Source organism: Phascolarctos cinereus, unplaced genomic scaffold (assembly GCF_003287225.1).
Source record: "Phascolarctos cinereus isolate Bilbo 61053 unplaced genomic scaffold, phaCin_HiC Scaffold_5;HRSCAF=322, whole genome shotgun sequence".
NCBI classification, from domain to species: domain Eukaryota; kingdom Metazoa; phylum Chordata; class Mammalia; order Diprotodontia; family Phascolarctidae; genus Phascolarctos; species Phascolarctos cinereus.
In genome coordinates this window covers 479838862-479983040 of record NW_027555958.1, presented here as the reverse complement: position 1 = coordinate 479983040, position 144179 = coordinate 479838862, and the positions used below count along the sequence as shown (strand labels likewise).

The 144179-nt window shown below is 44.3% G+C and overlaps 1 protein-coding gene across 2 annotated transcripts; it reads right to left on the bottom strand.

The window, feature by feature from the left end:
- Window positions 1–50452: 50452 nt before the first annotated feature.
- GIPC2 (GIPC PDZ domain containing family member 2) lies at window positions 50453–140107 on the bottom strand. Of its 2 annotated transcripts, none has more exons than XM_078156732.1 (6): window positions 139608–140107; window positions 111901–112086; window positions 103173–103353; window positions 94829–94935; window positions 92998–93079; window positions 50453–50614 (listed from the first exon to the last, which is right to left on the bottom strand). In XM_078156732.1, exons 1-6 carry the CDS (start codon window positions 139854–139856, stop codon window positions 50454–50456), a joined length of 966 nt encoding a protein of 321 aa, XP_078012858.1. In that variant the 5' UTR covers window positions 139857–140107; the 3' UTR covers window position 50453. The 2 variants fall into 2 exon arrangements, with proteins under 2 accessions (XP_078012858.1, XP_020824176.1); XM_020968517.2 differs by lacking the exon at window positions 50453–50614 and adding an exon at window positions 74295–74632 and having other exon boundaries at window positions 139608–140094.
- Window positions 140108–144179: the final 4072 nt, after the last annotated feature.

Here is a 144179-nt window from a genome sequence, read left to right as displayed (position 1 = left end):
CCGAAGAAAGTGGAGATTTGTTCTGATCTGACCCTACCAAAACAGGAAACCACACCCTTCAATCAAAAAAAGAAAAGAAATAAGAAGAGGCTTTCTTATTCTTTCTTATTCCTGTCTCATCCCTTCATCAAGGATTCCCTCAATACACTACAATTCTCTTATCAATTATTCTCATAAAGAGTTTATAGAGTATTGGAAAATATGGATGGGGTCAGTAGTTATTGAAATTTAATTGGTCATTTTTCTTTCAATATTAATAATGGCCATGTTTGTTTCCAAGCAGTTTATATTCTCTCATCCATCAGTTCTCTTGAGACTTAACACTGCAGTACATTCAAAATTAGGCTGCTTCCAATGGGACCCTTCTCTGTGGATATTTGGACTAATCTAGCTGGACCTCCCATCTTGGTTTTCTCTACTGCATTTCTACTTTCTAATAGAAGATAAATAGAGATCAGGAAGACCTACATTCAAATTCAGTCTCAGATACTTACTAACCCTGTGACCCTGAGCAAGTCACTTAACCCTATTTGCCTCAGTTTCCTCATTAGTAAAATGAGCTGGAGAAGGAAATGGCAAACCACTTCAGTATCTCTGCTGAGAAAACCCCAAATGGGGTCACAAAGAGTTGGACACAATTGAAAAGACTGAACAACAACAACAAATTAGTGGAATGGAATGGAATGTTCAGGTGGAAGGAGATCATAGGCTCACTTCCCTGAGACCTGTATTCAGTTTCCTCTGCTGTAAAATGGAGATCACAATAGCACCTACCTCAGGGTTTTTCTGAGGATTAAGTGAGATGGTATTTGTAGAGTACTTCGCAAACCTTAAAGCACTCTATAATGCTAGTTGTTATTAATACTGCTACTGGTTATTACTGTTAAACACCTTGTATATGATAATGTAAACCAAATGTGCTGGCTCTTCAGTAACTGACAGGGAAAAATCGATCAGTAAGCCTGTATTAAGTATCCATTATGTTCCAGGCATTACTCCTGGTGCTAGGGAGACTGAAGGACCATTTATTACATTAGTTGTAGTGGGAAGTCCTTTCCATGAATGGCTTGGAGTAGATGATCTCTGAGGTCGCTTTCAGTGGTAGAATTCTGTGATTCTTACCCTGCACAATCATCCACAATCTCTTCTTGAACAATGGTTTCCTCTATGTGAACATCTGAGCCTTTACTAGGAGATCTTCAATGCACCAGGAATCTCTGTCTCCCAAAGCAGCCTACTTTGCTTTGGCACAACTCTGATTATTACAAAGAGTTTTCCCTTGTAGCCTATTGGCCTCCTTGCAACCTACATCTATCACTCCTAATTCTGCTCTCTCAGGCCAAAAAGAACAAGTTTAATTTGTCTTCCACACAATAGACCTTCAAACTCTTCAAGGCAATCATCATGTATCCCCTGAGTCTTCTATTCTCCAGGCTAAATATCTCATTTCTTTCAAATAATTCACATATGGAGGAATTTCCACAAAGATCTCAGTCTGAGCAAAAAGCAGACCAGTCAGCTCTCACATACGTATTCCAGTAAAACCTTAAAGTTCTCATCATACCAAATAATGATCAAGAAATCCAGCAGAAAAGCTATAGTTTTCATTTTAGAAGTAACTTCTTCTACCCCAGAACTGCACAGGAAGTCAGCCAGAAGCCTACAGGTAATAGGGAAGGAGACTTCTCCAAGAAAGCAAGCCCCAGGACAGTATAGCCTCCCACTGGGACCAGAAATGGCCAGGGATATGTGTAACCTGCATGGCTGCGTCCTAAGGAAGCAAGATCAGAGTGCTCCCCTTGGAAAAGCTCAAAAGTGGGGCCCTTGGAAGTTCCTAGAAGGTGCAGGGTTAGCGAGCTTCATGGAGCCACAGCACTCAGACAGGAAATCCAAGCCCTAGGCATTCTAATGTCCTCAGCACTCCATCCTGGGATGCTGGGAGATCCCGAAGGGGCAGCACTTTGAATCACAAAGATCCAAGTTGGGGGCAGGGCAAACAGAGGCAGGAATATCACTGCAAGAATTGAGGAGACCCAGGCCAACCCCAAGCAGGGAGGGCCAGCCATTCTATCCAGAAATGCAGCAGGGTGTAGAACTTGGCCCTTGCACAAAGCCTCAATTCAGGAAATAAAGTTTGAAAGATGAGTAAGTCAAAGATAACATTGACCAATAATAAATCTATTGCAAATTTAGAGCTTCTCGAAAAAGGAGGGAAATAACATTTTAAGTGCTGCTAGCAGAAAAATCGAAGAAATGAAGTGTTCATAAGAACTACATGAATATCTAAAAGAAATGAAGCAAGAAGTAAAAAATAAAATAAAAGCTCTTGGGCAAAGAATTAGAAGTAGACTAAATGAATTAGAAGAGTAAGTGGTAAACCTTACAAAGAAATGAAATCCCTGAAAAACTAGAATAAATCAAACAGAAATCAATGATTCTATGAGATAGCATGAAATATTAGAACAAAATCCAAAAACTTTTTAAATCAAACAAAATGTAATATATTTGATATCAAAAGCAATTGCCCTGGAAAATAGGTCTAAGTGTCTAAATTTGAGAGATTAAAGCAAGCATATACAGGAGCAAAGTGGGACTGAGTTGTGGAAGAGAAGGGAAGATCATTAAACTCTACCAGAGTGGAGTGGAGGACTCAGAATAAGGCAAGTCCCAAGAAAAGCTCAGCTCTTTCCAGAACACCTCCCCCCACTTCCTGTCTATTCACCAGCATTAGGACATATTCTACTGTTCTGATAACCAAGTGTTGTCAGTAAGCTGAATTTTGCTTTAACCACAAAGAAGACAAGAGTTAACTGAAGATAGATATAAATGTAAGGTTCAGCAAAGAGCCTAGATGTCAAGAATTTTTCTTTCTTGGGCCTTGGAGCTATTGTGACTTAACCCAGAACATTTTGTCTAAAATAATCTAATAAAACCAAAGATAAGGGAATCAAGTAGACCTTAGGGGCCATTACCCCAGCAGTTAAAATGAACTAATTATTGTAAAAGTGTTACCATACACATAAGCAAATAAAAAGCTTAACTTCATTAACAACTGGGGGAGTTAACCACGGAGCACCATGTTCTGCTTTGGTGGCATTGTTGGAATCCAGGAGGCAGAAGTCAGGAAGAAATACATTATACACCTGGACCACTAGGCGTGGAATTGGATGGAGTGCCATGGACAGAGTGGATTAGGACAGAGAATTTGTGCTAGAGTACTAGAAAGTATTGGAACAGTACATGGAAGCCATATTGCAGAGAACTTTCAATGCCGATCTAAAACTTCTGTATTTTATCCTGAAGGTAATAGGGAGCTACCAAAGATTTTTGAATAGGGGAGACATAGGCAGTTCTGCATTCCAAGGATCCCTGTAGACATGTTTGTGGTTGTTTTCATGACAAAATCCAGATGGCTTGGACAAAAAAAAAAAAAGATAATCTACCTTTGGTAAAAATTATTCATGTATTCAGCACTCTTTTAGAGCTTTGCAAATCATGCTAGGCTATATTTAGGGTTAAAAGACTAATGAGACATGACGGGCTCTGAGTCACTAACAGAAGGGTGACAGCCATAAGATTCATCCCCAAGTCACACCAGCTGGCAGTAAGTGCCATCCAGATGGCCCAGAACACTGCAAGAGCCCAGAAGAGAGCAGTCATTTCTCTCGCTAAGCTGTCAAGTTGGAAAACAACATGACAAACTGTATTTACAGGACTCTCAGAGACAGAAAACCTGATCTCAAAGAAATCGCTAAGAAGGAACTGAAGCATATGGGGCAGACAGATGAGGACAAAGGAACACAGAAGAGACAGCACTGGCTCTGGAGTCAGAGGTTCTGGGTTCAAATCCTGCTTCCAGTACTTATTAGCTTTATAACATTGAGGCAGCCAGGTGGTACAGTGGATAGAGAGCTGGACTTGCAGTCAGGAAGACCCGAGTTCAAATCTAGCCTCAGACTTGGATAAGTCACTTAATCTCTGTTTGCCACTGGAGAAGGAAATGGCAAACCACTCCAGTATCTTTGCCAAGAAAACCCCATGGTCAGAGGTCCAGGGGATCAGAGTCAGACATGAGTGAAATAAACAACAACCCTTATAACTTTGGGCAAGTCACCCTCCATGGGCCATAGTTTCACCATCTGTAAAACTGAAAGGTCAGACCAGATGGCCTCTGAAGTGCCTCTAGCTCTAGATCTGGGATTCCCATAAACTCTGATCTTCATGAGGAACAGGGCTCTGGGATGGGGCTGGGAGCATCATACATGTATGACCTCCAGTCTATAAAACTAGGGGTGCTCGATAGCCATTCCATACTACCAATCCATCCCATGTTCTAACATTGTCCAAGGCACATAAAAGTGCCCCCTCACCAACCACCTGGCTGACCTGAGCACCTACACTCTCAAGCACTAGAAGAACAAATATTCTAGTGATCCAATGGGGCTGTGAATTAATCAACGTGGGTCTTCCCTCCAATGGTGCAGATTATGGCTTATCCTCTATTGTCCTTGCCCATGGCCTGTCCTTGATTTTCCACATAGGATCCACCCAAGGTTGGAGGGGGGGTATGGGGAGGGGAAGTAGGCAGATAGTCCTGCCTCCTTTTCTCTTGAAATCCTGAAGAATTCATTCAACCACATCAGCAATCCGCACTCTCACTCCATAACTAGCGATCCTTCTTTTTAAAATGACACATTGCTTTGATAACAAATATTCTTTATACTACTGCTTCACAGAACCATTCTTGGAAGAAAGCCAGGCATCTGAGCCCCAGAATCAGAACATCAGATGGGGCCCATTACTGAAGAAACGGGGCCTAGCATCGGGATCCACCTACTTCTTGTCTCAGCTGTTTTCCTGCTTCCAGTCAGATCTCAGCAGGATGTCTAAGTATCTCAACTAGCCTCTTTTTCCTTCTTATCTGTCATGGAGAAGGGACTTACAAACCAGGTGTTTCTTATCATCCCTAAGGCATATTTTACAATCATAAGAACCTGGTCCTTTCCAGTCCAGTTGACACTCTTGAAACTGAGTTGATACCCAGGACTGTGAACCAATCATTCATATTATACATATTGGCAGCATCCATTTAATGAATGAATTTTACTTGACCACATTCTGATCATCTATATCCTGCCCAGGGGTGACTAAGTTCTCCTGATAGTTCCACTGATTAGCCTATTAGCTAGTGAGCTTGATAGGAAAAGGCTCAAATCACTTTTCTTTCATTTTTCTCATTATTAACATTCCTAAAGTAGAAAGGACCACACTGTTTGAAATACTCAGTTGTCATTCTGATAGAACACACAAGAAGAATCAGCTTGAGGCCTCATTGGGTCAGGGATTTCTTTTTCTTTGTTTCTCTTCTTCTTAATTAAAAGTTTAGCATTGCTAAGAGGATTATTTTCCACAGTGGCTAAGGTGATCCATGTGGAGCCTCTGACAATTTCCTTCAACAAATTCCTTACAGAGACAACAGAAGAGATGTGTGAGCCTGCAATTGAAGGTCTTCCTTGGCCTTCTGCCAACCTACCTTTCCAGCCCTGTTTCATATCAACCCCTCTTTTGCTTTGTCTAGACAACATACAAACTGGTCTGCTCACTCTTCCACAAACACACCACACTTCTGCTTTTCTATGACCTTGTTCAGACTCTCCTGGTACCAAATGCTCTCCCCATCACCCATCTCTGAAAGCCTGTCCATCCTCACATACCCATCTAGAATGTCACCTCCTCCATAAAGTCTTCTGTGGTTCCTTCACTCAGTAATGACCTTTCCCTTCTCAGAAGTCCCAAAGCATTTTACTGGTATCTGTCTCCTGACATTACCATAGAAAAAGAATGAGGACAGGGCCTGTGATTTCAATGAGATCAGGAACTACCCAATGAGGAAACTCCTAGCAATACAGGTTGGTGGCTTCTCTGCAATTTCTCATCCTAAAGAGGAATGGAAGCTGCCCAGGTTCACACAGCCTAGATGAGCCAAAAGCTGGACTTTGACACCCAGACATATATGGCAAGAACCTTTCCTTCATCTCCTTTTCTATTACAGTGATCTAAGGATTTGTCTTCCCTCCCCTACCAGATGAAACTGCCACCCTCCTTTCTTGTTCCACAGCAAGGTGTACTTGCTTTTTATGACAGCAATCACCAAAAACACAGCTCCAAAAAGATATCTATGGCCAAGGAAGAAGGTGGAGAAGTTATGGATTTAGCCAAGAACACCAGCAAACAAAAGCATGTCTCAAACATTGGAGGCCATCATTGAATGGCACTTGGGGTGATCTCTCATAAAACTGTTAACTGCCTCAGGCTAGTGTCCAACAGATGCTAAATACAAGGACCTTGTTTGCTCTGAATATTTTAAATTTCCCTGGTGCCCTGTGAGTTTGCTGTGGTGCCCCAGGGTGCAAGCATGATATGGCCAAGTTTCACAAGCAGCGAGGTGCCGAAAGTACTGCTCCATTCTAGGGGCTTCCTGTTACCTCAAGGACAACTACAAATGTCTTTGGCTTTGGAAGACAGAAACTTTTTAAAAAAGAAAAATTCTCTGACTACTTAGTTAAGGTTCTTGTCTTTCGACAAGGTGAAGATTGATTGGACAGAAAGGAAGTTCTAATCTCTCACTCTCCCTTCCCCTTCACCCCCCACCTTGTATAACCAACTATGAAACAGCATTGTTTCTCTCTAAAGATAATTCCCATACATTTCTTTGACTGAAGAGGCTATAGAGCCCTGGCTGCCTCCACGACTACACTCTCCTTTTTCATAGTTGGAGGGGCTAACCCCATTTAAAGCCATGCCTGATTCCCACAAGCAGGCAGCAATAGAGTCAGCTGTGGGGCTGCTGTCCCCAGTACAAAATAAAGCCCTGTGGGCAGATTCCTTCCCAGAGTGTCCTGCAACAAGGATAGCATCCTAGGCAATCACTGGGTCATGGTGTCCACTATTAACTCCCCACCAGAAGAACTCACCAAAGCGTAAAACTGAGCTCTCTTCTTCACCAAAGGGTTTCAAGCTAGTGAGGGCTCCTCCATTGGAAACTCTTCAAAGTTTCAAGTACTTTTGCCATCAATCTTTAAAGTAGCCCCAGAACTCAAGATTCTTTTTCCCAAGCTGGCTCCAGCCTACCTTTTCAGCCTCGTGCGTTATTAATCCCCGTTGAATGGTCTTCTGTCCAACCACACTGACCACACTGTGACATAGCATCGAGTGCCCTACCCAAAGTCTGGCTGTCCCCCATGCCTGGAAGGCACCCTTTCTCACTTCCACCTCTTAGGGTCCCTTGCTGCCTTCCAAGTTCAGCTTAATCATCATCTCCTACATTTGGCCTTTACACACACACACACACACACACACACACACACACACACACACAAATTTAGCTTTTTTCTTCTATGTAATATGGACAATCAGGAAATAACACTCCCCCAGATCATTTCTGGAGAGACGTGTGCTGACTCAGCCTTCAGATCACTCACCGACCCCACTGGACTCCACAGAGTTGGGAAGACATTCTTTATCAGTCCCTTGGCCCCTGTGAAGGTTCCTCTGGCCTAAATCTGGATCTGCCTGAGTCCAGACCTGGGTCTATTTAGTGGGCAAGGATGCCCCAGCCCCTGGGCTGAGGGGCTTTCCATGCTCATACACATGAGGCAGATAGGTGGCACAATAGATGGAATGCTGGGCCTGGAGTGAGAAAGTTGTTGTTCATCTGTTCAGTCCTGTCTGACTCTCCGTGACCCCATTTGGGGTTTTCTTGGCAAAGATATTGGAGTGCTTTGCCATTTCCTTCTCCAGCTTATTTTACAGATGAGGAAGCCGAGGGAAACAGGGTTAAGTGACTTGCCCAGGGTCACACAGCTAAGAAGTGTCTGAGGCTGGATTTGAACTTCATGACTCAAGTTCAAATCAGGCCCCAGACATTTCCCAGCTGTGTGACCCTGGGCAAGTCACTTCAACTCTCTCTGCCTCAGTTTCTTCAACTATAAAATGGGGGTTATAATAGCACTTACCTCCTAGGGTTGTTGTGAGGGTAAAAATGAAATAATATTTGTAAAGCGCAGCAACTGGCACATAGTAGGTGCTATAGAAATGCACGCTATGCATCCATGGCTGTGGAATGGGACCTGGATCTCCAGATGATTTTAAGTGTTGATACACTTTCCTGGTTTTCTTCTCTCTTCCTATTTCCTTTTTTTCTTTTTAAAAAAAGTTCTTGTTCTTTGGGGACAACTCTCTGGAAGGGGGAGGCATATAGGGGAAAGTCAGGTGACATAAAAACATCTCAGTGAAAATGGATTTTAAAAAATAAAGAAATGCTTGTTAGTGGATTATGGAAATGAAAAGGCATCTGTAAAGATCTGTTTGCTGTCATAGTTGTCATTCATCCTTCCTACCTGAAAAGGACCAAAACGACATCACCGCTGGCGTCATGGTACAGTGCGTCCAACCGTGGCTGATCAGATCAAGATGAGCTCAGAAGGCTCTACCACAGGTCAGGCACAAATAGTCCATATAAGCATTTGGAATTCAGATATCTTGAAATTTGTACATCTCATGTTTCTTTTGAGCTACTGCAGTTCTGCTTTGCTCATAAAGTACGGTGTCTTCTTTGATGCGGGTACACGATGCTGGGTGGTCCTGTGCCAGCGGCTCCTATGTCTCATAATAAATCCCAAAGTTCTTCACAGAGACCTTGAGAATGTCTTTGTACTGCTTCTGACCTGCATGTAAATTCCTGCTTTTTGTGAGGTTTCCATAAAGTAGTCTTTTAGGCAAATGTATGTCTGGCATTCAAACAACTTGGCCAACCCATCAGAGTTGTGCTTTCTGCAGTAGAGTTTGAATGTTTGGCATTTTAGTTCGAGACAGGACATCAATGTCTGGTATCTTATCCTGCCAGGTGATCTTCAGAATCTTCCTAAGACCATTCAAATAGAAGTGATTCAGTTTCCTGGCATGGCATTGGTAGACTGTCCAGGTTTCACAGGCATATAACAATGAGGTCAGCACAATGGCTCTGTAGACCTTCAGTCTGGTAGTCAATCTAACACCGCTTCTGTCCCACACTTTCCTTTGGAGCCTCCCAAACACTGAGCTAGCTCTGGCAACGAGTGCATCAAATCATCATTTATGTGTATATTCCTGGAAAGCATACTGCCAAGGTAAATGAATTTGTCCACAACATTCAAAATGTCTCCATTTTCCATAACTGATGATTCCATATATGGATGAGGCAGTTCTGGTGAGTGGAGAACTTCTGCTTTCTGGGTGTTGATTGTCAGGCCAAAATGAGCACAAGCAGCAGAGAATCGACCCATACTTTGTTGCATCTCAGCATGTAGAAAGAGCACAAATAAGAAAATGAATTGGAAAAGAAGGTTCTTTCTAGGCTGACTTGGCCCAAGGGGCCAAAGGAAAGGCCCAGGATCCCACAAAATGTCAACATCACTGAGCTCCATCACTTATCCCAGGTTCCATCTTGGTTCTCTTGAGGAGTCCTGGGCTTGGTCCTGGAGTTTGAGGTTGAAAGGAATCCATTTTTTGGTATGACAAATGTAGCTCTGTTTTCTGCCAAAGGAGAATGTTGCAGTGGGAGGAGAAGGGAGACACTGCTTTGAATCAAACAACAAAAACACTCTCCCTTCAGACCTTTTTTCTATTTTCTTTCCAGAGAACTGCAGCAAGGCCTTACCCTGTGTCTCAGTGATGCCAAAGGACCTTTTCTATTACAGCTTTGTACTACCATTGCCCTGCCTCACAGCCAGAGCAGGAACAGTAAAAGCAGGACAAATGGAGCTAGAGGACACAGTGTTTATCCATTTGCCTTGGGCATGGCCAAGCGAGGAAGCTGGCTGACTGGGGTAGGGAGGGGAAGGGAGAAAGAACAAGGGCAGGACCTGGGGAGGGGACAGTAAGCACTCCACACTGCAGCTCCTCCCAGCTGGATTTGCCCTTGTTGAGGTCCCCTGGCTGGCGGGCTGCTGGGATTACCACTGGCTCCCTGTCAGGAGGCTGGCTGAGATCTGGACTGGCAGAACCCACTCTCATATCTTGTTTCCTTTCAAGACAACAGAAAACACAAGGAATCCAGTCAAATCAATTTTGTGAGCACTTACCAAAACTGATGAGTTAATTAATTGTTGAAAAGAAAGAAAAAGAAATATTTCAAAGAAAAGATGGTGTGATGGGTAGAAGGCTAGCTCTGGAGTCAAGCCTAGGTACTTCCTGTGTAGGAGGGTTTGTGGTATTGTGGTTAGAGGATTCACCTCAACACCAAAAAGCCTGGGTTCAAGTACAGCCACATGCTGGCTGTCAATCACTTAAGGTCTCAATGCTGCATCTTGAAGACTCTAAGTTACTGATAGTTGCTTGCTACATTGGCAGAGAAAGCTTCCCAAACCAAGAAAACCCCAAGTCTAGACTCCACTCTCTCCTGCCCCTGCAAATAGTAGTATGTGAAGGACTGGCTAGGCACAGGGATACAGAGACAAAATGACAAATATCCCCTTCCCTCAAGAAGCTTACATTCTGCTGGGGAGACACGGAGAAGTATATTCAATGTAATTTCAGTAGGGAGCAAGCACTGATTAGAGATCCCATAAGAGGGAATGCTTAAGTTAAGCCTTGAAATAAGCTACCTATTCCAAAAGACATAGAAGCAGAGGAGAGTGTTCCAAGCAGGAAGCACAACCTGGGCAAAGACAGAGAGATGGGAGACAAAATAGTGATTAGGCAAACAGCAAAGAGGTCAATTCAATTGGAATGTAGAGTACATAAAAGGGAGTAATGTAAAAAAAAAAGTATGGAAAGATAAGATGGAGCCAGATTATGAAAAGGAGTAAGTTCAAAGCCAAGGAGTTAGTATTTTATACTAGAGTAGGGAGCCACCCAGGGTGCTGGAGCAGCAAAGGGATGCATCACACATGTGCTTTCGTGTTACCCAACTGGCAGCTGCGGATAATGGATTTGAAAGTCAAGAAAATTGAAGGAGAAGATCAATTAGGTCTCAATGAGGTGATGAGGGGTGAGTATGGGCTATATCTACACTGATAAGAATGTGAATTGGCCCTGGCCAAGCACAGACCCTGGGGCAGCCCGTTTTAAGTTAGGAATTCTTAACCTTTTTTGTGTCCTGGCACCCCTTGGCAGGCTGGTGATGCCCGTGGAGCCCTTCTTAGGATCATAGTTTTCAATAATTCAAGGAAACACTGAATTTCAGCTCGAGGTTGGTGAAAATAAAGATGTCACTTTTTACCTGCATAAGTTCACAGACCCCTTGAAATCTATCCAAGGCCCCTTGATGTGTCTATGTTAAAAAACACCTACTCTAAGTGGATGTGGAAACACAAATGAAGACTGTTTGGATACAGTCAGTCAGCTGAGTCACTGGCCCTTCATCTAGCTTCCAGGCCATCCCTCTCCAGCTTTCCCAGGAGAGTACCATGAGAGATTTCACCTAGATTTTAGCAAAGGACCTGATCGTCTCCTTGCCCTGATCTACCAGTCTAGGAGCCTGTCCAAAAAGGTGGGCAGGAGAGGGACAGGTTGGGGATTTCACTACACTTAGTCTGGTGTGACCTAACATCATTTTCTTGATGTTTTGTTCCTTCAATAATATGTTCTAGGAGGTTCCTAGGAATAGCAGTCAAACTGACTGGAGTACAGATTACAGACTCCGTTCCCTTCCCCCTTTAAAAATGATTATCAAGTCCTTTGCCCTTGGGGTAACCCTGCATTCCTTTCCCTTTGTCTGGATCATGGAAGATCATGGAAGAAGCATCATCAAGTTCTTTCAGTCCTTGAGGACTTGGGTTGGCAAAGGACTTTTAGGGCCTCTTCCTTCCTGCCCCCTGAATCTCTTTGTTCTATTCTTTCCACTATGAAAACCATTCTTCTGGGAATGCTCTTAGTATATAAGTGGGGTCAGAGTCATGATTTCATTGACATGGAGAATCTGGGGTGTGGGGTTGGGAAAGATCCCTGAACCAATGCAGGTTAGCAAGTATTCTGCAAATTATCCTCCTTAAGAGCTGTCTGGGCCACTGAGCGGTTACACAGTCTTTCCTCTCATGGGTAAGACTTGAACTTAAGTCTTCCTGACTCCCAGGCTAGTTCTCTATCCATTAGGCAACACTGCTACTCAGAGTACATAATGGCATAAGAAAATACGATGGCCAAATCAAAACGATTGCCGATGCAGATGGAAAGAGTGATTGAACACTTGGTTACTGCTCCAACTCTGCTCAGCAGTCAACAAACCTGCAGCCGCTACTTTCGCTATTGTTTAGTCACGTCAGTCTTATGTCTGACTCTTCATGACCCCTTTTGGGGGTTTTCTGGCAAAGATGCTGGAGTGGCTTGCCATTTCCTTCTCCCCCTCATTTTATGGATGAGGAAACTGAGGCAAACAAGGTTAAGTGACTTGCCCAGGGTCACACAGTTAGGAGTCTGAGGCTGGATTTGAACTTATGAAGATAAGACTGATTCCTGATTCCAAGCCCAGTGCGTTATCCACTGAGACACCTAGCAGCCCACATTATCTTCTGTTAAAATTTGGATAGCCAGATCTGTAAACCACCATGGAAACAGCTACAAGATAGTCAAAGAGTGTGTGATCAGATATATCTCTTTTTTTAAATCTTTTCCTCCCTTGCACTCAAGAGGTGGAATAATGGCATACTCAGGTGGGGAAACAGGATGAGGTCTCCCCAGGGGTAGTATGGAAACTCAGGAAGGCACTGCATCCTAACATAATTCACCAACAGAGAAAGTGGAAACAATGAATGTATCATTCCAGAGCCCAGTGCAACTATCCCCAGGTCTCCAATGCCAGAGGCTAGAGATGAGGCAGCGTCACAAAGCAACAAGGCTTTCAGAAAATCCAGGCCACTCTTCATTTAAATTCTACGCTCCCTAGAAGGCAAAATCAGCTCACAAAGTTAAGAGGTGAAATCTGCAGGGAGCCTGAACAAATGCACCCATGGAAAGGAGGAAGAGGAAGGAGGAGGAGCAGGGGGCAGGGAGGAGCCAGGGGGCAGAATAATCTAAGCTCCATTCACAAAGCCTCAGGACATTCTAATATGGCTCCAACCTTTCAAGAAAGGACATGAAGAATGTGTGTCCAGTGGCTGACCTGCACTGGTAGAGGGAACTTCCTGTCAGCCCCCAGCCTTGTTCTAGGTAGGATCAGCAATGGCCAGGTGTCCTGCAGGAAGGAAAGGGCAGCATCTGGAGAGGCACTGGGAAGGAGAGAAGACACTTGGGGAGAACAATAAAAAAACTCAGACTAGCAGCCTACTCTTTGACACTCACCAAGAGATTTAATTTAGGGCAGATGTCAGTCAAGATTGGATGCAACAAAAATATCTTCACCTCTTCACTGGACTCCTTGACGTTAGGGATCATTTGACTGCATGACTGTGGTAGTTAAGAGGAGGAGGAGGAAGACCTTCACTGATCTATGGTCTGTAAAAGGCACCTATGCTGTGAGCTCATCTCTTTTATGGTCACTGCTCAACCAGCCGATAAAATCTCCCACCTAATTACCTTGTTGTCCTCACGATAAACAACCGCTTGCTCACTTCCTTTGGGGAGAATATTTATCACCTTGGCTGCTCAACAATAGCTTTACTTACTTCATGACCTCTCTAATTCCATTTCATTTGTGACTGGGCTACAAGATCCTATTCTGAAGACCTCTGCTTACAGAATCTCATTTTCCCTGTCATATCAATGCTTATGTTGCTGTTAGGTCTAACAGACAGGAAGGAAGGGGGAGGGAGGGAGGAAGGGAGGGAGGGAGGGAGGAAGGAGGGAGGGAGGGAGGGAGGAAGGAGGGGGAGGGAGGGAGGAGGGAGGGAGGAGGGAGGAAGGAGGGAGGGGAGGGAGGGAGGGAGGGAGGGAAGGAGGGAAGGAGGAGGAAGGAAGGAAGGAAGGAAGGAAGGAAGGAAGGAAGGAAGGAAGGAAGGGAGGGAGGGAAGGAGGGAAGGAGGGAAGGAAGGAAGAGGAAGGAAGGAAGGAAGGAAGGAAGGAGGAAGGAGGGAGGGAGGGAGGTGGGAGAGAGGAAGGGAAGAAGGAAAGAGGAAGGCAGGGTGCAAGGAAGGAAAGAAAAAGCCCTTATTAAACACTTACTGTGTGCCAGGCACAGCACCATCCCAAGAACTGGAGACACACATACAAAAAGCAGGACAGTCCCAACCCTCTTTGAGCATAGTTGCTTTCTAAAAGAGGCAGACGAAGGCCACAGGGAAGTCCTGGGGATGGTACGCAGTTACAGAGTAATTGATTAATAATCCATTTCATGATGATCTTCACACATTCTCAGTTTTAGCTAAGCAGGAGTGTGCCCTGACTTCACTGGGCATTCCCCTCTCTCTCTGCATTCATACAGGCCAACCCCTTTATCCAGAACACATGTTCTCCCTCTTTCCATCTGTTGATAATCTTTTTATCCTTCAAAGCCCAGCAGAGGTGCCACCTCCTCCAGGAAGGTTTCCCTGATGCTCCCTGCCAAAAGGGATCTCTCCCTCTTCAGATTTTCCTAGAGCACACTATCATGTATCATGTGACCCTAACATATTCTCTCTTGTGTGGTACTCATTTCTAATCCTCCTTCCCTGTTAGGTTATAGTGATCATAGTCAATAGTAAATAAACATTAATTAAGGACCTACTATGTGCCAGGCACTGTACTAAGCACTGGGGATACAAAGAAAGGCAAAAGTAGTCCCTGCACTGATGGGCCTCATATTCTAATGGGGGAGACAACGCTCGAAAAGAAGCTGAGGAGGGGAAGGAGGAAGGGCATCACAGTGGTGGAGTCCAGAGGAGAGTAACCTTTGGTAAGGGAGAAGGTGGCTGGCCTGGGCACTCCCCCTGAATGCAGTCTCTGTGTTCTCTCTCAAGGGGTGGAGGGCGCTGAGAAAATGGAGTTTTAGAGTAGAAGTGGACCTGCAGGATAACTTTCTGGAGATATAATGAAGTCCCGAAGGGAGTGGTGGTGCCATTTGTCATCTTTGTCCCCATACCTTAAATGTAGGATCTGTAGGATCATCACAGGATCACATGTTCAGAGCTGGAAGGGGCTTTAGAGACCATGCAATCCAGCCCTGTTGATTAACCAGGCAGTGAAAGCCTTCAACTCACCCAGGGTCATAGCTAGTGTTGAGGCAGAAATTGAATCCAGGCCTTCCCAACTCCCAGTCCAGAGCCCTCTCCAATGGAATGGGATGGAGTTAGGTAAATTGTCACCAGCTGGTTGGATGCCCAGCCAAGTGCTCATTGAATGCCACCATTCTCTTTCCAGAACCATCAATAATCGAGTGCTCGAGACTCGGTCAGTCAACTAGCATTTATTAAGTATCTGGTTGCCTGGCACTAGAATAAGTTCAGGGTATATAAAGAAAGACTAAAAGCCCAGTGCCAGCCCTCAAAGTGCTTACAATCTAATGGGGGGGGCAAATTGTGAGCAGCTATGTACAAAATGGAGACATGATAAATAGGGGGTCATCTCAGTGAGAAGGCATCAAGATTAAGCAGGACTGGGAAAGGTTCTCTGAAGAAGGTGAGGCTTCAGCCAAGACTCAAAGGCCAGGGATTCTGGGAGGCAGAGATGAGAAGGGAGAGAATTCCAGATACAGGGGAGTCCAGTGAAAATGTCCAGAGTTGTAAGATGGAGCATTGTGTGGAAAAAACAGCCAGGAGGCCAGGGTCACTGAATTGCAGCCTCCATGGAGGACAGTGAGGTGGAAGAAGACTGCAAAGGTAGGAGGGGGGTCAGGTTATGAAAGGCTTTGAATGCCAAACAAGATTTTATATTTGACCATAGAGACAACTGGGAGCCATTGGAGATTATCAAACATGGAGATGATAAGGTCACACCTGCATTTTAGGAGATCAATTTGACTGAGAGAAGAATGGACTGAAGTGGGAAAAGACTTGAGGCAGTGAGATGAATGAGCAGGTTATTGAGGCAATGAGAGCCTGCACCAGGATGATGCCCGTACAAGAGGAGAGAGGGGGAGGATGATACAAGAATGTTACAAAGGTAGAAACATTGCATATGGGAGGTGAGACGGGGAAGTTGGAGACACCTTGATGGTGGAGGATGTGATGGGAGAATGGTGGTGACATCATATTTGTAAAGTACTTAGCACAGTGCCTAGCACATAGTAGGTGTTCGATAAATACTTATTTCCTTTCTTTCTTTCCATTCTCAACAATAATAGAAAGGTTAGGAAGAGGGGAAGGTTTGGAATGAGTTCATTTCTAGACTTGATGAGTTTAAGATATTTATGGGACACCCAGTTCGAGCTGTCCAATAGGCAGCTGGACATTCAAGTAGATAAGAGAGTCATCTAGATAGAGATGATAATGATAGTTTTTCACACGTGTCAAAGACCATACATATGAGAGCAGGGGCTGGGAAGGAGAGAAAGGATAGAACCAGGCACAGCACTTGTTGAGAACAGAAGGAGAATATCTTAGAGGCCTGTAGCCAATAGCTGCTGGAATTCTGATTGAGTGATAAATATGGATTGAGTGAATCTCCAAGGTGGAGAGATGACTGAGTAATGGTGGTAGAGGGAAAGCCTAGAAATGGCCATGGGGAGCGAGGAGTATTCTACCTCCCCCACCTCAGTTTACTCTAATTCCAAGTGCCCCAGTTTTTCCTTTCTGCCACTTTGTTTAGACATAACCAACACACCCCAAACAATATGCAAACAAAGCTCTCCCCACAAAGTGCATTGCCCCCAAATGTTAAGCAAAATCACCTAACACAGTGGTTATATCAGATGCTGAAGGTTGCTTTCCATTTGTGTGGGTTACTGGTTGCAGTAAACTAAAATTAACCAAGAATATTTTAATTACATTTTAGCCCTTTGGGCTGGAGAACTTGACTTCATCTTAATGTGACAGATAAGTAGCATGCCAGGCAGTTTATTCTGTGCCAACTGGGGAGTTTCTATAAAAGGTTCAGTAACTGAAGTTTGATGTGCTCTGCGCAGACATTAATGATCCTGTTGGGCCCTTTTCCTAACCATAGGAGATGGTCCCAGCATGAACACTCTATTGCAGGTCCTAGTTAAAGAACACCTACAGGCATCCTACCCAGCACACCCGTCCCACTTCTACCCAGCTTCTGAAGATGCTAAGAACCAATTAATTGATGCTAGTGGGAGTTGTGAGCTTGGAGTGAGGGCCTGTGGGCTGAAAGATGAAGCACAGCTTCGGAATACAGACAAGCAGATTTGATTTAGGCTGATTTAGCATGCTGTCATATAGGATTCTCAAATTGAAACAAACTGCTGAGTGATTTTTGTTACTGAGGACCTACTTTATTTGACATCTGGAAGTGTTTGTTCAATGGAGTACTGAATGTGTACATAGCACTGTGTTAGACTCTGTGAGGAAAGTAAAATCAATTCAAATCATGGGACATTTAGTAAGCACCCATGTAACCTGGAGACCAGGACCCTCCAAAGGCCCTGGACTCACATGGACAGAGTTTGATCAATTAACCAACCAATTAATAAGTGCTGATAAAGGACCTACTATGAGCCAGGTAATGTGAATATAAATACAATAATAATAATTTATATTTAACACAACAGTTTGCAAAACATTTGGGGACACTATGGCATTTCATCCTCACAACAATCCTGGTGGGATGCTGTTATTACCCCCATTTTGCAGATGAGGAACATGAGGCCAGAAGACATTAAGCAATTTGTCCAGGGTCACACACCTCATTATCAGTGGCAAAATTTGAACCCAGGTCTTCTTGACTTCAGGTCCAATATAAAACAGCCCCTACCCTCACAGAACTTAAATTCTACCAGGAAAGACAAATTTATACCAAAAAAATATTTATAGAAGTTCTTTTTGTGGTGGCCAAGAATTGGAAATCAAGGGGATGCCCATCGATTGGGAAATGGCTGAACAAGTTGTGGCATATGGTTGTGATAGAATATTATTGTGCTGTAAGAAATGGCAGGCAGAATGACTTCAGAAAAAATGGAAGGACTTGAATGAACTGATTCTAAGTGAAGTGAGCAAAACTAGGAGAGCATTGTACATAGTAACAGCAATATTACAGGATGAAGAATTGTGAATGATTTAGCTATTCTCAGCAATACAATAATCCAAGACAATTCCAAAAGACTCATGATGAAACATGCTATCTGCCTCCAGAGAAAGAACCGATATTGTCTGAATGCAGGCCAAAGCATATTATTTTTCACTTTATTCCTTTTGTTGTTCAAGTTTTCTTCTACAAAATTACTAATATGGCAACATTTTACATGATCACACATGTATAACCTATATCTGATTGCTTACCCTCTGAAGGAGGGGGAGAAGAGGGAGAGAAGAAGGGATAGAATTTGGAACTCAAAACTTTAAAAATAAAACAAATGTTAAAAATCATTTTAACATGTAATGGGGGAAAATATTATTTAATAGCAAACAGATGTTTTAAAGAAGACAGCTACTCTGATCAAGACAGTGACCCAAGGCAATTCTAAAGGATCCCTGATGAAAAATGCTCTCTGCCTCCAGAGAGAGAACTGACAGACTCCAAGTGCAGATCAAATCATACTTTTTTACTTTATTTTTCTTGAGTTTCTGTGTGTACTTTATTTTGCAACATGGCTAGTATGGAAATATGTTTTACATACTTCACAAGTATAATTGACATATTTCTTGCCTTCTAAAGGAGGAAGGAAGAGTGGGAAGGAGCAAGAGAATTTGGAACTCAAAAATTGTTTAAATGAATGTCAAAAATGTTTGTAAATTCAATTGGGAACTATTTAATTAAAAAATATATTGTAATAAAAGAATTGCCTAAATTTGAACCTATATTTGGAGAGACACACCATAGAATTCATCCATCAATATATACATCTAGGATAAACAGTATCAATGGGTAAGTTGAGTGCAGAGTTGAAAAAAAGATAAAATAAGACTGGATTGTCTCCAAAAAACTCTAAGGCTCCTTTACTGAAAGCCAAAGTCCATCTTTCTAATACTAGTATTCTACTGGAGTTGCTATATAGAAGTAAGGCATGGAATAAAGCTGCCTCCAAAGAACTAAAAATGAGAATCACCAAGAAGCTGATGGACATGATCTGGTGGGTGTGAGCAGAGTGCAACCTAGAACCAACGAGGAGCCCCAACAAACAGGAGCACAACATATCATCAAGGTTCCTTCCCAATGTCAGAAGAAAGAGCTAAAGGTCTCTAGCATGTTGGGCAGTCCCCTATAGTGAACTTAGTGGCGGATATGGAAAAGTGACTCAGAATGGGCAGGCATGGAAAGGTTCCTAAATGTATCTTTAGAAAGAAGTCCTAAAACAGTGAGATAACAGACCCATTGAGTATAGCTCTTGACTAAATTTCCCTAAATATGGATAGTAGAGTTTCCAACTCCTACATAGGTCCTCAAGGTAATCAATGAATATTATTGAGACAATCTTTCACACACTCACACACCCACACACACACACACACACACTTCTAGAGGATGCAGAGGCTTCAAAGGACTCACAGGAGCTCATGCATAGGGAAATACAAAAGGCATTCATATAGCCCATGGGATTCCCTCCATAAGGAAAAACACTTTGAGTCACTTCTGAATAAACAACTCTTTTCCTATTAGACCTGCCCTGTCTGGGTAGCTCATAGTGGAGAAGGGTACCAAAGTCCATGGCTCCTAGCCTCTCACAACTTGGCTCTACTCATCCAACTACAAGAATAACACATGGGGGCTTCTCTTCCTCCTCCAAGAAGTGCATCCCTTGAGAAAGCATCCAGAGCCCAAACTCTCAACTGGGAGCTCTCAAACTTGACATCACCTACCAGGTAACCCTCAGGGCTTGAACAGATCAGTTTAGGGATCTCTGTGTGTCATGCCTTTCATCCAGAACACCAGCAAGGTCCAAGCTATTCCATTCTTGGCAGAGAAAGGCCATCTCCAGACATTCTCATCTTGGACTTGTGCTCAGAAAAGTAAAGAGAAGACAGAAGTCCTTGAGGCAGAAACTCAAGGTCCATGAATGCTCCCTCTCAGGCCACCCGTGCAACTCACCACAGGCTTCTCTGGCCAGTCCCCATTAAGTGTTCCCCCTACAAGAGGGAAGGAGAAATTGACTCTGCTGTAGTTTAGGAAAAGGTGCCCCCTAGCTCACTTGATGTATAGCCCATAAAGGAAGGGCAGCTTCTCTTGAGAAATTCTGGCCCCAGTGACATTGGAGGCAGCCCAACCCACTGGACACCAATGAGGGGAGTGTACTGGGCCTTTTCAGCAAGGGGGCAGTGCATATGTCTACCCTCCATGGGGAAATGCCCCTCAGACACCTCCAAACAAAAGGCAATAATTTAATCATCAATTGACTGGGACCAGAGGAGCAAGACATAGAGCTAGAAAGCACCTTAGAGGTCAGTAAATCTAACCTACTCACTTTACAGAGGAGGAAATTGAGGCATAGAGAGGTTAAGGGACTTGCCAATGGTCACACAGTTACTAGGTGGGACATGAGCCTAAATCTTCCTAACCCCAAGTCCAGCTCACTGTCTGTTATCTCTCTTCAAGGTAATTAGAAACTCTCCTACTCACTTTCTTCCATCTGATCTGTCCAAGGTGCTGCTGAGCCCAAAGGTATAGAGCTGGTAAGACTATGGCTCCTGCCCTCAAGGTGTGAGTCCAGCACTCAGGAAGTTTATAATACAGTTGGAGTCAGAAGGCAGAAATATGTGAAAAGGCCAAGAATGAACAACAGATTCTTTTCTTACTTCATTTGTTTTAGCTCAGAATGGTTTAAAGTATAACTTTCTACTTGCCAGCTATCATAGAGTCGATGGATTTCCACTTCCTATTTCTGGGGTCCAGACTGTCATCAGAGTAGGCTCTCTGGCAGCAATGCAGATTCAAAATCCATGGCACCTTGGTAGGTGGTCTTTGAGAGCTGCCTTAGCTGAAAAAATCAAACTCCTGAGGCCAACTTGGTGCTGGGCCTCTCCAAACTTGGACTCATTTTCAAGCAAGAGTCACTGGCAGAGCCCAATGCCAAGCCTATAAATGAAATCTTTCTGTCTTGGCTGGATCTGCCAGAGTTTGCCCTCACCTGACATGAGCTTTGAGAGTCATCTCCAAGCCAGGATAAGCCATTAGAGAAGTAATTTAGTAGAGGAAATATTTTTATAAGCCATCAAAATGTCTGCCTACTTAGTTAATAGATAGACAAGTGAATATACAAAAATAACAGGGTACTGCCTCCATTTGGGTAGGAGGAGATGTGCATCATTGACTCAGAGACTTTGATCACTAAACACAGTGGCAGAGCTATTAGGAGAGGGAAATCTCTTAGCCTGGCTGGAGTGAAACAGGCATTGGTGTTAGCTCTCCCCCAAGCCAAGTTCACCCTGGTCTTGGGGTAGGTCTGGAGAGGTGGTGGGTCCGCAAAAACACACATTATGAGGATCCCTGCCCATACTGACTTAGAAAAACTCATATTAACATTGTCTATGTTCTACTGTATTTTTATTTATTTGGTTAAATATTTCCCAATTACATTCTGGAACCTCTAGTCTAGAGCATCTACCAATCAAAATCTCTCTTTTAGCAACCAAAAGTCCCCATACAAAATGTCTGTTCTTGGTAAACATTGATGAATGCATTCATGGAGCTAAAATAAATTTAGGTTCCCTGGCCATTTCTACAAACAGTGATGTGCAAATTCTGGCTCATATTATTATCATTAATCAATGACTTGCCCAGGGTCACACTGATAGTCAGCACTGAGGTGGGATTAGAACTCAAGTCTTCCTGACTCCTGGCTCAATACTCCTTCCTCTGCCATCCACAGTGACCACTGTCCTCAAGTAGCTAAAGACTTCTTAGGAACTAGGACCTCAGAGACCATCTAGGCCAATCCTAAGCATCAGGACCAGTGGGTGAGTCTGAGAAGCTGCCAATAAGTGAATTTAGGCACAACATCAGAAAACAAAACTTCCTTCCTCACCATTAGAGCTACCCAACTGTAAAATGAGCTGCCTCAGCAGGACCTGAGGCCCCAGTCACTGAAAGCCACCAAGGTTGGAGAACCATTGTTGGGTGTGAGGCTGAAGAGACTCTCCTGCAGATGCAAGGTGTCTGGGATGGCTTCTGGGAGCAAGTTCTGTGGTTCTGACTCTCTGATGCAGCTTGCAAGCAGAGAATCACTCCCTGAATTAATTTGGGGATTTTTTTTAGAGCAACAGACCTGCTCCATTTCATTGTGAGAGACTGATTATATCCAGATGGCCAAAGTTTACAGGAAACATCCAGCCAAAGGTAGAAGAGGCATGAAGGGAGCTGGGGAACATTTTAAATAGAATCTCAGATAGGAAAAAGAGATAAACATCTCATCATACTCTTCAGTTTGGGCACAAACACTTAGAGAGAAACAGATCCTGTTTCTCATCATTTCTTGTCTTGTTTTTGGCTAAAGCCAAGGAAGGCCCACTCTGGGGATAGCTTGGATGTGGTGAAGGGTACTTCCAAAACCAGCGGGGCACAGACCGTACCGCTAATGGAAATTATTCTGATGGTCTGACTCAGGATTAGCTCAGGTTTCAACTCTACAGAACCATCTGGCTAGAGGACCCTCATGGTCATTTTCAAGAAAAGATTGAGAATGTGGGCTTTGCCTAGAAAAACAAAGATGGTTAGACACAGATTCACTGTCTCAAATGAGCCACTCACACAATTCTGAACGAGGCTCAAAGGCACCCTCCCCTGTGATCCCAGAGTCACCCATCCCTGGCTCCCTTTTCCATGCAATTAATTCCCAAACTATCTTTCAGGGGCCATTTCCTGCCTATCCAGGAAGGGGTCCCCGGAGCTGTGACATCAATTTCTTATTCCTTTATACTACACTAAGATTTTCACCAAGCAAAAGAAAATGCCAAAGGGAGAGGAAAGGAAGAAATGGATACAAATAAATGTACAGTATCAGATAGCTCAAAATCAGGGAACAAATTATTTTTATAATGTTTTCCATTACATTAAGGGTCAGGCTCTCAAGGTAAGCAAGGGCACTTGCCTGGGATTATGGCAAATTTTGTGATTTTAGTCAAGGAGGGAAGAGGGAAAGTAAAAAAGGAAGCATAGATGTAGTATTTTGGTTGTTCTCTTAGGAGGAGATTTGCTGGGTAGCTGAGGGAGGGGAGATAGATTTGGGAATGAAGATGATATGAAAACAAAAGATATAAGGGAAACCATGAACACACACAGGATAGCAGATCAGCAAACAAAGAGAGGACAGAATAAGAAGAAACTACCCAGGGACCTGGCTATGTGGGAATTGGTCCATCCTGCTACACAGGGGTATTCCAACCTAGTTTACAGGTTTTCTTGTGATAATTTTTCATCTCAGTATTTACTTCTCCCCCACTGTGAGAATACAAGAATCTTTAAAATTGTAAATCACGAGATATCTCTCACGGTCTCTGTGTGTGTGTCTGTCTCTCTCCCCCTCTCTCTCCAGCTGAGGAGACTGAAGCCAGAGGGGAGCCAGGTCCTAAAGGAAGTACCCAGTAATCCTGCTCTAAGACTGGCAAATTGTTTAGATGCTGATCAGACCTGGGAAAGGGAGGTTATGGATGAACTGATCCTAATTTGATAATTCTGAGTGACCGACACCAACTGTTGGGGCACACTGCTTTCCTTTTGTCAACCGATTCTAATTACAAATAAGCTCTATTAGTCAAGTCTTTGGAGGTTACATTGTCTTCCAAACTCTCCCTAGAGTAACATTCTTGATTAGTTGAAAAATTAATCCTTTCTTTTCACTGTAACCCTGACAACCTACACTTCCTTCTCAGCAAGTAGAAAGCTAATTAACATGCTGTTAATTTCTAGGGTTCTTTCAGATTCTTCTTCTTTGGGGGGGGAGGGGCCCTTACTATCTCTTCTGAGAAAGGAAAGACATTCAAAGACAAAGAATGTTATAGATGTAACATACATTTAACTGAACGCCAGACCATGACACTCTCAGGGGGAGTCATGGAGTTTGAAAGTTTTGAATATCATCTTCACCTTGGAAATCACTTTGGATAGTTTTATGCCAAGAATGAGGGTTATCCCCAGGTTATCCCTACTGTTAAGTGGGGCATCTCACAAAGGTTTCTCCTTCAACATTTTTTTTAAATTAATTTATTTTTAGTTTTCAACATTCACTTCCACAAGATTTTGAGTTCCAAATTTTCTCCCCATCTCATCCTTCCCCTTACCCCAAGATGGCATGCATCTCCAACATTTTTAAATGGGAGGAGTCAGGTATAAATGGAACATTTCAAGATTCGTGAATGGGAAGAAAACAAAGAGACACGTACTCCTAGATGAAAGGAGAGAAGCCATTGTAGTTTAGTGATGATGGAGGAAAGGGAAGGTATGATATGGATCTCTGACTTTTCTAAAACCTCTTGCCACTCACCTCATTCTCTTTTTCACCCAGTTCTCTGAATGGTGGCTTATTGACATGAAACCATAGAAGGGTGGAGCCTTCAATGTTCTAGGATTGCTAGGATTTGTCATAAACTGACGATGGCCATCCCAAAAGTTTTTTTTCTATTGGACTTATTGTCTTAGAATGTGGGTTACTTGAGAGTGGGGCGCCCTTTTTCTATCTGTATCCCCTGCACTTGGTTGTAGTGCTTTGCACACATGAGGCATTTAACACATGTATTAGTCATTCCTTTATATTCAGCTACAGATAAATAGCAATGCTTGTTGATTGATTGTTTGGCCGAATAATCAATGTCAAATGCAAGATCATGCCTATTCCTAAAATGAAACGGGAAAAAAACTAATAATGAAATCTTAAATATTTAACTTTTAAAATCCTGACAGGCCATTCCCAACATATAAATGGTCAAAGGATGTGAGCCAATGGGGTTAGAGTTAGAGTTGGAGGCATTTTGGAAGGGTGCTCAGTTGGCTTAAAAAGGTTACAGCACATTCCCAGCAATGGATTACGTGCAAGCCCATAGCACTAACTACCCAGTGGATACAAATGACGTTATAGCTCTTTATATGGAGCACAGCACCATCTTTGCAGTCCTTTGGGAGGAGATCTGGGGTAGAGCAATGCTCTGCAGAGCATCACAGGAAGACAAGGTCCACTTACCAAGGTCTTATGGTCGCCAGGCAGTCTGAGGCAAGTCCATTAGTTGTAAAGTTGGTGTAAAGTTGTTATTCGGCTGGGTCTATATTGATTCAAACATATAGGATGAACTCCATCACATGTAGACTGCCCCCCAAATTACTATCTCTGAAAATAAATCACATAACAATATACAATGAAAAGTATTAAATACAAAAACTAAAATCCTGGAGGGAACTGCTCTGAAGAATTTTCTTCTGTCAAAGCACATAGTTCCCTGCTTTGTGACTCCAGGTCTTGGAAAATTGCCTGGTAAACTAAGAAGTTAAGTGACTTTCAGAGGGTCCCCCAGTCAGTCCATGTCAGCAGTGAGACTTGAACCCAGGTCTTCCTGACCTTGAGCTCAGCTCCCTAGTTCCTACACCAGCCTACCCTATGGAAAGAGGTGCCTTCGGTGAGCTTTTGCTTTCCATTCCTATCCATTCACGTAGAGATAATGTTCAATTGCTGTTTTCTTCACGTTCACCCCTTCCACGCTTTCCCGATGAGATCACAATTGAGCAGAGATTCTGTTTCCATTCTGTACCGGTCAGATCTTGGCTGAGTGGCCAAGGGAAGAAGGGGACATATAACAAAGGAAACAGGTTTCCTTACTTGGTTTGGGGCCACCCTGTATAGGCAGAGTGAGACAGTAAAATGCCACTTATTAAGCACTGGGTGGGGAGGACGGTTGTGTTTGCACCTGTTATTGCTGCTGTTGACCTTGTTCAAGCGGTTCAGTCATTTTGTGTCCACCTCCTTGCGACCCCCCGTGGGGTTTTCATGGCAAAGACCCTGGAGTGTTTGCCGTTTCCTTCTCCAGCTCATTTTATGGAGGAGGAACTAGGGCTACCAAGAAGGACCAAAACACCATCCCTGGTGCAAGCAACTATGCACATACAGAACATTTTCAGAGGAGATGAAAGCTCGTCTCAGAGGGAGGAGGCAGACCAGGATGGTCACCTACTGAAGGCAGAATCTGAGCTGAATCTTGAAGGAAGTGAGGCAAGTCAAGAGAAAGGTGAATAAGGAGAGCATGGGAGGCATGGGAGATAGCCAGCATAAATGCATGAAATCTGGAGGTGGAAAGGCATGGTCTTGTGACTGCTCATAGGCCAGGGGCTCTGGGTCATAGGAAGGGTGGGGGGGAGTCAAATGGGAAGTCGGTTGAAAAGATGGGAAGGGGCCAGGGTGTGAAACCCTTTCAATACCAAACAAGGATGGTTAACTTTGATCTTAGAGATAATAGTGAGCTATTGAAGTGCACTGAGTAAGGAGGTACCATGGTCAGACCTGCTCTTTAGTGTGACCCAAGTTTCCAGTCAAGCCTAGAGAATTCGCATTAGACTCTCCTAATTGGTGGAAAGAATGCTAATGCAATTCTGCAGGCCTTAATGAAGGGAGAAGTTGGTTCAAGAGCTTTTGTGCCAGCCAGATGACACCTGGGAGACAATGCTGGACCTAGAGTCAGGAATACCTAAGTTCAAACCCTGCCTCACATACTTCCCAGCTGTGTGACCCTGGGCAAGTCACCTAAAGCTTCACTTTCCTAATCTGTAGGATGGGAATATTGGTAGCACCTATTTCATAGGGTTATTATCAAATGAGGTACCATATAAAATGCTTTGAAAACCTTAAAGTCATATGGAAATGCTAGATATTACTATTTTTATATTATTATTTCATAGTTTCATGGATATTAGTGGAGTGTATGGGTTGTCCACAAATTATCCCTCACTCTTGCTAGGTGTTTGGGCCATCTTTTTTTCAATCATCTATTTCACAGATGACATTCTTTAGACCATTTCTTTTGCCCAATTCTTCATTTGTGATATGTTGTAGCCTGCTTGTATGTATCTTGTGCATCTCCATTTCCTTCTGGGTGATCCTCAACTCCAGCTCTTTAAAGACTGTAGTATCCCATGACTCACAGCCAAGCAACTCCCGGCTAATGGCATTGTGTCAGCCACCGACAATATTCTACTCACTGATCCTATTCTCAGCTATCAAGACAAAAAGAACTGATGTTCAGAAGGATGACCCAGAGGCCCTGGCCAAGCCTGAAACACAGACTGGCTGTAATATGTTTTAACATCAAGTAAATGTTACAATGTACAGCTATCCTGGCAGCCCATGTCATTATTCTCATCAGTATTTGTATCTCCACACATGGGTGACCATGTTGTAGTAGTATGGTGCCCATAAAGTAGAAAGACCACCCAGGAGAATCAGAGGGCATAGATCCAGCTCCATCACTCTGGAAGGCATCAGCAAATCATTCAGCCTTTCTGTACCTCAGTTTTTCATCTGTAAGAAGTGAAGATATTGAACTGCATGACATCTTAGACCCCCTCTTTCTGTTTATCTATAATCCTATGCTAAACCAAAAGAACAAAAAAGGTACTTCTAGCATGGTGAGTAGGTCCTCCCTCGATGTAGGATTTTGGGGAAGTGGGTGCAAAAATCATGCCGAATGAGATGGATTACAATCCACATTTTAGAGGGAGTGTTCATGCTGACAATAATCTGTTTTGAAGTAGGACAGCCAATCCCTCAAGCATTCCAAATATTGGTGTTTCCTATAAAAGGCAGCATTTTGAAAGGAGAGCCCATCAGAATCAGCTGTAAAAAGCCAACCTCCAGGATCAGGATCACATTCTGCCCCCGTATAAAAGAGTTCCTCAGCTGTTCTTGCCCTACTATTGGCTGCAATAAGAAAGCAGGAGAGTGGGCTGCTGGGAGCAAAGGTGATGCTTTTCCCACTCCCACAGAAGAGTTATGGGCCTGAGGAGAACTTTGGAGGGAAGTCACAAGAGAAGCAGGTTGGTTTCACTGCTTATTCTCCAGAGGGAACCTGACAGATTTTGGTGGATGAGGGAGATGTCTATTGGCTTTAGCCTCACCTCCTTGGCCCCACTTTCTCCCAGACAGGAACAGAGGTTGGAATCTGGAAAGCATGGAGTGAGGAAAAGAAAATGACTCAGCATAGGCATGGCCAAGACTAGACAAAAAAAGGTATTTTATCTACCTAAGCAATAGTCTATAGAACACTAAATATAATGTCATTAAAAGCAAGGCAGCAATTTGGCCTTGTTTTTGTAGGAAACTCATCAGAAATGAGGCTCATGAGATGATTAATAATGAATAATTACAACTAGCAGAAGAATCTAAATTACATGGGAACTGAAAATACTGCCCATCCACCTCATGCTGGCTGCATTAGAATCACCTGGAGCTGTCTTCATTGAGACTACAGAAGATAAGCTGACAACCCAACATTTTCATTCAATTCCTTAAAAAAAAAAAAAAAGCATCTCCTCTTATTTACCCCCCAAGAGTCTGCTCAACATTCCACTTCTGTAGCCTGAGTGTGGACAATTCCCCAACCCCCAACCCCCCCCACACACATACACTTGAAATAGCAATGGAAGGATAGCAGCCTGTTCCAAAATCAGAGGGTCTATGCGAATTGCCCTGACTATAACCATGAAAAGAATGACAAAGGTCACTGGTATTTCTATGGCCCTTTAAAGCTGACCAAGAACTTTATGTCATCCTATGGCGCTGTGGGGTCAGAATGTGAGAGACATTCCTATCCCTATTTTACTGACCAGAAAACCAAGGAGAACAAAGATGAACCGACTTGACCAGGGTCACAAGGCTGGCAAAAGTTTGAGGCAGGACCTGAACTAGGGTCTTCCTGAATAAGCTCCAGAAAAGCATCACAACAGAAGTCAAGAAATGCTCATGCCAATTCCTAAAGTCATTTGAGGTTTGTTGTTGTTGGAAGTTTTTTAACAGGATCAGTGTGAAATGACAATGGGCTAATTAGGATTATCTTTTCTAGCCCTGCTTTTTAATCACACAAACTGTCTCATTATGATGTTGGAAACCCCCAATATAAGGCAGCAGGAAGGATGAGGAGCACAAAGAAATGTCCAGCAAAACATGTTCTCCTGGGTCATTTACAGCCTCCCCTGGGGAGTGAGCAGAGTTCATCAGAGGGAGCATCTTCCTTTCAAGTGCACCCCAAGCAAGCTCCCCTTGAGAAGATGGCCTGAGAGAATTCCTGACAATTTGTCTGAGGAAAAACATGCTGACAATGAATAGATGCCTCGAGGTACCTGCCCCTCACAAGAAAGCTTTAAGCTATTAAAGGCATTAAGCCTAGCTGGAACTTTATGTAGAATAGGAAATACCTTAATTTCTTCAATCAGTCAAGCATCAAGCAAATAGAATAGCTGCAATCAACAAATGCAATATAATGTATAAATTTTTTAATGTACCATTTCATCTGCAATAGGATGAAAAACTTGTTTTGTTTGAGTTGGGGTAGAATGGCCATCGGTAGGCAGTGATGGTGCCAATGTTCCATATTCTCAGATGCCATTACTTTGTTTTTGTTTTTTTTTTTTGGCTAGGCAATAGGTTAAGTGACTTGCCCAGGGTCACACAGCTAGTGTCAAGTGTCTGAGGCCGAATTTGAACTCAGGTCCTCCTGACTCCTGGGCCAAAGCTCTATCCTTTGCACCTCCCAGCTGCCCCATACCATCACTTTTTTGTTGTCATGTTCACTTTCTTGGAATTTCACAGTTGAGGTAAACTTTTAGGTTTCCATGAATTAAATCTTTTTATAAAGATAGCTTAATAACTATTTACTTATTTAATCCACTGAAAAGGAATCATCAGTTATGAGCAAGAGATATAATTTTGACATTACAAATTAAGGTCCAGATGGGAAAATGGCATTAATAGTATTATTCCTATTCCATCTAACTTGGATTTTTCTGACTTAATGGATCAATATCTTTGTGTAAGACTTTGAAAGTTTATTCATTTTAGTCAAACAGTATTCTTGTAAATAAAAGAAGATGCCAGCATTTTCCTGCGCTATGTGTATATTTTTATATTTCATAAAGCTTTTAATCTTCAAACAGCATTTGACTGTGGACTACTATCATCAGATTTTATATTTGTGTTTATTCTATTTCAGGTATTTGTATCAGATTAATGCTTTGACAAATAATTTTGAAATGTAGAGAACATGTACATGTAATCATACTGAATCGTTTTATATTTAAAGATCTTAATTTAATAAGTATATAATCATTGGTAGATTTGATGGGGTGCTTGGGTGCTTGTACTTGGACCCCAATTCCAAGACCATGTTTCTCTCTAGCCTCAGAAACACTATCCCTGGCAGTTTCTCCCAAGCCCTAGGACACTCTGCCTAGCAGTTACTCATGAGTGGGCCTCAGCAACACACTTATCTCTCTCTCTGGTTCAGTTATTAGTTTGAACTGGCTTTGCATTGGTTCATGAAGATATTGTACCCACTGGACTATCTATACCAACTCCCTACCTCATTATCTGCATCTTGGATTCCTCATGTGTATCTTGGACTTAAGACTTGCACATACTCACTACATCTATCTTGTCAATCAAGACATTGATTGGTGGCAGACTGGGCAACCCTCAGTCAGCCACGACTGCTAGTTAATGTAGTGACATAGCAGACCTAAAAACCACATTTCCCTATGCCCCACCCTTTGGGCTTTTCCTGGTGAACTCCGGGTAAAATGCCTGTGCATTAAATACAAAAAGAGCATGTTCTTTTAAAAATTGACCACTCCTTAACCACTTCCTAATCCTGCCACCATCACCTAGTTAACTTATTTGGCACATGTTTTACTGTAGTTTATTCTACATAAACTTTAACTGTATCCCTGTAAAGTCACAGGTTCCTTAAGAACCCTTGCCCACTGAAAAGCATAAAAATAAGCCTTTGCCAACTTGACTTGAAGACTACTTGAGTCCGTGAATTCAGTCCAGACAACCCTGTTCCTGTCTTTGGGGTGGGGGGGTCCCTGAACCTCTCAAACCACATCAGATTAACTAGCAAGAGAATGAACACTTCTTTATCTCCCACAATTTTCTCAAGCAGAGCCTTTAACTAGCATTTTCTTATTGTAGCTTTTAGTCACAGTAGGAAAATCATACAATTTACTAATTTTTTTTCTCTTTTGATGACTGACAGTATCATCTATTTTGAAGGGATTTTGCTAATTTAATCTTAACCCTAAACCCACAAGGCCTCTGACTCTAACCCTAAATCTACATTTATTGATACTTATACTCACAGCATCTTAATCATGAATATCTGATTTTTGTAGAAACAAATTTCCCTAGTGAAGAAAATTGTAAAGATGCTTTAGTATTTTGTGTATATTTTTACCGCATTTGTAATCTGTGTATTTGTAAATAGAAACGTAGTTTTTAAAGGGGGGGAGGGGCAGCTAGGGGGCACACTGGATAGAGCATCAGCCCTGGAGTCAGGAGGACCTGAGTTCAAATGGGGCCTCAGACACTTGACACTTACTAGTTATGTGACCCTGGACAAGTCACTTAACCCCAATTGCCTCAAAAAATACACACACACACACACACACACACACACACACACACACACACACACACACACAGGGTATTAAAACCTCTATTTTGCAGAGGCATAAACAGGTTCAGAGAACTGCTTATGGACACACAGCAAGTAAGTGTTGGAAGGAGATTTGAAGCCAGTCCTCTCTGGTCTCTAGGTGCAATGCACTTTCCATTAAAGCTCATTGCCTGTAAGAAAGAGGGACATACCAGAAACCTTGGGGTTATTGCCCTTGTCGTCCTGCCCTCTCACACATCTACACCGTTTGTCCCCTTCCCTTCTCCATGTGACTTCCTTCAGAATCTCACTTCCCTCCCTGGGCCTTTCACTTCTCCAGTCGCTTATTGAACCCCATGAACCCAGAAGCACATAGGAGGATCCCCTCTGCATTCCACTCAAGCCAGCTCCATTTCCTGCCCCAGACTCATCTCTTTCACAAAGTCTTTCTTGACTCTGATTGTATCTATTCCTACACACACAAACACACAAACACACACATACACACACAGAGTGTCTTCCCCTCTGTCTGGGCTAACTCCTCTAAAGAGGCAGATTTGACCAAATCTCGGTCTTTCAGGAGATCTATACTCTATTCTACAGTAAATTGTGGGTGCCATCTTCATGTGTGGGTGCTTCTGCCTCTCATCAAGAGATGTAGGCTCATTTTTGAAAAGTGCACATTGTGGGTATTAAAGCAATGACCGATTCTGATGATTTTCTCACTGACTTTGCAGCTTCATCTAGAAACTGACTGGCAACCGCCTGGGCAGGTTCAGGCGTGTTTCCGCCATCATCTGCAGAGCTATAGTTGAGTGACCACAGCTTCCATTATGTAGTTGAGTGGTGTCCCTTTGAGGCGTGACTGGCTTGTAGAAACTTGTCCATTCTTAAGCAAGGTTAGAACAACTTTGTTTTAAAATTCCTGAAGAGCATCCCTTTTACATGCAGCTGCCACTGTGGAAAGGAAAATCTTTCCGATCATTTCCTTGATGGAGCCCAGTGAGGGAAAGGGATGCTTAAAAATAGGTTCCTCAAGCAGTGTGGTAACTTTGAACCTGTTGCAAAAAACGGACCAAAGAATTCAGGATGGAATTGACTCCAGCAGATTTGAGACAATCACTAGCAGCCAGAGAACATTCCGAAACCCTGCACCTAACAGCTCCACGTGGGGGTGATGGTACTGTTGTATGCACAGTTGGAGGCACCTTACCTGCCTTCCTTGGAATTCAGAACCCTGCAACTACCAGCTCCAAGAGGCGGGCCAACCTGAGCAGGAAACACTCCTTTAATTCCTCTAATCTGGCGGTGACATCAGAAGCAGAGGCTCAGTGTAGCCCCTGAGCCAAATGACTGCAGCGCCAGGAGATGGCCACCAACAGGGCAGCCCAGACAGAAACCAAGGAATCCCTGCCCCTGAGATTGCTGCATCTTCCCCAATGCAAGAGGAGTGGGAGGCTAATTCAAACACAGATCCTACCTATACCTAGAGAAAGAAAAATCAGGCATTTTAGGTACAATTTTAAAATAGCAAAGAACCATTAAGAACAATAAAAATTTGTCTAATGCCCAGAGGTAAAACCATAAACTCTTCCTGGGACTAGCAATCAGGAGATTCAGCTCTCACCCCAGCTTATGCATTTGCTGTGTGACCTCTCTCTCCAAGCTTCTGCCATAAATTGATAGTGTCCAAGGCACTTTTCCTCTCAGAAAATTCACTGTCTGCTTCCTTGTTTCTTCTGAATTAATCCACCTCCACCTCCCTAACATTTTATTTTTATTGTAAGCAAAAGGCACTGGTCTAACAACAAAAATGGTTTAATTTTTTTTAATCTTTTATTTTAAGTTTTAGTTTTTCTTCAATTTTATCACTAGTTTGGCAAAGCACCATTTTCTCTGAGGTCTCACAGAATGTCAAAGCATCTCAGCTAAGATGTGGGTGAAGCAGGTTTTCATTGACTGTATTTGCTGAGAAAGATCTGCCCTGAGCTGTTGCCACCAGCTGTAACACTGAGTCATGCCAGTGGGTTTAAGGCAAAGGTCTGGTGTGATAAGATACGATTGCACAAAGTCATAATCAGCAGCTACCCCAAAAGTCCCTGCCTTTTCTAGAACAAACACATTAATCCTAATTTGCTCCCCCAGTTTGCTATTGTTGGGTTTTTCCTATCTAGACTTGGGAATAGTCCCCACCTCCCCGATCCAGTCACAGGCACAACAGCCTCCACGGAGGCCTCCACCAGCCTGAGATTTCCCAAATAGAGAAGCCAAAGACAGGCCACAAGCTCAAGCCTTGAGAGGGGTGTCATGGGTCATCTCATCCAACCAATAGTGGAAAAGGAATTTCTTCTGCAAGGTTTCTAACACGTAGTCATCTGGTCACTATTCAGTCTTATTGGTCACTGGCATCTGAGCATGAATGAATTTATCAGGCCTTTTCCTAAGACCATTTTTCTCCTGCAGGCATTTAGGAGAAAAGGTCTATAGTAAATGGGTCCCTGAGAGAGGAAATACAGGGAAAGAATAGAGTTGAAGTCAAGAAAAATCTCTGGTATGAGGAGACTTTCCTCTATAGCACAAACCCCTCTGGCAACCTGGTGAGGCCTATGGGCCCCTTCTCGTGTGTGTGTGTGTGTGTGTGTGTGTGTGTGTGTGTGTGTGTGTGTCTGTGTGTGTGTGTCTGTGTGTGTGTGTGTCTGTGTGTGTGTGTGTAGTCATCAAAACCAGTTATTGGGCCCCAGGTTAGAAATTCCTCCTCTAAAGACATCCTGTCTTCCTCCTCCCCAACAACCCCCCCCCAGTCCCAATTCTGGAAACATGGCCCCCTCCTAGCTAGGATCTCTTGTACATGAAAACTTCTGATCTAGAAGCTTCTAGCTTCTAACTAATTGGCACTTGCCTATCTGTGATGTCAGAGTTGGGAATCCAAATAGATGCATCTGAGTGGAGCCCCACCAATCCTGTAACACACCTGGCCCTGTTCATCTTCTCTGAACTTTGATGTAGGCACCCAGGAGTGCCCACCCATCTAACTGATAAGAGGTTGGCTTAATGATGACCCTGGTTCGAGGTGCAGCTTTGAACAAGGCTGTCATGGCCTCCCTCCTCCTACCACGTCTTGAAAGCCATCATGCCCAAGTCTATCTGGCAACATTACAAATTCTAGGCCTTCTGGTCTTTCACCAACCCTCTTTAGAGGGATCCATCCCAGCTCCACAGGAGGGAGGAGGTTAGCAGATGCCCCAGATTGGGAAGTACGCACTGGCCTGCCCTCCTTCCCTTATTGCCCTCCTCCCATTTGTGCTCCCTTGAATATCACCACTTAAGCAATTTGGTCTTCCCTTACATATATCAAATAAAAATGATCTCTCAGTCTCAGCACCAACTGGTTCATCCAGTTATTCTTGGAAACCCTTAAGTCCAAGCAGTGGCCACCAATAGAACCAACAAAAGATGTGCTCCTCTATCTGGCTGAGGGACATTATTCTGTCTCCTTAGCTCATTTCCTAAATAACTCCTAAGCAGAGTAAACCTGGATCCATGGATCCTAAGATTTCTGCATGTCCTTAGCCCTTAAGAAGCCTATATCCACTGTCATTGAAGAAAAGCTATCTCACGAATGCTCTAAATCACTATTGATCAGAGAAATGCAAATCAAAACAACTCTGAGGTACCACATCACACCTATCAGATTGGTCAACGTGACAAAACAGGAAAATGATAAATGTTGGAGAAGATGTGGGAAAATTGGAACACTAATGCATTGGTGGTGGAGTTGTGAAATGATTCAACCATTTTGGAGAGCAATTTGGAACTATGCCCAAAGGGCTATAAAAATGTGCATACCCTTTGACTCAGCAATAGCACTTCTAGTAAAAAGAGATCATAAAAATGGGAAAAGGATCCACATGTACAAAAATATTTATAGCAGCTCTTTTTGTGGTGGCAAAGAATTGGAAATTGAGGAGATGCTCATCAATTGGTGAATGGCTGAACAAGCTGTGGTACATGAATGTAATGGAATACTGTTATGCTATAAGAGATGATGAACAGGCTGACTTCAGAAAAACCTGGAAAGACTTGTATGGTCTGATGCTGAGTGAAGTGAGCAGAACCAGGAGAACGTTGTACACAGTAACAGCCACGTTGTGCGATGACTAATACTGGTACACTTAGCCGTTCTCAGCAATGCAAAGATATAAGACAGCTCCAAAAATCTCATGATGGGAGCAGCTAGGTGGTGCAGTGGATAGAGCACTGGCCCTGGAGTCAGGAGGACCTGAGTTCAAATCCAGCCTCAGACACTTAACACTCACTAGCTGTGTGACCCTGGGCAAGTCACTTAACCCCATTGCCTAGCAAAATACAAAATACAAAATTTAAAAAAAATCTCATGATGGAAAATGCTATCCACAGCCAAAGAAAGAACTATGGGGTTTGAATGCAGATCCAAGCATACTATTTGCTATTTTTTCCTTCTGTTTTGTTTCCTCTTTTTTATGGTTCCTCCTATTGGTTCTAATTCTTCCTTACAACATGACTAATGTGAAAATTTTAAAAAAAGAGAAGCTCTCTCACAAACCATGGAAGTCCAGAGAACCCAGGCCAAGCTGATGAGCAGTCATATTAAGTTTATTTGAAGTAAAGATGATGAATTGGAGTTCAGAGGGTGAGAAGTCGAATCATCAACAGCAATGGTAGCCATAGCAATGGCAATCCCAGCTACTGACCAGAGAGCAGAGCAAATAGGACAACTGGAGGTCATTCATCTTTGCATCGATGTTTTAGCCACAGGCACTTAAGGGAAGACAGTGGTGTCCAAAACCAAATAGAGAAAGTGATTGGGAGGGAGAATGGGAGATCGTAAAGTACACAGAATGATGGGGGAGAGAAGAGGGAGAGAGAATGGCACCAAAATCCTAAACCTAAACCTAAAAAGACAATATTTAAGGCATTCCTGGACTTCTTGGGCCTCCCTAACTGTTTGGCTAAAGGTTTTTGCTTTTTTCAACTTTTGTTTCAGGCTAAGCCTCAAAGTATTTGACTCCCCAGAATGCTTCCTATTGCTGAGAAGTCGATGATGCACACATCTTTTTCATCTACACTCCAAAATGGGAATTTGAATCATGAGAATCCATAAACCCAGCATTGTCACTAAGGTTCTAAAACCAGTGAAGAATCCATAGCAGAGAGGACAGTGCATCCCAAAGTTGGCACTTAAGCAAGCCCTAAATGCACACACTTCCTGCTGGCTTGGGGAGCTTAGCTGTACTACTGGACTGCTATGAAGTGTTGGGGGCAGGGGGTGGTGGGACAAGGTCATTGAGAAGTGCCTTTAAGGCAGTAAAAATGAGCAATAATAAAACATTTACTTAATTTTAAAGCTCATATTTCTCAGCATCCACTAAGATATCTGAGTAGTATCCCTGGATCTGCCACTGACTAGCTCCCAAAAATCTCTGGGCCTCAGTTTCTCAATTGGTCAAGTGAATGAGTTGGGCTATGCTTCCTTCATATCCTTTGCAAGCCCAATTCCATGAATCTATTGAAAACGGTCATTAAAATGTCAACACTGTAAGTCTCTCAAGCTGGACAGATGGTCTCCTTAATCCTCCCACAAGAGACTTGCTGGTAGAAGTCCAGCCAATGCAAAGCCCCACAATGTACACACTGCTGGGCTGGGGAGGAGGAAGACTTAAACATGTGGCCCAAGGGACTGTAGATGGGGTGGTTTCATGGGCCTCTTCTGAGTCAGCCAAGAAAGATTTCTCAATCCCAGCTTCTCTTGCTTCAGTCATAACTGGCTGCAATGGCCCAGATTTCATTCTGTGAAGAATGTAGTTTTCATTCTTTCACCGTTTTCTAACTTGCCACCTCATCATTCCAGTTAAAGAGACCCAACCTAAAGTAACTTTGGATTGAAGAAATGGGATGTGAAAGGATAGAAAAGATGGGAGGAGGTGGAAAAAAAGGCGATGGAGGATTTAGCAGGCCCATAATTTTGCACATTAAACATTTTTTGAGGGCAAAATCAACACCAAAAATCCATAGAAGTTGACTAATGCTCTAACAAAGAGAGGCTGTGGATGATGCTTTCCTAACGCACAATATGAAGCTGTTATAGACATAAGATATGGGAATGAGGGGGATTTCATCTATGCAGACATCTGACAGAGGTCTCATGCTGCTGAAAGAGACAGAAACAGAAAGTCAGCTGTTACATTTATGAAATTTCATCAATTAGAAAGTAATAGGATGAGAGAGAGAGAGAGAGAGAGAGAGAGAGAGAGAGAGAGAGAGAGAGAGAGAGAGAGAAGAGAGAGAGAGAGAGAGAGAGAGAGAGAGAGAGAGAGAGAGAGAGGAAAGAGAGAGAGAAAGAGAGAGAGAGAGAGAGAGAGAGAGAAGAGAGAGAGAAAGAGAGAGAGAAAGAGAGAGAGAAAGAGAGAAGAGAGAGAGAAAGAAGAGAGAGAAGAGAAAGAGAGAGAGAAAGAGAGAGAGAAAGAGAGAGAGAAAGAGAGAGAGAGAGAGAGAGAGAGAGAGAGAGAGAGAGAGAGAGAGAGAGAGAGAGAGAGAGAGAGAGAGAGAACAAGAACACTGGAAAAGACCTTTAACCCAACAGCCTCATTTTAAAAATGAGAAAACTGAGCTCCCAGAGGCAATGGGGGCAGAGGTCACAGCTCACATGCACTGGCACACTCAGCCCACATTTTATGCAGAGCTATGCCAGTGGGGCCAAGGGATCTGCCCAAGGTGAAACAAGCAGTCTGCATCAGTGAAAGCCAAAAGGGGAACTCCTGATCTCAATCAACAAAAAGGAACTAGCTCAGTCACCTATAGTCCCTAATAGCCAAGGCACGGACTGCTGGCCTTCAGGTCCTGGGTCTAACCAGGCATGTTTCTTTAAGGTCCTTGGCACTGAACAGCAGATACTGCCAGAAGGAGTGAGCCCACAAGCCCCACCAGTGGACAATTCAGCTGCCTCGCCTTGGTCCTGACTCTGAGCCTGATCTCTGCTCTGTGATTCAGCTTGCTTCTTTCTTTTGCTGACTTGGGACTCTGCCTATCTTTAACCTTCTATAAATCCTGCCTTGTCCCGCTATGATAACCCATCCCAAGGACCCAGTGCTTCACACTCACACCGAGCTCAAACAAACCTTTTGGTTGGACTCCCTTTTTGTGACAGATGCTTTGGGTCTATCAACAAGCATTTATTAGGTAGCTAGTATATGTCAGGCACTGTGCTAAGTAAGCACTAGCCTGTTCAAACAGCAAATCCTTCCAGCCAGTCCAAGAGCCTTCTGCTGACCTTGGCATTGACCCAATGCAGTTCACACTGTCTAGCTCTACATATACCTAAACTTTGGGGAAATGGATTTCAAAAAAACTCAGAGAAAAGGCAGACATTATCCCATAGGCTGAAACTCTGAAGAGGAAGATGGTACAACACTGATGATGTATGTGGATGTATATATATATATATAGCATGCGCAAATGACCATGCACAGAAATGCAAATGGACTCACGTATGTATGTCTATGCATTTTCTGTATAGGTACATGCATTCCTTGCACTTTGTGTGTATACATGCATGGTGTGTTTATACATGTATAATACATGTATATATGACCTTGAAATTTTCAAAGTTATGGAGATGCATATATATAGACATATAGATACTCTTATTTTATCTAAACAATAGCCCTGTGAAGTAGGTGCTATTATTCTCATTTTACAAATAAGGAAACTGAGGCAGGAAAAGATTAAGTGACATTCCCAAGGTCACACAGGTAATCAGTATCTAAGGCAAGATTCAAACTTAAGTCTTTCTGACTGTGGGTCCTGCCCTCGCCACACCTAGCCATGTACATACATGTAAACGTACAAGTATCTATGCATGCATGTGAAGCAGCAATGTCTTTGTAAGGGCCTTATCAGACTTTCACAGCAATCACATTCAACTGAGGACCCAAATCTGTTTAGCCTTGATCCAAGCTGATAAACACTGGTTGGTACAGTACTTGGCTTACACACCAAAAGGCTAGATTTCTAGGTGTTGTGAGCTGATTCCTAGTTTGCTTTTCATTTAGAAGGAAAGGAATTAAAGAAATAAAGTATAATCCAGCCACCCCACCATTCAGCTAAGTAAGTAAACATTTGTTATGCTCCCTCCCATGCTAGGGAAAGCACCATGCTAAGCACTAAGGATACACAGACCAAAACAAGATACTCCCTGTCCTCAAGAAGCTTTTATCTTCTCAGAAGGAGACAAAACCCTCATGAGTAAGAAAATAGAAAGTCTATACAAAGTAATACAAAGCAACTTCCAAAGGGAGAAAGTGTTCATAATAAGGCAGGAGGTGCTGAACTGGCTCTGAAGGAAGCCAAGGATTCTGTGGCACAGAGGTGAAAGGAGAATGCATTCATATAAGGGAGATCCCTCATACATGGAGGCTGGAAATGGATGGGAGATGTCTAACAGGCAAGGTTGGATTGGAGAGTGTAAAGGATACTGAGATGAAAAGTGGATGGAGCTCAAATTGGGGGAGGAGCTCTAAAAGAAGCCAGGCTAAAGGCATATTTTAGCCCAAAGGCAACGGCCCTTGAAGATTTTGAGTGGGGTAGGGGTAAGATGGTTCAGCCTGTGCTTTAGAGTGATCAGTTTGGCATCGGGGAAGAGGGTGGCTGCAGGGAGACCAGCCTGAACAAGCAGATGAAGCTCAACGATCCAGCAGCCAAAATACCAACCAAGATTTAAGGACCAGAGACAGCCCTCAGCCTACGGTAGAGTTAGGAGGAAGCAGCAAAGCAGTAAACTCAGCTGGCAGGGGAATTTGTACTCAGAGCCCTCTCCCTAATCAAGAAACAGGGAGCCTTTGGAGCCTTGATGCAAATGTTTCACAGAGTTCTAGTGTTACCCTCAAAGGCAGCTATGACCAACGGCCCCGGGGGGCGGGGGTCAGCATCTTTCAGGTAAGACTGCCAAAGTTTTCCCTTGAATGAAAATCACAGCCTTGCCAACAGAGAGGTCAACACCAGCCAAGAAAATAAAACAAAGAAACAATTGGCTTTTGCTTGTGGCCAAAGTTTTCTCTTTCCCATTGGGAGAATCCAGTTCCTGGGCAGCATTACGTCAAGCTGCTTTGTTCACCTCCTTAGTGCCCCAGGGTCTAAATAACCTACCTTGGGCATACCAATTCAGGTGTTCCTTAACACTGCCAGCCCTTGAATGAAGAAGCAGTGACTGGTACATTCCCCTTGTGCAAGGAGTACAGACTGGCCCTCTCTCTCACTCTCCCAGTTTGTGTCTCTGTATCCAAATAGACAATAACCAAATATTTGATTCTCTACTGAAAGAAAGATGTGTTTGATATACATGAAATCCAACTTCTGCAGCCAAGTTTTCTTCACACAAGGCTAAGTTTCTCGTTTAGAATCATCAACTCAACACCTTCCACTCAGCAGGACATTTTACTCAAAGCCATGCCCACTGATAAACACCTGCTGAACTCAGGGCATATGCTGCGTCCTTGCTGTTATTTCATAGAAATGCCGCGCTTTAAGTGGTATCTGATGGAAATGTCCTTGCTTGAAACTGCCCTGGGAAGTAGTGATTTCCCTAGTCCAGGAGGTCTTCAAACCCACTGGGGGCTGCATGGCCTGGGCCAAGGCTGAGGTGGGCCCCATGACTTTGAGGGCATGAGGAGGTGACCAGACAATGGCCAACTCTGCCACTCAGTGACACACAGTTTAAAAGACACTGGAAAACTCTGAAGAATGTGGTGAATATTGACAGCCTGTCTTGGGTGCCTCTTTGTAATAAAGGAACATGTGGTCTGAAGGGGAATAAGGAAATGTGCCCTCCACAAGGGCTGCCCATCCCTGCTCCCTGGTTAGATGGTTGCAGAGGACACTGAAGCAGAGTGGTCAGTAGAAGATGCCATTCTTCCAAAAGGTCATGCATGGAACCTTACCAAGCAGAGAAAATGGCGTGTGCCTTCAAGGCTCACAGGTCCTTTGGCACAGAGAAAAGTCAAGCAACCCACAACCAGTCTAATCCCTCCTCCTCCCCCACTGGCAAAGAGGACAAAAGGAAATAAGCATTTATTAAGTGCTTACTGTGGCCCAGAGGCTGTGCCAAACTTTTCCCAATTAACCTCATTTGGTCTTCATGACAAGCCTGAGGGTAGGTACACTATTATCTCTATTTTTAAAGTTGATGAAACTGAGGCAGAGAGAGATGAAGTGACTTGCCCAAAGTCACACAGCTAAGAATCTGAGGCCTTCCTGACACCAGGATCAGGGCGCAGCCTACTTCACTACTAACACCCCTCCCTTCTCCCGTTTCCTGTTTTGTCTCCTCTCCTCTCCTCCTTCCTCTCCCTCTGTCCACAAAGGGTGTCATACCCTTATCTACAGGTGCTCTGCCCAAAGGAATGTAAATTTTGATCAGCTAGGTTTCTTTCTTAAGGACCATGCCTTAAACTGAATTCCTTCTGGCTCTCATTGATTGGCCAACAATAGGTCCCAGCCCCTGCTTAGTGGTCACTGTTTGGGCCCAGATGGCTCAGAGTGAATGTAAACAGCAATTTTTTCCTCTTTGGTAGAAATCCTGAGGGTCTCCCCCTCCCAGATTGATTTTTTTTTTACTAGGATTAAAGAGGCCATTCTTTGTCTCATTTCTTAACTAGCCTTAATCGTTGATTGGCCATTGCCTCAGTCAAACTGAGACCTGGGAAAGACCTTAGCTTTAAAAGGCCAAGATCTCACTGGGCAGCTAGGTGGCGCAATGGATAGAGCAGCGGCCCTGGATTCAGGAGGACCTGAGTTCAAATGTGATCTCAGTCCAGACACTTGACACTTACTAGCTGTGTGACCCTGGGCAAGTCACTTAACCTCAACTGCCTCACCAAAAAAAATTAAATTAAATTAAATAAAAGGCCAAGGTCTCCCACTGCTTGGTGGGGGTTAAGGGGGGTCATTTCCAGTCTTCCTGATCTATATCTGGCTACTGGCCTCAGACGGCTCCAGAGAAGAAAGTGAGGCTGGTGACTTTACTTAAATCCAATTCACATGCAAGTCGTGGCATCACCTCCCTGATGCCATGGTCCTCTTCAAGAGTGAAGGAGAAGCAACAGCGGCAGCAGCCTTTGTATGAGAATACAATCCATCAGGTGTAAGGGAGCATGAAGACCCTAATAAGTCTTACTTATTCCAGAGTCAGGATCTAATTTCTTAGCCTGCCTGGATACAATTTCTTTCAGGCCCTAGCTCTGCACAATGTCACTTCTCTCTACATTCTGAGAATTAAATGATTATCCAGGATCCTTTACCGTGCAAAGATGGGCTTCATCTTTAAGACTGCAGTCTACCACTCTGGGACGAGAAAGGGAGGGAGCCTGGGGCTCCACTGGGCTAGGAGCATGCAGGGAGTGGGCATCTCTGTCAATATAGCTCAGCATCCTCTGGGCTGAGAGTTGCCTGGATTGTTGACTTGCTCCAGATCCCAGAATCAGTAGGTGCCAGAGGCAGGCTTTGAACCCAGGTCTTTTTCTTATCTACTACGCCAAGCGGGCTCTACCATAATGACAACTGGCATTCACACTGGCACTCACAGAGATGCAAAGGGCTTTACAAAGAGTGTTTCATGCAAGCCCCACAACAAACCTCTTAATAAAGGCTGACAAGCATTATATTTTTGCCCATTTTTGTCCCGAGATTTCAGTAGGTTGGGAAACTCTTGGTTTGGAAATTCCCTCTCCTGACTCGGATTCCCATTTTACAGATGAGGAAGCTGAAGATCAGCTAGTCTGTCCTGGAAACAGCATTGAATCTAAGTTTTTCTGACTAACTCCAGTGTGCTCACCACTGTAGCAGACTGCCTTAATATCTGAATTAACGCTGGTAGTCTAGCACCTTCACTCTGTTAATTATTTCCTGTTTAATCCTGTGTATAGGTTTTTTTTGTATATGTTTGTTTACATGGTGTCTCTCCCATTAGATTGTAAGCTCTTTGAGGACAGAAACTGTCTTTTGCCTCTTTTTGTACCCCTAGCACTTAGCACAGTGCCTGGAACATAGCTTTGTGCCTGGCTTAATAAATGTTGATTGATTAATAACAATGAACTGGGATTCTCTAAGATTGTAAATTTCAAAGCAGGTGCCCATCTAAGTGGTCATGGTGAATCTCAATATGATCATCGAATTCTAGAATATGAGGAAACTAAAGCCCAGAGAGGTGACCTGATTTAGCCACAGTCAAATGGGTGTAAAATTGATGATCTCCAGGTCTCCTGATGCTCAGTGATGGGATCTGCTCCACCACTGATAAAGTCACCAGTAAATAAACAACATGTCAAAAAAATCTTGAAAAAATACTGAAGGAATACTCTGTGTCTGAATCCTGATTCTCTCTTTCTAGCTTTGTGATCATAAGAAAATCACTTAATCTGTCTGACCCTGTTTCTTCACCTATAAATTGGGAATAATTATATGAGGTTGTTAGAATATCCTTCCTATACTCTAACTCAGTTATAATACGACTAAAGTATTACATATTATCTTAGGCACACTGAAAAGCTAGACTACGTCCAGAGGAAAAGATTAGAAACCATGCACAAGACATTTCAACTAAGGACAACCACTGTCTGTTCAAATTAACTGAGGACTTGTGAGACTTTCATGAAATCGTCCAGCTAGTCTGGAATTCAAGGGTTTGCGCCAACTCGATCAACATAGAAATAGACATTTCTAAAAAGCCAGTTTTGTTTTGCTTTGTTTTACTGACTCAACTGAGAATCATGGAGGAAAGCACACCAACAGGGTCTCCTGAGCTACAGAAGTAAATGACTACCTCTGGCTCTTCCGGAAGATGCTCTAGAACCCAGAGAAGATGTAGCTCCTATGGCTTGGGCATTCAGCCTGCCACTCCAGGTGAGGGGAGGGAGAGGAGCTCTGGGATTTCTTGATTGGGTGACTCTGGGCAAGTCACTTGACCTCAAATCAGTTTCTTCATTTGCAAGATGAGAGGAAGAGGTTGACTTGATACACCTTGGCCTTTCTAGTTCTAAGCCCCCGATTCTATGATTGCGGTCTAGCTCCATTTTACAAATGAAGAAACTGAATTCCAGAGCAGTGAACTGCCTCTTCCCAAGCAGTAAACAGATGACCTAGCCTCTGAGTGAACAGCAGAGACACATTTTTTCAAAAGAGTTTGCATTTCCACTGTGGCACAAAAAGAAAGAAAAAAGAAAAGAAAAATAAGATTTGACAGGGGGAAAAGGAAAACTTCTGTTGTGTGCTGTGAAGATTATTGGAATGACTTTATTGTCTCAAATGAAGGGTTGGTGAGGTGGTCTCCAAGGTGTAGCATTCTTTGGTCCAAAGACTCATCAGAAGAGAGTCACCTCCCAGTGCTCAAGCAGCCACCACTTGGGCACTGGGGGAAAGCAACCTACCCAAATGCCAGAGCTGCGTAAGGGAGGGTGGGGAGGTGATTAAGCTGGGTGGGAGAGCTGGGGCAGGAGAGGGGGGAGGAGGAAGAGGTCCCAGACTAATCATGATGCCTAGAGGTATAAGCAAAGCAATTCTCTCTCTTTTTTTTAAAGCAATTTACTTTTCATGAACTTTTCTTCTTCTTTTACATAAAGCAGGAGTTCTTAATCTAGGGTCTATGGTTCTAGGGGTAGATTTCTAGGGGTCAATGAACTTGGATGGGAAAAAGACCTATTTATTTTCTGGTACCCTCTAAGGGAGATTGAGCATCCCCTGCAATTATGAATACAGACGACAAATCCGAATCAGAGAATCTCAGAGTTGGAAGGGCTCCTCAGAAGACATCTCATCCAGCTGGTGCCTGGAAAATAATCTCTTCTATGACACAATTGTCAAGTGGTCATCCAGCTCTCACTTCGATATGGCCAGTGACGGGTGACCCCGTGCTCCTGAGGCAGCCCTTTCAGCTCAAATTGGAGGAAGATTTTCCTTAAATCGAGTCTAAATTTATCTCTTTGCACCCTCCTCCTTTGGCTCCTCCTAGTTCTCTCTTCCAAGGCCAAAAACAAGTCCCTTATACCCAGGTCAGTCTTTCTGTTCTTCCTCCCAATGTTTTCAAAGGCTCAGGAAGACTCAGAATTTGGGGTAAATGCAAAGCCCAATATGAGCCCACAAGACAGCAAAGCCAGCCAGCTTTGCAGAAGGGGCACACTTACCTTAGGAAGGATCGTCAGGGAGCATGATGGCAACAGGCCAGGTCCTCAGGGGTCCTGGGTAGAAGTGGGCACCCCGTGGAATAGTGTCCCTCTCCCCATCTGTGGAGAGCCCTGGATGGAATGTGAAAGCAAAATCTGGTACATTTTAATAGTGTTCTTATCTGGGTGAAGCAGGACCAAGCATTGGGGAAGGAAGTGAGGAGACTGAACTATAGGGACTGGTACTGGTGGGTGGTGGTTTGGGAGGAGAGAAGAAACACCTGGGGGATTGATTGGTGATTAATTGATAGCCCAACTCCCTGGAAAAGGGGCTTTGCTGGTCTTACTTTGACAGGGTAACTCAGAGGGGGTTTTGAGCTTCCCGGGAGCTCCTTCAAAAGGATAGTAGAGTCGTTATGCCTTCAAAAGACAACCATCTAAGGCTCTTCTCCAGACTAAAATCCCTCAGTTCCTTCCTATATACCTCAGTCTCTCATTCCTCCCACACCTCACCTTCTCCTGGACATGCCCCAGCTTGTCAATGTCGTACTTCAATTGTGGGGTCCATTAGGAAAGACCATACTCAGAAGAGTTCTGCCCAGAGCCTAGTGTTTGGGTTTCCTCATGTGTTTCAAGTCAATTCAGGATGACTTATTAAGCACCTGCTACAAGCCAGGCACTGGGCATTCTTGGCTAGCATGAGCTTTGGAGGCTAGCATGTAGATCAGCCCTTAAAAGCCCCAAGTGATTTTCACAGACACTATTGTCTAGCAACACCTTCCTCCAGCCCCTTTTCTCAGAGAGGACATTTTAAATTCAAGCATGAAGCTTCGCATTTGTTTCTATTAAACTGAATGTTGTTTGAATTGTCCCATCTTTTTTCACTAGCAGAGACTTTTGGGGCTCTTTCCTCCACTTCCCCAGTATAGTGGATGGCCATCCCAGCTTTGCCATCTGCAAATGACGCCATCTAGGTCACTGATCTGCTGTTGAACAGCCCAGGGCCAAGCACAGATGCAGCCCACAGACACTCCCCTGCAGACCTCAGATTGGCATGGGTCCAACCTGACTAGACTCTGGGATCAGTCATTTAACCAGCTCTGAATGCCCCCCCCAACTCAGCCACCAACTAGTCCATATCACTCTGTCTTTCCATAAGGATGCCCCATAACATAGATGGGACCCAAGTACTCCGTCCTGCTGAGAAAAGATGTCTAGTGAGCAGGAAGACTGCGGGTTGTTGGACTCTGAGGGTTTGTGTCCTCAAGGGTCAGGCTGGGGCATCGGGCTGGCTTTCTTCCTGGGAGAGACTGAAAAGTTCTGCAGCCTGCCTCTTAACCCTGAGAGCTAGGATCCTGGACAGGCAGGGTGTTTTCTCCACACTGGTCAGGCTGGCAGCTCCTGTGTTTTGCCTTTATTTGTATCCTCAGCAGTTACCACAGTGGCTGGCACGTAGTAGTTCCTAATAAATGCTAGTTGACTGACTGACTGAGCCCAGGAAAGACTGTGCTGAACTTGTGCTTTTGCTTCCAGAGGGGCAGAGGCTGGCCTGGTACGTCTGAACCCAAGATCAGATCCTGGGATTGGAGCAAAGGGTCATTTCTGGGATGCTGGCAGCAGCAGGGGCTGCATTTGGGCTGAGTGTGGCCTTATCTCCAGGGTGGAGATCATAAAGCCAGTGGGGTTCAACAAAGTGATTTTGTCACATGTAAAAATTGTCCCCTCTTTGTGATGCATGTCTATGATGTGACTGTGCGCAGAGAGAAGGAATGGAGAATGTAAATAATTTATACATAATTGTACCCAAAAAGACCAGAAGTTTCAACCTCTGTCCAAAATGTTGGTGGGTTTTTTCCCTATCTGGGGACTCTAAGCAGAGAGAACCTCAGTGGTTTTCTATTAGTAATTCTTCATGTCCTTAAAATATAGAATCAAACTTCATATGGGGGGTAGTTTTCCCTTTGTCCTAGACTAAAATGAGTCAGTCTTTTTATTGCTGTCTGGGACAGAGTGAAAGGATAGACCTGAGGGCAGTGGCTGGTGAGGAGAAACTACTTTGTGAAGGGGAATAGGAGGTGGGGCCAAGACTATCTGGTAATTCCCCCATTCCTCTAGTGGGAGGGAGCCCAAAGGGACCATAGCTCTCATTTTGGGGTTCTCTTATGTGCCAAACTCTGCCAGATGGTTCCCTCCACCAGACAACCACATAAGTCTACTTCATGGCTCCCAATCTAATAACACTATCAGCAAAAGAAATGAACATAGTCTGATCTGAAGTTAGCCAGGCAAGAAACATTTATTAAGCCCTACTACATGCCAGGGACAGCCAGGTGGCTCAGTGGATAGAGTGCCCAGCCAGGAGCCAGGAAGACCTGAGTTCAAATCCACTGTCAGACACTTACTGAACAAGTTACTTAACTCTGCTTCCCTTAGTTCCTCATCTGTAAAATGAAGTGGAGAAAGAAATGAAAAACCACGTCAGTATCTTTATCAAGAAAACCCCAAATGGGGTTCCCAAAGAGTTGGACATGCCTGAAATTACTAGACAGCAACTACAGGCCAGGTGCTGCACTAAGAGGGAGAGACAAAAGAAAGCCCCTGTCCTCAAGAAGAACCCTCACAAGTTGATTGGGCATTCAACTTACCTAATCCTTTCAGGTTTGCAAAGCCTTTTCACATCCCTTGTCTCATTTGAGCTCGCAAGAATCTTATGAAGCAAGTGCTGTTTCCTCCAATGTATAGGTGTGGAAACTGCCTCGGAGAGCATTAGTGACTTATCCAGGGTCACAGAGTTTGTAAATGTCTGCGGCAGAATCTGAACCCAGGTCTTCCCTATTCCCTGCACTATGTCATGATGGCTCTGGATATAGGCAGAGGAGAATTTCTGTGGCCTTAGAGTAGTACCTGAACTTGTTCTCTTATGTGAGCAATGAGAGGATTGGGCTCCCTTCTGCCTCATGTCTATGACCCTATGACAATTCCCCTGATGTCACCCCTACAGAGAAGCCAATTTTGCATTTTTAATAACAACTGGGGTGGAGACAGGCACATTCAGAAGCAGCACTTGAACCCAAGTCTTTCTGTGCCCAAGTAAGCTCTCTATCCACTGAGATATCTATGCTTTAGAGGATCGGTAAAAGGAAGAGGTCAGATGACCTAAGTCCACATCTATCATTCTCTGCTCCAATAGGTTAACTCAGGGCAGCTGTCTCTCAGGCCTGGATTCTGGGGGAGATCACAGAGGTGTATGAGTGAGGATGGGGAGGGAGCTGGGGAACAAGGAGGAGCAGAAGGAAGGGTCAAGGATTCCAAGTGTGCAGAGATGCTTGGAGGAGGGAGGGGCTGGGCCAGCTCAAGCAACTTCCTTTCTCCTGGGAGTTTTGGATGTCTTTGTTTGGTGGCTGCTTGTTTTTAGAACACTGCATCCCTGTACCTCTCCCTGGCTGGACCAGCAGGGACTTCTCCAGCACCCGGCCTCCCTCTAATGGGCACAAGATTGGACCTGGGCTGATTGGCCCCTCCTTGGGCAGCCTGCTGGCCTCCCACTCCCTGAGGGCTCATTACTCACCAGGGACACCCAATGGACTTGGCCCTTTGCAGCTCAAAGCTGCTGGACTCACACCATCCCCCAGCCTCCACCTCCTGGCAGCTGGCATTGCAGTCAGGTGCCGTCACACCCAGCAAAAAGGATCGCTCTCTGAAGGCGAGTGCCCCAAAGCTTCTCCTTCTGGGACAGCTCATTGGAAGAACATTTTAGTCAGGCCAACTGAGCTCCTCAGAAAAGTTGCTTGAAAAAGAAAACGGGCCCAATTAGGGATCAGTGGTTCTTTTTACTATTTCAACATAAGCTGAGTAACTGTCCCATGATAATGAGGGAGAAGTCCTGCCTCTTTGCCCTTTCCCATTCCTCATTAGGGCTTCCTTAGAGAGTTGGTTAACCTTTTGCCTTCAAAAATCTGGTTTTCATCATTTTAGAATTGGTTTGGGCCTAAGACAATATAGGAAAACTTAGAGGCTGCAGGTTTGTAGTCATCTTTGAAATTCTTCTTTGAAAAATAATAACAATAATAGTACTGTAGCTGTCTCTATGTACACAGAGCCATAGACTTAGGGCCAGAAGGGGCCACTGAGGCCATGGAGCCCCACCCACTCATCATCCACATGAGGGAATGCACTTAGGCACTACTCTAAGGCCACAGAAATTCTCCCATATGTGGATATCTAGCATCACCATGACACAATACATGGGTTCGAATCCTGCCACAGACTCACCAGCTGTGGGACCCTGGGTAAGTCACTGAAGATGCCTGAGGCAGTTTCCACTCCCATAAATGGAGCTAACAATAATGCTTGCTTCATCAGGTTCCTGTGGGCTTGAATGAGACAATTTATGTAAAGAGGCTTCGCAGACCTTGAAGTATCAGATAAGTAGGCTAGGGGTAAGATGGGGCCTGGGCCCGGGGCTTCGTCAGTACATGGAAATCCTGAAATGAGGAAGCGCCCCTCCAAACGTGAGCCATAATTGGGAAATGAGGACTGACAGTAACAGGTGGCAGAGGAGCCTGTCAGACTGGCTTACGTGCCCCCCAATCCGTCTGATTCTCTCAACAACCCTGGAGAATTAATACTCTACTTACCATTATCCCTACTGTACAAATGAGGAAACTGAGACTCTGAGAGACTTGACCCTGGTCACACAACTGGTGAGTGCTGGAGGTGGAATCCATTCCCAGGGCCCTCTTCTTCCCTGTCCACCAGTGCCTCCCTCAGCCTGGCCTCCCCTGGACAGACACCTGCGAAGAATGTCTGGGAAGACAAAGCCAAGAATCATAAGGAATGAGTGGGGGGGACAGAGGTGTGATTGCAGAGCCCTGGAAGCACACTGAAGTCTGAATGCATATCCCAAGGGGTCTGAGATCTGGTTAATCTGTCTATTCCCTCTACCAGGCCAGATGACACCTTATCCAGGCCTGCTCAGTCCTCCATGAGTGACTCTTGTCCACCTTCTTCCATAAATTTTGGGCTACTTTCCACAGCCTAAGCTCTTCCCTCCTTGGAAACCAGTGAAGCCAACGTATCCCTCTCCCCAGGACTTCCCTACCTCTTCTCGTGGCCCTCCATTTTTAGAGGTGCTGGGGCAGAATAGAGTATTGGCCTTGGAGTCTAGAAGACCACTCCCTAACTATGTGACCCTGGGCCGGTCACATAACGACTCTGAACCTCAGCTTTCTCAAATACAAAATGAGGGTAATAAGAACATCTGCATCACAGAGTCACTGCAAGGACCAAATGGGATGGCATACACAAAATGCTTTGCAAACCTTAAACAGCTAGAGAAGTGTCTGCTACTACTAGTATTTCTCCTGAAGAATTCTTCATTAGTAATACACTACAGGGCAGCGAGGTGGCAAAGTGGGTAGCAAATTGATCCTAGAGCAGGGAAGACCTGAGTTTAAATCCACCCTCAGACACACACTAGCTGTGTGACCCTAGGCAAGTCACTTCACCCTGTTTGCCTCAGTTTCCTCATCTGGAAAATGAGCTAGAGAAGGAAATGGCAAATCTCTCTAGTATCTACCAAGACCCCAAATGGGGTCACAAGAGTCGGTCATGACTGAAATGGCTCGACAGCTATGTGCTGCAACCTGTACACACCCTTCATGAGTAGCATTTCAGGTGTCCTGAAACTTTAATTCCTCAGAGACTATGGTATTCCACAGCTCACAGTCCTGTGGCATCACCAAAAGAAGATGGAGTTAAAAAGAGAGGCCTTTGAATCAGGGTTGTGAAGAACACTACACAAGTTCCCCCGAGGTGATCGATCCACTTCCTTTTTCTTCTTCCTATTCAATTCTGGGCCAAGAATAGTCAGTTCACTGTTCCTCTACAGGGTCGATCCAAAACATTCTGGGTGTGTGTGTCTGTGTGTGTATATGCACGTATGGTAAACATATATGCATGTGTATATGTGTATATACATATATATGGGGGAAGGTTGAGGGAGAGACAGAGAGACAGAGACAAAAACAGAACTGGTGGTCCAATTCTACTTTCCCTTTTTCCAATGCCTTTCCTAGGAATAGCCCAAATCTGGTACTAATTGCACCAATTAAACAAAGCCCTAAATCTTGGCTCTCTTTGGGGAAAGGGGAAATTTTGGTCAAGGACAAAGGGTCAGACCTTTGCATCTGTGCAATGTGTCTGGAGATCCTTTAAAGCCAAACAGGATAAAGAGTCTGAAGATCCCAGCAAATTCCATGACAGTGCAAGCAGCCAGCGAAGACACACGGCAGACTTCATGAGCTCTCTCTAGGGTGTTCAAAAGGGGCTCGGAACCCTTGAGCCCAGGGGAAATCATCACCTGGTAATAATCTAGCTCTCAGGCAGAAGTTTCCCAAGGCTTTCTGCCCACCTGCCTTTTGCCAAGTCATTATTTCAGGGTTTGGGGGAAGAGTCTTTCTTTTTCTTGTTGTTGGGTAGAAAGGGCACTAAGCACTCGACCACTTCGCTTTCCATCTACAAATGAAAACTGATTGAATGATCATATCTGTTAGCTGTTTTGCTTTAGGTATGCAGAATGCTTTACCTACATAGCCCCCTCCCACAAAGACTTTGGTTGTGTTACTGTATCTTTCAGAGGAATTAGGAAGTTGCTCAATCATCATAGCTGGAGAGAAAAGACAGAAAATTGGGGTAGTTAGCTGCCTTCTTTGAGAAAGATGATAGAGAAATTTTGAGACAACCGAATTTCATTCACCCTATGGAGAAGATATCCTGAGGAGAATTCTTTTTTTTTTCCTCCCTTTGGCATGGCAATCAGGGTTAAGTGCCTTGCCCAGGGTCTCACAGCTAATAAGTGTCAAGTGTCTGAGGCCAGATTTGAACTCAGGTCCTCCTGATTCCAAGGTCAGAGCTCTATCCACTGTACCACATAGTTGCCCTTGAGAATTCTTAAAAGACTGTAAATGACTATTCTGAGAAAAGTGAATTGAGAAGGTATCAGCATTTGCGGCTGATAGCTAGAGGTGAATCTGACTGTATCCTTATAAGAGCTGATACATTGTTGAAATGTGTAAATGCCTGTATTGCTTTTCACATTGTTAATAAATTGTATGGGCAGGAACACTGATACTTATTTAACCCTACGAGACTGGGCAAGTCACTTGACCCTGTTTGCCTCAGTTTCCTCATCTTTAAAATGAAAAGAAAATGGCAAACCACTCCAGTATCTTTACCAAGAAAATCCCAAATGGGGTCACAGAAAGTTGGACATGACTGAAAAACAACTAAACAATGAGACTTTGCTTGAAATAGAAAGAGGGGAGCAAGAACTGATGGAAAGAAAGGATTCTCTGGTTCTTGTAAGATGGAGTAGGGGCTCTGAGCTAATTGATGAATTAATAAGGTAAATTATGCATTCCTGTTTTCCTATGAGGAACTTTCAGAACATCCCCCTGAACTGCCTTGTAGAACTCAGAGAATTAACAAGGAAATGAATCAGGAGCGGGAGAGTGGCAAGGGCTGGTATGGCAGCCAATTAGTCACCACACATCCCACCAGACTCCATTTAGACTTCCTATAAACCCAAATACTACAAAGACACGATCAATTATCATTAGGGAATACAAACACTTAGTAAGTGCTTATCATGTTTAACCCTGTACTAAATTCTAGAGATACAAAGAAAGGCAAAAATATGGTCCCTGCTCTCAGAGAGTTTTCAGTCTAATGGGGAGAACAACATACAAATAGCTATTTATATGCAAAACATGCACACACTTCAATAAATGGAAGAAAGTGAAGTTCAGAGGGAAGGCACATTAGGGGGCCAGGAAATGGAGGGGGGATGGGCTAGAAGGGATAGCAGAAGTCAGCTAGACTTCTCTCATTTTACAAATAAGGAAACTGAGGCCCAAGGAAACCAAGTAACTTAGCCAAGGTCTCACAGCTAGTAAGTGGCATAGCCAGGACAGACCTGAAGTTAGAAGATCAAGGTGCAAAGTCCCACGTCTAGTTGCGATAATGAGCAAGTCACAACTCTGTGCCTTAGTTCCCTCATCTATAAAATGGAGGTAGTAATATTTGTGCTACCTCCCACACAAGGACTGTTAAGATCAAAGGACATAGTCACTATTAAATGCTTAGTAAACATAAAGCACTTGCACAATAATAGTTACGGGCATTTAGAGAGCGCTTGATAAACATTATCTCATTTTGTTCTAACAACTCTGATGCTATTTTTTATCATCCCCATTTTACAGATGAGGAAACTGAGGCAGACAGAGGTGAAGTGACTTGCTCAGAGTCACAGTTAGTAAGCATCTGAGGCTCAATTTAAACTTGTCTTCCTGACTCCAGGCCCAGTGATCTACCCACCGCACCACCTTACTGCCTTTTTTTTTAATATGATAGATGTTAAAAATAAATATAGTACAAAGCAACAGTGCAAAGTGTTCTGGGAATTTATAAGAAGAAGGATCAGGATTTCAAAAAAATGTGGCATTCAAAGGATGTGGAATTCAAAAAGGATGCTTAGGGTTCCAACAGGTGGAGATGGGGAGTGGTGGAAGGGATGCTTTCTGAGCAAACCAAGGAAAAGCAGCCCAACTGCCATGTGGCCAACCAGCCTTTCCTGAACTGCCCCCAATGAGGGGGAGCTCACTACCTTCCAAGGCAGCCCAGTTCACTCTAAAGTGGCTCAAAGTCATTAGTTAGAGGGGTGGGAAACTTGCAACCTTAAGGCCACATGTGGCCTTCTATATCCTTTGACTGAATCCAAACTTCACAGAACAAATCCCCTTAATAAAAGGATTTATTCTGTAAAACTTGGACTCAGTCAAAAAGCCACACCCAAGAACCTAGAAGGCCACATGTGTCCTTGAGGTCACAGGTTCCCCACCCCTGATGACAGTTTCCCCTGACATTGAGCTGATATTTGCCTCTTTACAATTTCTACCCAGTGCTCCTAGTTCTGATCTCTGAGACCAGACAAAATCAGTCCAATCTCTCTTCCTAATGGACTTTAGGAACCCAAGTGACTTACATGTGTAAGATAATGCATCCTGCAAAGTAACTGGCCCATAGTAAATACCTAACAAATGCTGAATGTATGAATGAATGAATGAATGAACATGAATGAAAACAAATGTAACATACAAGAGAATATTTGGAAATTTAAAAATCCTAAAAATGGGACCTCTTATTGAGAAGAGCAAGGACATACTGAAAACTGAAAACTGGGATCCTTGGTGGTTATAATCATGTGTGGCTGTGAACATTCAGACTACTCTGGGCAGCAACAAACACTGGGAAAATCTGGTGGCCAAGTCGTCTGACATCAAAGCCCTGCTTAGCTCACTTCCTCTTATGGTATCAGAACATAACCAACATCTGAGCATCACTGCTGGAGTACACTGCTGGTGGCACAATGGCCTGCTAGCCCTCTGTGAACACCGCCATCTCAAGGCAACATCTTCTAATTCCCTAATCCAAACATCGTTGCTTCTTTACGCTGCATTAATCATGTTTAAGCAAATGTAATCTTGCTTAAACAAACAAACTCAGAAAATCATCAGGTGAATGTAAAGTCCATTTTCCAGAGCCTTCTCCAGTCAAGGGAATGGCAAATGTCATCTCATCAATCTGATCAGTCTCCAGAGAAGAAACAAGACAAAAAATCCCAGCCAAACTCTCCAAGCCAGGGCTCTTCCCTGGGGCTCTGTGAGCTTGTTTCTGTTTGCTTAGAAATTTTCTAACTAGATTTCAATACAACTAGTTTCCTTTGTAAGACAATGTATTTTACTTTATGCATTTAAGAACAAGATTCTGAGAAAGGTCCATGTAGGTCAGCAGACTGGCATCCAAGGGGACAAGGATACAAAAGAAGAGGCCTCACAGGCTGGTTTCTTCTCTCCAAATGAACACTGTTGGGGTGAGACCAGTGTAGACAAGCAGATTACCTCCTACCCAGTGTCATTCTCCTCAAAATACCTGCTTCTACTCACGTTAGATGCTTAAAGCTGTATTCATAGAAAACAGAGTCTTCCATTCCATATCTTTAGATGTCTTAAATATAAACTTCATTGGGAAAGACAACTGGCTGGCCAAGTCCCAGTAAGGTAGTCATGGCTGATTCTGATCCTTTTTTTCCGAAGAGCTTTTTAAATGAGAGGAGGGAGAAATTAAGGGTAGAGAAAGAGGTGGCTAGTGACAGGGAGTCCTCATTGTGCTTCGGGTCAGGTCTAGTTAGAGTGCACAGAACCTTATCTTCCAAAGCGTTTTTGGAGCAAGGTTTCTATCTCTGGAATCCACTGCTGCTTCCCCCAGACCTCAGAGTTGTTACCCTGCAGGGCAGGAGTCATGGGAAGCATGGGGTCTGATGGAGAGGGACTGGCTAAATGCTTAGGGCTCAAGTGGGGACTCTTGAAACTTCCTGGGTTAATTTTTTTTTTTTGGCGAGGCAAGGGGGTGAAGTGACTTGCCCACAGTCACACAGCTAGTAAATGTCAAGTGTCTTACACTAGATTTGAACTCAAGTCTTCCTGAATCCAGGGCTGGTGCTCTATCCACTGTGCCATCTAGCATCCCCTTTCCTGGGTTATTTTAGAGAGTAGGTCAGACTTGTGCTAAGGCCTTCCAATTGGCAGCATATTTTAAAGTAACTGAATCACTAGATATGGAGCCTGGACCTGTGATTTCACTGGTTCAGGGAGCTCCAAAACAGAGTTTTAGAAGTAGAAGTCCTGACCTTTACTGTGTCCTGGACTCCTTGGGTAGTCTGATGAAGCCTGAGGACCCCTTCTCTGAATCAGGTTCTAAAGTACATAGAATAAAATACATAGGATTGCAAAGGACATCAATTACACCAAAATACAGTTATCAAAATATTTTAAAAGAATAAATTCATAGTTAATAACCTTAGGGAATTGTCTCTAGACTGGAACACTGAGAGTTAAGTGACTTTCCCAGGGTCACAAAGCTCCATGGTTCCCAGATGAGTCCTGAAGGCAGGTATCTCTGGCTTTGAGGGTGGGTCTCTAGCCATATTAATCTATATCTCTAATTGATTCAACAAGAAAATGAAAAATCCATACTTTTTTTAATAATTGGAAGAAGGAAAGTTGAAAGCTAAAGAAACTCAAGGAGGAAATTTCCTGAAAGACCAATTTTATATTTCCTTCTTTATATCTGAAAATGGGGAAATTAAGAGAAATGTCATAGTACTCAATAGGTTTTGAAAAGAGCAGCAAAAATATCTGCTAGGAAAGTAATTAAACTAGTCCTTCATCCAAGAGTTCTCAAAGATGGAAAGATGCTCATTAAGAAGCAGGCCTATGACCTTCTTTTATGTGTAAATGAGTGATTATGTTCAATGAGACAGAACTCCTGCCTCCTCCATCAGCATCTCTTACCTACAAAATCCAATTTGGAAAGCAAGATGAATATTTTCAGGGGAAATGCACTGGGGATGTTTCCTCAACTGTCCTACAATTAACAGCCAGCTTTTATTTATTTTCTCTAAACTCTGAGCATAGAAGAGTCTCTGTCACAATAGTAGGTTTCCCAATCAATAAACACCTCACATTCATGGGATGAAAAGCCTGGAGCTGAAAAGGGGAAGGGTCCTCCACTTGCAGCATGTGGAATTTTTAGGAAAACCAGAGAGGGCACGTGGAGATGTTGGCCTTCTAAGAACTACCTTGGGATGAGTTGGAGTAAAGCACATTCACAGCCCTAGTGAAAGACGCCTGGCATCACTAGCAGTTCTAAGGTCTATGTCTGTTCGCCGTTCTCTGGAAAGATGCAGAGAAAGGGAAGAAGGGCACTGAGAGTGGCCAATTCACAGACGCCTCCACCCAGATCTTCAGGCAAAACTGGCTGCCGAGGCTTGGTGATCTCTTAGTGGAACAAGCAGGCGTTTTCATTTTAGTGCAGAAATCGTATGTGTCGTCCAAACAGACGGGATGGCATCAGATCCTGGAAATACTGAGGCGTCTCATCAGAGAAGTGAGGGGATACAGATACAGAATAGCAGAAAGCTGTGGAAAACAGAGAAAGAAAGGGAAGAAATCTTCTTTATGAAGATCTTGTCCTCTTTATCCTGTGAAGAGGATGAAAAGGTACTTGTAAAGTTGTGATTCTCAGTGAACTAACTGATTTGAGGACTGTGTTCTCAGAAGAGAAGTCCTTCACGGTTATAGTGAGGGTGTGAGGGCACTCAGGCCATCTTTCTCATAGCAAAAAATTATTCATAATTATTTATGTGTTTATTTTATTATTGTTTCATTGTCAATAAATGATACATTCAATAATCTTAATATAGACTTAATGCTAGGAGAGAATGAGACAAGAGACAGAGAGACAGAGAGACAGAGAGAGAGAAGGAGGGAGGAAGAGAGGAAGAACTATTGGGAAAGGAAGTTTTTCTAATATGTTAAAGAAGTCATATTTTGCTTTAGTTGGTTAATTGAAAAAAACATGGGAATTGTAACTAATGAGGAAATATCCAAACACATCCCTGGATTACCCTATAATTTGAGATGATAAGATTACACGTGGTCACGACTCAAGTAGCAAACTGAGGGAGGATCTCCCAAGGGGATTGGTGACCCATGTAACCCTGTTAGGGAATGTCTGGGGCATTCCTCAGTTGCCTGGCTAGATAATGCTTCTTGCTAATTAGGCACCAAACCCAGTTGTTTCTATGCTGATCAAAGAGCATAAACCTTGTCAGTACCTTCTGAATTTGGGCACCTTGGGGAAAAACTTGGGCTACCCTCTCCCGCCAGTTGTGACTTCACTCAGAATTCCTGCTGAGCTATGCCAGCAGTTAAATACCCACAGACAAACGACTTCTGTTTTTTGGAAAGGCAGTCTGGTGCGTCAAAGCACTGGACTTCAACAACAACAATTCCTATTACTGTGTGTGATCTTGAGGTCAAAACATCTGGGTGGTAGTTCTATCTCTCTCATTTCCTGGCCCTGGAACTATGGGCCAGTCACTAGACTTCTCTAACCCTCAGTCTCTACATCTATAAAATGGGGATAATAATACTCTACTACCGATCTCTCAGAGTTGTTGTAATGTAAGGGCTTTGTAAACTTTAAAGCACTGTATGCACATGTTATTACTATTTTCCCAAAAGCCTGTTTCTATCTTCCTGAAGCATCCTCCATATTTCTGTATGCTTCAGTACAGAACTCTGTAACCCGTATTTTAGCTTATTAAACAAAGGTGTATTAAGCATCTACTATGTACAAAGCAGTGTGCTAGGTACTGAGAATATAGAGACAAAAAGAAAGCAATGCCTGCCCTCATGGAGCTCATAGTCCAGTACAGGATGCAATAAGTACACAGAAAAAGTAAATTCCAACTCATTTCAGGACAGAGGGGCCACTGCCGACCAGACTGTGTACAAAGGCACTGAATCAAGAGAAGACGCATAAAATTCAGGCAAAGCTTACATGGAACCAGCTGCATGGGAAGCAGAGCCCTGTGGAGGGTTAGGGTTGGAGTCAGAAAAGGCAGGCAAGAGCCAGACTGCAGAAGACTCTAAACAACAGCTCTATTTTATTCTAGAGGCAAGAGGGAGCCAGTGAGGACTTGGGGGCAATGGAGTGGCGAGCATCATCTCCAGGGTGTCACAAAAGTGTAGTTTTAAGCTTAGGAATGTTAATTTGTGTGAAAGACAACCCCATTTCAATCATAACCTACCACACTCACTTGAGAATTTCCCTAGACTTCCTTCCCTGAAACAAGAGTTTGATCAATGCTTCTCAACCCGTATCCCTATGGAAAAGAAACTGAGCGATTCCATTTCGGGGACCCCTAAAGTAATAAACACCATCATTAATCATCTGGTTGGTATTCAGGGAGCACTCTGCCATCACAAATGTCCCTTCTTCCTCCCCTCACAAGTTAATATATTGAAATTGATCATCATTATGAGGAGGGATAGGATTGCTGGAGAGTGATAATCTTGATAAACCAAACCCTGTGCTGGATCCAGAAGGGAATCTTCTGAAGCAATGTCATTTTTCAATTAGTCACTCAGAAACTCAAGCACTGGTTTGTTTTTAAGTGGTTCATTATGGAATCCCATGTTCCATGCAGCCCCAAATAGGAACATTATGATTTACAACCACTGCTCTCTATTACAAGAAAAAAAATTAACAAGAAGCTGAGATGCAGGACATTTTATTGCAAGCTTCTAGAGATACACACACACACACACACACACACACACATTTACATATTTAGGGATACAAATTATATATATATATATGTATATATATTTATAGGTGTATTGCATTTATGGACAATCACAATACATAGATATATTTACACTTATACCTACCTTACATATATTCATAGATATCTCATGTTATGAATAAGTCACACGTGTATAATATAGTATGCCATAGACATGATATCTTTATATATGTATATGTCTCTGTTTTGAACAGAAATATTTTTAAAAGGCCATGGCTATATCACCTTGACAAGTTTTCCAAAGTATATCTTCAATAATTACCAAATGAAAAACAGACTTGACTCATTTGGCCAGTAACAAACAGCTGAGTCATAGTACCACAATGACTGGAAGGGGCTTTGAAGGTTCTTCTAATCCATTCCCCCATGGGTAGGAGGACTCAAAAAATTCCAGTCAAGTAGTAGTTATTAAACAATTTCTGTGCTAAGATGTCCTTCTAAATCATCCCACATATAACTAAACTTATTCCAGTTTTAAAGACCTCCACAACAAACCCCTTTGGGGACCCTCCAACATGCAGCAGGTGATGTTCATTTCTCCCACACTGCAATTTAAGCCTGTTTCCTCTTGCCTTATCCTCCAAAGAGCTGGAGCACTCCTTCTCACTCTTGTCTCCTTCACACTGAAGTATCCCTCTTAACTGAACAGATAACCTCATTTTCAACCTTTAATTTTCCACATCTAGCTCATCCTATTAAGAAGTCCAAAGCCATCATAGTATTTTGGCCAAGTAGTAACTAATGCCAAATAGATGGGAAGAATTGATTTTGTTCATGACGCCCCTGAGCTACCAAAGTGATGTTCCAAAAGCCCAGATCTGCCCATCTCACCTCCCCCAACATCGTTAAGGTCCACTGGCTCCCCGTAATCTTTAGGATCCGATACAAAGCCTCTATTTGACAGTCAAGGCCCTTCAAACCTTCTCCTCCCTCCTTTCCAATCTTCTTACACCTTATATCCCCCCATACCTCTGCACTCTTTGGTCCAGTGGCAGTGGCATCCCAGCTGTTCTGTGAACAAGATCCTCCTTTACTTGGCTTGAAGCATTTTCTCTGGCTGTCCTCCATTCCTGAAATGCTCTTCCTCCTCATCCCCATTTCCTTTAAATATCAGTTAAATACCCACGTACTCCAAGCTGCTTTTCCTGGTGTGTCTGCACACACACACACACCACACACACACACACACACACACACAGAGTGCCTTCTCTCTGACATTACCTCTATTTGCCTCCACTGTCTCTATCTTACATGTACATAGTTGTTCATATGGTGTTGTCCCCATTAGACTGGGAGCTGCTTGTGGGCCAGGACTGTTTTTGCCTTTCATTCTACCTCCAAGGCTCAGGATAGTGCCTGCCACATAGTAGGAGAACAATGAATGCCCACTGAATAATGGACTGAGATGACAAGAAAAGGAAAAGTCTGACAGCCTGAGGTGTCCCCTCTCCTTTTTCATCATTCCCTAATTTCACACGAGCCCCACAGTCACCTTTCTAAACTTCCAAGTACCCACCATCTTCCTTGGCTCTGAGGTCTGTCTCCTTCGTTAGCTGTGCAGAGGTTTTGAGAGAGCAAAGGTGGAGGTTCTGTTGTCTTGACTTGGTCAACACTCCCATGGAAATCACTCTGATGAAGCTCTTTCTTTTCATTCCTGTATCAGTCAGCTCAGCAATAAGTGGAGTCTAGTTTAGGGCTATTTTTTTCCCACTGGAAATACTGGTAGTTTCTTAAGAATATTTGTTACCCCAGTGCTGAGAACATTGCTTGTCTGACTGGTTGGTGGAGGGAGGGATTTCTTTGAAAAAATCACACAATTGGAATTTTACTGAGCAAGCAAACCAGCAACTTTTCAAAGTGGGGTTACGACAATTTGGGGGGTTTTTTACACAAAAAGCCTTTTTATTCTTGGTTTTGACATCTAGATGTTGTATGTCACAGGAACTAAGTGCATTTCTCCCTTTCCACAATGGCTGTGATGCTTGAAGGCAGTGGAGTGTCTTCAAGGGAAGGGGGGTAGCTTTGCAGGCAGAGGACTTCTGTGCAAAGCCCAGCTCTGCCCCCATAAACTGGGGGGGGGGCAGACATTAGGCAAGTCATCTCGCTTCTCTGGGCTTCAGTTTCCTCATCTGTGCAATGACTGGATTGGACTAGCTGCACCACTAAGGTCCTCTTCACTCTGGAATCAATGATCCCGTGATAATCCTCACTGTTTGTTCTCAGCCTCTTTTTTCCAGAAATGAAAGTGAGTTGAGGAAAGGGAAAGGAATGAATGCTGCTGGCGCTTGCTGGATGGTGATGAAGTGACACATCACTTCTGAAACGTAAGTATGCTTGGTATACAGCTGGCAGAGGGCAGTATCACCACACAGCTAGATAAGTTTAAATAACTTATCTCCGGAATAGCGCTTAAATTTCAGAATAGCAGCTAGAATTTAAAATTTGCAAAGCACTTTACCAATATGATTCTTTTTGATCCTCACACTAACCTCAGATAGGTATTATTATTATCCCCATTTTATGGATAAGGAAATTGAGGCTACGAGAGGGTCCAGGTGACTTGTCCAGGGTCACACAGATAAGGAAACGTCTGAGGTTTGACATTATGTCTGTGTGGTATGGGGAGGCACATGTCTGACAGCCTGAGGTGCCCCCTCTCACATGTACTCCACATATCCAAGATGACCTTGTCTTTTTTCTTCCTAAACTGGATCCTCTTCCTACTCCTACTCTTTTTCCTCTTCCTATTCCTCCTCCTCTTCCTCCCCCTCCTCCTTCCCCCGAATCTGCCATCTCTGTTCATGGCAACACCAGCACCCTGGTCAAGGAGACTTAAAACTTTAACAGCATCTTAATTGTGGGGTTTGCATCACCTGCAAGTTCATTGTGAGTCAACACGGCAGACCACACAGCTTACACCATCTTGGGCTGTCTTAAGGGAGGCAGGAACTTCCAGGACCAGGCAAGTGAGGTTCCCACTGAGCTCTGCCCTTAGCAGACCACAGCTGAAGTGTTGTATTCAGTTTGGGGAGACTAAGGACATTGGTAATCTGGAGTGGGCAGGATGATGAGGGGCCTTGTGCTCATGACCTATAAAGAATGGGCTTCTCTAGCCTGGAGAAGAGACAAGAAGAACCTGATATCTGTCTTCAAGTATTTGAAGGGTTGAGGTACAGAAAAGGGACCAGCTGTTCTGTATAGCCCCCATGATAGGGTAGGAGTTGAGTTAAGCTATGGCTTTGTTGGAGCAGCTAAGTGGCACCATAGTGCACAGAGCATTGGGCAGAGAATCAAGAAAACTCATCCGCATGAATTCAGATCTGGCCTCAGATGCTTACTAGTTGTATGACCCTGGGCAAGCCACTTAAACCTATTTGCCTCAGTTTCCTCTTCTGTAAAATGAGCTGCAGAAGGAAATAGCAAACCACTCCAGTGTATCTTTGCCAAGAAAACCCCAAATGAAATATTATTGTGCTACAAGAAATGTTAGACAGGATAATTTCAGAAGAACCTTGGAAAGACTTACATGAACTGATGCAAAGTGAATCAGGGGAATGCTATACACTGTTGTGAATTGGGCTTGGCTTTCTTCCACACAAGAGGAGTAGCAAGCTCTCGAGCCTCATATAATTGTGGTTGGGAAAAGTCTCAGAAGGCATCTAGTCCAAGACCTCATTTTACAGATGAGGAAACTGAGGTACAGAAAGGATCAGCAAGTTGTCTGAGGCTATACCAGTGGTAAGTGGCTGAACAAGAATTCGAACTCTTTGACTCCAACTCCATCCCCACTTCTTCTATCACATGGTGTCACAAAAGCTCAGTTTTTAACACAGTATAATGCTTTTGCTGTCAATAACTGATACATTCACCTTGCCAGGTCTTGTGCTGTTCCCTGGCTTGACAGCAATGTTCCCAAGGGAGGAACAGTTTTAGAGACGTGCCATCTTATCTTTGATCACTGTGAAACAGCTTCCTCAAAAGTGAAGTTGGTCCCAAACCTGGCCCCGACAAGCCTGACCCAACAGCACTTCATAAACCAGCCTATAATTTGGGCTTAGGAGTCTGGCTTCCACAGATAGCTGTGGGATGAAGAGCCACCAAAGCATTGCTTTAAAAGAATGACAATAGCATGCATTCAAATGTTAGTATCCCCTTTTAGTGATCTTGCTGGAGCAGAGGGGCTAGCCTGGACATCAATTGATAATCGTGGGGGAGCGCACTTGTGGGACCACCTATGGTCTCCTAGGACCTTGATGGGGAAGTGGAAGATGAGTCTGGGGACCCAGCAAGCCAGCATGAGCCAGGTCTAGTTAAGAGAGGAGTTCCTGACGGTGTCATGCACAATGGCAGCCATACCATAAACATAAAGAACAGGAGAAGATAAACTCTGATTAACTGTCACGACCAATTGGGATTCAAGAGAATAATTAAATAATCATTCAACAAGCGTTTATTAAAGACTCACTGTGTACTAGGCACTGCATTAGGTGCTGCCTTCAATGAGCTTTCATTCTAGTAGGGGAGGCACCATGTACATATCCCACATAAATGAGGTACAAACAAAATAAATGAATACAAAAATAGTTCTGGGAGGGAAGGCACTAACAGCTGGGGAGGAGGATTAGGGAAAGGTTCACATAGAAGATGACATTTGAGTTGAGTTTTGAAGGAGACCAGGTATTCTAAGAATGGGAGGTGAAGAAGCAGAGCATTCCAGGCAGGGGGACTCACCAGTGCAAAGGAGCAGAAGTGGGAAATCTATCATTAAGTGGGAGGAGTAACAAGTAGACTGGTATATGAAAGAAGACTGGAAAGATAAACAAAGGCAAGGTTGTAAAGAGCTTTAAATGTCCTGGAGTGGTAGAGAATTATAACGAAACATACCTCCTGCCTACTGACAGAGAGGTTGACGACTACAGGGGCAGGCTGTTGTATACATTGTTAGACTTGGTCACTGGATCAGCTGTTTTTGCTTAAAAGTTTTTCCTTATTACAAGGAAAAGTTCACAGCTGGAGGAGGAGGGAACTTTTAGGTCCAGAAATCACTGTAATGGAAGAATAAAAGGCATCATCATTAAAACTATGCTTTAAAAAGGAAGGAACCAGAGCAGGCCTGCTCATGAAGCTATAGAGTGTCTTCAATGATAGAGGTTCACAGTGCTCCCCCAGAAACACACCCCACCTTTATCTGACTCACCAGATGATTTTAGTAAGCTGGGGAGCAGGGAAGGTACAAACGATTATTCTATTGTTTCTCCAGACCTCTTTTTGTGTGTGTGAAATGAGCCTTAGAGACATGCAGGCTTCCTCTGGCTCTTATAAAACAACTGTGAGAAACAAATTCAAATTATGAGAAACAAATTCAAATTATGAGCCCATCGCAAAAGCTCCCAAGATGGCCCCTAGAATGAGAGAAGAACTCTCCTGGGCCAACAATTGGCCTGCCCCCTCCCCCCAATTCCAGAGCAAGGGGAGCCCAGGAGGCACTCAGATGAGTGTTGGGTTTGGCTTTTGCTTTCATCCGTTATGTTCATCCAAAGATCTCTAGAAAAAGACCCTGGTTTACTGCTGCCAACTATTCTCACACCACGTGCGCCCTCACAGGCATTAGTTCCTCCAAAATGATTCCACCTGTGCTTTCCCAGCTGGGCTGTGCCCTGGGAGCAGGAGCTGTGCAAATTACTTCTTTTTCCCTGACCGCTGGTGGAGAAGTAGTCTGTGAGAGTGTGGAGGTGGAGCAAGCGGGCAGTTTCCTTGTGATTACCTCGGCCTTCTGGTTCATAAGAGGTTTTTCACTCACGTTCGTGTGTCTTCTGATTTTACACAGCAAAAGGAAGCCCTCAGATGGGGGCTCACAAGTTCTGGCTTTTTGTGGATGCTGCTCAAAGCCTGCCTTGAGCCTGAGGGAACATTAAGGCCTCCCATTTGAGGGGGTTTGGGCCACACAATGATCACACAGAGTTTGAATGGCTCCCCAGCCACCCCTCTAGTAGGGCTTTCTGGGGCCATGGAGTAGCTGCCAGGAGATGTGGATTTCTGTAGATTCTTTACTAAGCCCACACAATTCTGTAACTGTGATTGTAATCTTTGTGCAACAGCCAGCTGAAGGGCCCTCTCTCATAAAATTTCTCACTACTGGGGGCCCTGCTTTTAGTTGAGAAAAATAATATTTTGGGGGGAGAACAAATAAGGCCTTGGTTTTTTAAATCTATCAACAGGTTATGATTTTTGACCCAAAAAATGTATAAAATGTAGCAAAAGCCCAATTAACTACATAAATTTTGCCTCGCAATGTCGGCTGGACTTTAAGTACTAAACAAACATTTAAATGCTTTAGACTGGGGAGCTGGAGGATGAGGGACCATTTCGTGACTTCACGGACATCGAGAGAAGAAGCTCTCTCCGGGAGTGCAGATCGCACCCGCTCTGCTGTTTGTCTTCTTTGGAAGCTGCTCTGGGCAACCCGTGATGAGGGAAGTTGCCCATCCCTCGCAGCCTGCACCCACACCCAATGACAGGCTTGAACCCAGCCATCCCTGACACTGAGGCTGGCCCACACGGCGCTGCCCCTAAGCTAGTAAACCAAGTCCCAGGGGCGAGCAGACCTGATTTCCAAGTTGAGTTACCAATGGCCACGGAACAGGTGGCCTTAAAACCATCTCTCACATTGGCCTAATACTCATTGATAGCTTTAACCCTAACTCTGCCCATGGCCGTTTACAATGAGACATATTAGTCACTATTTTTCAGACATTCAAACAGCTGTGGGTAAAAGCAGGCTGCAGCAATGTAAAAACCATGGGGAGTATTTGGCCTAAAATCTTCAACAGTTCAGGTGGCCTACACAGCAAAGTTCACACTTCTATAACTGGCGTTCAAGGCCCTCCTGACACTCCACCCCATGATCACCCACCCACTCCTCTGCTTGGGGTGCTTGGCACGTCCTTCCATGTGTTGGAGCCATGTGACCCTAGGCAAGTGTTTACTTATCTCAAAAATGGGGACAATTGGGTCAGGGGATAGAGCACCGGCCTTGGAGTCAGGAGGACCTGAGTTTGAATCTGTCCTCAGACACTTGACAGCTGTGTAACCCTGGACAAGTCATTTAATCCCATTGCCTAGCCAAAAAAAAAATTGGAGATGATCATAGTACAGTTATCCCTTCCACATTGCAGGGGTTAGAGACACTGTTCCCTCTAATCTTTCAGTCTAAGCCACCCCTGCAGCAGACAGAGCCTCCATAGTGGTTCTGGGACACTCCCAGTCCAAGGTTCAAACCTCTCCCACTAAGGAGGGGAAAGAGAGGGAAAAGGAGCTGCCCTCTGCTGGACACATTTTCCTCCTTCCATCTCTTCTGCAACAAAGTTTTCTCCAAAGACAACCTTTCCCTCAGCTCCATTTCAGCATTCTATACCGTTCCTTCCCCTACCCCCTTTCTGGACAGGTCTCTGAAGGCACTGGCATGCTCTTCCAGCTGGGCTGGGGAGGCTGGGCCAGGGAGCTGGATTCCCCGCACCCCCAGGTCTCTTTAGGGAAAGTAGTCTCTGAAAATAATTAACCCTTTTTAGGAGAGAAAAGACAAATTGGCCTCCTGCCCTTGTGCTCTCCAAACACCCTCCACACAGCTAACAGGCAATTCTCATAAAGGACCGGTGGCCTCTTGTCATTCCATCACTGCCTAAATCCAGTGGCTCCCCAGGAGATTCCAGTAACATCAAATCCAACCTCCTCATGGGCACTGAAAGCTCTTTCCAGCCGTGCTCGGGGTTACTCTCTTCAGTCCAGACGCACTGCTCTGTCCACTTTCTGTGCCTCCAGCACGACGCCCCATCTCCGTGTCCTTTCAGGGGCTCTTCCTCCTCAATCTCAACCTTTAGGATTCCCAGTTCCCTTTGAGGTTGAGCTCCAGCATCACTTCCTCAAGCAGCCTTTCCAGGCCCCCTCTCTGGTTACTGTCCATCTGTTCTGTATGTATTTTCTATTTACCTATTTACATGTGTGTCATCTCTCACATTAGAATGTAAGCCCCTTGAGGACAGGGCCTATCTTTGGTTTTCCCTGATATCTCTGGCATTTATCCCTGTGCCTGGCACATAGGTGACACTTCAATAAATGCTTCCTGATTCATTTTTCCAAAAAGTTAAAACTGCCTACAATTCAGGCTCTAACACAGCATTGACTTCCTCTCTCTTCGAGATAACAAAACTAAATTGTCATTTTCTCCCATGAAAATGTTGTTATTTCAAGGAATCACAAAACCCCTGCATGTTTTAAATGCAAGGAATATTTGGAACTTAATGTTGTAAAGTAATTGGCTTTGTGTATAATCAAACATTACTACATTTAAGGCATGTGAAGGTGGACCCCCCCACACAGTGAGGTGTCTACACTAACCAGTCACAAACCATTTAAGCAAATCAATTTCTTCAAATGTCCTTGTTGACCTTTACAAATGATTCTGACTAAAATCTATGTGTAGCATTTAAAAGGAAAATTACTAAGAAAATGATTTTTAAAAAATACTAAACTATACACCTGGTCTCCAGTGTGGCATCTTTGAAGTTCCACTAGTCATATTGTATTAAATATATTGGGGCAGCTAGGTGGCACCACCATGCAGAAAGTCAAGAAAAGTCATCTTCTGGTTTCTGGCACTTACTAGCTATGTGACCCTGGTCAAGTCACTTAGCCTCTGTTTGCCTTAATCCACTGAAAAAGGAAATGGCAAACCACTCCATATCTTTGCCAAGAAAACCCCAAACAGGGTCATGAGGAGTCAAACATGACTGACCAAAAATATTTTAATCATCATTATTCAATTCAGCAATCATTTATTAAGTTATCTGTGGCATACAGGGCACTATGCTTGGCACTGGGAATATAGACCAAAAGGAAGCAGTCCTTGCTCTTAGGAAGCTCCCATTCTGGGGGTGAGGAAAGAAAGATAGAAGCACATTGAAAAAATAAGTAAAGACAGTTTGAGGAGGGAGATAACATGGGGTGGGGGGAGACTGGCTATTACAGGAAACTCTGAAAGATATAAAAGACTTCCCTAATTCCCCAGCTTTTGGAAAGCCAGCTTTTCTTTGGGGCTGTAGTCCTATAGTGTGACAACCAGATAAAGAAGCATTCACACGGAATAGCCCTGGGAGCCCAAAAACTGCCCCCGTTTTCACGTTCGTAGTAATGAAGAGCTGATCATTTCCCAGAATATAGCTTTTGGGTACTTGGGACAAGGATGATGTGTGACATTTTGTCCAGTCCAGGTTCCCAGAAACATTCTGTTAGCATGAGATGGGCAGTAGTTAGGACAGCTCCTTCAGCCTGTGACAAGAGGAGAAGGAAGCTCCATGCTCCAGAGGTTAGAATTCCATAGCCTGTCCCTGTCACCTCCTAATGGCTCTCTTGACCCAGTACCTTCAGCAGACATCAATGTGCTTTTAAGGATAAATGTGGGGTAGAACTGAGAGACACTGCATCATGAGTGTTGAGATCTTTGGGTGACAGGACAAATCCACTTAATAGAGCCATTGTCCTTTAGGAAACTTCTTTTACAAAAGAAATTAATTGGATTTCTTTGTTAGGGTGGAGTAAGTGACTGGTAAAGACCAGAGTGTCTCTCCCCAGACTTGATGAAACCTCCCTCTGGCACTAAAAGGGAAAAAATAGCTTATCCCTGCTGGGCAAACATTTGTTTGTTGCAGTGATGAGGGAAATGTTCCAAGTTGGAGCACTGGGGAGAAATGAGCTCCTCATCTCTCCAGTGTGGTTTGGCTCATTGGGTACATTGCATACTGGCTAAGCCTTCTGTAACTGATTCTGGGAACAGTTTTTACTATAGAATTTGGGTCTTGGAATTGACCACAAACTCAATGATTGACCATTTATAATCATCAGAAATGTAGATGACGTATTCAGGACAACCAAAATTCTTTTGCAAAAGAGATATTCAAGTATGCAGACATTTGACAATAAGAAAATAAACATTACCTAAGCATTCATTTCCCAGAGGAAATCAAATCAAAATACCTCATCCTTGATTAGATTAGAAAACCATCTCCTGATATGACAGCAAACAGAAGGATCCTCCACAAATGTTCAGTGGTGCCAGCAAGATTGTATGCCTTCAAAAGGAGTGAAACTAGCTTGCAGCCCACTAGTCAATACGAGTCAAGCATCAAGCTTTGGCCTTCCATCTTTCTCTTCTGCACAAACAAGTAATCACCCTCTGCATGAAGTCCCCATAAAGGAGGCAGGCATACTGATACACTTGTGGTAGAGCTGCAAACTGATCCAACCATTCTGAAAATAAACTGGAATTGTGTGGGAAAATGCCACTAAGTTGGCTCAGACTCTTTGACCTAGCAATGCCACCACTGGACACATACCTCAGGGAGGACAAAGCAGAAAAGGAAAGGCCCCTGCCACATATAGCAAAGTATTCCTGGCAGTGCTATCTGTGGTAGCAGAGAATTGAAAATAAGATGGGTGTGTGTTGATTAGAGAATGATTAAACATACATATAGATGGAAAAAACCTGTGATGCAATGCCTTCCAAAGAAAAAAGGAATGATGCATGTGTTAAGAGAACTAATCTTTAAACATCCAGATGGAGGGAAAAGAGTCTCTAACTCATCAATAAAAAAAACTGTTGGTAAATAATGGATTGTTACTAGAAGGAGATGTTTTTTGTGCAATAACAAAGGATGACTGAAAGGAATTCAGAGAAATGCAGGAAGATGGGTATGAAGTAACAAAAAGGGGAGTCAGCGGAGCCAGGAAAACAATGTACAAGTGACCACAATGCAAAGGAGAACAACCCCAAAAGGCAGGTGCATTCAGGTTCATTTTCATGACCAATCTTGGGCCCAATTTCGATAAAGAAACAGGTGAACATGATGACAAAATACCAAGGATGCCGACGGCTCTCATCGCTTCGGTCATCAGTCTCGTTTGACTGATTTTCTTTGTTACGAGGGCCAGTTCAGGGTGGAAGTCATGGGGTTGGAAATGTCTATGCGAGTGAAAATGAAAAACATATACAATGTTTTAAAAGAAATTAGTGTTAAACTAGATCACCTCCGAGATCCCTTTGAGCACTAAGATTGAATAACACTTATTCAATTGTTTATCAAAGGCCAAAATAAAATGTTAAGAATCTTGGCTGAGTCTTTTTTAACTTCTGTCAGCACAACAAGGCCTTAAACTCAGGTAATATCCATAAGCAATAATGAAAAGGAATTCACTGGGGGAAAAATTCCTGATTGGAACATGGGCATGAAGACTTAAAACCCAAATTCTGCTCGACAAACATCTTAAGCATGTACTCTACATAAACTTGGTGTTCAACAAAGACCACTCCATCTCCTTTAAAGCTGCCCTCTTCAGGTATCTGCCTCCCTCCTTAACAGTTTGTTTTTGCAGAATGGCCATCTTGGCTTAAAGAAAATGGCAATAACGTGTGTGTTAAGAGTGTTTGCATCTAGGCACCCAAATTGGGATGGGAGGGGGGGAAGTCTCACGTTCATGAATAACAAATAATGGCTTGTAAATGTCTAAATTTATATCTGGTATCAAATGAAATTGCAGAATGCCTTTTAAGAAAGAGCTGGTCATGTTAAAGGAATGGGCATAAATGAGAAAAGTGAGGCTGCCGTAGTGAGAAACTGCTCTCAACTCTTGCTTGAACACTAAGTGGTCCCTGAATTAGCCCATCCCTAAGAATCCTCTGTTTGGCATCTCCATAAGATATATCTCTTATCCACCATGAAGAGGAAGGCTTAAGGCTAATGTGAGTTGGTATTTTGAAAACTCCTATTAAAGGGCTAAGACTTCCAACTAATGGAATTTGGGGTAGCTGCATTCTTGTGAAATTCCCTCTCATGGCAATCAGAAATTCAACATTTTCTAAGCTACTCTGATTATACACCAGGGACTCTTGAACCACCACTTCGATTTGGGTTCAGATGCCATCAAACTTGGCTCGATTCAGATGATTAAGCCCATGTAGGTGCTCATCAAAGGCTGATGTTTCTTTTTTTTTAATATAAATTTATTTATTTTTAGTTTTCAATATTTACTTCCACAAAATTTTGAATTTCAAATTTTTACCCCATCTTGCCCCTCCCCCCCACTCCAAGATGGCATGCATTCTAAATACCCCTTCCCCTAGTCTGCCGTCCCTTCTATCTCTCCCTGCCCCGCTTCTCTTATCCCCTTCCCCTTCTATTTTCCTGTAGGGCAGGATAGATTTCTGTACCTCATTTCCTATATCTCTTATTTCCCAGTTGCAGTGGAAACATTTTTTTTAAACATGTGTTTTTAAAACTTTGAGTTCCAAATTTTCTCCCTTCCTCCCACCCCACCCACCCTCATTGAAAAGGCAAGTAAGTCAATACAGGCCGTACATGTGCAGTTATGTAAAACACTTCCATAGTAGACATGTTGTGACAAACTAACTCTATTTCCCTTAATCCTATCCTGCCTCCCCATTTATTCTATTCTTTCTTTTGACCCTGTCCCTCCTCAGAAGTACTTCCTTCTGATTACCCCTTTCCCAATCTGAAAGGCTGACATTTCTAAGGAAAACAACAGGTCTATGTGGACAATAACACAGCCTGGGAAAGGAGTGGTTCTTGATTTGTTCCTTACAGGTTGTTGTTCCTGAGGATTGTAATAGCAGAGAAGATCTTTCCCCCACAGCTTAGAGAGAACCATCCGTGGACATTATGCTCTGACTTATTAAGTCATCTCTGCCAAAACCATGCATTTGCCTTCTATCTCCCATGTGTGAAATGTCCAGTAAGCTTCACAGGGCAGTCATTTAACCCTAATCTCCTCAACAGCATGAGACTTTGAAACCACTGTGTTAAAGCTTTAGGGTCATTAAGTAACACATTAGATAATGCTCCATTTTCTACCATTTCTTCACTTCCAAAATGATCTGTCTGGAGGCAGTGACTCAGTTCCCTACGGTTAATAAGTTACACCCCATCTCCAAGAACAGAAAAAATGATCTCAAGTGTCACTTGGTTTCGAGTAAATATCTCAAATACAAAGATATTGCAAAGAACATAAACCCACAACTGGAGTGTTTCGAGAAATGTTGTTGCTTAAATGCCCATGGCATAAATGAATATTTCTCCCTACTTGTACTTCTTCTTCTCAGTCCCCCTCCCACACTAATCATGCAGCTCAATAGCCCAGTAGATAGTGCACTGGGCCTGGAGTCAGAAGTTTCAGTTCAGTTGTTTTCCAGCCCAGTCTGACTCTCCATGATCCCATTTGGGGTTTTCTTGGCAAAGATACTGGAGTGGTTTGCCATTTCCTTCTCCTGTTCATTTTACAGGTGAGGAAACTGAGGCAAACTAGTTAAGCAACTTGGCCAGGGTCACACAGCTGGTACACGTCTGAGGCCAGATTTTAACTCAGGAAGATGAGTCTTCCAGACTCCAAGCCCAGGGCTCTATCCACTCAGAAAGACCTCAGCTCAAATCTGATCTCAGACACTACTTCTGCTTGCCTCAGTCTCCTTATCTGTAAAGGAGGGTAATAATAGCACCCACCTCCAGGGTGCTTGTGAGAATTAAATGAGATAATAATCATAAAGCACCTGGCACATAGCAAGCACTATATAAATGTTAGCTATTATTAATCAGCAAATAACAAAAAAAAACCCTACATAAGCGATGTTCACATGATCAATGGATTCAATTGAAATATGCAAGAGCACCTGTGAAGAAGAAAGAGCAGAAAAGGACATTTCTCTGGTTGAGACAGGACAAAAAGGGTCCAGAGAGATGAGCGGCTTTCTTCATATCCCCCAGTAACTCAAAAGCAATGTGCCTGACTCCTGGGAGCCTTTGGGGAGCCTCTTTTATCCCCAGAATATCTCTTAGGTTTACCTAAAAATAGGAAAAGAAGTGATTAGCATGCTAAAAAGAAAAATCCCGAAATTTGAGCCCAAAAATTTCCTTGCACAGTTTAAAATTCTGCATAAGAGTTACATAGCAAGAGTAAAAAGCTGTATGTCCACTGTGGAAAATATGGAAGCCGAGAGTATAGAGTGGGGGAAGCTCGTCCACCCAGAAATGGGCCTCAAACTTACATCCATAAGCACACTGGGCTGACATTTCAATTGATAATGACTACCAGGTGGTATTTAGCAAAAATTTTTAACAAGTACCAGTTATGTAAAAATTACCCAGAAGCCAATACAGTGGGGGTTTTTTTTACTTTTTCATTAGGAATAAATGTCACAAATATATACATCCAATCCAACCAGAGTTCACAATAGCATTAGAAATCTCATTGTACATAGATGTTGTTGATCTCGTTCCAAGAAATGATAGTTGGAGCTTCTACTAATATAAGCTTTCTGAAGAAAAGTATTTGGTCTCACTGTAATCGCCCTTGCTTGGCATCACCAATGGCGCCCCATACATCAAAGACAAATTCATCTGGAAATGCAAAGTCACCAAGGGCCTCGTCCAGTGCTATGGCAAATTCATTTGGATTCAACTTGTCCTTTCCCATTTCAAATATTGTTGTAGCTGCCAAAAAAGGTGGGGGTGGGGGTGGGAGAAGAAAAGAAAAAACATTTTAAAAGCATTCTTTGGAAAAATAAGCATCAAAGGTTTTTAAAAAGATGGTTGTTTGATCAAGGTTACAATAAAACACAGGACTGTTTATTCCAATTATTTTGTTTTCATTATTATTTGGGATTATAGACTGTAAAGAGGACCTAAAGAAAAAAACTTCTTTTCTCCTATGACAAAATCATTTAAGTAAGACAGAAGACATTGTAAATAATATATTAGTTGAAAATAGGCAGCTAGACAGTCTAGTGGATAGCGCTGGGGTTGGAATCAGGATGATTCATCTTGCTGAGTTCAAATCCAGCCTCAGACATATGCTAGCTGTGTGGCCCTGGGCAAGTCACTTAACCCTCTTTGCCTCAGTTTCCTCATCTGTAAAATGAGTTAGAGAAGGAAATGACAAACCACTCCAGTATCTTTGCCAAGAGGGTTCCAAATGGAGCCATGAAGAGTCCGACTTGACTGAAAAACAACTTAATAGCAAAAATAATGAGAATCCTACCCAGGTAACCAGATTCCCTAAAGTTACCCTGCTCTGTCTGCCACAAAACATCTCACCTGAGTCTCTGGTTCTCTCCCTTTGTAACACAGTCAGTTCTGCAAGATTAAGGACCAGTTTAGTAAACACTGGTCCAGAAGCCTGGGCCTAGCTCTGTTTTTATGTTTTAATTGTTTTTAAAAGACTCTGAACTTAATAAACAATAAATAAAATGTGAACTCTCCTTTTATAAGCTTATTTTTACAGGCAACCAACAAGAGAGAGAAACTGATATCCTTACCAATTATGTCAGCAATAAGTATTGCCTTTCTACACTGCATATCAATTTCTATGTCTTCCTGTTTTGGTGACCAACAGTATTGGTTTATAGAATTCATTCAAATATTCTGGCTTCAAATAAAGTGTGCTTCAGTTTTTGTCTGAGTTTTCCATTAAAAAAAAATAACGAGAATCAAGTAGCACAAAAACCCTGTTCCCTCCTAAGCAAATGGGAGAGGTTTCATCCACAGTCAAGGGCCTTGAAGAGTAAAATGCTCAGGGATACTTCTGAGGGAGCAGGAAGGCAAACACAAGGTGACTGAGAATCACTCCCCCTTCTCCTCTCAGAAGGATGTCAGCTGTGGAAAGAGTATTGGAGTTGCAGGGATTTGGGAGATTTCTAGGGACCTGAGAGATTTGGGAGGACACCATGTTCCAATCTCACCTCAAACATTCACATAAGCTGGGTGACCTCACCTCTCAAAGCCTCAGTATATGTTTCTGTAAAAAGGGGTCAACAATATGAGTACCCCCCACTTCTCAAGGTTATTGTATGAGAAGAGCTTTGCAAAGCTTAAAGCAATCTACAAAAATGCTCACTGTGGCTATGTTAGCAGGTTTTGTTGCAAATACTAACTGTGCTTTGGAAGAGTATGGTTGAATCATAAGGAACGCTTTAATGTCATTCAGGAAAGATATGTGTCTCTCCACAGTCAGACTAAGATGAACCGAGAAAAGCTGTTTCCTAGAGGGTATTTCCAAACTGAGTGTTCAGGAGATACAAGGCCAATCTCTTGGGTTACAATTTGTCCACCATTCCCCATAACATGTCCCCTGCCCTCTTCTCATTCTCTAGGTTTTCTCCTTTCCTCAAAGATCTCAGCCACTCTGATGGATTCCACAATTTTCTCTATGGGAATGATGCCCAAATCTCCATCTCTAATCCTCACTTCTTTCCCAGACTCCAGATCTGTATTCCTACATGGATTCTGGACATCTCGGTGGAAGTGTGTTCAAATTGTGCCTCTGACACTTACTGCCCATATCAACACGGGCAGATCATTTGGCCACCTTGGATCCAGTCAAATGAAAGAGTTGGAACAGGTGACCTCTCAGGTGCCTTCTAGCTCATAAGCTATGAGCTGAGATCTCAACCTGGATGTGATCAAGAGCAGCTCAATTCCCATTCAACACAGCAATGTATTTCAAGTCAGAGGTCCTCAGCTCCCTTCCTGTTCCACCACTTACTACCTCTGTGATCCTGAGCAAGTCACTGAATCTCTCTCAGCCTCAGTTTCCCCATCTGTAAAATGAATTGTCAAGATTTAAGAACTCTAATCAGTACAATGGCCAGTCACAGTTCTAAGAAGACTGATGACTAAGCAAGCCACCTCATTACTGACAGAAAAGTGATGGACCCAAGACACAGAATAAAGCATACATTTTTAGTTATGGGCAATGTAAGAATTGATTTTGCTTGACTTTTCATATTTTTTATAAGGGCTTTGTTCTTTTGCATTCCAGTTGTCAGTGGAGTGGAGGAAAAAGAGAGATAAGGGTGAAGTAGAAAATTAAAAAACAAAGAAAAGAGGACTAGCAGAGCATCTTTAAAAAAAAAAATTACACCAAAGAGAAGGAAATGCAAAGGGGACAGCTTTAAAGTGATGTGTCGAATTTGTAACACATTTTTTTAAAAAGCAACTTGTATCCAATGAGACCTGGAGTTTCAGGTCTTTTTTTCTCTTCTATTGCGTTTATGGAAATGCCAGTTTTATGTGATCTTCAAAGGCAGAAGAAAAAATGTAAATAAATAAAACAAATTAGATTTGATGACCTCTAAGGTCTTCAACCCTAGATCGATGACCATGAACATTTATCAAGCTCCATGTGTCCAATGGGAGCTCATCATTTCCCTTCTCTCCCTGCCAAACTAATCCTTGGGGTTTTCCCTTTTACATTTTTGCAGAAACCCCAGCTTGAAACCCTGAGTCATCTTGACTTCTCCCTCTTCTTCACCCCCAACTCCAATCAGTCCCCAAGGCCTTTGGATTCCACCTCCACCATGTTTCTCCCTTCAGCCTCATTGCCAGAGCTCCAATGTAGGCCCTGGTTACCATCTGCCCGTGTGACCTCCCCATTCATCTATTCTTGTACCTGCCATCCTGACAGCTCTGATCCTTTCATTCCCTCACACAAATAAAGCCCATGACATAGCCAATCTGATCCCAACCTACTTGTCTAGCCTTACCTTACCTTGTCTTGTCCCCAAAAACCTGCGGGTAGATAGATGCCAGGGACCCATGAACTTGGACAGGAAAAAAATGCAGCTTTATTTTTATTAACCTCTAACTGAAATTTAACACTGCCTACAATTTTGGATTTTTTTTAATTCTGAAAAGGGGTCTCATAGGTTTCTGGTGAAACCAGAATTACAAAAGGAATCTGTGATACAAACACACCAAAAAAAGGGTTAAAATTCCAAGGGACTCATGATGGAAAGTGCTGTCCACATCCAGAGAAAGGACTCTGGAGTCTGAATGCAGATCAAAGCAGACTATTTGCTATCTTTTTTTGTTTTCTCTTTCTCGTGGTTTTTCCCTTTTATTCTGATTCTTCTTTCACAAAATGACTAATGTGGAAATATGTTTAATATGATTGAACTCGTAGAGCCTATATCAGATTGCATGCCATCTCAGGGAGGGAGGTGGAGTTTAGAACTCAAAATCTTATAAAAGCGAATGTTGGAAACTAAAAATTAATTCATTAATTAATTTTAAAAGGGTTAAAAGGTCCTTTGTTCTGTGTCTACCCTGAGTCACAGCTAAATTGAGGGGAGGATATACCTAGACCTGGAAGAAACTTCAGAGGCTGCCTGGTCCAATCTCTCATTTTACCAATGGGGAAACTGAGGCTGAGAAACATGAAGGGACTTGCCCAAGTGTTCCTAGCTAATAAGTTTCAGACCAAGGACTACTCCCTGTCCCACAATCTCATGCTGAAGGAAGTTACCAAAAGAAACAGAATACATGGTGCATACTACTGACTTAATAGAAAACGACCAACTAGGGGGCACAGTGGATAGAGCACTGGGCCTACAGTCAGGAGGACCCAAGTTTGAATCCACAGATATTTTCTAGCTGTGTGACCCTGGGCAAGTCATTTAACCTCTATCTGCCTCAGTTTCCTTAACCACAAAATGGAGATCATAATAGCACCTAGGGTTGTTGTGAGGATGAAATGAGGTAATAACTGTAAAGTACAGTGCCTGCTACCTAGTAAGTGCTATATAAATGTTGCTGTTACTGTTGTTGTTCAGTCCTTTTTCAGTCATGTCCAACCATTTGGGATTTTCTGGCAAAGATGCCAGATATTTGCCATTTCCTTCTCCAGCTCATTTTACAGATGAGGAAACTGAGGCAAACAGGGTTAAATGACTTATCCAGGGTCACACAGCTAGTGTCTCAGGCTGGATTTGAACTCAGGAAGATGAGTCTTCTTGACCCCAGGCCCAATGCTCTTTGCACTATGGTGCCACCTAGCTGCCCATATAAATGTTAGCTACTTTTATTAACTATTATTAAGTAGACAAATGACGAAGGACATAACCAAAGCAACCTTGGCACAGGAAACGGCACATGTGCACATTTTAAAAATTAAAATCCCTAAGTCAATGGATGAGACCAAAGAAGGACCCAGAATAACTTGACTAATTCTAAAAAAGGAAGCCAGGGTTAGGGTTAATCTAAAAAGACACTGTGGAAGAAATGGGACAGTTACAGAATAACTGTCATGGGGTTCCTGATCAACCTAGAACAAGAGGAAGGAGAACTTCAGCCTAGTCCTTGGCACATCTGCATACTCCAAAAAGGAGACTGGGAAACAATGTTTTTAAAATGTTCATAAATCATAATGGATAATGTGTCATATGATTTCTGGAATGTCCTTTCAAAGTTTCCACTGGAAAATACTGTATGCCAAGGAAAAAGAGGTGAGGTGAGAATTACTAAGCTGTTCAGTCAGGCGGGGAAACAAATGAATCATCTGAACCAGAAAACAAAAAAGACAATTCTTATCTTCCTTATCTTTTCATTCTGCTCAAAATTCATAGAATGACAGTGTTCAGTTAGAAGGGCCCTCAATGGCCACCTCCTCCATTCCTAAAGAAGAATTCTCACTACCTTATGTTCAATAGCCATCCACTCTTTGTTTGCAAACTTCCCATGAAGCAATCTGTGTACCTGCAGGCAAGGCTGCCCATCCCACGGAAGGGGTGGGCCATTATTAGGAGGGCCTTCCCAGCACCTCTTTGCAGCTTCCATCCATTGCTCCTGGGTCAACTCTCTGGGACCGACCAGTCAACCAATCAATTAACCTCCCCACGAGCATTCATGAAGCACCCACTATGCACCAGGAACTGGGCCAATCCCTGGGTATACAAAGAAAAAGTGAAAACAGAACCTATTTTTCAAGCTTGCGTTTTAACAAGAAAGTCTACATGTCCATAAGTAGGCAAATACAAGATACACACAGAGGAAATGCAAGGGAGTCTTAGGGAGGAAGGGATTAGCAACTGGGGGGACCAGGAGAGGCTCTTGAAGAAGATGTCACTTGGAAAAAATAAACTGGAACGTGAGTCATATAGGAAGCCAAGGATTCTAAGAGGTGGGGGTAATGAGGGAAGGCATTCTAGGCAGGTGGGACAGCCAAGGGAAAGGCACAGAGATGAGAGATGGAGCATCAGGAGTGAGTTTATTGGTTTGGGGAGGGAAATGATATGATCAGACCTGGGCTTTAGCAACTTCACTGTAGCAGAATGTGGAAGATGGCTGGGAATGGGGAGAGACTTGAGGCAGGGAAGCTGGTGAGAAGACGATGGAACAGTTCAGGTAATGTGGTAAGGGCTCAAAGGAGGGTGGTAGTGTAAGAATGGAAAGAAAGGAATGCTACCCAAGAGATGTTTGGACAAAGAAGCAACAAATTTTTGGCAACCAATTGAATATATAGGCTGAGTAGGATCAAGAAAGGGCAGCAAAACACTTCCATAGTAGTCATGCTGTGAAAAGCTAACTACATTTCCCTTCATCCTATCCATTTATTCTATTCTGTCTTTTGACCCTGTCCCTCCTCAGAGGCGTTTGCTTCTGATTGTCCCCTCTCCCTATCTGCACTCCCCTCTATCATCCTTCTGCTCTCTTATCCCCTTCCCCCCTATTTTCCTGTAGGGTTAGATAGATTTCCTTACCCAATTTGTGTGTATGATATTCCCTCCTTAACCCAAATCTGATGAGAAAAAGATTCACTCATTTTCTCTCACCTTCCCCCACTTCCTCTCCACTGTAAAAGCCTTTTCTTGTCTGTTTTATGTGAGATAATTTACCCCATTCTACCTTTCCCTTTCACCTTCTCCCAGTATAATCTCTCTTACCCCTTAATTTTATTCTCCAGATATCACTCCTTCATCTTCAACTCACTCTGTGCCCTCTCTCTATCTATCTACACATATAATTTTCCCCTCCAACTCCCCTAATACTGACAAAGGTCTCATGAGTTACAAACATTATCTGTCCAGGCAGGAATGGAAACAACTCAACCTTAATAAGTTCCTTATGATTTCTCTTCCCTGTTTACCTCTTCATGCTTCTCATAAATCTTGTATTTGAAAGCCAAATTTTCTATTCAGTTCTGGTCCTTTTATCAAGAATGCTTGAAAGTCCTCTATTTCACTGAATGTCCATTTTTCCCCTAAAGCATTATACTCATTTTGTTGGGTGGATAGAGCACAGGCCTGGAGTTAGGAGGACCTGAATTCAAATCCACTCTCAGATACTTGCAAGCTATGTGACTCTAGGCAAGTCATTTAACCTTGTTTGCTTCAGTTTGTTCATCTATAAAATGAGCTGGAGAAGGAAATAGCAAACCACTCCAGTATCTTTGCCAAGAAAACCCTGAAAGGGGTCACAAGTTGGACACAAGTGAAAAAAGACCAAATAACCACAACAATGAGGGTAAGAAGTTGTTGAGGAGGATGCTGAAGCTTCCAATCTTGCTGACTGGAAGAATATTGGCACCCTCAATGTAATAAGGAAATTTGAAAGAGAGGTCAGTTTGGAAGAAAAGATAATGAGTTCCCTTTGCAATATTTGTTGAGTTTGGGATGGAACATCCAGTTCACAACCACATGTAGATAGCTGGTGACAAGGGGTCAGAGCTCAGAAGAGAGACTAGAGCTGGGGAAAGAGAACTGGAAATCATCTACATAGAGACAACCACTATGCCCATTGGACCTGATGAGAGCACCAAGTGACAGAGGATGGAGGGAAAAGATCATAGGCAGAATCTTGGGGGAATGACATGAATGTAGACCCAACAAAAGTGACTGAGAGAGAAGGGTCAGATAGGGAGAAAGAGGGTCACCAAAAACAAACAAATAACAAAACACAATAAGCTGACGGAAGCAACCGGGAAAAGAGGAGGGTGCTCAATGTTGTCAAGTGCGAAGAACTAAAAACAAAAAATGGAGGTGGGGCAGCTAGGTGGTGAAGCAGATAGAGCGCTGGGCTTGGAGTCACAAGGACCTGAGTTCAAATCTGGCCTCAGACCCTTGATACTTACTAGCTGTATCACCCTGGACAAGTCATTTAACTCCAATTGCCTCACCAAAAAAAAAAAATCTATGGGGCAGCTAGGCGGTAAAGTGGATAGAACACTGGCCCTGAAGTCAGGAGGACCTGAGTTCAAATCCAGCCTCAGACACTTAACACTCACTAGCTGTGTGACTCTGGGTAAGTCACTTAACCCCAATTACGTCATCAAAAAAAAATATGGAGAAGGACTAGAAAAAGCCATCAGCAATTAAGAAATCATTTTTAATTTTGGAGGGAACAGTGGCAGTTGAAAAATGAAGTTGATAAGAGTGAAAGGAGAGGAAGGGTAGACTACAGGTGTAGACAGCTTTTGTATAAAGCTTGGCTGAGGAAAGAAGAGACAGATAACATCTGTGAAGGAAGGTGGGAATTGTTGAGGATTTTGTTTTGCTATGGGGAGGCTTAGGGATATCTCTAGGCAGCAGGGAAGGGACCAGATGATAGAGAGACATTGAAATACTGAAAGAGTGAGGATGATGGTGGGGGCTATCTTCTAGGGAAGGCAGAAGTTAGTCAATTAACTAGCATTAATAAAGTACCACTATGTGTCAGGTACTGTGCTAAGCACGACAGATACAAAGAAAGGCTTCAAAAATAGTCCCTGTTCTGGAGGAGCTCACAATCTAATGGGAAAGATAATATACATGCAAATATATGTACCATCAAACAGAAATTGGGAGCTAGTCTGCAGGAAAGCGCCAAGATTAATGGGAACTGGGAAAGGCTTCATGCAAGTGAGATTATGGCTAAAATGGGAAGGAAGTTGGGGGAGCCAGGAGGCAGAGATGAGGAGTGAGAGGGGTCTCGGGGTGGTGGACAACCAGTGAAAAGGCACAGAGTCTTGTCTGTGGACCAGCAAGGAGGCCAGTGTCACTGGATGAAAGAATACATGGAGGGGAATAAAGTGTAAGAAGACAGAAAGAGGAAGGGGACTAGTTATGAAGAGCTTCAAGAGTCAAACAGAGGATTTTATATTTTATCCTGGAGATAATGGGGAACCCTTGGTGTTAATTGAACTGGGGTCATCAATCCAACAGACAAGACAAGAACAGATTGGAGTGGGCAGGGATTTGAGGCAGGAAGCCCAACCAGTAGACCAGCACCAGAGTCCAGGTGTGAGCTGAGGAGGGCCTGCACCAGGGGGTGACAGTGTCAGAGAGAAGGGGTGTCCTCTGAGAGATGGTATGAAGGTGAAAATAACAGAATTTGACAACTGAGTGGACATGGGGTCTCTGGGAGGACAATAATAGTGAAGGAAGAGGGGGACAATGATGACATGCCAAATTTAAAAAGTCTATGGACATCCAGTTTGAGATGTCCAATAGGCAGCTGAAGAGAAGAGATTGAAAGTCAAGAGAGAGGTTAGGATGGGATAAGAAGAACTGAGAACCACTGGCACAAAGATGATAGTTGAACCCACAGGGGCTGATGAGATCAGCAAGTGACGTAGTATACAGGGAGAAAAAAGGCCCCCAGAGTTGGATGGAACAACTATGATTGATTAATAGGCATGATCTGGGTGGAGATTCAGCAAAGGAGATTGAGCAGGTCTCAGGTGGGCAGGAAGAGAAGCAGGAGATAACAGTATCAGGAAAACCTAGAGAGGAGAAAGTATGGAAGAGAAGATGGTAACATGCAGGATCAAAGGCTGTAGGGAGGCAAAGAAGGATGGGGACCCAGAAAAAGTCTACTGGATTTGACCGCTAAGAGATCACTGGTCTCTTTGGAGAGGGCAGTTTTGATGGCGTGGTGAGGTCAGAAGCCAGACTGTGAGGGGTTAAGAAGAGAATGAGGGGAGAGGAAGAGGAGGGAGGGGTGAAATGAGCAGGGCGTAATATTCATGTCATTGTTTCTAGAGCAGGGTGTGCCATTCACCTGGCCTGCTACTGTTCTAGAGCAGGGTGTGGCATTCACCTGGCCTGCTACTGTTCTAGAGCAGGGCAGGACGTTCTTCTGGCCTACTATTGTTCTAGAGCAGGGCGTGATGGTCGTCTGGCCTGCTATTGTTCTAGAGCAGGGTGGTACATTCTTCCGTCCTATTGTTCTAGAGCAGGTCATGACGTTCTTCTGGCCTAGTATTGTTCTAGAGCAGGATGTGGCATTTATCTGGCCTGCTATTGTTCTAGAGCAGTGTGTGATATTTGTCGGGCCTATTATTGTTCTAGAGCAGGGTGTGATGGTCGCCTGGCCTGCTATTGTTCTAGAGAAGTGTGTGGTGTTCATCTGGCCTACTATTGTTGTAGAGCAGGGACACTCAAACTTTTTGGTCTCAGGACCCCTTTACACTCTTAAAAATGATTGAGGGTCCCAACAAGCTTTTGTTTATGTATGTGTGCTGGTGAATGTTTAACACTCAGCTCTCCAAAAACACAGGACACACTTTTAAGTTCAATCTGCATCACTTTCTTAAGTCTAGACAATCAGCAAAACAATAACTCAAGCCTCAATTTGTAGCATTTGCTGATTTCAGAAGTATAAAAGCTCATCCTGAAAATTTACCAACCAGCTCTCTCCAGCCTGTACGAACTGGCTGCAGCCCAGGCCTGGTTATATTTAGTGATAGTTACTATATAAGAAATTAAAACATCCTGGTATACTTATGAAAAGAGTTCTAGCCTTTCAGATGCCCCACAAGGGTCTTGAAGACCCCCAGGGATCCCTGGGCCCTATTTTGAGAAGCCTGGAGGTAACATAGCAGAGAAGGCAGATTACTGGGCTGGGAGTCAGGAAGGCCTGGGTTCAGATCACTCTCTGTGCCTCGGGCAGCTCCCCAACATGTGCCTGTGTAGTTCCCAGGTCTGTGGCATAAAATCCCAAGGCAAGAAGGACATTGAATATGGTGGAGAAAACAAAATACGCACCAGTAAAACAAGGTAAGGAAGCCATGTGAGCACTACAGGTGAGCCTGGCATGGAGAAATCCATTCACTGGGGGCACGTATCAGAACACCCAGGATTTTAGCCCCCTCCTCTCAGATTTTGCTTCTAAATAAAGAGCAAGTTCTTGACACGTGGTTTTTATTTGCACCAGGCCTGAGTCCACATTAATGCTCAAGGATGTCTCATTGGCGCCTCACAACCTTTCAGCCTAGAGTGTTTATCAAATCTAGTATGGTGTAGCAATGGGTAAAGAGATGGGGGATGGGGGAGGCTCAGGAACAGGGCTAGGGCTGAATTCCATTGGGGACCAAAGCACTGCCTCCAAAGGGGGTAATTTCTCGACACCTCAGTGTCCTCATATGAGGCACAGGCCAACAAGTTACCCAGATGTTGTGAGAAGCAAATGAGTTTACATATCTAAATAAGTATGTATACATGAAGACAGAAGACAAAGAGAGAGACAGAAACAGAGACACAGACACAGAGACAGAGAGAAAGAAAGCAAAAGAGAGAGAGAGACAAGGAAAGAGGGAGAGACAAAGAGAGACAGAAAGAGACAAAGCTGGGAGGTGATATGCTATTAGAGCTGGGTAGCACAGTGGACTTGGAGTCAGGATGTTTTATTGTTATTGTTGTTCAGTTGTTTCAGCTGTATCCAGCATTTCATGACCCCATTGGGGTTTTCTTGGCAAATATACTGGAATGATTTGCCATTACCTTCTTCAGCTCATTTTACAGATGAGGAAACTGAGGCAAGCAGGGTTAAGTGGCTGAACCAGCTCCCTCTTTGTAGAGATAAGAAAAAGTGAGGTGGAGAGTCAGGGAGTCCCATCTCCGTGACTAACTCATTATGCTCAGCCTCAGTTTTCTCAAATGCAAAAACGAGAGTACGGGACCAGATTAGCCCTAAGGTCCCTTTCAAAAACTCTGTGGCGCCAGAATTTAAGGAAATATGATAGCTACATGCTGCCCTCTGGTGGTCCTTCTGGGAAACATCCTACTATTCTTAATGCTTCGTCATCTTGAGGAAAGGCTTCAATTGATGGTATTTTTCAAGCTAGTTTCTTCCCACCATTTTTGAATGTGTAGGAAGGAAGGAAGGAAGGGAATAAGCACGTATGTGGTACCTACTGTGTGCCAGGCTCTGTGGGAAAAGCTTTTTACAAAGATCTCATTTGATCTTCACAACAACCCTGGGCCCTGGGTGCCATTCTTACTCCCATTCTATAGTTGAGGAAACTGAGGCAAATGCAGATGAAGTGACTTGCCCAAGGTCACACAGCTAGTAAGTATCTGAGGTGGGATTTGAATTCAGGTCTTCCTAACTCCAGGCCCAGTGCTTTGCCCTGTGGTGCCCCCTAGCTGCCTCTGCAATGTGTACAATGCTTATTGTGGCCATACCTTGAGTCCTGGGTTCAGTTCTGTACAACAATTTTTTTCAAGTACATGAACTAACTGGAGAGTGTCAAGAGAAGGATGACCAGAGTGGGGAAGGGTCTTGAGTCCATGCCTCCAGTGGACCAGCTGAAGGACCTGGACACCTTCCCCCCGCAGCTTTAAGTTCCTCAAGGGCTCTCACCAAAGGAGAGGGAGGAGGCCCATTCTCTTCTGGCCTCAGAGGCACAACCAGGAGAGGTCAATGTAGGGTGGATGAAGTTCCCCACAAAGAGCCCTGCCCCACAGTGGGATGAGCTGCCTCGGGAGCATGACGGCCACCTCCTAACTATCCTGCAGCAGAGACTGTTGGACAGAAGATTCTTCCAGGGTTCCAGGAAGGCCCCTTCCAACTCTGCAATTCTGAGATTCTGTGAAATTCCGTATTGTAAGTATAATGGGGAGGGGCATTCCCCAAAGCCCCCTCCCCAGCACATCACTAGAGTGGAACCAGCATGGAAGCCTAGGGTTCAGTCCCTGCTCTGGCCCTTACTGACAGGGAACCATGAGATTTCAGCATCTCGGCATCTCCTTCCTTGTGTTTGTATCACTGACCCCACAGAAATATTTTACAAAAAATTTGTAAATCTTAAAATGATAAATAACTATTTGATTATGCTTGCCTTAAATATGCAGAAGACACTGAAATGCTAACAGTATTGTTTCCATCCATTGTCAGCCCTTCAAGCTCACCTGCTCTAAGCACCTTCAGTCTTCCCACCTCCGGTCATTCTGTCCCTCCAATTGATATCTCACACTGATTGCAGATCAATCTTCCTTATGCATAGATGATGTCAACCTTTCCAGACTTATTTCATATGACTTTCCCCTCTTTGTACTCTATGCTTCACACTCCTTGTGCCCTGTAGAAATCTTGCCTCCAAGCCTTTGCCCATGCTGTTACTTAAACCAGGAATGCCATCACCTCCCCACCACCACATCTACCTGCTGAAATCCTGCCAAGTGATAGTGATGAGGACAAAAAGGAGGGAAGGAAAAGAAGGGGAGGGGAGGGAAAGGCTGCTAGAGAGCACCCAGAGGAAGATGACTGGGATTGTGAAAGGGCTTGAGGTCACACACATAACTTAGGTGCAGGAAGTGGAGCTATGAAGGCAGAGGTGGAAGAACCTCAGCTGAATACAAGGAAAATCCTCCTAATAAGCGAAGCCAAAGGGGAATGGGGCTGCTTCAGGACTTCCCTTGAGGTCCTCAAGTAGAAGCTGGAGCTGAAGCATTTATTTAAGGAGCCTCAGACCCATCTAGTCCAGTCCCTCATTTTACAAATCAAGAAACTGAGTCCCAGGGAGTGAAGTGACTTACCCAAGGTCACAAAGGTAGGACATGTAAGAGGAAGGAGTTGAATCCTGAGCATCTGATTCCAGGGTGAGAGCTTTCTCCATGGTGCTAAGCATGACGTGGAAGAAGCCTTGTTCAGGTCCTTCTCTTATCCTTGTTCCATTACACATTACATTTCTTTAGTGTGCATATAACTCCCAGCTCCCTAGTGGCATAGACTGTCATGGCCCTTCATATTTTTGTGGGCTGAAGAGTTAACAAGTAGGAAAGTCAGAACTACTGGGAGGGCAACACAGGGGTAGAGCAGCCCATTGCTTGGTCTGGTTTATAGTTATGCTGATCTGGCCTGAATCACAAAAGGGATGCCCAAGTTAGCCGTGGCCAACATTCCCTCCACTTCTCACCTCTCATAAGTGTGTCATGTGCCAGTGGGAGGCACTGGCTACAAGTGACTAATTAACTTTATAAGGGGATTCCCAGTCAACTTCCAAGAAGAGCCTGGTGAGGAATGATGGGGACAAGAAACTATAACAAACAAACAATTTGGGGGAGGGGGCAATGTCTGCTCCTAGAGATCTCTGGATTCTTTTCTTTTTCATAATTATTGTGTGGAGGCTCTTGAACTTTTTGCTAACCCTCCCTGGAGATGCCCAAGAAGAGGCCTCATGGACACTTGTTACAAAGGTTGTATATGGGGTTCTTGGACAGCTATGAACTGGAATAAATAAGGTCCCTTCTCATTTTTTGATTGTGTGCCTGTGAGCCCCAGGAAGTCCCGAACCACTGACTCAGTCTCTTTCTCTCTAATTAGGGGCTCAAAGCCCATCAGTGATAAGGCTCTCCTCACTGGAGGGGACTGTTTACTCAATGCTTCATGCCTCAATGAGGGGCAAAGTTGGCAAGATCTTGGGAGAGTACATGTTGGCTCCTTGCCAGACTCTCTATCCCCTTCCAGGATTTCTCCCTTCTCTCTTGAAGCTGGAAACCAGAAGCCTCCTCCTCTCTCCTCTCACTGATTGCATCTGGAAGAGCCTGGGACAAGAGTCTGGTGTGGCTGATGTATGGATGGCTGGGATGTGGAGCTAAGCATATCATGTCTCTGGACACTGGGCTAACTAGAAAGTGAATTCAACAGGAATAAAGTCTCACCCTTGGCTTCCAAAACTCAGTCTCACAAGGACAGAATGTGGGAGGGGTGGCTAATCAACAGTGTCCTATACTACTAAATGCTCTGGGGATCTCAGTGGACTACAAAAACAAGATGAGTCAGTAGTGTCTTATGGAAGGCAAAAATGGGAATTCACAAAATGCTCTAAATCACTCTTGATCAGAGAAATACAAATTAAAACATCTCTGAGGCACCACCTCATACCCTTCAGGTTGGCTAATAGGACAAAAAAGAAAACTGTTGGATGTCGGAGGGGATGTGGGAAAACTGGGTTGCTAATATATTGTTGGTGGAGTTGTGAACTGATCCAACCATTCTGGAGAGCAATTTGGAACTATGCCCAAAGGCCTATAAACTGTACTTACCCCTTGACCCAGCAATACCACTGCTAGGTCTATATCCCCCCCAAAAAAAAACATCCAGAAAAGGGGGAAAGGCTCTATTTGTACAAAAAATATTTAGAGCAGCTCTTTCTGTGGTGGGTAAGAATTGGAAATCAAGGGGATACCCATCCATTGGGGAATGGCTATACAAGCTGTGGTATATGATTGTAATGGAATGTTATTGTGCTATGAGCAATGACAAGCAGGATGATTTCAGAAAATCCTAGAAAGGTTTACATGAACTGACGCAAAGTGAAGTGAGCAGAAGGAGGAGAACGTTGTACACAGTAACAGCAATATTATATAATGAAGAGGTGTGGATGACTTAGCTATTCCCAGCAATACAATGACCCAGACAATCCCAAAGGACTAATGATGAAGTATATTATCTGCCTCCAGTGAAAGAACTGATATGTCTGAATACAGACTGAAGCAGGCTAGTTTTCACTTTCTTTCTTTCACTTTTTTCTTTTGTTAAAGTCTTCTTGTACAAAATAACTAATATAGAAATGTTTTACATAATTGCACATGTACAACTGATATCTAATTGCTTACTGTCTCAGGGAAGAGGGATGGGAGAAAAGGAGAGAGGAACAGAATCTGAAACTCAAAACTCTGAATAAAAATGTCAAAAAGTTGAAAAAATGGGAATTCACTGCCAGGGGCCATTAAAATGGACATGGGAGGTGATAGTTACTCTGGAAGCTAGGTGGCCCTGTGGATAGAGCTGTATGCTGTGCCTGGAGTGGGAAGACTTCAACTGAAATCCAGATTCAAACTCTGTGTGACCCTAGGCAAGTCTCTTAACCACTATCTGCCTCAGTTTCCTCAACTGTAGAATGGGGATAATAATCCAATTTACCTCCCAAGGTTGTTGTAAGGATTAAAAGAAATATTTGCAAAGCATTTAGCACAATGCCTGGCATAAAGTGGGCACCTGATAAATTCCTGTTCTCTCCCTCCCTACTCTGCTCTTGTCAGACCTCTTGCAAAGGCCACTGATCAGAGAGAAAGCACCTAGGGGCAGCTAGATGGCACAGTGGATAGAGCACTGGCCCTGGATTCAGGAGGACCTGAGTTCAAATCTGGCCTCAGACACATAACACTTACTAGCTATGTGACCCTGGGCAAGTCACTCAACCCCATTGCCTAGCCCCCAAAAAAAAAGTAGAAACAGAGAGAAAGCACCCAAAGGAGAACACCCAGGAAGGTGGAAGAAGGGCCTCCATGTCATAGGAGGAGTATTTGATGAACAGGAGTGTCCAGGCTAAAGGAGACCCAGAGCGAACAGCATTATCTGTCACCAACTCTGTGAAGGTTCATGAGGTAGCTGAGGGACCACATTTGTTGTTTGGTCCTAAAGGGCAGAACCAGGAGCCCTAGGAAGTGTGAATGGCAACATTTAGGTGTAGCTTCAGGGCAAACTTGCTAATAAAACTCTCCAAAAGTGGGATTAGGGTTAGACTGACTGTCACTGGGGATTCAAAGTGAGAAAAGTCTCTATCCTCAAACAACTGGCAGCCTAGCTATGGGAGACAATGTATACAGACGGAGGGAGAGGTCTACAAAATACTGGGTGAGTGAGGGAGGGGCAGCTGAGTGATAAAGTAGATAGAGAGCTGGACTTGGAATCAGGAAGACTCATTGTCCTGACCTTTAAACACTAACTAGCTTGTGACTCCGGACAAGTCACTTAACCTCATTTGCCTCAGTTTCCTCATCTGTAAAATGAGCTGGAGAAGGAAATGGTGAATCACTCTGCCAAGAAAACCTCAAATGGTGTCATGAAGAGTTGGACACAATTGACCAACAAAATTATGGAGAGGGGCACAAAATTAGTTTTCACTGAATCTCAGGTGCCGGGGGCCTTGGAGGCCCTTTTGGAGATAGACAACTAAGCTAAAATCTCCCTTTATGGGAGGAAGTAAGTCCCCATCATTGGAGGGATCCAAGCACAAGCTGGATGACCACTTGTCCAACTGAGACCTACTAAAGTCCTTAGCTTTAAAAGGCCAAGGTCTTCCACCACATTTGGGCCAGCTCCAGTCATCCTCATATGTATCTGGCTGCTGGACCCAGCTGGCTCTAGAGGAGAAGGTGAGGCTGGTGACCCTGTACAGCCCTTCCCTCGCTGTAATCCAATTCACTTGCATATCATGGCATCACCTCCATGATGTTATGGTTCTCTGCGAGAACAAAGGACAAACAACAACAACTGGACCGGCTTCGCCCTAAAACGTCTGTGTTCTTTCTGCTCGGAAAAGAACCTTCAGTCACAAAGCACAATCTGAGAACCAAACACAGGGCAGGCAAGAGCCTGCTGAAGAAAGGAAGGAAGCATAAAGCAGCAGAAGAAAGAGGGGAAGGGAAAGGGGGAGTGTCAGTGGGATGCAATTGCCTCCTCCAAGCAACAGGCAAGGAGAACCCTTGCCCTTCAACTTCTTTATCCGGTGCAGAAGGTGCTCAGAGGAAGGGGAGCCACTCATCCGGGGGGTGACTCCATATCCTGGAGCCCTGGCCAGCCTGGGCAAGCTCAGAGCCTCCATCACAAGTCTTTGAAGGAATCGCTCACTTTCTGCCAGAGGGTGATGAAAATAAAGAGTGGATTTTTTTCCCACCCAAGTTCATGAAGCTATGAAATGAGGGGCTGGTGGCCCCAGCCCAGGCTAAGGAACTCAGATCTTGGTGGACACCCTCCAAGCAATTACATGCTAGTCAGTCACTGGAAACACAAAGAGCAAAGTGAAGAGCCCAACACATACATGGGGGGAGATACCAACAAAATGTGCACAAATTCGCTGCCAGGTAAGTTGAAGGAAGGCACTAGCACCTGGGGATCAGGAAAGCCTTCAAGTGAAAGCGGGTGTTTGAGCTTGGGAAATAGACAGGGATTCTGAGTGAGCAGGAGTACCCTCTGGGCACAGGGCACAGCCTGTGCTAAAGCATGGAGATGGGAGGCAGAGAGTTTATGTACCAGAAACTAGCCAGTTTGATCTCACTAGACCATAGGGTACCAGAAAGGAGGCGTGTAAAGGGCCTGAAAGGCACATTAGAGAGGCTAGCGTATGTGGCCACCTGAAGGGTAGGCCAGAAGGTGAACAGCTTTAAATACCCACCCGTTATTTCATAGAGGAGGAAGCAAAGATCAAGGGATTTCCCCAGGTCACACACGCTGGGTCTCTGCTACCAACGCACTCACTCACCTTGTAAAGATTAGGCATGCTCCTACTATTTTCACTTTTTTTATTTTTCATTTTTCTTTTTCGTGGCTTATCCTTTTTGTTCTGTTTCTCCTTTCCCAACATGACTAATGTAGAAAAATGTTTAACATGATTGCACCTGTATAACCTGTATCAGATTGCTTGCCATTGTGACAAGAAGGGAGGAAAGGAAGGGAGGGAGAAAAATTTGGAACTCAAAATCTTTGAAAACTATCTTCACATGTTGGAAAAAATAAAATACTACTTACTACCAAAAAAAAAAAAAAAGATTCACCATACTCCACAGAGGAATTCCATCTGACATTCACACAGTTCTTTCTTTCTCTAACACTTAGCCTTCATTACCTATGAATCAGTGCTACAAACCTCTGCCTAATTTACATATTTTAATTTGCCATTTGGGGTCATCTCTGCCAAGGCATCTCTCATTACCTTGATAATTATAGCTTTTGATATAATTACAAGTTAGCAATAAATGCAACTGAATTTATGGGACTAAGGGATAAAAAGTCATTATTTATAAATGGCAAATTCTTACCTAGTTCAATATCTCGGATCCCCAGGTATAATTCCAGAAGAGAATCCACCTTCTTAATGGCTTTCTCATCTGACTCCGAAGGCTTTATTAAAGACGAGAGAAAAAGGGTGTTATCTTATTGGCAAAGCCTTAACAACCCGCATGATCTGGGCCTGCCTTGGGTCCCTACTGGCTCTCACAAACATCATCTGATTTAATACATGAGGCCTTTTTCCACCTAGAAGCTAAAGTTCTGAGCCCTCCCACAAGGAGAGCTGTTCAGAACCCTTAGCCAACAGTGCCAAGGTTCAGCTCTCAGAAGACGTGGGATTGACTCTTTGAAGGCTGTATTTTTTTCTTTGAAAAGCTTTTGTGAAAACACTTTAGATAAGGGATGATATTCTACTCTGCCCTCATAAATATAGGATAATTAATATAATTTAAGTTGTACTTAATTACCCTAGGTGATCGTGCTGGACATGAGCTCTTCAATATGCAGAAGACGTCACCAAAAGTACAGGCAGAGATGTCAAACATGACCACAACAGTCCTGAACCAGACCAAAACATTATAGGGAAATGTCTAGCAAAAGACATAAGACAGCAGAACGTGTTTGCCTGGGGTCTTCTAAGTCACTGTGTGCCCCCCAGGGATCACATCAAGAACAAGCTTCCTGGGACACTGAAGGGGGCTTGACTTCTTGTAAAAGGCACCCAGGGTTCTCTGCTCCAAATGGCCACCAAGGCACTTGCCCCAGCATCACCTCACAGACATAATGTGGCCAACTTTCCACACCATTAATTGTCACAGAATCCCAGCTGTCAGGGGCCACAGAGGCCCATGTGGGGGCCTAAAATCCCCTGCACAATGTGCTCCTCCAGGCATCACTCAGTCATTCTGTCCAAGGCCTTTCCTCTTCTGCTTGGCTCCAATTACTGAAAAGTTTTTCCTCACATCCAGCCAAAATCTCTCTCTTGAGAACTTATACCCCTTATTTTTACTTCTGCCTTCTGGGACCAAGCAAAATAAGCCAGATTCTTCTTTCACAAACCAACCCTCCAGATTCCTGAAGACAAAGATCATGTCTCTCTTCTCTGAGATTCTCCAAGTGATTCTCCCATGGCATGAATTCAAGGCCATCATGGTGCCATAGTAACCAGATTCATTCTAGCTACCTTGACCCAGGGCATAGAGCTCCAGGCCTAGAGTAGGTAAGAGCTGAGTTCAAATACTGCCTCAGACGCTTGCCAGCTGTATTAAGCCTAGTTTCTTCATCTGTAAAACAGACCTCTGAGGTCTCTCCAGCCCTAAATCTAGGATAGCCTGATACATGGGGGCAGTAATTCTTCCGATTTTGTCTCCGTGTCCCTAGCACCCAGCACAGTGACTTGCAAATAGGAAGCAAAACTGAATGAATGTTTAATATGAATTTTGAATTTCAAGGCGTCCCTTCCCATTTGCCCACTCCCTTGTCTCTCCGGATTTATTTGCCTGCTCCTGGGGGTTCCACTTTCTGAGGGTAAGTGGCCGAGGACTGCCCCATCACTGCCCACTTTCCTTCTTTTCGTTATTTTTAGCGCGTTCCGGGAGCCTGGTGTTCTGGGTCGCCCAAGGTTCCCGGTGCAACACATTCTCCCCTGCACCCCGCTAAAGGACGAACTGAAAGGTATTGCTCTGGTTCCTTCCCAGGGGTCAGCAGCCCCAGACTCTACCCTGACTACCAAGGCGCATGAAAGCTCTCGGCAGCAGGGCGGCCTGATTCTTTTTCTGGACTTTGGCCCGGGTCCAGCTCCCCGACTCGGCTCACCAACATCGGCGGATTTTCAGAGTCCTGAGCCCGGCCCCAACCTACCAGCTCTTCCACAGTAGCGGGACCTTTCGATCTCAGCCTTAGTGTTCCCTTGCCAGAGGCGATTTTTCCAACCGTCGTCTTCGCAGCCCCTGACCTTGGCTGTATTTCTGAAAACAAACACAGGATGAACAGAATGACTCGGGGTTCGTGAAATTCCACAGCTTGCTAAAAGACCAAACTCGGCCTGCCTGCTTCAACAACCAGCGCCAGTTACAGAAAGCCCTGAAGGACAGAGCTAGCTGTGTGACCCTGGGCAAGTCACTTAACCCTGTTTGCCTCAGTTCTTTATCTGTAAAAATGAGCTGGAGAAGAAAATGGCAAACCCTGCCAGTCATTTCTGCCAAGAAAACCCCGAACGGAATCATGAAGAGTCAGAAATGAGTGAAAACTACTGAGCAACAACCGAAGTGAAGAGAGGGGTGAGTGTCACCGAAGCCCATGTCCAGAGCTAGAAGGGACTTCAGGGACCAGCTAGACCAGCGTTCTCATTTTACATAGCAGGAAACCAAGATCCAGAGAGGGTTAAGTCCCAAGAACACCCATGTAGTAAGCAGCAAAGCTGGAATTTGAACCCAAGTCCTTGGACACCAACTCCATCTATTTCTACCTCGGTGCTGCCTCCAAGGGTAGACTGATTTTAATGCTCTAAGAGAAGGGGTTTCAGAGCACTAAAGAGAAAGAGTCAGGTACAGAAGATGAGCACCTATTGTGTGCCAGGCTCTGCATTAGAGTACCAATTAACAAATACTTGAGTTTTGAATTCTTAGTAGAAGGAGGCCTGGGGTTCAAAGCCCACCTCTGTCACTTAACACTTAGATGATCTCAGGGATACCACTTGGTTGGAGATCGGCCAAGGTGCCCTTGAAGCACCTTCAGCTCTAGGTCTGTGGTCTATAAAATGAGGGGCAGGAACACAACATTCCCTAAAGTTTCTTCAAGCTATAAACCCTCTGGCACCAAGCAATGCTAATGGACAATGTGTCAACATTTCTGAAGAGGTGACCCGACTATCCAGTGGTCTAGACCACTCACATGAAGAGTTTGAGGAAGTGTTTGGAAAGGACGCACTGGAGGGAAAGAAGCCTAAGGAAAGAGACAATGACAGCAGCCAGGTTTTCAAACTCTATGGGGAGGGTTTGGCACAGAATACCAGGAGAATGAGGGCATAAAAGAAGGTGGTAATTGGTCTTGACCCAGCAATACTGAAAGCAAAGAAAGAGCCAGGGCCAGGTAGAAGGTAGAAAGGGTGGCAGACCCAGCTTCTCAGGCAGAGGCAGGCCCTGGAAAAGTTGAGTCCAAGGCAATCACTGCCACTGCTCATTGGATTCCAGGCAACCAAGTCCTGAATATGATGTTCCAATCCTCTGTTCTCCAAAAGCAGCAACAACCCACAAATGCCCCATTGCTTGCTTCATGCTGGGCATTTGGCTACGTGTTGGGAATTCAAAGACAAGCATGGAACAGTGCTATCCTCCAAGGAGGTTACATTCCACTGGGGGCAGTAGACAACATGCACAGGAATGTATTCATCACATATTCAGAATAAATAAAAGTAATTGTGGGAGAGGGTAGAAAGCACTGAAAATGGGGGAAGGGATGAGGAAGGACCTCCTCTAGGAGGTAACACCAAACTCCACTTTGAAGAAAGGTAAAGATTCTGTAAGACCAAGGTGAGGAGCAAGTTCATGACAGGCATGGAGGGTGGGTGGGCAACCCCTGTAAAGGCTGGCTGCATTGTTACAGCTTCCTGGAGCCACAGGTGAGAGCTGAGTGCTAAGAGTGTCACCAAAGATGTATGAGCAGCCCCCACACCAGAAGGGCTAGTCTTCCCTGAATACCTGTACACCCCCCTGCAAAGGTATGGAGGTGGATTGTAATCTGCATAGGAGAGAAATTAGACCAGAGTATCTGGAAGGAGAACAGGGTGGCAATAAGCCAGGACAGATAGGGGCCAAACAGAGGACTTTGAATTTTATACTAGAAGTCAGAGGGAGTCACTTCAGCTTCTTGCAGACAGGAGTGCCCTGGTCACCCTTTGGCAGCTGTGAGAGTATGGATGGGAGCAGGGAGAGGCTGGAGGCAGGGACATCAATTAGAAGGCTACTGGAGTGGTTCAGGCAAGAAAAGATGATGGCGCACATTCAAATGACAGCCAAGTGAATGGAGGGAAGGGCACGGAGGCAAAAGTTGCCAGGAGCATAGAATCAACAGAACTTCCCAACTCTTTGAATGTGGGGCATGGAAGGAGAAGGAAGAATCAGGGCTGACTTCCAGGTTGTAAACCAGGACCAAAAAGGCATGGTCCAGCAGGGCACCAAAAGAGGGGGGTTTGCAGGAGGGTTGAACATCATGTCTTAGACGTGCTGACTTTGTAAACAAGAGGTTCCCCTGGCCAGAGGAGGAAGCCAGAGCCAGACAACCATGGGGAAGGGAGAGGGCAGGGGGTGGAGACAGGATCCTTTTTCAGGCATGGGTTAGACCAAGTGCTCACCCAGGTCCCTTCTGGATCTGGCCACTCTTCTTTTGCTCCAACCTCTTGTTTCTTCAAGCTTCTCCTCCCCAGATTTCAATCCCTGGCCATCACAATTCCCAAGCCCTCCAAATCTCCTTTCAAAATGCCTCCTGCTTCTTGAAACTGAGTCCTTCTTCTCCCATAAACCCCTTCCCACCAAACCAACTTACACCTCTGGGTCTCGCTTTTCTCATCTATAAAATGAGCAAATTGAACTACAAAGTCTCTGTGGTTCATTCCAAATCTAATATTCAACAATTTCAGAATTATTTTTTGATTATTTGCTAACTTAGGTTATTTGGACTTGGCTACACTTCATTATTCAATTTTTTTAAAAAATTATCAAGCACCTACTATGTGCAAAACACTGTCCTAGGCACTGGAGGAAGCTCAACATTAGAGATTCCCTGTTCCTTTCATAGAATCTAGTGGGAAGTAGGACACACATACCGAACTTCTAGTGCTATGTAGATGATAAAAAAGATAAGATACTGATGAGATACCAATGAGATAAATGTCATGTTTTTATGCCACTCAATATTCCTAAGTTTATAGCAATAATTAACAACAGGAATCTCATGATATCATAAAAAATTCCTAATGATCCAAGAATGAATGAATGATGCTCTCTTTTTCTTTTGTTGTTTTATTTTATTGCTTCATTCTCATAGTTCCTCCCCTTAGTTCTAATTCTTTTTACATCACGTCTACTGGGAAAATATGCTTAATATGAGTGTATAAGTAGAGCCTATCTCAGATTGCACACTGTCTTGGGGGGAGAGGGGGAGGAGAGGAAAGAGGAGAAAATTTAAAACCCAAAATCTTGTGGAAGTGAATGTTGAAAAATAAAAAGTAAATAAATTTTAAAAAGAATGAATGAATGAAATGGAATGACGATAATTGTTATTTATGTTCATTCAATGATCTCGAGATCTTTATTAAATTCTCAATATCTCAAAAACAAATTTATCTTAATTTCATTCACACTAACTTAAAACAAAAAATCACTATACATTAAGGCATCCTTTCAGGAGGTGGGTGAGAGTAATATAAAGTCAAAATATATAAAGTTATCAAATTTGAAGACCTCAATCTAAATCCTATAACTCTCCCCATTTATCCCAAAATGAATAAAGTTTCCTGAAGTTTTCCCTATATTTTGCATTTGGGAACCACTTCTAATCTGCAAGTCTTCAGGCAGCACCTAAATAATCAGAGGAAAGGGCCTATCTGGTTCTGATAAAGCAAAAAGTGTATAATGCCCACAGAAAAGAACCGCGTGAGACTAGAGCAAAGTTGACCACTTGGTGGCACCAAAGGAGAGCGAAGTCAAATCCTATTCTATCAACGTCTGCCAAGTTTCTCTGGGCTCCTAGAGACCTGGAATTGGATTTAATCTAACTTCCCTGTTTTACATGGGAAGAAACAGGCCCAGAAGTGACATCATTATCATCAAAAAATATATATATTCTTGATTGGGTAGGAAAGGTTTCCTGCATCCCATTCAAGCTACTGCATTTACAAACACTGGCCTGTCTGCAAATGGGCTGAGTCCTCTGCAAATAGTCAGCCTGGTCCTTCCTGCTGGTGTCTAACCCCAAGTCTTCCTGAGCTCAAGTGCAGTGTGCTATCCACTATGCCATACTGCCGTTTAAGGCTCTGAAAAGCACCATGAGCTTCACAGATTAAGTATAAGAAGGTGCTTTTACATAACACATAGATCTCAGAGGCTCAGGCTGGAAACCATGAGTACAGACATTAAATAATTAGGGATACTTGATCCTCATGTGATGGAAACCAGACTCTAAGTGTTCTGGAAAATGGGCATCCAAACTTTTTTGATCATGCAGTCAGTCGACAAGCATCAATTAAGCACCTCTTGTGTGCCTTGCACCGTGCTAAGTTCTAGGGATACAAAGAAAGGTAAAAGACAGACCCTGCCCTGGAGGAGCTCTCCATCCAAAGGGGAGACATCATGCAAACAACTATATACAAACAAGCTATATAGAGAATAAATTGGGGGGAAATGACATCTATTAGTAAAAAAAATTGATCTCAGCCCCCCAATATTTGTGCATTTAACTATTTATAAACTATATCGTGTCCTAGAGTGCTAATAATTGCATTACAAAACTTAGAAATGAAAATCAAATGTAAAATGTTGAGCTAAAGATGCATGTATGGTTCTAGAATCAATAAGGCATCACTGGAGTCTATTAAACAAAAGAGTTCAGACCCAATCTTTAAGAACATCATTGTGGCACCCATGTGGCCAGTCCCAGAGGAGGGTCCCCAATACTCCTCCCTCCTAATCACCAGACATTCTCTTTACTACGATCACTTGTCCATCTGCCTCTTCTTCTTGGAACTTCACTCAGTAATTTCTGCCACAGATCATGGTGGATGCTATAAGCCAGCCCAGGGTCATTTTCCCCAGCTCTCTCAAGGACTGCTACCCCTGGGTCACCACTTTCCAAGCTCGCTAACCTAATTCCTCAGCCTCTCCACCTTCACTCCACCTCAGCCACATATGGGGAATGGTCCCACACTGGACCTCAAGGAAGAGCTTTCCCCTTCCTTAGTCACAGACTCAGGTGACCCTCTAGCTGACCCAAGCTGCCTACCATCCCATGACCCAAATCGCCTAACCCATGGCCCTCTCTAAACCTATCCTCTTTCCCTCCAGGACCTTCCCTAGCTATCTCTCTGCTCTGACTTCATATTCCTTTTTTCCCATTTCTACTCTGTAAACTCCATACCATCCTCCCCTCTCTGAATCCCTCCCCTTCTTACCTCCTTGTCCCATCACCATCACGGAGGCAGCAGGTGGTACGAGGATAGAGCACCGGGCCTGGAGTCAGGAAGCCCTGAGATCACATTTGACCTCAGACGGTAACTAGCTGTGATATGTGACCCTAAGCAAGTCACTACACTTCTGGAGGTTTACCACCACCTCCTATCGTCTCACTTTCTTCCTTGCTCTCTGCAATCTAGCTTCCAAGCTCATCATTGACCAAATTAAGCCAGCAGTTTTTTCTACCCCCAGGGTTTGGCAGTGACTTCTATGCTATTAAAACCCACAAAGGGTTAATTAGCCAGTGTGAGGAGGTCTAGCCCTTTAAAGGAGTGAACAGATTTCCATAGCCTTGGGAAAATGCTCAGTTTTACAGGCCAACTTCACAGGGCTGAGGTCATTGGGAAGGGCAGAAGAGGGAAAGGAAATGACCTCTACCCTTAAAACCATTTCTCAAGAAACATTCCAGCCACTGCCTGATAAGAGCTGGGCGGGCTGCCCAGACCTCCTGGCCCAGATCAGAAGGGGCCAGCCCAGGAGGGAGCACAGGTCAACCCAACAAAGCAGTTGGGTAAACTGAGGCCACCAAAAGCATCTTAAAAGCACACTTTACAGGAGCCACAATCCTGCAGCAAGGTCCAGCAGTGAAAGGCCAGATGCCTTGACCCTTAGGTGTCAATGAGTTGTGCCAAGAAGTGCACCCTTGAGAATGCATCAGAGTGTCCTTGGCATCTGCCTGCAATCAGAGAGTTACTGAAGTCACTGCCAGTACCCTCTGCAAGGCCTTCTAGAACCCTGGGTTCAAACCCACTCCTAACACTTACTGGCTGTGACCATGGGTAAATCACTGGACCACTCTGAAATGAGATCTCTTCATCTGCAAAGCCAAAATATTTCTATCAATAGTGTCTGTCTCAGATAATGTATATAAGATGTCTCAAAAACCTTAAAAATGCTGTGAAAAGGTCAACTTTGTGGGGTTTTGTTTTGTTTTGTTTAAGAAAGCAAAGAGGTTATAGGGAAAAGAACAAGGACTTTGGAGCCAGAGGACCTGGGTTCAAATCCTACCTCTGACATGCTTTCCTCATTTGTAAAAATGGGAGTGGGAAAGAGATCAGACCAGATGAGCTCTAAGTTTGCTTCCAGCTCTGAACCCGAACTCCTGATATTATAAGAACTGGCATAGAATGGGGGCATGTGGCCCAAAATTAGGAGCTGCTACCAGGCTTGACCAAGTCAAAGAAACTGTTGCACAGGGAGGGGAGGGGGGGAACAGGCTTTATTGTTCCCAGAATGTCATACTACATACATGTACCATCCCCAGCTTTGTGTACTGCTTGGATGTAACATCCCTGGTATGGGATACTACATGAATTTACTGTCCCCAGCATAATGTACTACATGTATATGCTCTGGAAGGTTGTGCTACACACATTTATCATGTCTGGGACATTATACTACATACATGTATCATTCTTGTAATGTCAGTACCATCTCTGGAATGTTGTGCTACATGCAAGTGCCACACCCAGAACATTGTACCGCGTGCAGATGTTATGTATACTATGCCTGGAATAACGTAGTACATAGAAGTACCATGCCCAGAAGATCATGCATGGTCCCAGTGACAGGTTGGCAGCTCCTGGGGCTCCTACCCACGCTGATCATGATCTATGAGCACACACATGTGATCTCGGGGTGGCAACACTACATGTTTCAGGCTGAAACTCCGTCAATTTGGGGCCAACATGGAGCAGGGCACACAAGTGTCCATCAGCCATGTCTGTGGTATGGGCCAAACCAAGAAAACATTCTGTGTCAGCAGTGTCCTCACAGCACAGAATTGTAGATTTAAGGCCCAAGATGACTCAGGCTCCACATGGCATAGCCAGGATTTGAACTCAGGTCCTCCGATTTCGCATCATGATAGCTCACATTTCTAGAGCACCTGCTATTTGCCAGGCACTTTATAAATGTCATCATATTTGACCCTCGCAATAACCCTGGGAGGCCGGTGTTATTATTGTCCCCATTTTACAGTTGAGGAAACTGAGGCAGATGTCGGTGAAGTGCCTTGCCCAGGGCCACCCAGCCAGTAAGTGTCTGAGGCTGGGTTTTAACCCAGGACTTCATGACTCCACGTCCAGCACTCTGTCCACTGCTGTATTTGCCCACCTTCAATCTCCCTCAGTCTCCCCAAATCCACCACTCATACTTCGGAGCAGGAAAGTCATTCTCCCCTCCATTCTTATAAGCAGCCAACAAACCAGTATTCTTTGTGGGCTCAGAATAGCAGGGATAGCAGGTGATTCCCCCCCACCCCCTCCCCGGGATTCACTGCAGCCTTGAATTGGGTTCCACTGGCTCGAGAGGGGGCCGTCAGAGGCAGCCATCCAAATGGTGTTGGATGTGAAGAGACCTAAGGAGATGGTTTCCTGGCTGAGAAAATGTCCCGAGAGCAGGGGATGGGGCTGAAGACCGGGCTGGGAAGCAGCTGCTGCAGCCAAAACAGGCAAAGAGAGACATCACCCTCAAGGGGAAGCATCCTTCTGGCCTTTGAAACGCAGCCAGGGGGCCAGAAAATGGCATTACTTCTAACTATGTGCGTAGCCTAAAGCAGCCACTTCTGAATCCAAGAATTGAGTCCGAGCAGCAGCTGCCTTCTAGGGAAGCCTAGAATTCAGCCGGCCATGTTGGGAGATGGAAGAGCTCCAAGCTACTTTGAAGGTGCTCCCCGCTACAAGGCGGCCCGTTTTCCCGGAGCCTGGTGCAGCCAACAGAGAAAGGGACTCGGAGTCCAGGAGACCTGAGGCTCTCCAGCCAGGCCCGAGGCCTCAGTTTCCTTCTCTTGAAAGAGAAGGTGGGTGGTGGTATGGCCTCTCGGCCCCTTTGGACCCCGGGCCCAGCCATTCTCTTTCTTACAGGAAGTGCCGAGGACGGCTGCAGAAGCCTACACCCAAGGGCAGCCGCCTCGCCTCCTTCGGTCACTGACGTGTCTGTGGCAAAGACATCACAAAAAATCTACTGTAATTACTCACCGAAAGCCTTCTTGGGCTCTATCAACTTCAGCGAAAATGACTGCTCTTTCTTGAGCTGTTTGAGCATCTTAGCCACGTCATAGTGCCGCCACCCAACGATATTTTGGCCATTTATCTCTTCGATGTGATCCCCTACACAGACGGTCTTCACAGAGTCCATTAGGCTGCCATGTTTAATTCTCTGTTGGGGAAAAGCACATTAAACATGTAACAAACATTCTCAGGTGATTCCTTTCATTTTTCAAAAGTATTTTTCAAAGGACCCTTTTCATGGCCCCCTTCGGTCTGGACCCCAGCGCCATAGTCCCTCTGTAAAGAATCCTAAACATCGCCGACAACATCGATTTGGAAGTGTTGGGGCACATCCAAGCAGGTAAGCTTGCCTGGAGTATGAAGGAATGTCCTTAACTTGAGAGTTCTCATCATGGGACTTCCTAGAGCAGCAGATTCTGTCCTACCGAGTGCCGGGATGCCTAAAACACAGGCATTAATCATATCTTCGAAATACCTGGTCGGACTCAGTCTATTTCAACCTGCAAAGGACTTTTTTCTCACTTCAGTTCCACAAAGGACCTGGGATTTCATCAGAGTGGGCTCTGTTTTCACAGGTGGGAGTACTGGTGAATGTTTAACTACTGCTTCCAAAAAAAAAAAAAACCAACAACAGCCCAAAATATGCATACAGCACATTTTTAAGTTATTCAGCATTACTACCATTTTCTCCATCAATTTCTTAAGTCTAGAAAATCAGTAAAATTATATATCAAGCCCTGAATAGCAGTGTTTGCTGATTTCCAAAGTGTAAATGCACACAATGAAAATTTAACAATCAGCTTTAGTGAACTGTTACGAGTGGTTCCAGTACATTCCTGGGTGCAGATCACAATAAAAATAGCTGGTGGCTCGTTAAGGTTTGCAAAGAGTTTTACAAATATTATCTCATTTGATCCTCACAAAAACTCTGGGAGGTGGGAGCTATTATTATCCTCATTTTACAGTTGGAGAAATTTGAGGCAGACAGTGGTTAAGTGACTTGCCCGGGGTCACACGACTAGGAAGTGTCTGAGGCCAGATTTGAGCTAAAGTTTTCCTGTAGTGTGATCTGCCTCCCCCCGCCCCCAGTAGAATCAATCAACCCATCAATGCATTCTAGGCTGGTCCTCAGGTCCCCAGCACCTGGAACACATTACTCACTAAATCAATTCTTATTGGACCAAATTAGGTTGGAAAAGTTGTGCTACCAGTCATCTCTGTAACAGTATTTTGCTATTTAAAAAAAAAAAATCTTCATTGAGAGATATCCAGGTGGCTCTTTTTTTTTTCATTCTTTACTTTGTTCATTAAATACCAAAGTCAGTTTGGGCTTCCCCTTCGCCTTCTACGTAAGCTATAAAATGTTATAAAATCCTAGTTTGTCACTTGCTAAGGTGGCTGAGAGTTAATTAACTTCTTTCACAAAAGTAACCTGATCATGCAGAGCTCATTCTATCACCCTCTAGGTCAGGATCAAGCAAAGGAAACCTGAGCTCTCCCACCCTCTAGATATGACCTGCCAGGGTGGGCATCTCCCTGGAAAGCCACAGCAGCTGCTCTGGGAACAGTGAGAAACTGAAGGGAGCCCTCCTTAACTGCCCACAGAAAACCCAATGAACCAATCAGTGGGAAGACTCTGGGGACAAAAGGAAAAGTGAATGCTGGAAATAGAATGGTCTCTAAAAACAGCTTTGGTCTGGGTCAGACATAATCTTCACCAGCCCATTTAGCGTAAAAAGGACTGGAAAAAACCTAGCTTTGATCTTCCCTAGGTCTTGCTTTGGATTCCTCCGAGCCCAGAAATTTACCTAATTAATGATTACATTTCAAGCACTAGTGTACCCTTGGGCAAGTGAAAGGAGCCACTAAGCAACCATTGAAGAAAGGAAAAAGTTGGATGAATTAGATTAAAGGAAAAGATAGAAAGGGAAAGTGAAGGTCTTGAAGAAGAATTCAAATAGACAAGGAAGAGAATCGATGGTTTAGAACGGAAGGGGGAAAATCTGAATAAAGCCTAGATATTTTGTCACTACTGACAGTGGACAGTTAATTTGGCTTGACTTCCTTCCTGAAAGGGAAAGAATCATGCCCCTCCAAACAAGGCTTATTCTATTGTCCCACAATAATAATACGGAGAAAAAGGAATAGCAAATCAAGTCAACAATCATTTATAAAGTGCCTACTGTGAGCTTGGCACTGGGTGCTAAGAACTGGGGATACAAAGAAAGGCCCAAAAAACGTCCATGCCCTCAAGTACCTGCCAATCTAATAGGGTGAATAATGGACAACCACACACATACAAGATATATGCAGAATAAATTGGAGGTCATCTAAAAGGGAAGATCGGGAAAGTCTTCTTGTAGAAGGTAGGATTTCAGCTGGGACTTGAAAGATTTCAGAGAAGGCAGGAGAGAGTTCCAGGTCTGGGGGAGTCAGGAAAGGGGAAGGAACCAGGAGGCCAAGCCAGTGTTACTGGGATGGCAAAGTATGCGGACGGGCATAAGGAAGCATATATAGAAGGACTGGAAAGGTTGGAAGGGACTGAGTCATGAATGGCCCTAAAAGCCAACAGAGGGTTAGCAGCGACAGAACACAGAAACCTCAGCTCTCCAAAGACCCAGATGACTCCCTGTAAAGGGTCCACTTCCTCCTAGTAAAAAATAGGTGGGAGATGGCCAGATGCTCATAAAGTACAGGTGAAAATGGATAGTCTTTGTCTTCAAGGAGGTTACACTCTACCAGGGCAAATTGAGGATGGTGGAGCCCAGTGACTATTGGCCAGAATTTCAGAAAACTGCCGTGCTAGACCAGAGGCAAAAGGCAAAAAGGGGTCACCAGAAAGGTGCCCAAACTGGGGAAACCAAGTCATTCAAAGGGTCAAGCACCTACAAAGCTCAAAGCTCCTACATGCTAGAAGAGACCTGAATATTAAATAAACTCTTGTCTTTCTCTTCGAAGAGCTTACAATCTGGTCACGATATAGAGAGAGAGTGTGGTGTAGTGGTTAGAGGGAGGGCTGACCCGAAAGGCAGGAAGACCTCTGACAACATACTGTCTGTGGGAAAAAAAATCATTATGAAACCAAGATTCAAAACATCAAAAAGTTAACAAAATACTGACGCAAAATCCCCAGGCAGCCCGAGACTTCTTCTCCAAACTCGTCCTTCAGTGCACATGCCTATCTGGTCATGCCTCCATTCAGGCTTCCAGGTGCCTGGACGCTAGTCTCCTTCAGACCCTCCTCACTTCTTGCTGGACGTAGCCTCCTGCCGCTCCCTCTTGGCTAAACTATAAAACACAAACCTCTCTTCTTGACTTTCAAAGCCTGGCATCATCTCCTTTCTAGTTTGATTGTCCATTATGCCCGTCCATGCACTGTACGGGCATCCCCAGAGCCTTAGAGAAGCTTCACTAGCTTTGGGACCCCCTGTCCTTCCAGCCGAACTGCCCTGCCTGCTGTTTCTCCTTTCCATTTTTGCCCCACCTAGAGCACATGCCCCCTTCCCCTCTGCCTCACAGAATTCCTAGCTTCCTCTGAGCTTCAGCTCTATAGTCACTCCCTACAGGAGGGTCTATCTCAGTCCTCCCAGTTTTTCTCCCCCTCTCCTCTGTCCCTAAAATACTTTCTATTCCCTCTCTGTATAGGCACCACTTTCCCCATTAGAACATGAGCTCCTCAAGGGCAGGTTACATTGCTTTTTTTCCCCTTCATGTGCCCAGTACCTGGCACTAAATAGAATCATCAACAGAGAGTGAAGGGAACCAGGGAAGCTAGAAAGTGAAGTGGATAGAGCAGGAGTGGAGAATCAGAAGAACCTGAGTTCAAATCTGGCCTCAGACATTGACACTCAACTAGCTATGTGACCCTGAGCAAGTCACTTAACCCCGATTGCCTTGCCAAAAAAAAAAAAAACTCAGAAAGGAAGGAAGGAAAGAAGGAAGAAAAAAAGAAGAAAGTAGGAAAAGAAGGAAGGAACAAAGGGAGTGAAGGGAACCTCAGAGCAGTCTAATCCATTGAGGGGGTAAAGTATCTTGACAAAGGTCCACAGATAGGGAGAACTCAAAGTGGGATCCGAACCTAAGTTCTTTGTCTCTAAAGCAGGGCTCTTTCTACAAGATGACCTTATAAGTATTTAGGAAATACTGAGCAGGCCCTGAGCCCATCTGTGGAGACAGAAAGGGAGGGAGGGCAGTAGGCTAAAGATGATTACTATTACTAAAGATGATGTGTGGGCAGCTAGGTGGTGAAGTGGATAGAGGACCGGCCCTGAAGTCAGGAGGACCTGAGCTCAAATCTGGCATCAGACCAAATACTTGACACTAGCTGTGTGACCCTGGGCATGTCACTTAACCCCAATTGCCTGAAAAAAAAAAAGCAAACAAACAATAAAGATGATGTGCCTGGGTACAAGGGGGTGGGGTGGAGAGGAAGAGAAGGAGGAGAAAGGGAAGGAAGAAAGCAGGAAGATTCCTCCTCTCTATGGCCTCTGGCCCAGGCCACGATTAGCTCCCAAAGAAATTATTTAAATGAATCTGTCCCCTGAATAAGAGAGCCAGGGGCTATGTGACATTCTAGCCCTATTACAACAGAGCACCATAACATCTTTAAAATGTCTATAGATAGAAGCGGGACACTGAAAAGAATGAGGTTAATGTCTATTTATAAGATAGTTCCCCACTTAATGAAGAAGAAAAACACACATGCTTCCCCTCGCTTTCCAAAAAGGACGGATGCTGTCAGGCCTTATTCTCATTTTTCATTTAAAAGCGGCTGCTGCCTCATCTGGTAGAGCAGGCTCTTCACCCTGTCTGTGTCCTGGCCCCCTTGGACAGCCTGACCCCTTCTCAGAATCATGTTTGTAAATGCATACCAAAACATTACAAAGAATACAAAGGGACTACAAAGAAAACCCATTCTGCTGAAATAACAGATCTCAAATTATATATATTTTTTAAGATTTCACAGACTTCAGGTTAAGCACCCCTTCTGAATATTTTTTTTTTTGGCTAGCAATCTGGAAGTACACAATAATCAGAGCAAAAATAATCATAGCTTTGAACCCCAAAAGGCCACTGTTGGGAAAATACCTTGAAAATGTTATCAGAAACAAACCTCCTCCTCCTTCAAAAAAAAAAAAACATCTATTTAAAAAATCAGAGATTTGGAACTTGAAGGGACCTCAGATATTGTTTAGTGCAACCTACTCTTCTTACAGGTGGGGAAACTGAGGCCCTGGAAGCTTAACTGTCTTTTCCACATTCATACAGATAAGTAAGCATCAGAGTCTTCTACCCTTAGGGTCAGTGTTATTTCCACTGTACCAAAGATTTTCATATCTACGTTATATAATGAGCTAAAAAAAAAAATCCAAATTCTAAATGTCCAAGCAAAGAGGACAAACAAATGTTGTGTTCACAGAGTGGAGCATCTACACTGCTATTAAAACTGACAAGTATAAAGAACACCCCAAAAACCTGCAAACATCTGAATGAAATAACACAAAGTTTTCAGCACAGAACTAAAGAAATAAAAGCCGTCCAATAACAACATGACAGGGAAAAGAGAGGGAAAATGAGCAGGACTTACCAGGCTAGAAACCCTGAAAAGGGTTAGGATACTTTAATTTACATGTAAATTGTTACACATTTAGTTCCTTCCACTGATGCCTGGTGACAAAATTTTAATTAAAAACCTAATGCCTTTTTAAGGAAATGAAAAATGAATAAAAGTGTCTGTTTCTTCTCAATCAGTGCTCAGCACAGTGCCTGGCACATAGTAGAATGTCTAGAAACATCCCTTGTTCCCTTCCCTTTCCCCAGTTAGCCACACTGGGGATTTAGTGGTTTTTCTCTCCTTGCCATATGAAGTTACGTTGGAGTCCGATGCCTGGCACCCTTTGTTAGGACAGGGAGGTTGCAAGTCAGGCTGTCCCACCGCCATCTCTGGGCCTCTTCCTCAAGGTCTCCTTCCCCGACTGAACAAGGCATATCCTAGTTTATGGGGGTTCATCATTTATTCCTTTCTCCTCCCTACTTCCCAGTCCCTGAATACAGCTTTGTAGACAAAGGATCCATGATTTCTTGGTCCAGAACACCCTCTACCGGTAAAGATCTAACATCCCTAACTCTTGAGGAATTGATCCCCTGAAGCAAAGAAGGTTAAGTAATTTTCCCAGAGTGCTATACTTGGAGAGCTCCAGAAGCAAGATTGAATCTTAGGTCTTCCTAAAGCGGAGCCCAGCAGTCTTGCCCATGTTATATAAAAACCTCCCTACCAATTTTAAACTAAGCTTGTAAAACTCCATAACCTTCCATTCTTACTTCCTTTCCAATTCTGCCCTCACTGCTGAACTTTTGGCTCCAGTCTCTTGCTCACCCACAATGGCCCTTTCAACCCAAAAAGGGATAGTGCCTAGTACTGGGAAGTGGGCACACGGGGCATTGGGCATACCCCAAGAGATCAAGCACGAGGCCCTGCCATGGATGCCAACAGCTCTGCAGTCCGTGAGTGTTTGTCTAGTTTCATGCCCCCATCGGAGAGGCCCCAGGGCTGGCGACACTGCAGAGATAGTGAAGTCTCCGCCTCATGGCCTGAATTCCCGGAGATAATCCTGCATGACTTTCCCACCACGAGGATTTTCCATTCCATCAATCCCCAGGATTTCTGACCAAGTCATCCCTCTGGCAGGGCTATGAATATGGGGCCTCAACACTAACTTCTCGCCTTGGCCTTTAGAGTCCTTCAGTCTGGCTCTCTTCACACCAAACAATGAGTCCTTGTCTCCAGATTCTAGCTCTTTGCCTGGAATCACTCTTCTTCACCTGCTTTTCCAGGCTTAGTTTAGCTTCTACCTCCTACTCCAAGCTTTTCCTGATACTCCCAGTTAGTGTCAGGGATCTCTACCTCCTGATCACTGTAGTTGTTGTTGACCCTACCTGTAAAATCGCTTTTTATTTACTTATGACGTGTTATGTATCACCCTCCCCATAGAACATAAGCCCCTTGAGGGCAAAATGTTCACTTTAGTTTATCTCCACCCACATCTAGCAGTGCCCAGCACAAGGTAGGCAATTAAGAAATAACTGTTGAATTAAATCAGTTTACAGGTTTTATCCCTGGAGGGGATGCAAGCTTCTGGCCAAGGGACAGGTTTTTTATTTTGCCACCTAAAGCCACACGACGGGGCCTGTCACAATACCAGTGTTGAAAAAATTCTTATGAAATGGAAGGTGAACTCCATCATAGTGAACCTATGCTCTTAGGAACAGCTCCCTGTATTCAGACTTTAGAATGAAGACTTTCTCTTCCAATCAGTCTAAATTACTGAAGAAAAACATTGGGGCTTTCTTATTCATTTCCCAACCAAGTTCTCACTCTTGCCTTCAGGTCTTCCTACCCTATGTTTCCACCACCGAACCATATCATTCAGGGCTTTTTGACCATTTGTGTGCCATGGACTCCTTAGGCAGTGTGGCATTGCCTATGAGTCCCCTCTCAGGATAACGTTTTTCAATGTGTAAAAGGCTAGGCAATGCAACAAGCATTTATTAAGCACTTGCTGTATGCCAGGCACTGTACAAGCACTAGGGCTACAAATTGTTGTTCATCCTTCAGTTTTGAAGAGGATCAGTAACATCAAGAGGTGGTCTTGATTGAGTGTGAATTGGATTTAAATGAGCCAGAGCTCCACAAAGTTGTTAGCCTCACTCTCTCTTTCAGAGTCATCGAAGTCCAGTGGCAGAATAAAAGTCAAGACAACTGATGATGGCTCAGAATGCAGCAGATGACCTTGGCATCTTCAATGTCTGAACGAGGTCTAAGCACTCTACAGCACCTGCTTCAGCCACCTTCATGGGCACTGGAATAAATTGTTCTTATCGGCCCTTATTCTGCTGGGGGAAGTCTTCACATGTTTAGGGAAAACATCCCTCACCAATGGGTTTGAGACCCATTCATTGCTTACCCTCAACCTAATTTAGCCCATCTGCCAAGATGGCTTTATGGGGTGTGGCCATTGCAGGCTACAGCTTCTTGGAGCCAATGGGGAGAGCTGGCTGAAAGGCGAACATAAAAGGTGGATTAGCAGGCCCGAAAAGGGCTGGGCAAGCCTCACACCAGAGGTGCAGGTCCTCAGGCAAAAGTCTAGACAGTCAGAAGCCCAGCCAGAAGGGGAATGAAGGCTGGCCAGCCTGAGCCCAGCCCCAAAATGGAAGTTTCTCCACCCTCCCAAAGAATTCACAAAAGGGGTATCAACATGGTGGAGACATGATACAGGAAATCAAATATATCAAAATATGGCTTTCAAGGTATTTTTGAAAACAAGTTCAAGGGCCCTGGGTTAAATTTCCCTCATAGCTGAAAAGATTTTTTTGAAGGGATTTAAAAGAAACCAAGAAGGCAGAGCAGAGAATGAACAGTCAGCAGCTCCACCCCACCAGTGATGAGCAGCAAGTCAGGAGTGGAGCTGAATAAGCTCCCAGTGTGGAATAGGTCTCCCCACTCCATGTCGTGTCAGCCCCACAGTCCCAGGAAGAAGACTGTTAATTGGATACAATTTTGGGGGAAGAATGGGATGAACCCTGGGCAGGCAATGCCTTCAATTGTTCCCTAAGTAGCCTGGCCAAGAGCAGCCTCTAAGGACCACTGACTCCAATAATCACACATTCCTGTAAAACTGAATCAACTAAAGCTTACCTTTATGAAAGCATAGCCGGCACCATTGTCTGTGATGGTGAGACCAAGGGCGTCCTCTGATTTATACACGTGCACTTCTTTCTGAATGCCTTTCACGTGGGCAAATATGAAATCTTCCAGACCGATTTGTGCTCCTAAGAGTCTTTCCATGTCAATCTTGGGAGTGCTTAAAGTACAGTACAAGATCTGGATGGAGAGGAAAAGAGGAACATTTTAACCTCCATTCAGGGAAAGACAAAAGACGCCCCAGCTTGGGGTGGGGAGAGCCTGTTTCCCAAAGTCTTGGTTGCCTCTTCTTGTCCACACAGTCATAAAAAAGACAGCCAGGTGAGAAGACAGCTCATCCAGCAAGGACTGGACTGCAGTGATCCTCCAAGCATCACCCATTTAGACTCAGAGGAGGAGAGAGCATCACCATCTCTGCCAGGAATGAGCCAAAATAAGGCCCGAAACATAAGAAAAGCCCGTCTTCAGGCAACTCGCTTGGCACTTGCTCCGTGACCACTAGCGGAAATCAAATCTGAAACTGAAAATTTGCCCCTACCCTGAAAGAGATCACTCTCTACAACCTGGATACCCACATGCAGGCATGTATGTGCGTACCTTTATGTACATGTAGAGGTTCATACATGTATGTGTTTATGTGTGTGGACATGTAGATGGACTTACATGTCCACACACATAAACACATACATGTATGAACCTCTACCTGTGTGTGGACATGTAGGTGGACATACATACACATGTGCATGTATATCACCTAGCACATTTTATGCTATTTAATATCATCATAAACTTATAGTCTATCTCTTGAACTCTGAAATTCTCAGAAAGGCCTATTTATATTATTATTATTTAACTAGAGAAGAAGGAATTTTCATTTCTCTTCCCATCATCCCCAGCGTGCAGTGCATTGCACATAGGCGTTTAATACATGCTTTCTGACTGTTACAGACGGAAAGGACCCAGACCAGGGATGTCAAATGCAAAAAAAGAGAAAAAAACACAAACTAGCATTCCCTGTACTGTATTATATTTTTATTTATTTTGTGAAACATTTCCCAGTGACATTTTAATCTGGTTTGGGCCCTTGCTTGGGGGAAGGGGGCAGGTCATAAGTCTGACACCTATGGCTAATCTCTTCCTTCTGTACATCAGGATCCTGAAGCTCCTGGTGAAACCACCTGCCTAGGGAGAAGTAGAGAGAAGATGCAAATTTGGGTCCTCTGGTCCATGAAATAGGCAAAAGGGGGGCCTGGTGTGTGTGTGTGTGTGTGTGTGTGTGTATGCGTGTGTGTGTGTGTGTGTGTGTGTGTGCTCGCGCTAGCCCTCCAGTGCCCTCCTCCCCAAAGGAAAGAAAGGAGGCTTAGAGAAGGGCCATAGCAAGATAGGACAGACAACATACATACAGACACATAGATGGATGGACAGACAGATGGGAGATGATAGATGATGATGCTACAGATAGATGATTAATAAATAGATGATAGATAGATATAGAGCCACACTAGTCTATAGATCAGCCCAAGATCGTTTGGTTATTGTCTTCATCAAGGGTTCTTAAAATCAGGTCTGTGAACTTTTTAAAAAAATATTTGACTAACTGTATTTCACTAAAATCAATTTCCTTTACAATCCTATATAATTTCTTTTATGCATTTAAAAACATTATTCTGAAAGGAGGTTCATAGGTTTCACTTGACTGCCAGAAGGGTCTATGGAACAAGAAAAAAAAAGATTAAGAACCCGTAGTCTACATTCTAAAGAGCAATTTGGAACTATGCCCAAAGGGCTATCAAACTGTGCCTACACTTGGATCCAGCCATACCACTATGTGGTCTGTATGCCAAAGAGATCATAAAAAAGGGGAAAGTATCTATATGTACAAAAATATTTATAGCGATCTTTTAGTAGTGGCTAAGAACTGGACATTGAAGGCATGCCCATCCATTGAGGAATGGCTAAACAAGCTGTGGAATATGGTTATAATGGAATGTTATTATGCTATGAGAAATGACAAGCAGGATGATTTCAGAAAAACCTGGAAAGACTTACATGAACTGATGCAGAGTGAAGTGAGCAGAACCAGGAGAATATTGCACACAGTATTAGCAATGTTGTACAATAATTAACTATGAAGGACTTAGCTATTCTCAGCAATACAATGATCCAGGGCAATCCCAAAGGACTCATGATGAAAAATGCTATTCACAACCAGAGAAAGAACTGATGTCATCTGAACACATACAGAAGCATATTGTGTTTTACTTTCTTTCTTTTTTTGTTTGAGTTTTCTTCCACAAAATGACAATATGGAAATGTTTTACATGATTGCACATGTATAAACCAAATCGATCACTTACTGTCTCAAGGAGGGGAGATGGATAGAATTTGGAACTCAAAACTTAAAAAAACCCAAATATTAAAAATTTTTTACATGTAATTGGGGGGGGAGGAGGAATAAAATATCTTTTATAAAAGAAGAAGAACCCCTGGTCTAGATAACACCAGGAAGATTTTTTGGGTTTGGTTAGTTTTGATGAAGGAAAGGTAGAAACAGAGTGTTCTCCAGATGGCCAGGCCAGAGAAAATAGTCAATGTTTCTAAGTCATGATGTAGTTGCTCCTTGAGGATGGAAGCATCGGATAATGATTATCAGAAACAAGAAAAGGCCTGACATGTCACAGAGTTAGGAGACCTCAGAAGGTACCGAGTCCCACTCACAACCAAACCGATGTTTTACATGATTGCACGTGTAACATATCCCTTACAAGTGGCCATCCATCCTCTCTCTACTCAAAGACCTCTCCCGATAGGGAGCTCAGTATGCCCATACATCTTCTGCTCTTTGAATGGGCTGTTCTTCTGTTTGGCAGAAGAGCCAAGAGAGAGGACTTTGGGGATGAGCCCACCCATCAGCCACCATGAAGGAGGCTGAAAAGCCTGCTTCCAGGAAAGGCATGAGGATCCAAAATAGAATACCTCCAAAAGGCATTGAGCATCAGTAGACAGTCTGCTAACCAATGATAGGTGGCAGCCTCCTTGGTCACCAGAAGCAAGGGTGCCTTTGAGGGTCCCTATCTGGCCTCTGTCACATGCCCTTCATCTCCTCTCTCTTGGTTTGACTCCTTCTGTGATGGGGCCAGCAAAGGAAACCATGGAAGGGGAGAGGCCTTGGTCCAACATGAAGCCTTGTTGCCTGCCATTCTCTCTCTTCTGTTTGGAGTACAGGAAATTAACCTGCAGATTCTCCAATTCTAACAATAATGTTTGGCATTGGTTAAGGATTTTGCTAGCTTTAGGTGGGCATCGAATCCAGTTTGGGACACAGAGGGATGTGGATTAATGAAAGGGGACTGGAAAGTAGCCGTGAGAAGGATTTTTCTCTATTAAACAAATACTCTTTTCCCAATCCCATCAAGGAATTTAGACTGCTCTTTCCTTCAGAAGAAAGGTGGTAATAAGAGGAAACATAATAAGGAGAGCAGTAGCTCCACTTAAGTCCATCTTTTTGAAGGCTTCTCCAAAGAAGGGCAAGCTAGTGCCAGATCTACTAAATTAGGAAGTCCTTGTCTATGAGCCACCTGAGGAATGGGGTATTTCCTTCCTTGGAAGACCAGACTGTCCCCACTGAATTCTGAGAGTCACTTTCTGAAGGCTCTCTACCCAAGGTGAAATGGTTTTGTCCATAGAAACTCAAAAAGACAGCCTGTAATGGTGTTCACAATCCAAGCTGGCAGAGGAAGTGCCTGCAATGTTGGGCCATAAACTTTGTGGAGCCCTAGAGAAAGATAATAACTGGTGATCTCATTTGAAACTAAATCCAAGGGCAAAGGTCTAAATCTTAAGACAGAAATGCTGAAAGGTGTATTATTCAATTCAATGTTTATTAAGCACTGACAACATTTTTAAAAAACTAATCTTAAAATGTTAAATAAATGACATCTCTACATATAAAGGCATTATGCTGGGGGGGGGCAGGAACAAAGATAAGAAGTAAAAAAAAAAACCTGCTTCAGGGAGCTTATACTCTAACATATTACTAAGAATCTGGGCTAGACTAGAATGTAAACTCCAGTTAGAACATAAGCCCCTTCCAAGCAGGGCTTGCCAAAGCAGAATATAAGTGGTAGAGCAGCAGGAAGGAGGACAATCACATAGAGAGATGGGCAGAGAGGTCCCCATTCAGTGGGGGTGGGGACCAGCCTAGAAAGGACTTTCTAGAGCAGGGAGAGGCTAGAAGAGGTCTCAGATCCAGCCTAGGGGGCACCCTGTAAAACGCATGGGAGTAGGTGCCAAATGACAGCTTTGCTGCTCTCATCCACTTCTGGGTCACAGATGGGGTGGGGGTGAGGGGTGGAAATGGCCCTTTCATGAACAGAGGACTTCCAAGCATTCCTGATGAAAAGCCCAGAGCTGCAGAAAAACTCTTAAGTCCAAACACAGGAGTCAAAAGAAACATTTAAAAGGTCAGCATAAGCAAGTGACCAGTCATATGGAACTAAACAAGGAAAACTTTACATTTTAATATGAGGAGATGATGCCTCAGAAGTCTATCACCATCAGGGGTCACAGAGGTAGTCCAACTAGACAGACGGCCTGAGAGCGATGTTGTCATGTTCTGATGACCTTAAAAGAAGAATGGGAACAGAAGGCAAGAGGAATACACCTGGGGGTGGGGAGAGAGTGAAGAATATTATCTCATCTAATTGGGGTGTGAAAGTAGGAGCCCATGCAAACATGGACCAAAACCCTTGAACCTCACTGTCCTCTGACCTGATCAAAGGAGGAAACACACACACACACACATACAGACACAAACACACACACACAGACACAAACACAGAGTTGTGTACATAAATACATTTGCAGCACTGTTGGCCCAGAAGTCTCCCCTCCTTCTGCCTCTGGGCCCCCATAGTGGCCCTCCTGGCAGCTTTCTGAAAGATTCCCTTCCTCTAACTTTGGATTCCCACTTCCACCACTCTCCACAATTCTTACTGATTTCATCACTTCCTTGCCTTGTAAATGCCTAAAAACTATGAAAAATACCCTGATTTCTAGTATAAAGCATGGTTAGGGTGGGAGAGGAAACACATTTGTCAAATAATGAGTAAGCTTTCCAACCAGCTAGAGGGGCCCCCTGCCTCACAATGAGGTTAGACACAATGAGGAATTTCCTGGTCTGAAGAAGAAAGTTAAAAGCAGGAAAAGCTTACTCAAAAGAGCTTTCCCAAGAAGGTTGCCCAGAATGTGGACAAAAGCAGTTGGAACTGGGCATGGTGGCTCAGGCCTGTGATCCTTGCTGGGGGGAAGGGGGGGGAGACTGATTCTGTGGTCCAGGAGGACAAAAGCCAAGCAAGAGTCTGGACTAGGTCAAAACCCAAGCTGGCAAGTGTCTGGGAGTGGAGGTGGGGATGCCATAAGGCTTCCCAAAAGGGGCAGTGGCTAGGTCAGGAAAATAGAGCAGGTGAACCCTTCCTACTGATCAGGATTGGGACAGAGATATCACTTCCAGCCCCTAGTAGGAGAGACCCAGACTCCAAACCCAAAGCTGTAGGAGGGGGAGGGGCCTGGGGAATGACACCATCCACCCAAGGACTGCCTGCAGACAAGCCCTGAAGGTATTTAGCCTGAAGGGGTACAAGCTAGCTGTCTCAGCCCTTAGCACAGTCTCTGGCACATAGTAGGGGCTTCTTAAGTGCTTGTTGAAAGAATTCAGGCATTTTAAGGGCTGTCCTCTGGAGGAGGGTTAACTTTGTTCAAAATAGCCTCAGGAGCTGGAACTAGAGCCGGGGACTGCAGATATCCTAATCTTCATTTTACAAATAGGAAACTGAGGCTGTGAGGTAAAGTGACTTGCCCAGGGTCACATAACTAATAAGGATCTGAGACAGAAATTGAACACAGGTCTTTCTGACTCCAGGTCCAGGACGCTAATTACCTCACTAGCAGCTGCCTCTCTCTGGTCCCTTACTTTCCCAACCACAGAAATCTGAATGGTAAGGGCTGGTGGCACATCAGTTTGCCGCAGGAGGCTAGATTTTTTTGTACTGCATAACTACATCTATATGGGAAAGGTGAGTGGCTTCAGGGAGGAACAGGGAACAGACCCCCTGCACTCCTGCTTCCCTACTGTGCCCCAGGGCAGCCCTGCTCACTTAACATGGGGCCAGGAGACCTGACTCGAAACTATTTTCACAAAATAATCCTCAGATATTACATGCCTACTAAAACCCTCGTCCCTGAGGCCGGATCTTCAACCAAAACAACCCCCGGCAAGGGATGGGACCAGAAGCAGCTCCGAAAAGCCCTGGGTCCTCCACTCTGAAGCCAGAAAGGGGTCGAGATTGACAAAAACGTGGAGAACAACGCCGCTGTCACAACGAGGTTTTGTTTTAATGAAGTTATTTTCACACACACAAGTTATGTTAACATTTAATGTGATTATTAGTGTCATTTAAATGAACTAATAATTAATTTTTAAACTTTTATCCACTTAAATTTCTAAGATGGCAAATGCCGGTAGGTATCACCTACATAGCAGAAGATGGGGTTGAGGTGGGGGGACATTAAAAGTATAATGGGGTCCCTAGACCAAAAAGTTTGAGATTCACTGCCTCCGCGCATTTCACCAGGCCAGCAGCAACTACCCACTGATTGTGCCACCAAGGCAATCAGGCAGAGGCAGAGAAAGAAACATCAAGTCTGACGACAGTGCCTCAACTTCTCTAACGGCTCACCTCAGGTGACACCTTCCTGGGGTAGTGGAGAATGGGTGGGGCTTCGGATAAAGAAAATAAAATCAAGTCACCAAGTATGTTATTAAGCACCTACTATGTGCCAGGCACTGTACCAAGTGCTAGAGTCTATCAAAAATTATTAATCACCTACCTACTGTATGCTAGGCACTGTGCTAAGCACTTCAATCAATCCACATTTATTAAGCTCGACTATATGCCAGCAACTAGGTGGTGAGCAGCAAAGCTGAGAGAGTGCTAGACCTGTGATCCAGAAGACTGTTCTTCCTGAGTTCAAATCTGGCTTAAGACACTTACTAGCTGTGTGATCCTAGGTGAGTCACTTAGCCCTGTTTGCCTCAGTTTCCTCATCTGTAAAATGAACTGGTGAAGGAAATGGCAAGCAACTCCAGCATCATTGCCAAATGAGGTCACGAAGAGTCCAACATGATTGAAAAGACTGAACAGCTCCCTCCACAGCAACACCATAAAAGACACAATGCCAGACTTGGTCCCTGGAGATCCAGGTTTGAATCCTGGCTCCAACATTTATTAGTCATCTATTCATGGGTAAGTATGAGCTATTAGCATTACTACTAGATGTATTCAGGGCACTGAATATATGAACATGACATATACAGCATTGGTCCAAGCCATATATAGGCTGTAGATACACTACAGAAGTGGAGGTGAGGGAGGGTCTGATTTAAGATTTTAGATAAGGAATTCTTGGTGTAGAAACTCTTCCCTGAATACAGATCAACATCTCATCAATAACCTATCCTAGAGGAATGTCTGGGGCACTCTGATATCAAGGGCAGAGTGCCACAGTCACAGGATGTCAGTGTCAAATGGAGCCAGGCTTTGAGCCCAGATCTTTCTGCTTCCAATACCCTCAGCCATGCTGCCTCTTGGTAATATTCTGAAAGGTTACCTAAATCCTTAGAAGCAACAAACACACAAAAGAAACTGAATGGTGTATAATTGTAATGACCCAGTTTATCCACAAAGAAAACCTGACAAAAAGTTACCTCCTTCTCTTCACTGGAAAGATGGGTAGGGGACATTGCAGATACTGTGAGACTCAGCTGTGGCATGTTTCTTTTTGGTTTTCTGACCTTTCTTTTTTAAGTTCCAAGAGCTGTCTCATTAGATAAAGGAAAGAGGAGGAATACATCCAGAAGTTAAGGAGATCCAACATGGAGCCAGCAAGGGATCACAATAAAAATGTCAACAAAAAGAAACAAACTTAAACCCCTCAGAAGGGTCCATTATAGACTCTGGCTGCCCAGCACCAAAGGTGCTCGAATATTAAAAGAACAATACATCATGATCTTGTCTGTTATTCTAAACTGGAAGTCACAATTGGGAAGTCATTTTAAAACATCTGAGTCATCACTTTGGTAGTAGAAATATTTACTCTGTCATTTATGTCTTCTCATTTGTTATGTTTCCATAACAATCAAATACCAAACATCTAGCTCTAGCACTTGTTTCAAAACACAGATGAGACAGAGACAGAGAAGAAAGAGACACAGAGAGACAGAGAGAGATAGACGAGAGAGAAAGACAAAACTCACACACACACACACACACACACACACACACACACACACACACACACACACATGGGCTGTCCTTGCCTCCACCTTCTTCACTACTAGTGACCATCCAGAAACAAGTTTCACACTTCTGAAAAGATATAAAATTGGCAAGAAGACAACATGGAAGATTTGGGAACATGAGCCAGAGCTCTCTATTTAGACCTCTGGGAGCACAGTATCCAGAGCTTGGCCTCAAACATCAGAGAACTTTCTATAAATGAATCACTTCTAAATGAGCTCTCCTGGGTCAGTGGCAGCATGTCAGAAATAAAGTAGGAATCACTCTTCCTGTTTCCTGGCTTAGGGAGACTAATCTTATTCATCACACAAGATAATGAAGACAAAATCACATTTTTATAAAACACGGGGAAATGCATATTCAAATACATCATGTGTTTGTGGGCATTCTACTTTAATCTACTGCGTGACTGCTGAACATACTCAACAACCAAGAAGCATTTATGAAGTACCAACTGTATGCCAGGCACTGTGCTAAATGCCAGGGGTACAAATAATAAGCCCACACCCTGATGGAGGAAAAAAGCCTGTGTATCCATATGTTGTATGTATGGATACAATATATATGTACTGTACACATACACACATATGATATAAACAGAACAAATATGAAGAGGATCCAAATTAAGCTATCCAAAGTATTCAAATATAAGGCAGTTTGGGAGGAGGGAGAATCAGGCTGGAAGAATCAGGAAAAGTGGTGGGAAGGAAGAAAGGGGTTCTGGAGGGGGAAGAGGACAGGAGCCCATCTCACAGCCAAGGTAAGAGCTGAGCTTCGGGCACAGTAGGATGGGGTGGCAGGGGGCCTGAGGGTGATAGGCCATCACTTCCTATGACCCTATCATCTCACATGTGTGTACCTGTGAGATGTGTGGAGTGTCCTGTCTGAGCTACACTGTGGCCTCCTGACCTGGTCATCTTCAGGTCCTGCCTCCGGGACCTCTCCAGGGATGATGTGACACCACAGAGAGTGACCAGGAGAGCATGGAACAGTTTTTTGAAAGAATGGAGCATGTCTGGCCTACCTCCCACCTCCAGATGTGGACCCTCACCATTCCCCAGGCTTAATGGGACTTTCTGCTTCCTGAGCTGCCGCCAGATTTTATGGGCTCCTTAGAAAGGAACATTCCAGAGCCAAAATTCTACAGGGCCAGGTTAGCAGAGTGCCACCTGCTCTTCCACTTCTGCCATTCAGTGAGGCATTACGATGGTATCCATTGGGACTAGCTATTGCTGGCCTAAGTGGCAAAGGCCTGAGCTACGGAGGCTCCCCACCCAGTCACTCCCCCTTGAAGAGTGAGGTGAAGAGTGTCCAGCCCTAGAATACCAGGCCCAGTGACCCAATAGGACTTCATCCTTCAGCCATCCAATCCAGGAACTTGAGAAGACTTCATCCTGGAGACATCCAATCCAAACACCCAAGGAGCCTCAGTCTCGAGGTTGTTCAGCACTCACTTTCCCACCATGGAATGGCCTCTCCTGTAGCAGCTAGTATAGAGAGCTACCATCTTCATTTACAAAATATCCAGCTTAGAGAACCAAGAATCCTCCTGCCTTTCAGCAGATGGCCTTAGAGACTGGGAGACAAATGTTGGAGGGGTTACGGGAAACTAGGCACAGCGATGCCCTCTCAGGAGCCACTGTGGAAAGCAATTGGTACCCTAACAGTCACTAACCTGGTTCATCTCTGACCCAGTAATACCACTACAAGGCATCAACCCCAAAATAAGAGAGGAGAAGGTCCTACATGTCAAATGTGTGTGTACACACATATGTGTACATATAGACATGTGCACATATGTGTATATATTTGGACATGACCAATGCAGGAATTTGTTATACAAGTTTTGTTTTCCTTTCTTTTTTTCCAACGTGAACAAACTAGAAGGTAAAGGAAATCTATGCTTGTGAAGTAGAAATAAACTTTTGAAAGGAAGAAACATGAAAATTTAGGCCCTGCCTTCACTGTGTCTGTCCCAGGGAGTGACACTGGGCAAGAAAGGTGTTCCCAGAGGACTGTTCTTCAGCAGCATGCCTCCCTACAGACACACAAGCAACTGAAAGATGGGCTTTGTTGTGTATTTTAAAACCGTTTGACTCCGTAAAACAAAATACAGACTAAAGGTCCTTTCTCTTCCAACAAGGAGGAGTTCTCACATATGCTAAAATCGAACCAGACTCCTTGAAAGATGCAGCCACAAAGAAAACAATTTGCTTACACCTTCCTTTGATCATTAGCATCAGATAGGGCACAAAAGCAGGGAACCATGAGCTCTCCAGGATATTAGTGGCTGTCATAGGTTCAACAGTCTTACCCTGTTCCCAGATACAAAAGCCCTTCTTTTCACCATGAATATTCTTCTATTGATACCACATGGCTCATATCCCCTGTCTGAGCCTCAGTTTCCTCATTTGTAAAATGAAGGGGTTGGAAGTGATAGCCTCTAAGTGCTTCCCAGCTCAAAATCTATGGCCCTGTGATCATAATATGCCCAGACCTGAAGAATCAAAATCATGGGTGACATCTGGTCGATGGAAGAAGGCTGCAGAAAAATACTAATAGCGACCATCCATGAGACCATTCAGGAAACACAACAGTGGGGGAAGGAAGCAGGTGAGTCATGCAAGGAGTCAGGTGGGGCAGAGCCGTCGCCACTGGGCCTCTAAGCATCCACAATGAGGAAATTCTAAAGCCTGGGATGACTGTCTGTCTGCCTCCAACTCACCCCCTTACAAGCAGTTTAACTGGAAAAAAAAAGAAAACTGAGGGAGGGATAGACAATAACTAGAACTCAGTGTTGCACTGATGCCCCCAAAATGATCAAACACATAGAAAGATGTCTCCTCTGTATTCTGCAGCTCCTTTCTGGGGATGGGGGGAGCAGATAATGACATAGTTTCAGCCTTCAGCCCAGATCAGAACAAGACACTTACTGACCAAGGAAGGGAGACAGGAACAGAGAGAGACGGGCAGATAGCATGTATCAGGCACTTACTACGTGCCAGGCCCTATTCTAAGAGCTAGGAATACAAGCAAAAACAACCATCACCACCAAAAAAAAAAAGACAATCTTACCCTCAAGGAACTTATGCTCTAACAAGGGGAAGATACCACATAGAATGAGGAGAAATGAAGGAGAGGGACAAGGTATCTGCAAGTGACAAAGTAGAGAAGTCTGGAGAGTTAGGAGCAGAGCTGAGAATATGAAGCATGGCTGGCCAGAATACTTCGTCAAATGGACATTCCAGGCAGAAACTCCCTGCACATGGGCTTCACTAGCTTTTTGCTTTAGTCTGGGCCCCCCTCTTTCTGGGGACAATCATGCTCCCTCCCCCCAGTTTCAAGGGAAGTTTTTTTTCCCCAAATGTCCATTCCATATCTTCTCAGCAAATCCCTTTTGTGAAAAGCAAATTTATGACCAACTGACTAATGTTGATGGGAAGCACACAAGTGGAAGTTCAGGAACACCAATACTAGCACCCTAGCCCCTCTGGGGTCTCCCCAGAAGCAGTCTTCTAAGGGCCCAGGCATCAATACGAGTGAGACTGGGGAAGCCAGTCCAGCTGGGGCTGTCCACCAAGAGGCAAAGGGCCTCCAGCACATCTGATCTGAGTTAAATAACTAAGGTGTGTTGCCTTTGTTGTTGGATGGGCAAGTTCTTCTTTGACAACCTCTGAATCCTAAAACCTGCCAGAATGGAGGAGGGTGGCACTTGTCCATATTGGCAGAACAGGCTGGTTTGCAGGCCTATTGATGAGGTGGAGTCTGTGTGTTATCCCATGAAAAGCTACCAGTTGTAGCAGGAGATGCAGGGAAACTTGCATGCAGAGCCTGGGTGCCATGTTTTGTTTTGTTTTGTTTTTTCAGTCTGCTCTGTTCTTTACTGTCCTCTGGGGTGGGTGATGAAGGTAGACTGAAGATACAGAAATGAAAGAAATGAACTGATAGTCATGAAATGTCCCACATGCAGAGGAAATGGAAGTCTACTCCCACCTAAACCTTGTCAAACAAAAAATATTAGTGCTACATGCTTTGAACTTTAGGCCCAAATCTGCCAAAAATAATTTGATTAACTGATCCTTATTCTCCTCCAAGAATTGTTCTGCCAGGAGGAAAAAGATGTCCAAACTGACTTGTCCCCTTATGACCTGGGGAATCTTGTCCCACACGAGACATTTTGAAGTAACATTTATAGGAATCTTGAAGGAGGGAAATCTCCAAATAAAACACCATTCCATAGTTTAGGGTTGACATTTTTTAATCTTTAATCTTTCATGGATGCCCTGGAGAATCATTGTCCTGAAGCCAGCAAAGCCTTCTGACCACTCTCCTCCCCTGCTCCAACCCGGTCACAAGGGATCTGAAAAGTGAAAAGGAACTCCAGGGTTCTGTGGAAGACCCTAACCTAGCAGCTCTGGAAGTGTGGTGCCCAGAGCCCCGCAAATCCCCAAGGGCCTTTTCAGATCTGGGAGGTCAAAACTATTTGTGTATTAAAATACTCTGCCCCTTTCCAAGAACAATTCCGTGTGAAGCCAGATCTTCCTCACATGTTTCAACCAAAATGACATAGCACAACAAACTGAAGGCAGAAGCAGATGGGAGAAGCTGGCCAGCCATCTCCTATTTAAATCAACAATTAAAGAAATTTGCAGGGGCAGCTTGGTGGCACAGTAGATAAAGCACTGGCCCTGAAGTCAGGAGGACCTGAGTTCAAATGTGGCCTCAGGCCAAACACTTGCCTTACTAGCTGTGTGGCCCTGGGCAAGTCACTTAACCCCAATTGCCTTTAAAAAAGAAAAGAAGAAAGAAATTTGCAAAAAGATGTAAAGTAACTCCACTTTTCTCACTAAATTTTTGTTTTGGAAACATAGTTATTTTCCTAATGCTGTTGTTTATGTTAACATGTTGTGAGTTTATTGTTATTTTTAATAAATTGAGAAATAGTTTTAAAATTGATCGTTTTACTTTCCAGTACAGTAAATATCCATAGATACCCATGGATATGCTAGAGAGCCAGATGTCAGCTTTTATACCTCAGGAATAAACAAAGCTACAGCTCAGGGCTCAATTTATAATTTCATGGATTGTCCAGACTTAAAAAAATGATAGAGAAACTGTCAATAACACAGATTAAACTTAAAAGTGTGTCTGAGTACTTTTTTTTGGAGATCCTGTGGTTAAACATTTACCACCAGGCTCCTACATATAATTCATATAAATAAAAGGTCTTTGGAGTCCTTAATAACTTTGAAGAGTCAAAGGAAGACTTGAGACCAAAAGTTGGAGAACTACTACCCTAATTCCTTCAGGAGACTGGAAAAGAGGAGATTATCCTTAAGTGTTTCCTTACTCTAAGTCTTTTGGGGTATAGAGAAAAATAAAGAAAGTAAATGGATGTGAGGGATTTGTTTTAACCCATTCCCTCTGAGCATTGTGGGGAGGAGGTCCCCAAGATTTCATTGTTGACCCTACAGTTTTTCTAAGAGGAAAGAGAGGTTAGGCCTAAGAGAAAGCAGACAAGAAAGGATTTTAATGGAAGGCATTGTTTCCTTACAAGCTTCATTAACTACCCATAAAGCTTTTTTCTTTCAAGTGAATCTGCAAAGGACTGAAAAAATAGTTGTTATTTCTTAACATTTTCAGTTGCACTAAGAAGGAGGTTTTAATAATGCTTTCACATCGGGACATCTCATCAGCTCTGGGAAAACCCTTAACTGAGATGCCCAGAGTTAATGGCAGCCTCCATGGTGGCTCGACTTCCTGCAAACCTGGGCCTTGGCCAACTGAGAATGGGATTGCTTTGGTCAAGGGCTAAACGAAAACCACTCCGGGCTCTCAAAGGGTTCAAGAACTGCTCTAACCTCCAAACCGTTGCATTTTAAAATGCTTATCAGCTCCTGAATAGGAGGAATGAGGGGTGAGGGGCAGATGCAAGGCAATACTCAAAAAGACAATTGTGTCACAGACTTGAAATACCCAGATAGTCCTGGTTGAAAGAACAATAAATTTCTAATACTATGAATGATGGTTGTTATTATTATTGAAGAAGAGGAGGAGGAAAGGAAGGAAAAGCAGGAGGAAGAGAGAAAGGAAGGAGAGAAGGAAGGGGAGACGGTGGAGGGAGAAGAGGAGGAGAAGGAAGAGGAGGAAGAAAAGAAGGAAGGAGAGAAAGGGGAGGAGGAGGAAGGAAGAAGAAAAAAAGGAGGACAAGAAGAAAAAGGAGCAATAGAAGAAGGAGGGGGAGAAGGAAGAGGATAAAACCTGGAGCAGTGGTACAATGGTACAGAGGATCCCTCCACTGAAGCAGGTGGGCACCTCACAATTTAACAGTCCAAGAGAACATTGAGAGATTAAGTTACCTGCCCTGGTCTCACAGCTTGTATGGGTCAGAAGGACGCGTGGAGAAGCCATTTATCCTCTCTAAACCTAAAAGCTGTAAGAATGGTGGCCTCTGTCACAAGGGGAAGTTTCTGCACTGAAAGTACTCCTGCCCTAACGAATCACAGTCCTGAACTAAAATCCCGTATTAACTGACATTTATAATAGACCACTTTAAGGGGTGAATCCTTTTCTATCCACCCCCGGAAGACAAAGCCAGGAGCTCAGGATTTGAAAGCTGAGTGTTAGGTAGGACTTCCTCACCCAAGAGCTGTCCCGAAAGGGAAAGGCTGCCTGGGGCGGTGGTGGGTGTCTCCTCACCCAAACTCTTCCCGAGGAAGCACGGATGATCACTGGAAGGCTATGTTCTACTGGGGTTTCTCACCAGGGATGGATTGGACTACATGGCCCATGAGGTCTCTTCCACCCAGAAGTGTATGGGAGCCAGCTCAGACAGGTTGGAGAGAGCTGATGATAAAATTCTCAGAAATAGGTGAATGCTACGAACCAGGGCTTGATTTATTGTTATGTTGATTTCTAGACTTATGAAAGTGGAGAGAATGTTCATAATGCAGATTAAGCTTTAAAAAATGTCATGTGTTCATTTTTTTTTCCAAGAGCAGGTTGTTAAACACTTGCCTGCTTCCGCCTTGGATTCTATGAAGGCTTAAAAATGCTTATGTTATGAGACAGGCAGGTGAGGTATTCTCTCTCATCTACAGCCTCCAGATGAGAAAACAGAGGCTCAGAGAAAGTCATTGCTTTGTCATTGGTCACACAGCTCTGAGTCAGAGGGAGACCAGAAATGGTGGACGCCAAGTCCAGATCTCTCCACCACCCTACAGCCTCACAGCCACCAGGGCCTGAGGACTGGAGCTTCCTCCCAACTCCCTGCAATAAAACTTGTCAATCTTTGGTCACTGCTAGACGACCTTGGGACTTCTGGGATTGATGAGAGAGGGAGGGGCTGAAGATCCCCAGAGAGGCTTTCTCTTAGAACAGTGACTCAGTCTCTCTGTGTTATGAACCCCTTGGCATTCTGGTGGAGTCAGTAAAACCTTTCTCAAAATAATGTTTTAAATGCATAAAATAAAACATCTAGGATTAAAAAGGAAACCAGTTACACTGAAATATCTTCATCAAATTATTTTTGAAACAAGTTCACAGACTCTGGGTTAAGAACCCCTGATCTAGAAGTACCCAAAGTCTCTTACCTTCAAGTATGAAGCAATCATTCCTTCCATACAAACCAATTGCTTTTTGAAAATGCACCAACACCCTTTGCCAGGCCCACTGCAAAAAGAAATATCTCCCCTCCCTCCCCATATTTAGATCAATGAGAGGAAGTACTTCACCCCCTCTCATCTTTCCCCTCTGGTCAACAATTCCAGCCCAGTTTAGGATCACCAGTGAGCCAGTCCAATTTCAAGCGGTAAAAATCAGAGGGAATATGCAAAGGGAGCTCCAAAGGCCACTGGATTGCGTTTAAGAAGAAGAGGCTGCTTGGTCCTTCCATCCTGAATGCATCCAGCACTGATCTCTAAGCTCTCTCTCTCATTCCCAGGTATCCTGGAAGGAAAAACTCCCTAGAGCTTGGGAAGACATTGGGAGATCCCAGGAGACAGACTCCAGATTGGAGGAGGTTGACAAGCCTGCTTGAGGAAGGGAGGACTTGACAAATATTATCCCATATTAACACTCAGACTGCCCTGATCCAGCCTAATTCTCCCTCTCAGATCACCACCCTCGCCTCCCTCACAGAACTGCTGTGAGGCCATCACTGGTCTTCTGCGTGCCTGGCACCTAACAGACTCTTAATGTTTCTTGATTGGCTGAGAAAGGAATTGTGCATGCTTGTGAGAAATAACACAGCAGGGTGTGTACATCACACAATGAAATGAAGGACCTGAATAAGTTGGAAATGATTACATAATTTCTTTCCTGGTTCCCCCTCCGTGCCTTCCCCTCTGTTGTCCCCCACAACTGATCCGGGTTTATCTTGTTAGTACACAGTTGTTTGGGTGTTTAGACTGTGAGCTCCTTGAGGGCAGGACTGTCTTTTGGCTTTCTTTGTATCCCTGTAGCTTAGCAGAGTGCCCAGCACATAGTAGGTGATTAATAAATGCTTATTGACAGACTGCCTGACTGAAATAATCTGCACCTCTCACTGTATTTTCCTCAAATTCCTGCAATCACCTTTGAGGGAGCACATCCAGGCCATTTTGGGTTTTTTGGCAAAGACATTAAGGACAAAATGAAAGGCACTGGGGACACAAAAGGAGCCATTTTGTTACTGCCTGGGGAAATTAGAGATATACATAGAGCTTAAATTAACCACATATGACAGCTGGAAAGCTAGGTAGGACCCTGGAGACATCCAGCCACCTTTGAAGTGCCTGGCCCCAGGGGGGACAGCCTGCTAAAGCCTAGGGTCAGAGGCAGAAAATCAAACACAGAGGGCTGCAGTGGAAGTCAGTCAGAGGAAAACAGCGATTGTCTTCAAGTTCACAGACTCCAGGTCCCTTTTCGAATACAATCTCTCAGACAGATGAGAAGTTAAGGCACAGGGAGGAAGATGCCCACACCAGTGCTTTCACTGGCATAAGGGACTCCCAGGTGAGGAAACTCCCTCCACTAATTTAGATTGGCGCCTTCTCCAAAATTTGCCTAGAACCTTTTGAGAAGAAGTGCCCAAGGTCAGAGGTGAGACTTGAACCCAAGTCTTCCTGGCTCCAGCTCTCTATCCTCCATATTGCACTGTCTCGGTTTAGTTCATACCTGAAGAAAAAAAAAACCCTGTCAAAAATGGTCCTCCTGGCTTGGCTTGGAGACCACTAGTGAAGAAGAACACAAACCCAAGCCTCTCCCAGTCAGCTGAGGTTTACAGGAATTTCTTGGAAGTCACATCACCCTGCTGATGGTCTAATACAACCCCTAGAACTTGGAAATGCCACTCCCATCTTGTGGTCATCTAGCAGGAAGCTCAGGGGAGCTCTTGAAACATCACCAAGCTTGGACTCAGCAAGACCTGAATTTGAATGTGGCCTCAGGAATGTCCTACTTGTGTGACCCTGGACAAGTCACTTCACCTCTGCTTCAGTTTCCTCATCTATAAAATTGGTATTGTAACAGCACCTACCTCCCAGGTGTGGTAAGAATCAAATGAGATAACATGTAAAGTGCTTTATCAACCTTCAAGTGCCATCTATACAAATGCTCCATATTAATATTGTCTCCAGGTTGATCCAAGGGGGGTGAATTTTTTAATCCACAATGACTAAGACATGAGGAATTATGATCTGTATCGGTAAAGAGCACCCATGACATGAGGCAGCCATGGTAAGTCAACAGTATAGCGGCCCAATAAGCTCGCGAGATCGCAGGATTCGTTAAGAAAAGCAAGTGTGAGGTGCTAACGATAAGCTCTCCTCTGGCTCTGCCCTGGTGAAGCTGCCTCTGGGAGCTTGTGTAGGAGGGACATTAAGAAGACGCATCAAGTCCATGCCCTCTGAGGGTTAGTTGAAGGAACTACAGTAGAGCTGAGTGAGGGGAGACAATCTGTCTTGGAGGGCTAGAGGCAGTCACACAGAAGAGGATGTTCTCTTTGGCTCCAGAATCCCGAGAAATGGGCAGAAATGGCAGAGAGGCCAGTTTGGACTTGAGGGCAGGAAAACTCCCTGATATTTAGGGCTGTCCAAGTGATTAGGGATGGCCATGAGAGGCAGTGGACTCCCCTCATTGAAGGGCTTCAGACAAGTTTCAGGAATGAAGCTCTTTTCCAGGTAAGGGTTGGTATAGATGGCCACTAGGGTCCCTTCCAATTCTGAAATTCAGTGATTCTGAAAATAATGTTGGAGAGAGGAAAAGAAACCTTCTAAGGCAGAGAATGAGGATGGGGGTGGGGCGGGAGGGAAGGGGAGGGGATGGAACTGAAGTCATCTGAAGAAAGAGGTAGGGCCAGGGTGTGACCGAAGGCTCTAGAAGAAAGAATGGGGGAAGGTTTGGAGCAGCTGAGCCCAGGAATGTGAGAGGGAGTTAGCAAGAGAGGAGTAAAAGCTGATCTGAGACAGCATGAGTGACAGCAGCATATTTTGGAAACTGTCTCCAGGAACATTCGGCTGCCTGAGAATGGGGAAAAAATAGTGGGAGTAGGGGGTGGAGAGTGGGGAGTCCAACTGGGATGAGCAGATGGCTGGGGGAGGGAGAGAGCGAGCAGGGCAGGGAGGGCTTAGTGCTGGCAATGACTGGATCCTTGGAAGGGCTGCCCCAGCAGAAGACATTGTCAGTCCTTTCTCCTCTGCATTGCTTTACCTCTGTCACCTTTAATCTTCAGTGTTATTGGGGGTGAAGAGGCAGTGAATCACCCCAAGAATAAAGGGGTAGAACCATTCCGGAAAACACTTTGGAATGATGCAGCCACAAGAGCAGTCTGCACCCAGCACCCAGCAGCACTTCTTACTAGGCATGTTATACCCCCAAAGATGTCAAAGGTCCCAATCTGGCCAAATATGCAGGGCAATAAGTTTTCATACTGAGAAAAACTGGAAATGAGTTGAGTGCCCATCAATTGGGGCATGGATAAGCAAGCTGTGTTGCAGTATGTGAATGTAATTGAATATCATTGTACTGTAAGTAATGATGAACAAAAAATTCAAAGAAACATGGGAAGCCCTATGTGAAGGGACTATTCAGAATCTGTAAAATGACTCTACAACAATGGAGATCAAAAGAACAGTGAAAGTGAAAGGGAATGGGGTGTGATTTATTATAATAATCTTAACCCAAGAAAAACAGTAAGATGTGCCTCCCTCTTTTCATGGGAAGTGGGGTGCTACGGGTGGAGAATGGAGCATACTTTTCTGGAAGGTTTGGCTGAACTGCTTTTTGGTGGTTTAAAAAATAACCATATTTCGAGAGAAGATTTGCTGGTCAGGGAGAAGGAAAGGTCCTATTCAAAAATGTGTGTGATATGAAAACAAACAACATCAATAAAATGTCTGGATGTTGGTTTGTTTTATTTATTTATTGTTTTGGAGGGGAAGTTGTGTGTTGTGTTTGTTTGTGTTTGTGTTTGTGTTTGTGTTTGTGTGTTTGTGTCTGTGTTTGTGTTTGTGTTTAAGAATGAAGGGTAGGAATATATCAAAAGAACAGAACACATTTAGCTACATGAAGAATGGGCAGGGAAATGTCAAGAGGAGACCAGAGAGCAGGACTTAATGGTGCTTAGGATGAATTCTGGGATGTGGGATCTGACCCTGTCACTGGTAGAGAACTGAACAATTCCTCCCATGGATCCATCGTTGGCTGTGGACCATTTCAAGGATCGGCAAACAGGAGCCCTTTTCTGGAGCCCCTTTAAGACCACTTTAAAGTCAAAACCTGAGAGCCTGTAATTGTTAAGAGAAGGGACATAAACCATGGGGGGAAACAGAGTGAAGACATTTTCTGAATGACTTCTTCAGCCACTGCTCGGTGAAGATAAAATAACAAAAACAGGCATTTAAAGAGAGTTGGTTGGTTTTTTTTTTGGTTTCATTTTCATTTTTAGTTTTGTGAGAGAAGCTATTATCACACCCATTTTACAGATGGAGAAGCTGTGGCTGTTAGCAATTGAAGAGGCATGACCAGAGTCACACAGTGAGTGTCTGAGACTGGATTTGAACTTGGGTCTTCCAGACTGCAAGTCCCACACTTCACACACTATACCACCTAGCTGGACACATTAGGTTTCTAAAGGCAAATGTTCTATCAGAGACAGGTTCCCCAATGTCCTTTGCTCCTGGAAGTCGAAGGTCACCTGGGTGCGCATATCAGAATCATCTTCTGATTCTATCATCTCCTGAAGGTTTTCATTCCTCTCTTGGCTTTTCAGCCTTTCTCCATCACTCTGGTTCTTCCCTCTTCCCAGGGAGGTTCACTCTGTCCCTGCAGCTCCTTCTCCCTCCCCACCCCCAACTTTCCATCTTCCTTTTTATGTGCTCTCTGCCCCTATTAAAATTTAAGCCTCTTCTGTAGATGACTTAGCTGTTCTCAGCAATACGATGATCCAAGACGACTCTGAAGGGCTTAGGATGAAAAATGCTATCCATCCTCAGAGAAAGAACTGATGGTGTCTGAATACAGATCGAAGTATACTTTTTTAAACTTTATTCTTCTTGAGTTTTTTGTCTATATTTTCTTGCACAATATGACTATTAGTGATATGTTTTGCATGACTACACATATGCCAGGCTTCCACCCCTTGAGGTAGCTGCTAGCATAGTGGATAGAGCATTGCACCAGGAGCCAGGAAGACCTGAATTAAAATCCAGCCCCAGACACTCCCTAGCTGTGTGACTCTGCAAGTCATTCACCTCTGTCTGCCTCAGTTTCCTCAACTTTAAAGTGGGGATAGTAACAGCACCTACCTCCCCAGATTGTTGTGAAGCTAAAACTGATCATATCTGTATAGCAATGAGCATAATATCTGGCACATAGTAGGCACTTAATACATGCTTGATTCCTTCATTCACCAACATCACCAGATGGTTCACATAGCACTAGAGCTCACTTGTTCTGCACCATGCTGTAGAGGGTGCCACCAAAGTTATAACCCTCTTGGTTCTCTCTCAAGCAGCCACCTGTGCCTACCGATATTTTTGCAGAACTTTTATCTCTGCGATGAAAATGAAATCTTTCTCAAAACGCCTGCTTTCACGAGTGACACCTAGCTTTGAAGACTGGCTGGTAAATCAAGTCAAAAAAGAGTCGTTTGTGCCAAAACAGAAAAAGAATGTCGATTTCTGTTTCATTGCCCATAGAGCCTGGAGAGAAGGTGGCCAGTCATTCTGAAGGCGTTAAGTGTAAGACCACCCAAAAGTGGTTTAGTCATTTGTGGGGGGAAGTGGCTGAGGGGAGAGGGTTCAAGGAGGTATCTGGAGCTCCACAGGACTTAACAACAGCCAAGCCAATGGGCGCCTCCTCATGGGACGAGATGACCATTTGTGGCTTCTGTGGCGAAGGGAGTTTATGCTTCAGGTAGGTTTGGATTAGAACACTTCTAGGTTCCCTTCCAAGGCAACAATCAAAGCTTTCCAGGAGTAGGTTGGAATGTCTTACGAAGTCCCTCTCACTTAGAGGTCTTCCAGCAAAGGGTGAGTGGCCTCTTGTGGAAAATACTGTAGGGGAGATTCTCAGCCATTGGTTGGATTCTTCTAACTCTTTAGATTCTGTGATCTTATCCTACCTCCTTGTTTTACAGACAAGTAAATTGAGGCCCTGGCAATCAAGTGAACTACCCAAGGTCTCACTGGTACCCATCAAGCAGTCAAGCTACAATTCTCTCTCTAATCTAGAAAAATGCCGCCTAACAAAAATAAGAACATGCATACAATCGAGTGCAGGATAATAGTATTTGAAATCTATTCAAAAACAAAAATACGCAGCAGTTCCAGTTTTTGAAAACGTCAACCTCCGGGGAAGTGATATGTCTGCTTCTGGAAGGGCCCCCTTTAAAAGTCACATTTTTGTTTTTTAAAAAGCCACACTTTGAATCCTCCCCATCACTGGACCTTAACATTTCAAACAATGTAACAAAAATTAGGGTAAAAAGATATATCCTCCATGAAATATGTGTCCATTTTAAATGGGTCTGTGCAACAGTACCTGTCCGTGTGGAATTTCCTTTTAAAATCAGCAAGAAAGCTTTATATGACCAGTTATATGACAAAAATTGAATTGGAATTTAATGAACTCCTTCCCTGCATCTTCCAGGACAGTGCTAGACATTTTATACAAGAAAAGATGGAGCCTGGGGTTTTCATTTCCCATGTTCTGTAGACAACATTCATTTTCACCTTCAGCTCTCCTCTAATTGAATCTTTCATTTGGTGATCTCCTAAGCATATGCCTAAAGCATGACCCTGTGGACACGCTGGCCAGCAGGTTTCACTGAAAACTAACCTGTGTCAACATTTCCTCCAAAGTCACTGGGAGCATCAGTGAGCTCCTTCGAAGGCCAGAAGCCCCCCACCCAATGCCTGCAGGAACTCAGTCCCTGGAGGCCTTTATTTGAACCTTTTCAGAGGCGCTCCCTGTTTCCCTTGTTTTTGAACCCCCAATGCCTTGGACAGTACCTGGCACCAGGTAAGCAAGTAATCAATGCTTGTTGATAGATGGTTTTACATACAACTATGGTTTCTGCTCTAGGGTTTTAAATAGAACTCTAAAAGGAGAGCTCTGGAGGAACAGTCATGAACTCTGACATCAGATCACTTCCACAAGCTGCTGCTTTCCTGTCTGCTCCCTCAGTAAAGAAAGGGAGCAGGATTCTTCAGACAAAGCTATTTATATCCTCATTGGCCAGGGCCCAGAGAAAGGCCAGGCATCTCTCTTCCCAACACTTCTGGCTCTGTTGACCCAGATGACTTCTCGAAAGCCCAGAATGCCACTGTCTTTTCTGGAGGAGTGGAAGGGGAAGGGAATGTGCTACCAGACACTTCTTTTTTAATAAGTTACTTTTCTTTCTAGATGATCAACTGAGTTACTCACGATGGAATGAACAGTAAACTAATCCAATGATGCCTTTCCTCTAGTTTGTGAGGCCTGGGGATTTTTTAATCTTTGTTTGTTTGTTTGTTTTTTAGACCTGAGACACCATTGAGAGGCATCAATGCCTTTGGCTAGAACTTGGTGTGAGAAATGTGCACACCTATAAAAAAAAGTATCCCTGAACTCCAACACTGCTCACAGAAATAACCTGTTCGATCCATTCAGCCCTCTTCTAGTAAAAGAGCAAAATAAATAACAACTTACATTTAGGAATCAAAAAAGATAGGTAGGATTATTATCCCCATTCTACAAATGAGCAAATTGAGGCTCAGAGAGTTGAAAGAATTTGCCCAGGTTTGCAGTCAAAAGCTACCACTCAGGGCCTTCCAGTGCCCAGGTCAGGGCTCTATCCTTCAAGCCACGCCCTATGAAGTCTCCTCTCCTTCAAGAGTGCTAGGCCACAGGTCTTATACTTGGAAGACTCAGGGGCCATCTGGCCTAATCCTTTCATTTTAAAGTTGAAGAAAGTGGAGTCTAGAGACATGAAATGGTTTGCCCAAGGTCAGGCAGGTCAAAAGTGACAGGGCTAGGATTCAAACTTGGGTCCTGTAATTCCAAGACCTTCTTCTGTCCCAGGAGGTTGGGAGGGATGTCCCCCAAAACCTCAGGAAGACCAACTGACCCATCTGATCAGCTGGGTACCTAAAGGTTGAGTTATTTGTTTTGTGTGGCTTGTTAGACTTTTGGCATGTGGGATTTTCAGTGAGGAAAGACAGTCCGTACCTCCGCCACTGTTCTGTAACTGACATTCTGGAGGCTAAAGGACTTCCTGGTCTCCCAGCCAGTGGGTGAGAGGGGAGACCTGAACCCCTGTCTTCCAGGACAATTCTCTTCCCCCGTCTCCATGTCATAGATGAAAGGGTCAGAGAGCTGGAAGGGACCTCAGAGCCAATCCAATCTCCTCACTTAACAGATGAGGAAACTGAGGCAAACAGACATTAAATGGCTTGCCCATGGTAACACAGCTGGTCAGTGTTAAAGGTGGAATTTGTACACAGGTCTTAGTTCATAGGATCTCATTCAGAAATTGCTCTTGGCGTGACTTTCCTCATTTCTCTACCTCACTATCATAAAATGACTGGTTTTCTGGACTTCTATCTGCTGCTGGGCACTTCTACGAGCCCTGAGGAGCTCCAAAATGTTACACTGAAAGTTCCCTTTCATGTTCTTTGCCTTGACCCCACTTTTTCCTCAGCAGAAATGCAGAAACAATAGGGAACAAGAGATGGAGGGCTATGGCCATGGGGCCAGCTCAAAGCCCTGGCAGTGGCTTCCCACTGGTTCAAGGCCACCTGGGCTTTGGATTGTTTTTAGAACTGAAGAGGAGATAAGTTCCCCCCTGGCTCACACCAAGAAAAAGTGCTTGACACCTTCTCCCACCCTGCCTGTCACCCCAAACAAATAGGCAGCACAGGCAGATCTCATAGTCCCTCTATGGGTGCCTACTGGGTACCGAGCCAAAGCTGAATGCTTCAGTGCCTAAGCGATCATTCTACAAACCGAATTAACTAAACCATCAGCTGAAAAAGTCAACCTCCTTCTCTCCAGGCATAGTTTGTCCAGGGCAGATGCCAACCCTATGTTAATGCTGCTGACTATCCTTTGAATAGTAGTTTGTGTAGTATTCATTCATTCAATCAAGCCGGCATCTGCTAACCACTAGGGATACAAAAAGAGGCAAATGACTGTCCCTGCCCTCGAGGAGCTTTCAATTGAATGGGCCAGACAACATGCAAACAAATATATAGAAAGGGAGCTATAGATAGCATAAAGAAGAGCTGAAAGAACCCAAGGCCAAATCATAGCTACCGACTGTGTGACCTTGGACAAGTCACAAGCTCTCTGAGACCCCACTACTTCTGAATCTTACACCTTCCCACTAAGACTATCCCCCCACGTCATGTTTCCATGGTGTTCCCCCTAATTAGACTGTGAGCTCCTTGAGGGCAGGGACTATTTTTTTTTGGCCTTTCTTCATATTCCTGGTGCTTAGCACTGTGCCTGGCACATAGCAGGCACTTAATAAATATCTCAACTTGATTTGAATCCCCATTTCCTCACCTGTAAAATGGAAGTAAGTAATGCCTGTGCTACCTACCTGCTGTGGGCAGCTTGAGTGCTTCACTGGTAATCTAGAGATGTCAAAACAAAGTGACAGAGGCTGATGCCACATTGGGTAGACTTTCTGGGGCCACTTTTTGGGAGGCCACAGACAAGAGACTCTGAGAGTGACTGGCCATCATGGGAGGCCACAGTCAAGAGTCATCACAGAAGGAGGGACCAGCCATCTCCTTCCTTCCTCTCAGCCAGCTGAGCCTTTCCCTCTGACACTACCTTCTTTCCCCTCTTGTCTCCGGCATGTAGCTATGTGTTTACATGTGTCTGCTCCCTTCCAATGCCCACTGCTCCTTGACAGCAGGCTCTGGTTTTGCCTTTCTTTGTTTCCCTAGCACTTGACATAGTGCCTGGCACACAGTAGGCACTTACAACAGCATGCTTGTTGATTGGTTGGTCGATATAGATGAGATCACAAATCCATTGGAGCCTCACGAATGCCATACCAAAAAGCCTTCTGCACGGCTCAAAGCCCGACAGAGATCTCTACTCTAGAGCTGGAAGGAAGATCACAGGCCTTCAAGTGACAGGTGAGGAGCCCGAGGCTCAGGGAAGGGAAGGAATTTAGTCAAGGTCATTCGGGTAGTGAGGTTAGCCTTAGAATTAGCGTTTCAGCCCAGGACGGCAAGCTTTTCCTCAGTACTCAATGCCTGTGGGTTAGACGTTATCATCACTGTCCTTTCCCTCTGTGAATTAAAGTGTTTAGACTGGTCCCACAGTCGTGGTGACCCAATTTTTTTTTGTGGGGTGGGGGCAAGGTTGGGGGGGAGTAATGCGGCAAACAGCAAGGGTTAGAGGAAAGGGAAGCTGCTCTTCGTTTGGCTCTGCTCGGAGATGGCGCTTCACCTGGCTCCCCAAGTGCTGCCGAAGCAGGGCTTCTGGTTCCTCCGGGAAGAATCTGAGCGGAAGGGGGAAGCCTAGGCCAGGAGGTCCTGACTGCCCTCCCCCGAGCAGGTGCTCACAGCCAAGGGGCAGACCCCTCACTCTCCGGCCAAGTACTCGGACCTTCGGATTGGCGTCGGGGAACAAGGACCATTTCCAGAGCCTCCAAGACACTCCAGCTTTTATCTTCGCCTCTTGCGTCTGGGACCCGGGAGATGGGTTTCCCGTTTTCCAACCTGCTCCAGACAAATTCCTACTCTTTTCTCTATCGGCCCTAAAAACTAATGCACTGTGCCTTGCATTGATTTTTAAACTCTCAGGGAACAGAATTTTCAGAGTGGAAACCCCTGCAGCATGCAGAGAAGAAACTCCCTTTTAGACCTGGAGTGTGAGGTGCTGAGAGGTTATTTATTCACTCATCTAGTGTGTCTCAGTCCGCTTGACCCCTGGGATTCCTGACTCTGAGACCTCTAGCCACTGCCCCCACACTGCCTCTTAAGAGAGCACTTTTAATACATTACCACTTTAAAAGTGTGGTCCAGGGACCCGCTGAGATCAAAACTATTTTCATAGACTACTAAGATGTTTAAATGTCTAAAATAGTGAATACAGATAGAACACCCATAAACCGAAGCGGGGGAGGGGAAACTGGGCTTCAATCATTTATATGAGAGTGAGAGGGTCCTGAGACCAAAAATTTCGAGAGCCGCAGCAGGATTCATTCAGTCTGCATAAGAATCCTGTGGCCTAAGTGATACCGGCGCGTGATTAGCTGCTTCACAGATAAGGGAAGAGACCTGTCAGGCCCAGGAAAGCTGAGCGACTTGGCTCCTGGATTCAGGAAGCTAATAAATGTTGAGAGATGGATGGATTGTGGACTCTGGTCTCTGCTGACTCTCAGGCGCCTGCCCTCTTTGACTATGGCCACGACGGCCTCTTTCCGCCTGCCCCTCCACCGAGGATGGTAGCTCTAAAGCTGAAGATAACATCCGAGGCCTCCCAGTCGGACCTTTTCATTGGGCAGATAAGGAAATTGAGACTCTAGAAGACTACATGATTTGCCCGAGGACAAACTGGTCGGAATCTTCAAAAGGGATTTGAAGCCGAGAAAGAGACCCGGATTTGAGTCCCAGGGTCTGCCCTTTACTTCCTGGGAGGCGAGAGCAAGTCTCAAGTCTCCAGGTCTCAGTTTCCTCATCTGAGAAATGAGGGGGCCCTACAGGATGACGTCTGAGGTGGGTCTCTCTCTGCCCTCGAAGCATAGGGATCCTGCCTCTAGAGCCGGGGGAGGGGGTCTGCGGCCGTCTGCGTGGCATCGAAGCAACAGCCAGCCGAGGCGAGTGAAGCGCGCCCGGGCACTGACCCCGTGTCCTTCCTTACCTCGGAGGGCGAGATCTCGAACACCTGGGCGATTTTGGCGTAGAGCTCGTGGATGCTAGAGAAGCCCTCCACTGTGCCCGTGGCGCTACCGTGTGCCAGCTGCGTGTGGAACACCGGCTTGGGCTTGGGCTGGAGCTCCGAGGGCAGGGACTGGGCGCTCCCAGCGCTCTGAGCAGCCCGTTCGCCCTCCATCAACTTGGAAGTGTCCTTGAACCCTGCTTTCTTCTTGCTCCGAAGTCCCAGCGGCATCCTGGCTGGTCAGAGGGCGCGGCTGGGAGGGGAGGGGGCCCCACGGGCTTCCAGGCGTCCGGGCGTCTGTCCGTCCGTTGGGGGCAGGAAGCTGGCACAGGCAGCCGCGTCCTATCAGACCCGCAGCGACTACAGTTCAGAGAGCACTATCAGCGGACTTTGCTCTGAGGGGCCCGAGGGCAGGGCCAGAGGGGCTAGGCAGTCCTGGGCAGGGTGTGCCCCAGGTGAAAGGCTGACACTGGCCAATGGAAGCCAAGCGACGCCTGCGCCTTCCTACTCGGAGATTGGAGGCTGGCCAGGCATTGCCTCCCGCCCCTCTCCCACTCCGAGGGCCGCGGCGCCTCTGGGGAGTCAGGGGAAGTGAGCCAATGGTGCTCTAGGATGAAGCAGAGGGAGTGGAGCCAGGGGGAAGATGGGACTCCAAGGTGAACGGTTCCGATCTCCATCACCGGTCTGGAGTTAGAAATCCTGCCACGGGGAGCCGGGGCGAGGCGGGGCTGGGTGAGAAGGTTCCCCTCGGTCTCCAGGATCCCTGTGAAGGATAACATGAAAATACGCGTCAAACAGGGCTTGGAGTGACTAACTGGGAATCAAGAGGGTTCCCTTGTCTGACACTGGCTGTGTGTCTTGGGACCAATCGCCTGACCTCTCTGAGCCTGCGTTTTCGCAGAGTAGAAGGAATGGAAAGTCGGAAGAAGCCTCAGCCGCAGTCTACTTTAACCGATACAGAAAAAAGAACCCGATAATGAAAGGGAACTCCCCCCGCCCCTTCTTTCTGAGGCAACCCCTTGGGGACAACATCAACCAATTCCGACCTCTTGGCAATTTCCCCCATTCATGGCCAAGCTGCTTCTTTCTAGAGCCCAACCTGGCAAGCCTGATCTCCCTAATTCCACAGAACAAACAAACCCAGCTTGGAAGCAAACTCATCTATCGCGAGCCACAGTCCCCAGCCTTCTCTTCTCTGAGAGAAACATCCGCGATTCCTTCCTCAGATCCTCAGCCGGCCCCTGGCGCAAACCCGAGCTCCTATATAATAGCTGTGGTGCCTCCCTCACCTAGGGGTTAGGGTAGTCATGGGCGAGCAGGTCTATAAGGGGACTTGCCCACTTTAAAGTGCAGTGGAAGTGCTGGTTTTATTGCTGCCTTGAGCTTTGGTTTCTTCGGAATGGGAAACTGAGGATTCCTTGCCTCCCTCCAGCGATGCGCATCAGCAGCATATCTCCCAATCTTGGTTCCCAAGCCACCGGGGCCACAGCCCGCTCAGTGACTTCATTACTCAGGTCCCCACACAGGGTCGGCGTCAGGGGGAGGTCTTGATTCCCCAGGCTTCCAAAGACTTCGGCTGGCTCACATCTCCTGTACCACGCGCCTCTCCAGGCACCATGATAAGGAGCCCACATCAGCCAGGGACCTTCTTGGTGGCTGAGAATGATGGCTCCAACCCCCTTCCGTGCTCTCACCCCAGGAAAATGTGAGCTGCCTGAGGGGAGGGATCGTTTCTCTTTTGTCTTTTTATTCTCACTGATAGCTTAATAGATGCTTGGTGGCTGATTGACTGAGGAAGGAAGGCTGAACGAGGGTTATCTTCATTTAATGGATGAGGAAACAGGTTCAGAGAGAGTAGGTGACTGGCCGAGACCACGCAGTTCATTTATAAGGAGGAAGAAATTAAGGGTCTGAGAGGCGGCCCAGGTGAGAGGAGAAGTTACCTTGTGTTGGCAAGGGTGGAAGATGTTGTTTGGGACAGATAGAAGATAGCAGGCTAGAGGGGCGCTCTTCTCACCTGAGAAAGCTGGCTAGGAGAGTATGGCAGGGAGTTGCTGTCGAGCAGCCGAAGAAGCCCCTTGCCCCGTTCCCTCAAGAACAAGCTGCCCCCAGCAGGCGATGGAAGGAAGGCACTAGACGCAAGTGCGAGGAATGTTCGGCTCCTCGTCTTATGATTCTTCTGCCCTTCCTGGCTAAATTCCTAGCAAAGGCCCTCCACTTGCTTTCTTCCAACTCTCTTCTTCACTCTTTCCGATCTTCTCATTCCGCTGAAAGTGCTCTCTCCAAAGTCACTAAGGATCTCTTAGTGGCCAAATCCAATGGCCTTTTCTCAATCCTCATTCTCCTTGACCTCTCTGAAGCCTTGGGCACTGGAAGACATCCTCTTCTCCTCTATGCTCTTTTCTCTCCAGGTCTTCCAGACACCTCTCTCCCTTCTGGTTCTCCCACCATCTCTCTGGCGATCCTTCTCTGTCTCCTTTGCTGGGTCCTCAGCCAGATCACTAACCCTAGGTGTCCCACAGGGTTCTGTCCTGAGCCCTCTTCTCATCTACTGAAATACTGGTTCCCTGATGATTTCATCAGCTCCCATGGATTTAATACTGATAATTCTAAAATCTACCTTTCCTGCTTCTCTGTTGACCTCCAATCTCCAGCTGCCTTTCAGATATCTCAAACTGGATGTCCAGTAGACATCTCAACATGCTCAAAACTGAACTCATTCTCATTTCCCTTAGCCTCCCTCATATTACTGTCAAGGGGACCACCATTCGCTTTCCTCAGGCTCTCAATCTAGGTGTCCTCTTGGAGTCCCCATTATCGCTCATCCCCCATATCTAATATGGTGCCAAGGCCTGTTGTTTCCAGTTTTATTACACCCCTCAAGTACAACCCCAGTGTCTCCCCACTCTAGTCCATTCTCTATTCAGCCACTAAAGTGATTTTTCACAGGTCTGACTATTTCACCCCTCTATTCAATAAACTCTAACTCTGTCACTTTTGTTATCAAATACAAAATCCTTTGCTTGTCATTCAAAGCCCTTCAGAACCTGGTCCTCTTCTCCTCTTCCAGTCTTCTTATATCTTACTCCTCCCCAAGAACTCTTTGATCCAGTTGATGTTCATTTCCTGGCTGTTCCATGAACAAGACCCTCCATCTCTCAGCCCTGGGCATTCTCTCTGGCTGTCCCCCATGCCTGGGATGCTCTCCCTTCTCCCCTCAGGCTACAGACCTCCCTGGCTTTCTTTTAGTACCAGCAAAAATCTTGTCTTTTACTGGAAGCCTTTCCCAGTCTGTCTTAATTCTAATGCCTTTGCCTCTATTCATTACTTCCCATTTATCCTGTATATAGTTTGTACGTAATTGTTCATTTGTTGTCCCTCTCTCATTAGGTTATGAGCTCATGGAAGGCAGGGACTGTCTTTTGCCTCTTTTTGCATCCCCAGTTCTTAGCCCAGTGCCTGACACATAATAGGAACTTAATAAATGTTTATTGATTGATTGACTGATCACCATTACTATTGGTTGTTGTCCTTCACTCTCAAAGATGACCAAAATTATATCACTATGTGTGTGTCAGACTATGGCTGATCAGTCCAATATGAGCTCAGAATATTCTATCACAGGTGGGGCACAAATAGTCCATGTGAAAATTTGGGGTAGAGTCTCTAAATTTGGGCATCTCACATATTTTTATTTTTTTTTTTTTTTTTAACATGTGTTTTTAAAACTTTGGGTTACAAATTTTCTCCCTTCCTCCCTCCCCATTCACCCTCATTGAAAAGTCAAGCATCTCAATACAAGTTATAGATGTGTAGTCATGTAAAACACTTCCATAGTAATCATGTTGTGGAAAACTAAGTATATTTCCCTTCATCCTATCCTACCCCCTATTTATTCTATTCTCTCTTTTGACCCTGTCCCTCCCCAGAAGTGTTTGCTTCTGATTATCCCTTCCCCCAATCTGCCCTCCCCTCTATCAACCCCCTGCTCTCTTGTCCCCTTCCCCCCTTATTTTCCTGTAGGGTAAAATAGATTTCCATACCCTATTGTGTATATTATTCCCTCCTTAAGCCAAATCCTATGAGAATAAGATTCACTCATCCCTCTCACCTTCCCCCATTTCCCCTTCACTGTAAAAGCCTTTTCTTGTCTGTTTCATGTGAGATAATTTACCTCACCCTACTTCTCCCTTTCTCCTTTTTTCCCAGTATAATCCCTCTCACCCCTTAATTTTATTTTCCAGATATTACCCCTTCATCTTCAAATCACTCTGTGCCCTCTATCTATCTGTCTATACACACATATAATTTTTTCCCTCTCACTACCCTAATACTGACAAAGGACTCATGAGTTACAAATATCATCTTTCCATGCAAGAACGTAAACAGTTCAACTTTAATAAGTCTCTTATGACTTCTCTTTCCTGTTTACCTCTTCATGTTTCACTTGAGTCTTGTATTTGAAAGTCAAATTTTATATTCAGCTCTGGTCTTTTCCCAAGAATGCTTGAAAGTCCCCTATTTCATTGAATGACCATTTTTTACCCTGAAGGA

Excerpts from the sequence above, each read along its gene's own strand:
- GIPC2 (XM_078156732.1), bottom strand. The coding sequence starts at position 139,856 with ATGCCGCTGGGACTTCGGAGCAAGAAGAAAGCAGGGTTCAAGGACACT. Across the intron at positions 93,080-94,828 it reads CCGCTACTGTGGAAGAGCTG|CCTTCGGAGTCAGATGAGAA; the intron begins GTAGGTTGGGGC and ends TCTTTAATAAAG. Across the intron at positions 50,615-92,997 it reads GATCCGAGATATTGAACTAG|ACATTCTTCGCAGGTGTCTG; the intron begins GTAAGAATTTGC and ends TTGTCTTCCCAG.